The sequence below is a fragment of the Ranitomeya imitator genome, chromosome 1 (genome assembly GCF_032444005.1).
Source record: "Ranitomeya imitator isolate aRanImi1 chromosome 1, aRanImi1.pri, whole genome shotgun sequence".
Classification (NCBI taxonomy): Eukaryota; Metazoa; Chordata; class Amphibia; order Anura; family Dendrobatidae; genus Ranitomeya; species Ranitomeya imitator.
The window spans coordinates 331273376-331417554 of record NC_091282.1 but is presented as its reverse complement, the minus strand read 5'-3'; positions in this window follow the sequence as shown (position 1 = coordinate 331417554).

Genomic DNA, 144179 nt, shown 5'->3' with positions numbered 1-144179 from the left:
TGCAATAAAAAGCGTCTTTCAGTGTGTGACGGCTGCCAATCATAAAAATCCGCTAAAAACCCGCTACAAAAGTTAATCAAACCCCCCTTCATCACCCCCTTAGTTAGGGAAAAATTAAAAAAATGTATTTATTTTCATTTTCCCATTAGGGCTAGGGTTAGGGTTAGGGTTAGGGCTAGGGTTAGGGCTAGGGTTAGGGCTAGGGTTAGGGTTAGGGTTAGGGCTAGGGCTAGAGTTAGGGTTAGGGCTAGGGTTAGGGCTGGGGTTAGGGGTAGGGTTAGGGCTAGGGTTAGGGTTAGGGCTTGGGTTAAGGCTACAGTTAGGGTTGGGGCTAAAGTTAGGGTTAGGGTTGGGGCTAAAGTTACGGTTAGGGTTTAGATTACATTTACAGTTGGGAATAGGGTTGGGATTAGGGTTAGGGGTGTGTCAGGGTTAGAGGTGTGGTTAGGGTTACTGTTGGGATTAGGGTTAGGGGTGTGTTTGGATTAGGGTTTCAGTTATAATTGGGGGGTTTCCACTGTTTAGGCACATCAGGGGCTCTCCAAACGCGACATGGCGTCCGATCTCAATTCCAGCCAATTCTGCTTTGAAAAAATAAAAAACAGTATGTCGAAAGCAACCACTGACCATGCGCAGTGGTAATTTCCGGGACGCTGAGCAATTAGGGCAATCTGATGGCGCTTGCATTCCAGAGACAGACTCCCTGCAGCTGTAAAGCATCGTACAAGTAGTAAGTACTATAAAAATTGGGATCCACTAGCCACTACACTATCTTTACCCCTGATGAAGTCACTGTTGTGACGATACACATTGGGTGGGCCGCATGGGGGCTGGTTCCCTTTCATCTTATCTTCCTCAGCGGTATGATCGAGTATGAGCATGTCCATTGGGAATTTATTGTGGTAATATGTACTCTCATACGTGTATAGCAACATTGCTATTTTTCTGTCCTTTAGCTGGGTAATATGCTGGGTCTAATATTACAATATTGCTAATCTTATGGCAGAGTAAAGACTCTTGACAGTTTTTTGCACTATTGCACTTTGTTGTCTATATTGGATACCAATACATTAAGGCAGGAGACACTTTAGGACAGTATGCGATTTTGGAGGTAGATTTGTTGGGGATCATGCGCTTTGTGGATTATTAGTCTTCTTGGGTAAAAATCTTTTGTACTTTTGCTTTTTAAATGTTTTTAAGTGTATAGTGTGAGGTCTAAGGACTTGTAATAAATAAAATCTGCTATTTTGGTTGATTCCTGCGTTTATGCATGTTTCTTTTTCTGTGTTTGAAAAAGTAAAACAGTGCTTCTTCCCTTCCGAGCTCTCCCGTGTGCCCAAACAGGGGTTTACCCCAACATATGCAGTATCAGCGTACTCAGGACAAATAGGACAACAACTTTTGGGGTCCAATTTCTCCTGTTACCCTTGGGAAAATACAAAACTGGGAGCTAAAAAAATTTTTGTGGGAAAAAAAAGATTTTTTATTTTCACGGCTCTGCGTTATAAACTGTAGTGAAACACTTGGGGGTTCAAAGTTCTCACAACACATCTAGATAAATTCCTGGGGGGTCTAGTTTCCAATAAGGGGTCACTTGTGGGGGTTTTCTACTGTTTAGGTACATTAGGGGCTCTGCAAACGCAATGTGACGCCTGCAGACCATTCCATCTAAGTCTGCATTCCAAATGGCGCTCCTTCCCTTCCGAGCCCTCCCATGCGCCCAAACAGTGGTTTCCCCCACATATGGTGTATCATCGCACTCAGGACAAATTGGGCAACAAATTTTGGGGTCCAATTTCTCCTGTTACCCTCAGAAAAATACAAAACTGGGGGCTAAAAAAATAATTTTTGTGGGAAAAATTTTTTGTTTTATTTTTACGGCTCTGCATTATAAACTTCTGTGAAGCTCTTGGTGGGTCAAAGTGCTCAAAACACATCTAGATAAGTTCCTTAGTGGGTCTACTTTCCAAAGTGGTGTCACTTGTGGGGGGTTTCAATGTTTAGGCACATCAGGGGCTCTCCAAACGCAACGTGGCGTCCCATCTCAATTCCTGTCAATTATGCATTGAAAAGTCAAACGGCGCTCCTTCCCTTCCGAGCTCTCCCATGCGCCCAAACAGTGGTTTACACCCACATATGGGGTATCAGCGTACTCAGGACAAATTGTACAACAACTTTTGGGGTCCAATTTCTTCTCTTACCCTTGGGAAAATAAAAAATTGGGGGCGAAAAGATAATTTTTGTGAAAAAATATGATTTTTTATTCTTACAGTTCTGCATTATAAACTTCTGTGAAGCATTTGGTGGGTCAAAGTGCTCTCCAAACGCAACATGGTGTCCCATCTCGATTCCAGTCAATTTTGCATTGAAAAGTCAAATGGCGCTCCTTCGCTTCCGAGCTCTGTCATGCGCCCAAACAGTGGTATACCCCCACATATGGGGTATCGGTGTACTCAGGACAAATTGTACAACAAGTTTTGGGGTCCATTTTCTCCTGTTGCCCTTGGTAAAATAAAACAAATTGGAGCTGAATTAAATTTTTTGTGAAAAAAAGTTAAACGTTCATTTTTATTTAAACATTCCAAAAATTCCTGTGAAGCACCAGAAGGGTTAATAAACTTCTTGAATATGGTTTTGAGCATCTTGAGGGGTGCAGTTTTTAGAATGGTGTCACACTTGGGTATTTTCTATCATATAGACCCCTCAAAATGACTTCAAATGAGATGTGGTCTCTAAAAAGAAAATGGTGTTGTAAAAATGAGAAATTGCTGGTCAACTTTTATCCCCAACAAAAAAAAATTTTGGTTCCAAAATTGTGCTGATGTAAAGTAGACATGTGGGAAATGTTACTTGTTAAGTATTTTGTGTGACATATATCTGTTATTTAATTGCATAAAAATTCAAAGTTGGAAAATTGCAAAATTTTCATAATTTCAGCCAAATTTCCGTTTTTTTCACAAATAAACGCAGGTACTATCAAAGAATTTTTACAATTGTCATAAAGTACAATATGTCACGAGAAAACATTGTCAGAATCACTGGGATCCGTTGAAGCGTTCCAGAGATATAACCTCATAAAAGGACAGTGGTCAGAATTGTAAAAATTGGCCCGGTCATTAACGTGCAAACCACCCTTGGGGGTAAAGGGGTTAAGATTATTATACATGGTTTTATGATGAATACCCCTTTTCACATGTAAAGTGCCATGAAATAAATGGCTCTATAATAATAATAATACCACTGTGTGGCTGCCAATGAAAGGGAGTTGAGTATCCCGTCCAGTAACAGAAGTGTTCAAAATGCTGCGCAATTATACTATTTCTACTCTGGGGAAATTTGTGCCACTTTAGTGGTGTGTGGCAATAACTTTCAGTCAACTACCTGTGTTACCATTCTTAAATGTTTCTAACAATAGTAGTCAATGAAGCTGATAGTTGTGGCTGAGCAGAAAAGCAGTTTGAGCTTTTGCATGAGGTATCAGGGATTTAAAGAAGCTGTAAATGCTGGCCCAGACCCTGATACCTCATGTATAGCCCATGACTGGCTGCTGCTGTGCCAGGATCATATTCCTCTACATTGTGCTAGTGATTGCACTGGTTATCCATCCACTCTAGAATTCAATAAAACTCACTTTCACCGACAAAGCGCTCCATGGTTTAGCACCACCCTACATCTCCTCCCTCATCTCAGTCTACCACCCTACCAGTGCCCTCCACTCTGCTAATGACTTGAGATTAATATCCTCAATAATTAGAACATTCCACTCCTGTCTCCAAGACTTCTCATGTGCTGCACCAATTTTTTGGAATGCACTACCCAGGAAAATTTGATAAATCCCCAATACCTACAGTTGCCCTAAAAATGCATTTCTTCAGACTGACCTACCACCCCAACACATTTATTTAACCATCCCTGTGTTGCACATTCAAAATTTTCACCATACCAGTTCCTCGTATCATGTTCTCACATGCTTTATGCATTTAATAACCCTCTGTGTCAGTACTTTTACATATTCTGGCTGATAACCGGTACATGTGTGGCACCCCAGGAGTTCGGGTACCACAGTGGTGCTGCCTTTCTCTCTGGGAGGGTAGTGCCATGCCTCAAGAAAAGTGGGATCCTTTTGGCAGGTAATCTTACACACAACACATTCTGAATCCAGGCAGAAGGGGGAGCTCAAAACCCAGCTTTAGGGGAGCTTCCCTCAATAAAGATCCTGGTCTGGAGGAGGAGTCAGTTCAGTGGAGTAGAGAGTGGAGAGATAGAAAGGGGTACCTTTCCAGCAAACTACAGGTAGCAAGGGACAAGAAAACCAGCGCATAGTGGAAGGCTCCCAACCTGACCTGCCAAGGGGATTTCTACTTGTTTTTGGGCTGCCTGGATTCTTTCTTCACCTGTTGCCGGTATCCTGGACTGAGGCTGACTACTACATCAGTAAACCAGGTAAAAACTGTAGCCCTGTGTCCTCCTTTATTTACCGGCAACCCACCATCCCTCCAATACACCTTGGGAGCCCTGGGGATCCCGCTTCACCTGTGGGAAGCGTCACCATCTTGCTGCATCAACGTCACCCCAGAGGACCCCTTTAACCCCTTCATGACCCAGCCTATTTTGACCTTAAAGACCTTGCCGTTTCTTGCAATTCTGACCAGTGTCCCTTTATGAGGTAATAACTCAGGAACGCGTCAACGGATCCTAGCGGTTCTGAGATTGTTTTTTCGTGACATATTGGGCTTCATGTTAGTGGTAAATTTAGGTCAATAAATTCTGCGTTTATTTGTGATAAAAACGGAAATTTGGTGAAAATTTTGAAAATTTCGCAATTTTCACATTTTGAATTTTTATTCTGTTAAACCAGAGAGTTATGTGACACAAAATAGTTAATAAATAACATTTCCCACATGTTTACTTTACATCAGCACAATTTTGGAAACAAAATTTTTTTTTGCTAGGAAGTTATAAGGGTTAAAATTTGACCAGCGATTTCTCATTTTTACAACGAAATTTACAAAACCATTTTTTTTAGGGACCACCTCACATTTGAAGTCAGTTTGAGGGGTCTATATGGCTGAAAATACCCAAAAGTGACACCATTCTAAAAACTGTACCCCTCAAGGTACTCAAAACCACATTTAAGAAGTTTATTAACCCTTCAGGTGCTTCACAGCAGCAGAAGCAACATGGAAGGAAAAAATGAACATTTAACTTTTTAGTCACAAAAATTATCTTTTAGCAACAATTTTTTTATTTTCCCAATAGTAAAAGGAGAAACTGAACCACGAAAGTTGTTGTCCAATTTGTCCTGAGTACGCTGATACCTCATATGTGGGGGTAAACCACTGTTTGGGCGCACGGCAGGGCTTGGAAGGGAAGGAGCGCCATTTGACTTTTTGAATCAAAAATTGGCTCCACTCTTTAGCGGACACCATGTCACGTTTGGAGAGCCCCCGTGTGCCTAAAAATTGGAGCTCCCCCACAAGTGACACCATTTTGGAAACTAGACGCCCCAAGGAACTTATCTAGATGCATAGTGAGCACTTTGAACCCCCAGGTGCTTCACAAATTGATCCGTAAAAATGAAAAAATACTTTTTTTTTCACAAAAAAATTCTTTTAGCCTCAATTTTTTCATTTTCACATGGGCAACAGGATAAAATGGATCCTAAAATTTGTTGGACAATTTCTCCTGAGTACACTGATACCTCATATGTGGGGGTAAACCACTGTTTGGGCACATGGTAAGGCTCGGAAGGGAAGGAGCGCCATTTGACTTTTTGAATGAAAAATTATCTCCATCGTTAGCGGACACCATGTCGCGTTTGGAGAGCTCCTGTGTGCCTAAACATTGGCGCTCCCCACAAGTGACCCCATTTTGGAAACTAGACCCCCCAAGGAACTTATTTAGATGCCTAGTGAGCACTTTAAACCCTCAGGTGCTTCACAAATTGATCTGTAAGAATGAAAAAGTACTTTTTTTTTTCACAAAAAAATTCTTTTCGCCTCAATTTTTTCATTTTCACATGGGCAATAGGATAAAATGGATCATAAAATTTGTTGGGCAATTTCTCCCGAGTACGCCGATACCTCATATGTGGGGGTAAACCACTGTTTGGGCACTCGGCAGGGCTCGGAAGGGAAGGCGCGCCATTTGACTTTTTGAATGGAAAATTAGCTCCAATTGTTAGCGGACACCATGTCGCGTTTGGAGAGCCCCTGTGTGCCTAAACATTGGAGCTCCCCCACAAGTGACCCCATTGTGGAAACTAGACCCCCCAAGGAACTTATCTAGATGAATATTGAGCACTTTAAACCCCCAGGTGCTTCACAGAAGTTTATAACGCAGAGCCATGAAAATAAAAAATAATTTTTCTTTCCTCAAAAAGGTTTTTGTAGCCTGGAATTTCCTATTTTGCCAAGGGTAATAGGAGAAATTGGACCCCAAATGTTGTTGTCCAGTTTGTCCTGAGTACGCCGATACCTCATATGTGGGGGTAAACCACTGTTTGGGCGCACGGCAGGGCTCGGAAGGGAAGGCACGCCATTTGGCTTTTTAAATGGAAAAGTAGCTCCAATCATTAGCTGACACCATGTCACGTTTGGAGAGCCCCTGTGTGCCTAAACATTAGAGATCCCCCAGGAATGACCCCATTTTGGAAACTAGTCCACCAAAGGAACTAATCTAGATGTGTGGTGAGGACTTTGAACCCCCAAGTGCTTCACAGAAGTTTATAACGCAGAGTCATGAAAATTAAAAAAAAAAATTATTTTCTCAAAAATGATCTTTTAGCCTGCAATTTTTTATTTTCCCAAGAGTAACAGGAGAAATTTGACCCCAAAAGTTGTTGTCCAGTTTCTCCAGAGTACGCTGATACGCCATATGTGGGGGTAAACCACTGTTTGGGCACATGCCGGGGCTCGGAATTGAAGTAGTGACGTTTTGAAATGCAGACTTTGATGGAATGCTCTGTGGGCGTCACGTTGCGTTTGCAGAGCCCCTGATGTGGCTAAGCAGTAGAAACCCCCCACAAGTGACCCCATTTTGGAAACTAGACCCCGAAAGGAACTTATCTAGATGTGTGGTGAGCACTTTGAACCCCCAATTGCTTCATAGAAGTTTATAATGCAGAGCCGTGAAAATAATAAATACGTTTTCTTTCCTCAAAAATAATTATTTAGCCCAGAATTTTTTAATTTTCCCAAGGGTAACAGGAGAAATTTGACCCCAATATTTGTTGTCCAGTTTCTCCTGAGTACGGTGATACCCCATATGTGGGGGTAAACTACTGTTTGGGCACATGCCGGGGCTTGGAATTGAAGTAGTGACGTTTTGAAATGCAGACTTTGATGGAATGGTCTGCGGGCGTCACGTTGCGTTTGCAAAGCCCCTGGTGAGCCTAAACAGTAGAAACCCCCCACAAGTGACCCCATTTTGGAAACTAGACCCCGAAAGGAACTTATCTAGATATGTGGTGAGCACTTTGAACCCCCAATTGCTTCACAGACGTTTACAACGCAGAGCCGTGAAAATAAAAAATCATTTTTCTTTCCTCAAAAATGATGTTTTAGCAAGCATTTTTTTATTTTCACAAGGGTAACAGGAGAAATTGGACGCCAGTAATTGTTGCGCAGTTTATCCTGAGTATGCTGGTACCCCATATGTGGGGGTAAACCACTGTTTGGGCACACGTCAGGGCTCGGAATTGAGGGAGCACCATTTGACTTTTTAAATACGAGATTGCCTGGAATCAATGGTGGCGCCATGTTGCGTTTGGAGACCCCTGATGTGCCTAAACAGTGGTAACCCCTCAATTCTACCTCCAACACTAACCCCCCCACACCCCTAACCCTAATCCCAACTGTAGCCATAACCCTAATCACAACCCTAACCGCAACACACCCCTAACCACAACCCTAACCCCAACACACCCCTAACCCTAACCACAACCCTAATTCCAACCCAACCCTAAGGCTATGTGCCCACGTTGCGGATTCGTGTGAGATTTTTCAGCATCATTTTTGAAAAATCCGCGGGTAAAAGGCACTGCCTTTACCTGCGGATTTTCCGCGGATTTCCAGTGTTTTTTGTGTGGATTTCACCTGCGGATTCCTATTGAGGAACAGGTGTAAAACGCTGCGGAATCCGCACAAAGAATTGACATGCTGCGGAAAATACAACGCAGCGTTTCCGCGCGGTATTTTCCGCACCATGGGCACAGCGGATTTGGTTTCCATATGTTTACATGGTACTGTAAACCTGATGGAACACTGCTGCGAATCCTCAGCCAAATCCGCACCGTGTGCACATGGCCTAATTCTAAAGGTATGTGCACACGCTGCGGAAAACGCTGCGAATCCGCAGCAGTTTCCCATGAGTTTACAGTTCAATGTAAACCTATGGGAAACAAAAATCGCTGTACACATGCTGTGGAAAAACTGCACGGAAACGCAGCGGTTTACATTCCGCAGCATGTCACTTCTTTTTTTTACAACTGCTCCAATAGAAAATCGCAGTTGTAAAACCGCAGTGAAATGCGCAGAAAAACCGCGGTAAATCTGCGATAAATCCACAGCGGTTTAGCACTGCGGATTTATCAAATCCTCTGTGGAAAAATCCGCAGAGGAACAGAATACGTGTGGACATTCCTAACCCTAACCCTAACCCTACCCCTACCCCTAACCCTAACCCTACCCCTACCCCTAACCCTACCCCTAACCCTACCCCTAACCCTAATTCTTACCCCAACATTAGTGGAACAAAAAAAAAAATCTTTATTTTTTTTTATTGTCCCTACCTATGGGGGTGACAAAGGGGGGGGGGGGTCATTTACTATTTTTTTTATTTTGATCACTGAGATAGGTTATATCTCAGTGATCAAAACTCACTTTGGAACGAATCTGCCGGCCGGCAGATTCGGCGGGCGCACTATACATGCGCCCGCCATTTTGGAAGATGGCGGCGCCCAGCAAAGAAGACGGACGGACCCCGGGAGGCTAGGTAAGTATAAGGGGGGGAGATCAGGGCACGGGGGGGTGTCAGAGCACGGGGGGGTGGATCAGAACACGGGGGGGTGGATTGGAGCACGGGGGGTGGATCGGAACACGGGGGGGTGGATTGGAGCACTGGGTGGGGGATCGCTGTGCGGGGGGGTGGATCGGAGCACGGGGGGGGGATCGGTGTGCGGGGGGGGATCGGAGTGCGGGGGGGTTTGATTGGAGCACGGGGGGTGTGATTGGAGCACGGGGGGAGCGGACAGGAGGACGGGGGAGCGGAGCACAGGACGGAGGGGAGCGGACCACAGATCGAGGGGCTGGGGGGGCGATCGGTGGGGTGGGGTGGGTGCACATAAGTGTTTCTAGCCATGGCCGATGATATTGCAGCATCGGCCATGGCTGGATTGTAATATTTCACCAGTTTTTTAGGTGAAATATTACAAATCGCTCTGATTGGCAGTTTCACTTTCAACAGCCAATCAGAGCGATCGTAGCCACGGGGGGGGGGGGGATGAAGCCACCCCCCCTGGGCTAAACTACCACTCCCCCTGTCCCTGCAGGCCTGGTGAAATGGGAGTTAACCCTTTCACCCGATCTGCAGGGACGCGATCTTTCTGTGACACAGCATATGCGTCACAGGTCGGATTGGCACCGACTTTCATGATGCATACGCTGTGTCACAGGTCGGGAAGGGGTTAAGCAGTGTCGGTCCCCTCTGACCGAGAACCACAGGTGGCGTCATGAATAAATTTTATTTCAAAATACCCTTTAGAGACCTTTCCCCGAGTCCCCAGGGCACGGACCGGGTCGCTGCCACCGTGACCACCCTTTTAATTGCGAACGGATCCAGTGCCGAGTACCCCAGGTCCTGGTGGGCAACTCAACCTTGGCATCACAAACAAGATTTGTGCCCTGGCATCGCCAGGTACTGTGTGCCAGAGACTGTGACAGTTTGCTTGCAAGCTGCCATTGCCGTGGCACGTGGAGTGCGAGGGGAAGAAGGAGGCATACCTTCGTGGGTGGAGTCAGTGAAAGAGCGCGAAGAAGAACCGGGTGCCACGCTGCCAGGAGGAGCCGCCAGTGAAGATGCCGTGCGGCAGAGCTGGAAATGGGAACACCATGCAGGGGCCCTGGATGGAGGACCGGGAGGAGCGCCCTACCGCAGACCGTGCACGCAGAGGAGCCGCTTCAGACTCCGGAGGAGAGACGTCAGGTCTCTACAAGGCTAGCATGGGGGAAAAGCCATGTCTGACCTGGGAGGAGAACTGGTGGCAGCCGCAGCCGCAGGCCCCATGGTACCCCCAGGCCCTGCAGTGGACGCAGCCGCAGGCCCCATGATGCCCCCAGGCCCCGCTATGGTCGCAGCCGCAGGTCCAATAATGCCACCAGACCTTGCAGTGCCCACAATGCTAATAAACCGGCAGGACCCCACTGCAGTAACAGCTCCAATAATGCCGGAGTCCATGCCCTATGTACCTGGAGCGGCCTGGCTGCCACACATGCAGCTTTACATGAACAACCGATTTCTTACATTATGGCTGGTCTGTACAATAAAAGCAATTGTTACCATCCACCTTTTGTGTCTCCCCTATTTCCTCATAGATCGTAAGCTTGTGAGCAGGGCACTCATGCCTCTTGGTATCTGTTGTTTATGTGATTATTGTTATGCTGTAATGTCTTTTATTGCTGCACAAGTCCCCTCTAAAATGTAAAGTGCTGTGGAATATGTTGGCGCTATAGAAATAAAAAATATTATTATTCTATTATTATGATCAAATTTCTACTGTAGGTCAATTGATGACATTTTTCCTGGTTAGAAAATAGCCGACAGCACATCAGATATAGGGATGCAAGTCCTAGTTCCACTGGACCCAATGGAAAAATATATACCAAAAAGAAGTGAAGGACAGCATCCAATCCGGGTGAATTATCAAAAGTTCTTTATTGTGCCAGAAGGCATCTGGCACAATAAAGAACTTTTGATAATTCCCCCGCTTTGGATGCTGTCCTTCACTTCTTTTTGACATTTTTCCTGGTGTCTACCCTGTTACGTGTTATGGAACCACTCAGCACCCAGAATATGTTGTGCAGTTATATGTATGTATAATAGGTTCCATGTTAGATGCATGTGCCTAATGCATCAGTCCACAGGCTGCGCCCCTGGGCAGAGGGGACACGATATTCCCCTTTTGTCCGCTCCCCACCTTTGTAATTCTCACAGTAAATATCGGCAGGCTCCGGCCACCTGCGGCTATTGTAATGTATGTCTGGCCTGCCGCTTTTCTATTGGCCTGCCCTCTGTATCTGTGTGATATATTCTGTGTCCTATGAGTAAAGTGTTGTCAGACTGGAAATACGTGGAGAAGCAGCGATCTTTTATATGCGCCCATGTAACCAAGCAATTCCAGCCAGCGTCCTTCATTCAGACTCCAGCCAAAGCAGAGTGGACCTCCTGAAACACGGGGTGGTACTGAAAGAGGTACCCCAGCTTGGTAGACCCCGTTGCATACCCCTTATTTTTGGAAATGTTTGGACCCCAAGTTGGGTCTCCTTCATGTGTGTTGCCTGAATTTGGCAGGCCTCTAAGAGAACCAGGCCTACACCTGTCACTCATCCACCTGTTACTGATCAGTGTTTAAGCTAGAAATGGTCCAAGCCCTGTCCCATGCATCCATGCTGCATAATTATACTATTTGTACTCTGGGTCAATTGATGCCACTTTTCCTGGTGTCTGCCCATAATTTGAGCTTTTTGGGAATCTTTTGGGCTCACCTTAAGGTGTTGCCTATGCTTTTGGTTTAGCCCTGCATTGAATTCAATAAGGTTTGTGTACGTTCGGTGAACATGTTTGGTGAACATTGGGATATTCGCCGAACCAAACCTTGAAAAGTTCAATCATCTTTACTCAGCAGCAACGTTTCGGCTTAATTGCCAATTTGAACCATTTCGAATGCTGCCTATATTTTTTTGAACTTTCTATATAAACATATAGATAACGAAAAAATATAGAAACAACTTTCTGAAGCCTTAGTTTTTGGGATTTTTATAGCATTAGGTTTTATTATACCTACAACCTCCAGAGGATATTTTAGCACCCACCACTTGCTTATGGCACTTATGAATTTTGTGATTTATAGTACCAATGAAAATTAACACATTTCTTCTTGAAATAGTTTTACTTGTTCTTTTTGGATTGTGCACTTTGTAGGTAGATTCAGACTGAAGGCAGGAAAATGATGTAGAAACACATATGGAAAAGAGTAAAGAAGCGCATATAAAATACCAGAATATGTGTTAAACTTTTTTTAAAAAAAGTTTCGTTTGATGACAGCTTTACACACCCGTGGAATTCTTTCAGTTAGGGCTCATACTCGCTTGTGCGAGACTCGGATGAGTCTCGCACGGCAATACCCGGCACTGCACCTGGCACAGAGGACCTCCGATCTGAGTGCCGTCAACAGCGCCGGGTATTGCCGTGCGCGACTCATCCGAGTCTCGCGCAAGTGAGTATGAGCCCTTAGCTTAAATCTCTCAAACAGTATAGGTGTGGCATGTGCTCTTGCTAAATTGGACCAGTTAAACAGGTGTGCAAAACCAGAAATGCAGAGCTAAAAGTTTATTTTAAAAAAGTTATCAAAATTCTACCTTTCCACCCTTTTCCCAAAAATTATGTTATAAGTAATGCCAGCCATACACACTTCCAAAAAGCCAGCCCCTGCCACAGGGAGATGTACTGTTGTTGCATTTACAGATCTAAATTTTGACTAGTAAAAAAATGTACAAAAAACTTTGCTTGCGACACGCACGCTTTGTGAAGTAGGCAGTCAGATTTAAACATCTTTGTGACGAGCGACACAGCATTTATTCTTAATTATACCAGATGTATTGTTCAGCACGTCATTGGACATGACTGAGCCATTTTTTCATATGATTTTTAACCAAAATAAGAAGGAAATTATTACCCAAATATGAATAAATAGTTATGTGTTGTACCACTGTTCAAGCAGACAGCACAAGATATAGATAAAGAAACTACTTTAACAAAAATAAAGAGAATCAAAATTGATTCCATATAACAAATTTTATGAGATACATCATGATAGACAAGACTGCTAAAAAAACAGAAGATGACAGGACATGATAAAAAAATAAGAAACACTTAAAAAATGAGGAAAGTAGGGAAGCACATACTGCAACAATGGATATACCGTATTTTCCGTTTTGTAAGACGCACTTTATTTCCCCCAAATTTGGGGGGGAAATGGGGGTGCATCTTACAAAGCGGATATACCGCTTACCATTACAGGCTGGGATGAGGGGGTGTCCGCCGCCGCCGGTGCTGCCCGCCACCGCTGTCGCATGCCACCGCTGCCGCGGTTGTCCGCTGCTGCCCGCTGCTGCCCTGAGAGATCCTGGAAACTCCGGTGCTGCGGGGGGCTCTGGCGACATTTAGTGAAAGACCAGAGCCCCCCAGCAGTTCGTCCATGCGTTCCTGTATGACTGACTTCGGGAAAATGGCCGCCGGAATCTCGGGAGATGAGATTTCAGCGCTGAGATCTCATCTCTCGAGATTCCGGCGGCCATTTTCCCGGAGTCAGTCATACAGGAACGCATGGACGAACTGCCGGGGGGCTCTTGTCTTTCACAAAATGTCGCCAGAGCCCCCCGCAGCCCCGGAGACAGCCCTGCAGCCCCCGAGACAGCCATGCAGCTCCGGAGACAGCCCTGCAGCCCTGGAGACAGCCCTGCAGCACAGGAGCCCCCATGCAGCACAGGAGCCCCCCTGCAGACCTCCTCATCCCAGCCTGCAGCACAGGAGCCCCCCTGCAGTACAGGAGCCCCCCTGCAGACCCCCTCATCCCAGCCTGCAGCAATGCTCCACTCCTGCCTCCAGCAACGACCCTGGGACCCTGATCCACTGCAGCCACAACCCCTGGTGAGTAATAAGACGCATGGATTATAAGCCGCCCCACCAATTTATTAAAAAAAGTTTTTTTCCTATTTTTCTTCTCAAAATTTGGGGTGCGTCTTATAATCCGGAGCGTCTTACAAAGCGAAAAATACGGTAAATAGTGGCTCAACAATATAAAGTGCAGTGCATAGAGAGACAGAAATCACCCAAATATTATCCTAATGAATACAAAATAAGAACCAAGTGAAATAGATAATGTACATCCATATCTATCATAAGAGGCATTAGCAATACATTTGATACATGATCAAGTACTTTAAGAAGTATGCCTCCACAGAAATAAAAAGTAAAATAAAATTACTAACCAGAGTTCGTGCCACTGCTGCCCCACACTCCAACGCGCCTTTCACACGTTGCCTCCTCAGGGAGTTATGAGGAAGAAACATGTGAAATGCGCTTTGGAGTGTGGGGCAGCAGTGGTAGCATATACAGCATGGACTCTGGAGGTGTGTGGGCATGACTTAGAGCTGATAAAAAGCAGATTCTGTGCTTTGTTTTATTGTCAGTCCTTGGAAGACATAGTTCGCTGTGGAGGTTCTCTCCATTTTCTCAATCAAAGTGCTTCCCTTCACTAAACTCTGAGCCAGGTGACCCGGTTTAGTAGTTTTCTTTAGTTATTCCTTTATATTGTATGTAATTGTATATATCATATTGTTTTGTTCCCACTTTGTATCATCTTGCATATTTTTTATAATCACTGCCTTTCTTTCTGGATTAGATATAAAATCTAATAACTCTGTTCCTCTTGTTCTATAAACTGCATCCCTGAAGCCATACACTATCTGTAAGGAGGGTCCAATCGACTTTTGTAAATGATTGTTGGTGGCAGCTAGTAGTTCTCTTTGTTATTGCAGAGTTGGCAGTGACTGTACAGGGGTTATATACATATATTACAAACATTGGAATCAGAGGTGTGTATGTACCATACAATCAATGAGAGTTCTCCAATAACTGGTCTAGTAGTGGAAGCAGCTGCAGCCTCGTCCGTCACTCGTCAGACAATTGCGTATTTGCGCTGATGATTGGCAGCAGGGAGTTGCATTCCCGTGACAAAGTGCTAGCAGAGATGGGGGAAGCATGACTCCTCCAGCTGTGTATCCTTCACAATTGGAGGCAGCCACCTACCACACTATTACATTCATCATCTTCACTGCTGCAGTTATGCAACTCATTGTTGTCAGGAATATTTGTCCAATGTTTTATGGCTTTCTTTTCATATTTTTATTGCTGAGCTGTGAGCTCTGAGGTCCTCTCACTATCCTAAATCACCCTTGGATGGCTGCTGCAAGCCCTGTCTAGGCATTTATACAGGCTATTAGCAGTCCCTCCTAATTGGCAAGGCTATACCATGTGATGTGATAGTTGCAAGGAATTATGAAGTAGCCTGCTTAGTCAACCCTGAGCCTTTTTTGTTTGATGCAATCTTCAGCGATGTGTGAAATTTTGGCAGGCATTTTTGGTAATTTATGCAAATCGAATCTCAAATTTTTCATATAGTTTAACATGAAATTGATTTGCGTCAAAGTGATTCATTCATCTCCACTGTCTAGTTAATATTGGCCTTATAATTGTCTGACCACTCATGTATATTCTTACAACTCAGTATATGCAAGGGTAAATAATTAACGGTTTACTAAAGAAAAACTACCCTAATAAAATATAACCTTTATTAAGTGAACATGATAAAAGAATCCCAACAGCGGGATTTGTTCCTTATAATTAAATTGCCTAGGAAAAACCTTGATTATAAAAATACAAGAGAACAGACCAAAAAATAGAAGCTCTCAACCTGACTAGCCAATGTGAATAATGATATACCGGAAAAGACGAGAAAAAATGTTAGGAAAAAGACCCCTCTAACATGATAGAAGTATGCCCAGTCAAAAAATCTCAACAAGCAGAACTGCCAGCACCTAAATGGTTAACAGCTACAAGGTGATAATATTAGTGCAACTATGTCATAACAAACTTACTAAACCAATGGGAAGAAATGAGTGACCTCTCCCTAGATACCACTTCTATCTGAGCACCTACCTAGATGCGGAGGTTGGCATCCTAAGAAAAAGCGACGTTGGCGCCACCGCTGTACCTGAACTCCTATAAAGACCCTATGAGGCTGATAGTCAGAAACAGAGGGTCAGATGGCCTGTAATCTTTGTATGATATCAAGATGAGGTGGTGTCAGTGTATGATAACACAGGCCAAAAATAGGCTAAAATAAGGTGTGAATGTATACAAAGGAGAGATTATAATCAACTTAAGTCACTCAAAACAAGTATGTTAGAATACTAAAAGATATATCATAGCTGCAATAACAATCCCCCAACATGAAAAGGATTAGACCAGTGCTGACACACAATGACCCTGATAAATATTCCAGCAAATATGCAAAATAACAGTCAGCATAATATAAATGCATAGATGTTACCACCCCAAAATACATCATACTCATCTGACATAGTGTGGATCTTCATGCAGATAGCTGGAAATGATGATAGCCTAGATCCTTAGATGAAGAGGACAGGCTCACAAGACACTCTCGACGTGTTTCGCCCCCCCCCCCACCATAGGTTCATCAGGAGAGATGACTTGTGTCCTGGCAGTAAAGGATCATGATAGAAATGAGGCCTGTGTTATCATACACTGACACCACTTCATCTTGATATCATACAAATATTACAGGCCATCTGGCCCTCTGTTTCTGACTATCAGCCTTATAAGGTCTTTATAGGAGTTCAGGTACAGCGGGGGTGCCAATCTCGCTTTTTCTTACGATGCCAACCTCCGCATCTAGGTAGGTGCTCAGATCGAAGTGGTATCTAGGGACAGGTCACTCATTTCTTCACCTTGGCAAAAGGTACCTTCACACATAACGATATTGTTAACGATATCGTTGCTTTTTGTGACGTAGCAACGATATCGTTAATGAAATCGTTATGTGTGACAGCGACCAACGATCAGGTCCCTGCTGGGAGATCGTTGGTCGCTGAATAAAGTCCAGAACTTTATTTCGTCGCTGGACTCCTGCTGACATCGCTGGATCGGAGTGTGTGACACCGATCCAGCGATGTCTTCACTGGTAACCAGGGTAAACATCGGGTAACTAAGCGCAGGGCCGCGCTTAGTAACCCGATATTTACCCTGGTTACCATCCTAAAAGTAAAAAAAAACAAACACTACATACTTACCTACAGCCGTCTGTCCTCCAGCGCTGTGCTCTGCTCTCCTCCTGCACTGACTGTGAGCGTCGGTCAGCCGGAAAGCAGAGCAGTGACGTCACCGCTCTGCTTTCCAGCCGCTGTGCTCACAGACAGTACAGGAGGAGAGCAGAGCACAGCACTGGAGGACAGACAGCGGTAGGTAAGTATGTACTGTTTGTTTTTTTTTACTTTTAGGATGGTAACCAGGGTAAACATCGGGTTACTAAGCGCGGCCCTGCGCTTAGTTACCCGATGTTTACCCTGGTTACCGACATCGCTGCAGCGATCCGGATCGTTGTCGGTATCGCTGCAGCGTCGCTTAATGTGAAGGTACCTTTAGTGAGATTGTTATGACATAGTTGCACTAATATTATCACCTTGTAGCTGTTAACCATTTAGGTGCTGGCAGTTCTGCTTGTTGAGATTTTTTGACTGGGCATACTTCTATCATGTTAGAGGGGTCTTTTTCCCAACATTTTTTCTAGTCTTTTCCGGTATATCATTATTCACATTGACTAGTCAGATTGAGAGCTTCTATTTTTTGGTCTGCTCTCTTGTATTTTTATAAGCCCGGTTTTTCCTAGGCAATTTAATTATAAGGAACAATTCCCGCTGTTGGGATTCTTTTATCATGTTCACTTAATAAAGGTTATATTTTATTAGGGTAGTTTTTCTGTAGTAAGCCACTCATAGATAGATAGATAGATAGATAGATAGATAGATAGATAGATAGATAGATAGATAGATAGATAGATAGATAGATTGATAGATAGATGATATACATTATATTGCATGCATTAAGTACCACCAAACTATGATAATTTTCTAAATATATGCAAATTTTCATAATTATAGAGCTGCTTTGCCACTTGGCAATATGAAATATTTATGCTACTTTTTGGGAAAGTGACATATCCTCCTTCAGTAAAAAAAAACCCCATAATTTATTAATTCTCACTAATGATACAGACAAGTTAAGGCTTTATTTTTTCATTTTCAATATTATGTGTGTCTTTTTCAAAGCAGCTTCTATCTGACTAAAGTCTCATCACACCAAGCTCCGTTAACGAGTTTACAAAGCAAACTTGTCCACAATGATTCTTCCTCAGTGCTCAGTTTTTTGCCACATGTACAGTAGTATCTTCATCACATATGAGCTCAGAATTTATTTTACATACTGTATTTTCTGACATATACAAGAAAGTTCACCCCTAAAATCTTATAACTAAGAAAAATCTTACAATTAAATATTACAGTAGAAATTATGATACAGACCTGCAAATCTAGAGTCTAGCAGTGGAGGTCATGGTTTTAACATTGAAAATATTGCTTTTAAATTCTAAGCTTCCAATTCAGTTTCCTGTTTGGATTATAATGATCTCTATTTCATAAGTTTTTTCCCCTTTTTATTCTTGCTTTTTCATTTTTCATCCGCTTCTTCCAAGAGCCAAAACTTTTTATTTTTTCCATTGACTTAACCATATGAATATTGTTTTGTTATGGAACGATTTGTATTCTTAAATGACACAATTAATATTACAACATAATGCATTGATAAACTGGAGTAAATTTCAATTGGGATGAACTATTGAAAAAGATGGGGAAAAATCATAAAACTACCATTGTTTTTATGGTAGGTTGTGTTTTTACAATGTCCATTGTCAGGTAAAAATGAACTGCCAACATAAATCTTCAGGTCAGTACAGTTATAGCAACACCAAATGTATAAAATATTTCTTTATACAGTATCTTAGTAGTTACAAAATAAATTCAGAACTTTAAGACCTGGAACTTTTGTAAGATCTGGAACTTATTTTTATTGGACCTGCTCTAGTGATTACCGTCCTCGATAATAATTTTACCTTTTCATATACACTGCTCAAAAAAATAAAGGGAACACTTAAACAACGCAATGTAGATTTAAATCAGTCACACTTCTGTGAAATCAACATGTCCAGTTATGCCGTTGTACAAATGGAACAGACAACAGGCAGAAATGATAGGCAATTAACAAGACAACCTCAATGAGGGAGTTGTTTTGCAGGGGGTGACCACAAACAATTTCTCTGTCATCCTTTTTTGGCTGTTGTTTGGGTCGTCTTTGCATTTTGTCATTGCTCTCACCCCTAGAGGTACTCTACAGTATCATAAGGTGGTGTCTATAACCCACAGAAGTTGCTCAGGAAGTACAGCTCATCCAGGATGGCACATCAATGCGAGCTTTGACAATAAGGGTAGCTGTGTCTTTTGTCAGCACAGTGGCCAGAGCATGGAGCAGGTACGAGGAGGCAGGCCAGTACACCAGGAGACGTGGAGGAGGCCATCGGAGGCCAACAACCCAGGAGCAGGATTCTACCTTCTCCTTTGAGAAAGGAGGAACAGGAGGATCATCCATGTGTCTGCTCAAATTGTCAGAAACAGACTCCGTGAGGATGGTATGAGGGCCCAATGTCCACAAGTGGGTGTTGTGCTTACAACCCAACACCATGTAGGTGCAGGGCAGGCACCCTGTGCTTTATACGCATGAGAACAAATTAACGCTGAGCACATGTGACAGAGTCTGGAGAGGCCAAGGAGAACTTTCTGTTGCCTGCAACATCCTCCAGCATGACTGGTTTGACAGTGGGTCAGTAATGGTGTGGGGAGGCATCTCTTTGGAGGGCCGCACAGCCCTCCATGTGATAGCCATAAATACCCTGACTGTCATTAGATACCGGGATGAGATCCTCAAACCCATTGTGAGACCATATGCAGGTACAGTAGGCCCTGGGGTCCTTCTGATGCATGATAATGCTAGGCGTCATGTGGCTGAAGTACGTCAGCAGTTACTGCATGATGAACATATTAATGCTATGGATTGGCCTGCCTTTTCTCCAGACCTGAATCCAACTGAATAAAAGCTCACCGACACAAAAAGAGGACTTACAAATCCTCCAAAAAATTCAAAAAAGTCACAGAAAAAAGCAGAGATGTTTTACCTGCTGAAGCCTCCAACTGAATGCACCAGCAGGGCGCAGCGGACCCGATAAATGATGGCAAACACACAGGTGCAAAAAATACCGATGAAACAACCACTTTCAATCCAGTGTTGGCTGTTTGACATTAGTGCACAAAAAGATAAGAGATACTAGTCTGTATATGGCATAATTCACACACGCAATGCAAGGCATCTGGTTTACAGCCTATTAGTAACGCACATACAGGCAGGCTGAATCCAACTGAGCACATCTGGGACATCATGTCTCATTCCATCCACCAAAGCCACTTTGCACCACAGACAGTCAAGGAGTTGGCTAATCCAGGTTTTGGAGGATGATCCCATGAGCCACGTCATCAGGAGCATGTCCAGGCATTGTAGGGAGGTCATACAGGTATGTGGAGGCCATACACACTACTGAGCATCATTTCCTTATCTTTAGGCATTTCCACTGAAGGTGGATCAGCCTGTAATTTGATTTTCCACTTTGGTTTTGAGTATCATTCTAAATACAGACCTCCGTGGGATATTAATTTTGATTTGCATTGATCATTTTTATGTTTTATTGTTCTCAACGTATTCTACCATGCAGTGAATAAAGATTTGCAACTGGAATATTTCATTCAGTGATATATAGGATATGGTATTTTAGTATTCCCTTTACTTTTTTGACCAGTGTATTTTACGGAGATGACAATTTAAATTTTTTATTCTTTAGATTTCTTTATATTTTTATATAGAGAAAAGGGAAGTAATTTAAACTTTTATATACTTTTTATTTGTTTTATAGCTTAATATTTCAAAACGTTGACAGCAATTTTTACTTTGTATTTGTTATATTTTTTTATAATCATTTGATCCCTTGCACTATGCACTGCATTACCATAGTATTGCAGTATATAGTAAAATTACCGATCTCCTAAAAAGCTGCTAGTGGCCAGAGCCAGCTGTATAACACAGCCTTAGCCCTGTGAGGAGCCGACTTAGCTTCGGGGAAAGTTAGGTGGGGTGTGGGGTTCAGACACGCAAATTGACTCTTCAGAGAAAAAGAGTACTTGAACTCTATAGCGCCATCTGTTGGATGTAGTGATCCTACAAGTCACAATCAACCTTTTAACGAGTCTTGCAATATGACTTAGGATAAAAGCCAAATCAGTATCTCAATTTGCAGACATGGCGTTTCAGGGTTCAGACACCTAATTCTAGTGATCACTGTCCATCGTACATTTACAGCCTATCCTGTGGATGTATGCAGCAAGAAGTTTTAGTTTCAATTGCCTAGTAACTTCTTGAATTCTAGTGACACCCACTAGCATGCAGCTACTGTATATATACTGAAGTACTATAGCATCAGTAATGCTACTTATAATGTACAAATAGGATTTTCTATGATTCCTGTTCAATAATATCGCACCAGATCACTGCTGTAAAAAGCACTGAGACACGAATGCTCAGCATGCTGACAAATGAGCACTTACAGCACAGTTTCTTGCCGTCCCCTGCAGTAAATAAGATATTGCATTACATGTGTAACTCAATGCACTTTTCATTTACGGTAATTCTGTAGCATTCATTTCCTTCATAGGATTTATGGACAATTTCTTTTTTTATAATTAATAAGCATTCACCTTACGAGACTCACCTTTTAAAATGTCTGAATTAGTTTTTTTCTACAGCAAAATTAAAAATGTATTCCATCCACTTTTTTTCTCATCAACAAATAAAGTTTTTGGCAGCAAAATTGTTAATTAAGCAACATCTGCTGTTCACAAGGCCCGCTTAAAATAGCCACATGGAAAATGTAATGGGATTAAAATGTATCAGAGGATTATAGGAACGCGCTGGAGAGTTAGTCACTCACCATTACTCAGGGTAGCTGGAGTTTTTATCATAGCAGAGACATATAGGAGTTATGATGACACAAAGAGGTCTTCTTTTCATATACGTATTGTGTATACTGTATGTATTGTCCAAAGCTCGGCTCCCCTCTGGCTTTATTGGTATCAAATATTCAGTACAGACAACACACATACAGGTTGTAAGGTCAAAACAAAAGAAACTAAGTCCTGTTCGCCTGAGCACTTACTGCACAGTACCACTTCCCCTTCTGTCTTACACTTACAATATCAGCAACCTGAACCTTCCGTATGCATGCAGCTTGTGAGCAGCAACCCTACTCTGTCCAGGTAGAGAGCCCTCACTATCGACAGAGAGAGGCAGAGACCACACTGTCCGGAGAGAGAACACACTGTCTACAGAGAGAGGAAGAGCCCACACTGTCCAGAGAGAGAGGCAGAGACTACACTGTCCGGAGAGAGAACACACTGTCTACAGAGAGAGGGAGAGACCACACTGTCCAGAGAGAGAGGCAGAGACTACACTGTCCGGAGAGAGAACACACTGTCTACAGAGAGAGGGAGAGACCACACTGTCCAGAGAGAGATCACACTGTCTACAGAGAGAGAGAGAGACTACATTGTCCAGAGAGAGACCACGCTATCTACACACTGTCGACTGTCTACAGAGAAACCACACTGTCTACCGAGAGAGGGAGAGACTACATTGTCCGGAGAGAGACCACGCTATCTACACACTGTCCACTGTCTACAGAGAAACCACACTGTCTACAGAGGGAGAGACCACACTGTCCGGAGAGAGAACACACTGTTTACATAGAGAGAGAGAGAGACTACATTGTCCGGAGAGAGACCACGCTATCTACACACTGTCCACTGTCTACAGAGAAACCACACTGTCTACAGAGAGAGGAAGAGCCCACACTATCCACAGATATGTGTTCATCAACAACGGTGCCATTTTCTGTCCCTGTGAGAAATGAGCTGTGTGTTGACCTCTATCTCTACGATGCAAAAGCATAACATGTTGCTTTTCCTTAGGCTGCCGTCACACTAGCAGTATTTGATCAGTATTTTACATCAGTATTTATAAGCCAAATCCAGGAGTGGAACAAATAGAGGAAAAGTATAATAGAAACATATGCACCACTTCTGCATTTATCACCCACTCCTGGTTTTGGCTTACAAATACTGAGGTAAAATACTGACCAAATACTGATAGTGTGACAGCAGCTTTACCCTCATCTTTTTGCTGGCTGTGATAGTCCTCCAGGATTGGCTACACTAGACCATGTGATGTGATAGCTGCATAATGGGGAATCCCGCCTGGCCGCGCCTGCTCTGTGACACTTCAGCTGTGTGTGAAATGGCGCTAACATTTGTGTATTTTTTGACCAACCCGCAAAAAATTGAATTGCAAACTATTCAAATATGTCAGGAGCTGCTAATTTCAGGAAATTTTACTCAAATTTGATTTGCCGTGGATCTAAGTAGTAACATAGCAATAGCCAATTTCTATTGTTTAATTTATTTTTTACTATTTATAAATAGGTATCTTAAGATCAAAAGAAATAATACAAGGAATTAGTGCACGGACCATTCACACCATAGCACGATGGTATAAATGGCGTTACACTAATCCCAAGGTAGATATTTGGCACTGGGACATGGGAGTTTTCCCTCTCTATATGATTATATTGACTAAAGATTGACATTGCTTCATCTCAATTTATAACCAGGTAACAGAAGTGTTTCTTTGATTACAGAGATAAACATGAGTCACTGTGTAATTGTATGTATATCGAAATGATCCACATAGTAAAATAAATATTTGTGTAAGGCAAGGTCATACAGGCTAACGTTGATAGGGATCATCCAGGCTCAGAAATAAGTCTAAATCAATAAGTGCAGTGAATTTTCCTTATATTTCCTCACATTGCTTGTAATAGAGAAAAAAAAACTTTAAGGCCGAATCCACATAAAAATGTGGTTAGTTAATTCTGACAGATATGCATTTTATAGTAAATGTACTGTAAGTAGCAAATCACTAACTTAACATGTGAAAGCGATTTGGTGCATTTTGTGTTCTTGGGGTTCTTATAAATGTTTCATTTCATATCCTCTTGTCACTTTTTTTTTTATTATTCCTTAATATATAATTTTAGGTTTCACAACATTATTTCATTGGGTCTGAGTCTATGTAGGAAGAAAACAACAAGAGTTCAACAGGAATAGGTAAATCCTATATGAAGAATGTATAACTTACTATTAGAATTGGGTTTTGAATTGTCCTGAACCTGCTCTATCCTGAATGCGATGCTGTATTCTGCTAATATATTCTGTAGGGTTTATGGATCCTGATGGCATATCACTAGAAATGCTGGCATGTATCAAGCGTGAGGATTTTTTTAGATTTTATTCTCCTCTTTTATTCTTTTTTTCCAGTAATATAGTTCAGAACCCATCTGATCAAACATTCATGACATAACCTGGGGATATGCCATTAATGTAAAAGATTGTGGAAACTATTAAAAGTAGCCTATTTATGGAGTCATTTATGGAGTAATGCTGAGTTCGTATATGTGGCACCCCTAGGGGTATTTGCCACAAAAATAGTTACTGACACTAAATACAAGTACTAAGATAGCAAAACTGCACTACCACCTCCGGCCAGAAGGGGGAGCTCCAGAGACTCCCCTTGATCCATTCTGGTCTGAGAGAAAAACTGGCAGTTGGGCTAAGGAGTTGAAAGTGAGAGGTCATACAGCTGAATTTCTAACAGCCCTATGACGGTTTCCAGGCCCAAATCACCGGCCTGAGGAGAAGAGGGACAGAGAAAAAGGACATTGTGAGAACCGGGTAGCATTAATCACTACCCAGAACAGGTGCAAAGACGGAATCCGGATCCGCGGCTGTATTCATTATATATAATACAGCAACCGGAAAAACGTGAGGTGATATCAGCTTCACTAGGGCCGGACGCAGCAACAGACACAGAGTTCAGCGGTACTCCTGGAGGGGGTAAGCCGATAAAAGGACTCGGGTTGCCCGTCGAACCAGGACCCGGAGGGGACAGATTGGGCCGGCAGCCAGTTCACATACAGCAGCAGGGCCACACAGAAACTGCGTACAATAAGAGGCGAAGACCCCGGCAGGGTCAAAGTAACTCAGAGTTCCCATACAGACTCCGGTGTCAGGACTGGTTGTAAATCCCTTTATGTTGAAGTAAACTGGTTAAATGTTTCAGTGCCTCAGTCTTTCATTTGGACAATAGCCATCTATCCAGGATCGGGATCATCATCGCTGGGAGAACATGCTGCTGATCGAGTAAGTGCCTGTTCCCTCACGATACCCTTACACTGTGCATTGCCTGAGGCCACAGCACTGGGTCAAGCCACCCCTGACATCCCCCTCAAGAGACAGACCCCATTGGTCCGGTGCTGGGTACCCCGGTCTCCTGGGCGTCACAATTGGCGTCACGAACAGGATCGAGCCAGCCCGTATACCGGTTATGGTGTGCCGAGATTGGAGCCCAAAACTGTGAAAACTTGGATGAAAAATCTTGAAAATTGACTTTATTAAAGAAAATTCCGTTCCCCATTGAAAACTATTGAAAGTGACTTTTCCCCATTGGTTATAATGGAGTAAAGATGGCCGCCATCCCCTGAGGTAATCACCTCGTAACCGTTAGGCACGAGACTGTTAATTGGGCTACGCCATTACTTGAGCCCCAGTCTGACTGAAAAACTTCAGAATCCGCCATTACGGAGCGCGCGGCGGGCGGGAGAAGCAGGGGGCGTGTCATTGTGGGCGGCATTAAGCTGAGCGCTCTGACGTCAGAGCAAGGGGAAAACCAATCCTGCTGCACAGCGGAACGAATTTACACTATCCTGACGGAAGCGGAGGACCGGAAGGGTCCGGATTAACTAAGGGGGCACAGTATGTCGCAGCACGGAGACGTCGCAGCACCCGGCGACGCTAATGCAGCTGAAAGACAGAGTGTCGATAAAGAGTCCAGCAGCGCAGTGGTGCAAGGAGTGGTGCCCATCATGCCGGTGCTGATGCCATATACCCCGGGTGGCCCGTGGCTTCCAATGTATGAAGGTGAGCCTAATACCCTTGACAATTTCAGAGAAAAGATGCTGGCCCATTTTGACATGTTCCCCGTGGGTGAAGTTCAGCGTGTTAGTCTCCTGATGATGCAGTTAAGTGGCCATGCTAAGCGAGAAGTCACAGCATGGGCAGCTGATCTAAAAGGCACTGTTGAACGCATATTTGCTGGATTAAAAGCTACATTTGAAACCACGGCCAGCAGCAAAGCTAAAATACGATTCTTTAATTGCAAACAAAAAGCTAATGAGGGCGTGAGAGACTTTGCCTTAAACCTGCAGGAAGCCCTTAAATCACTTACACTGGCTGAACCCATTTTTAACACCGGAGCGGATAAACTGCTAAGAGATCAATTTATTGAGGGACTCTACACCCCTTCTCACCGGGGGCATGTGAGCATGCTTGTTTTTAAGAACCCTGAATTGACATTTGCCCAATTAAAGGAGAGCGCTATACGTCTCCAGCTGGCAGAGGCACCTCGGGATCAGGATCCTGCGCAACCCATGGCAGAGGCACCTCAACAACAGGGAGTGCCAGTGACATCAGCTATGTCTGGGGCCATTGCTAAGCCCCTGGGGCCAAGTACTAATGAGGCTCTTCAACAAAAGCTTGACTCTTTAGCTGATGTTGTTGCTTCAATGGCTAAAACCATGCAGGAGATGAGAGGACACAAGATGGAGTTGGCAAACTGTAGAGAGGATGTTCCATGGATGAGACCCCGGAGATACCCGACATGGAGAGGACGACCCCGCGACCGCTACCAACCGGATGGACAGCCCATTTGCCGCCGTTGCCAGCAGCCAGGCCACTTTGCACGAGATTGTGATTTAAATGGGAATCCCCTGGGAATGCGGGCCGCTTCGCAGGAATGAACTTTCAAGGCCCAACACCCTGGCACGACAGGTACATCGGAGGACGACCCATTATCCCTATAGTGCTGGACGGAATTCCCCTCAACGCTTTGCTGGACACAGGTTCCCAGATTTCATCTATACCGTATATCCTTTATAAGAGGTACTGGGCTGATGCAGATATTGATAAAGGGCCCTCTGATGTTGAACTAGATATATGGGCCAGTAATGGTAAGTTGGTACCGAAACTAGGATTCAGGGAGATGACCATAAAGATTGGTAAAGTAGAATTGAAGAAACAGGGTATAATTGTTGTTGATGTTGACCAGCGGAACTGTGAACCCACTGTATTGATAGGAATGAATGTGTTAGAGAACTGCTTTTCCGAAGTTATTTCTGTCTTACAGCAAATTGCTGAAACTGCCCAATCCTGCCAGCAGAGAGTTCTCCGAAGGGAAATAAAAGTATTGATGTTAAGGCAACAGGTAGAAGTTGCAGGTGGAGAAATCGGTAGTGTGAGGGTAAGTGATCCGACATCTATTGTAATCCTACCAAAAACAGAAATGCTGGTATGGTGTAGAGCAGCCATTGGTACTAAGGGACGAGATTATCAAGCCTTAATAGAACCAGTGTACACCGACAGCAGGCCCACTATACTCACAGCACGAGGGGTAGTCGAGGTACACCGGGGACGAGTGCCGGTACGACTTTTGAACTGTGGAGAGGAAGAGGTCACTTTGCCAAGGTATGCTACAGTGGCAAAGCTATATACTGTTGACAACAATGCCATCACAACCATTGAGCCCTTAGAACCAACCTGTCAGGTGGAAGGCAACGGCTCAGACGGAGAATTGGAGGATTGGTGCCAACAGCTACACGTGGGCATAAATTCAACACCTACCCATCAAAAACAAGGGGTGTATAGGCTAGTGACGGAATATGAACAAGTCTTCAGTAAACACCCATTGGACTTCGGACGGATAGAAGGGGTAGAACACACAATCCCCACCGGTGACCATCCCCCAATAAAAGAAAGATATAGACCCATACCGCCCGCTCACTATCAGTGTGCAAAAGATATGCTGAGGGAGATGAAACAGGCCGGGGTAATAAGAGACAGCTGTAGCCCCTGGGCGGCCCCTCTAGTGATTGTCAAAAAAAAGGACGGAACCATGAGAATGTGCGTAGACTACCGGAAGATTAATAACATCACCCACAAAGACGCCTACCCCTTGCCTAGGACAGAAGAGTCCTTAACTGCTTTGAAATATGCTAATTATTTTTCCACCTTAGACTTAACAAGCGGGTATTGGCAAGTCCCTGTGGCTGAGAGAGATAAGGAAAAGACGGCATTCACCACACCAATGGGTCTATTTGAATTTAATCGCATGCCGTTTGGACTCTGCAACGCATCCGGTACCTTCCAGCGGCTGATGGAATGCTGCCTCGGACACAAGAACTTCGAGACCGTCCTCCTGTACCTAGATGATGTGATCGTCTACTCAAAGACTTACGAACAACACTTAATAGACCTGGCAGAAGTGTTCGAAGCCTTATCCAGGTATGGCATGAAAGTCAAGCCATCCAAATGTCACCTTCTCAAGCCAAAGGTACAGTACCTGGGACACATCATGAGTTCGGAGGGAGTAGCACCAGATCCCGAGAAAATAAGCGCCATAAGGGATTGGCCAAGACCTACCAGCGCAAAAGAAGTGAGACAATTCCTGGGATTGGTGGGTTACTATCGCAGATTTATAAAAGGATTTACCAAGTTGGCAGCACCCTTGCAAGACACCTTGGTAGGGCAGACGAAGAAACCTTCAAACCGAAACCCTCCTTTTCAGTGGAACGACGAAAGGGAAGACTCTTTTGAACAACTAAAGAAGGCACTAACCGGAGAAGAGGTTCTGGCATACCCAGATTACCATCAACCTTTCATCCTCTACACCGATGCCAGTAATGTGGGACTAGGAGCGGTGCTGTCACAAAAGCAAGAAGGTCGGGAGAAAGTCATCGCCTTTGCAAGTAGAAAGCTCTGGCCTACTGAAAGAAATTCAGAAAATTACAGCTCCTTCAAATTGGAACTACTGGCAGTAGTTTGGGCTGTGACTGAACGTTTCAAACACTATCTGGCCGCTGCAGAATTTATTGTCTAGACTGACAACAATCCGTTGACCCACCTGGACACAGCCAAATTAGGTGCGTTAGAACAGCGATGGATAGCCCGGTTATCTAATTACAACTTCATAATCAAGTATCGAGCAGGTTGCAAGAATGGAAATGCCGATGCCCTATCCCGGATGCCACACTTGAGAGATGTAGAAGAGGAAACGGGGGAGCTTGAAGAAATTGAACTACCAGCCTTCCATCGTCCCAAGGCAAAACATCATCAGTCAAGTACCTATCAGAAACAACAAGAGGTGAATTTTAATCCGTTAGCACACCATAGATGGGCTGACACCCAAGACAGCAATCCGGCTGTGAAGTTGGTGAAGGAACTGTTGACTGAGCAAAGTGCATATCCCGATGAGGATGCCCCAGAAGAGACGCATCAACTCTGGAAAGAGAGAGGCAAAATGTTCCTGTATCAAGGGAAGCTCTGTAGAAGATACACCAATCCGAAAACACATGAATTGGTTTGGCAGATTATTGTGCCTAAACAAGATGTGAAGATGGTCCTCGAAGCCTATCATAATGGTGCTGGTCACTTCGGTTGGAAAAAGTTAGAAGTACTTCTAAGAGAAAGATTTTATTGGGTCGGGATGAGAAAATCAATCGAACAGTGGTGCAGAAACTGTGGCCCGTGCAACCTCAGAAGAAACGATCAAAAGAACCAAAGAGCACCACTGCAGCCCATAATCACCAAACAACCACTTGAACTTGTAGCCATAGACCACGTGAAGTTGACACCAAGCCGGTCCGGCTATGTCTATGCCTTGACCATCGTGGACCATTATTCACGCTTCTTGGTAGTAGTACCCGTAAAAGATCTGACAGCAAAAACAGCGGCCAAAGCGTTCCAAACGTACTTTTGTAGACCCCATGGATATCCGGAACAGGTTCTCACCAAGGTACAGCCTTTGAATCAGAGATCTTCAGAGAATTCTGTAATATGTATGGTTGCAAAAAGATCCGGACGATGGCCTATCATCCACAAACAAACGGCTTATGCGAGAAGATGAACCATATTGTAATAGACCTACTAAAGACTTTACCTGAGACAGAAAGGAATCAATGGCCAGAGAAATTGCCTGACTTGGTGGATCTATATAATCATGTCCCGGTGAGCTCCACCAACTGCACCCCAGCTTACCTTATGCGTGCAAGACCCGGCCAATTACCAATCGATCTAGAAATGGGAATTCTGAAACCAGATGCAGAAGTTCAAGACTCCAATTGGGATATCTTACGGCAAAAGCAGTATCGCCAAGTGCAAGAGAGTGTGGAAAGAAGCCTTCAGCAAACTAGAGAAAGACAAGAGCGAACTTTCAACCAGAATGCTCTAGCGACACCATTAAGACCGGGTGACCAAGTGCTCAAGAGAAACCGTCGAACCAATAAACTAGACAATCAGTGGGAAGCCGTACCCTACACAGTTTTACCAACAAGAATGGATAATCCTAAAATGTGTCTCATTAGCAAAAACGGAGGCTTAACATCTGTATTAGTGTCAAGAGACAATCTTAAATTGTGTCCGGAAGCATTGAAAGAGCCAGAAGTTGTCCAGCCAGAACCAGAAGTTATTCAACCCATGCAGGTCCAACCAGTAAAGGAAAAAGAAGAGGAAATGTATCACACCTGTATAGGAGAATTTCCCAAAACCCTACTAACCTACTAACATACCATGGTGCAGTAGTGGTTCCCATGGTGGCCTTTTACCCAACACCGAACCCAATACCAGAAGTCCCAAGACAGGAAAAGGCTGACCCCGTACTGCGGGAGGTTCCAGGCCAGGAAGAACAGATTCCTGATCAGAGTAATCCCATTCACGGTGGACTTGCCAACTCCATAGTCGTGGAATTATCTTTAGCAGAGCGGGCAGATACTACATCCGCAGTAGACAGTAGTACACCACATGGAGAGATACCGCTATTACGTAGATCACAGCGTAGTACCCAGGGTCAATTACCGGCCAGGTATGCAGATTACCAACTATAAAACTATAGTCATCGTTATCATTCTGCAACGTTTAAGCCCAGTGCCTACAGAGACTTGTCTGTATGAACTTCTTGCATATTCTTGAACTTGTTATCAACCCGGAGGCACTAAATCAAAGCTCCGGAAAGACTGCTTTTTGAACTTTGCTTTTTGCTCTTTTTGAACTTTCTTTAGACTTTATATTGACAACTCTGTTGGAAAAATGGAACTAAATTCCTGGACACAAAGTGCAGTGCCTTTCCTAGTACCTTCAAGGATAGAACTGTATTAATGGACGCTATTTGAAGTGACTTTTTACAGAACTCTATTTTTGTTTCCTTGAGTGGTTTTTGTAACTTTTCATTTTTAAGACTCTGTACATATTAATTGTTATTTCAAAATGTTATCGTCCCACAGTCCCGGAGTACTGTTCTTAACTAAGGGGGAATGTGGCACCCCTAGGGGTATTTGCCACAAAAATAGTTACTGACACTAAATACAAGTACTAAGATAGCAAAACTGCACTACCACCTCCGGCCAGAAGGGGGAGCTCCAGAGACTCCCCTTGATCCATTCTGGTCTGAGAGAAAAACTGGCAGTTGGGCTAAGGAGTTGAAAGTGAGAGGTCATACAGCTGAATTTCTAACAGCCCTATGACGGTTTCCAGGCCCTAATCACCGGCCTGAGTAGAAGAGGGACAGAGAAAAAGGACATTGTGAGAACCGGGTAGCATTAATCACTACCCAGAACAGGCGCAAAGACGGATACCAGATCCGCGGCTGTATTCATTATACTGTATATAATACAGCAACCGGAAAAACGTGAGGTGATATCAGCTTCACTAGTGCCGGACGCAGCAACAGACACAGAGTTCAGCGGTACTCCTGGAGGGGGTAAGCCGATAAAAGGACTCGGGTTGCCCGTCGAACCAGGACCCGGAGGGGACAGATTGGGCTGGCAGCCAGTTCACATACAGCAGCAGGGCCACACAGAAACTGCGTACAATAAGAGGCGAAGACCCCGGCAGGGTCAAAGTAACTCAGAGTTCCAATACAGACTCCGGTGTCAGGACTGGTTGTAAATCCCTTTATGTTGAAGTAAACTGGTTAAATGTTTCAGTGCCTCAGTCTTTCATTTGGACAATAGCCATCTATCCAGGATCGGGATCATCACCGCTGGGAGAACATGCTGCTGATCGAGTAAGTGCCTGTTCCCTCACGATAACCTTACACTGTGCATTGCCTGAGGCCACAGCACCGGGTCAAGCCACCCGTGACATCCCCCTCAAGAGACAGACCCCATTGGTCCGGTGCTGGGTACCCCGGTCTCCTGGGCGTCACATATACATCAGTTGTGTCCAGTCAGTTATTTTAAAGGGAATCTGTCTCCAAGATTTTGCTACTCCATCTGAGAGCAACATGATTTAGGGTCTGAGATCCTGATTCCAGCGATGAGCCACTTACTGGGCTGCTTACTGTAGTTTTTATGAAATCTATATTTTATCTGCTGCAGATCTATCAGTTTGCTAATGCTGAGCTCTGTATAACTCCGCCCACTTCACTGATTGACAGCTTTCTGTTTTCACTGTGCACAGGCAGAAAACGGCCAATCAGTTGATATGGTGGGGTTGGACAACATGGCACCAAATATAATAGTTACATAGTTACATAGTTATTAAGGTTGAAGGAAGACTTTAAGTCCATCTAGTTCAACCCATAGCCTAACCTAACATACCCTAACATGTTGATCCAGAGGAAGGCAAAAAAAAACCAAGTGGCAAAGAGTAAGCTCCACATTGGGGAAAAAAATTCCTTCCCGACTCCACATATACGGCAATCAGACTAGTTTCCTGGATCAACGCCCTATCAAGGAATCTAGTGTATATACCCTGTAACATTATACTTTTCCAGAAAGGTATCCAGTCCCCTCTTAAATTTAAATAATGAATCACTCATTACAACATCATACGGCAGAGAGTTACATAGTCTCACTGCTCTTACAGTAAAGAATCCGCATCTGTTATTATGCTTAAACCTTCTTTCCTCCAAACGCAGAGGATGCCCCCTTGTCCCTGTTTCAGGTCTATGATTAAAAAGATCATCAGAAAGGTCTTTGTACTGTCCCCTCATATATTTCTACATTAAAATAAGATCACCCCTTAGTCTTCGTTTTTCCAAACTAAATAGCCCCAGGTGTAATAACCTCTCTTGATATTGCAGACCCCCCAGTCCTCTAATAACCTTGGTCGCTCTTCTCTGCACCCGCTCTAGTTCAGCTATGTCTTTCTTATACACCGGAGACCAGAACTGTGCACAGTATTCTAAGTGTGGTCGAACTAGTGACTTGTATAGAGGTAAAATTATGTTGTCCTCATAAGCATCTATGCCTCTTTTAATGCATCCCATTATTTTATTTGCCTTTGTAGCAGCTGCCTGACACTGGCCACTGAATATGAGTTTGTCATCCACCCATACACCCAGGTCTTTTTCATTGACGGTTTTGCCCAGAGTTTTAGAATTAAGCACATAATTATACATCTTATTACTTCTACCCAAGTGCATGACCTTACATTTATCCCCATTAAAGCTCATTTGCCATTTATCAGCCCAAGCGTCTAGTTTACATAAATCATCCTGTAATATAAAATTGTCCTCCTCTGTATTGATTACCCTGCAGAGTTTAGTGTCATCTGCAAATATTGAAATTCTACTCTGAATGCCCCTTACAAGGTCATTAATAAATGTTAAAAAGATGAGGGCCCAATACTGACCCCTGTGGTAACCCACTGCTAACCGCTACCCAGTCCGAGTGTGCTCCATTAATAACCTCCCTTTGTTTCCTATCCCTGAGCCAGCTCTCAACCCACTTACACATATTTTCCCCTATCCCCATTATTCTCATTTTATGTATCAACCTTTTGTGTGGCACCGTATCAAAAGCTTTTGAAAAGTCCATATACACTACATCCACTGGGTTCCCTTGGTCCAATCTGGAACTTACCTCTTCATAGAAACTGATCAAATTAGTCTGACATGAACGGTCCCTAGTAAACCCGTGCTGATACTGGGTCATGAGGTTATTCCTCCTCAGATACTCCAGTATAGCATCCCTTAGAATGCCCTCCAGGATTTTACCCACAGTAGAGGTTAAACTTACTGGCCGATAATTTCCGAGTTCAGTTTTTGTCCCCTTTTTGAATATTGGCACCACATTTGCTATACGCCAGTCCTGTGGTACAGACCCTGTTATTATGGAGTCTCTAAAGATTAAAAATAATGGTCTATCAATGACTGTACCTAATTCCTGCAGTACTCCGGGGTGTATCCCATCCGGGCCCGGAGATTTGTCAATTTTAGTGATTTTTAGACGCCGCCGCACTTCCTGCTGGGTTAAGCCGGTGACATTTAATTGGGAATTTTTATCACTAGTCATTTTGTCTGCCATGGGATTTTCTTGTGTAAATACTGATGAAAAAAAGTCATTTAGCATATTGGCTTTTTCCTCATCCTCATCCACCATTTCACCCAGACTATTTTTAAGGGGGCCAACACTATCATTTTTTAGTTTCTTACTATTTATGTAGTTAAAGAATATTTTAGGATTATTTTTACTCTCTCTGGCAATGATTCTCTCTGTCTCAATCTTTGCTGCCTTGATTTGCTTTTTACAGAATTTTTTTTAATTTTTTGTATTTATTTAATGCCTCCTCACTACCTACTTCCTTTAATTCTCTAAATGCTTTCTTTTTGTTACTTATTGCGCTCCTTACAGCTCTATTTAGCCATATTGGTTTCCTCCTATTTCTAGTATGTTTATTCCCATACGGTATAATGTTCCTCTTCTGATGATAAAACAATGATTTTATCAAACTACAGCAAGCAGCCCAGTATGTGATACACCATTGGATTCAGAGTCTTTGCCAATACATTAGGTTGCTTTCAGATTAGGTAGCACAAACTTAGGGTCAGATTCTCTTTAAACCTGAACTTAAAATAATAGATGGAAAGTTTTGCATCTTTAGCTTGTTAAAATAAAGCAGTTGCAACATTTTTTACTCCAAGACCGATTCAGCCCAACATCAAACACTGCAGAAATACATAATGAATTCCATGATTAATAAAAAGAATCTGATAATTACTAGACATACTGTATAATAAGAGAAGTAAGCTCCAGTTAGCTTAAATCTTGTGAGCCCATGGCTATAGAGCGAAAAAAAAAAAATCCCCAACAATCCTAATGCCCTTTCACTCTCGGGCAATTTTCCTTTTTTTGTTTTTGTTTTCTCTCCCCTTCTTTAACCCTTTAGCGACCGCCGATACGCCTGTTAACGGCGGCCGCTAAGGGTACTTAACCCCTTAGTGACAGAGCCAATTTGGTACTTAATGACCGAGCCAATTTTTGCAATTCTGACCACTGTCACTTTATGAGGTTATAACTCTGGAACGCTTCAACGGATCCCGCTGATTCTGAGACTGTTTTTTTCGTGACATATTGTACTTCATGTTAGTGGTAACATTTCTTTGATATTACTTGCGATTATTTATGAAAAAAACGGAAATATGGCGAAAATTTTTAAAATTTTGCAATTTTCAAACTTTGTATTTTTATGCCCTTAAATCAGAGAGATATGTCACGAAAAATAGTTAATAAATAACATTTCCCACATGTCTACTTTACATCAGCACAATTTTGGAAACAACATTTTTTTTTGTTAGGGAGTTATAAGGGTTAAAAGTTGACCAGCAATTTCTCATTTTTACAACGCCATTTTTTTTAGGGACCACATCACATTTGAAGTCATTTTGAGGGGTCTATATGATAGAAAATACCCAAGTGTGACACCATTCTAAAAACTACACCCCTCAAGGTTCTCAAAACCACATTCAAGAAGTTTATTAACCCTTTACGTGCTTCACAGGAACTGAAACAATGTGGAAGGAAAAAATGAACATTTAACTTTTTTTTGCAAACATCTTAATTCAGAACCATTTTTTTTATTTTCACAAGTGTAAAAACAGAAATGTAACCATAACTTTTGTTATGCAATTTCTCCTGAATACTCCAATACCCCATATGTGGGGGTAAACCACTTTTTGGGCGCACCGCAGAACTTAGAAGTGAAGGAGCGCCGTTTGACTTTTTCAATGCAGAATTGGCTGGAATTGAGATCGGACGCCATGTCACGTTTAGAGAGCCCCTGATGTGCCTAAACAGTGGAAACTCCCCATAACTGACACCATTTTGGAAACTAGACCCCTTAAGGAACTTATCTAGATGTGTGGTGAGAACTTTGAATGCCCAAGTGCTTCACAGAAGTTTAGAATGCAGAGTCGTGAAAATAAATATTTTTTTTTTTCACAAAAAAGATATTGTAGCCCCCAAGTTTTTATTTTCACAAGGGTAACAGGAGAAATTGGACCCCAGAAGTTGTTGTCCAATTTATCCCGAGTACGCTGATGCCCCATATGTGGGGGTAACCCACTGTTTGGGCGCACGGCAGAGCTCAGAAGGGAGGGAGCACCATTTGACTTTTTGAGCGCAAAATTGGCTGTCGTGTTTGGAGACCCCCTGATGTACCTAAACAGTGGAAACCCCCCAATTCTAGCTCCAACCCTAACCCCAACACACCCCTAACCCTAATCCCAACCTGATCCATAATCCTAATCACTAACCCTAACCATAATCACAACCCTTACCCCAAAACAACCCTAATGTCAACCCTAACCATAACCCTAATCAAAACCCTAAATCCAACACACCCCTAATCCTAATCTCAACCCTAACCTCAAACCTAACCCTAATCCCAATACACCCCTAATCACAACCCTAACCTTAACCCTAATCCCAAACCTAACCCTAATCCCAAGCGTAACCCTAATGCCAACCCTAACTCTAATACCAACCCTAATCCAAACCCTAACCCTAATCCCAGCTCTAACCCTAACTTTAGCCCCAACCCTAGCCCTAACTTTAGCCCCAACCCTAACCCTAGCCCTAAGGCTACTTTCACACTAGCGTCGTTTGGCATTCCGTCGCAATCCGTCGTTTTGGACAAGAAAGGGATCCTGCAAATGTGCCCGCAGGATGCGTTTTTTGCCCATAGACTTGTATTGCCGACGGATCGTGACGGATGGCCACACGTCGCGTCCGTCGTGCACTGGATCAGTTGTGTTTTGGCAGACCGTCGGCACAAAAAAACGTTCAATGAAACGTTTTTTTGTACGTCGCATCCGCCATTTCTGACTGCGCATGCGTGGCCGTAACTCCGCCCCCTCCTCCCCAGGACATAGATTGGGCAGCGGATGCGTTGAAAAACTACAGCTGCTGCCCACGTTGTGCACAATTTTCACAACGTGCGTCGGTATGTCGGGCCGACGCATTGCGACGGCCCCGTACCGACGTAAGTGTGAAAGAAGTCTAACCCTAAATTTAGCCCCAACCCTAACCCTAAATTTAGCCCCAACCCTAGCCCTAACCCTAACCCTAGCCCTAACCCTAACCCTACCCCTAACCTAACCCTAACCCTACCCCTAACCCTAACCCTACCCCTAACCCTACCCCTAACCCTACCCCTAACCCTAACCCTACCCCTAACCCTACCCCTAACCCTACCCCTACCCCTAACCCTACCCCTAACCCTACCCCTAACCCTAACCCTACCCCTAACCCTAACCCTACCCCTAACCCTAACCCTAATTTTAGCCCCAACTGCTGTTCTCCTGCCGGCCGGCAGATGGAGACAGATGGCGGGCGCACTGGGCATGCGTCCGCCATGTTCTTCTGCCGGCGGCCAGGAGGAGCAGCAAGAGGATCCAGGGACACAGGCGAGTATTGTAGGGTCCCCGAATCCCCCTATTTCTCTGTCCTCTGATGTGCGATCACATCAGAGGACAGAGAATTACACTTTACTTTTTTTTTTTTGCGGTCGCCGGTAAACAGTCAATTACCGGCGATCGCAAAACAGGGTCGGTAAAACCGACCCCGATCATGCTCTTTGGGGTCTCGGCTATCCCCGGCAGCCGAGACCCCAAAGATTCTCCCGGTGCCGGCCGGCGGGCGCACTGCGCATGCGCCCGCCATTTTGAAGATGGCGGCGCCCACCGGGAGACACGAGGAGCATCGGGGGAGCTAGGTGAGTATTGGGGGGCCACCTGGGACCCCTTTTCTCTGTCCTCCGATGTGCGATCACATCGGAGGACAGAGAAATTAAAAAGAGATCGCGTTTTTTTTTTTTTTTTTTTTGCGATCGCCGGTAAACAGTAAATTACCGGCGATCGCAAATGCGGGGTGGGTTAAAAACCCCCCGAATCATGTTCTCTGGGGTCTCGGCTACCCCCGGCAGCCGAGACCCCGGAGAAAATCGGCCTCTGGGGGGCGCTATTGACTTTTTCCACAGCGCCGTTAATTAACGGCGCTGTGGTTTAAGTACCCTTAGCGGCCGCCGTTAAAAGGAGTATCGGTGGTCGCTAAGGGGTTAAACCACAGCGCCGTTAATTAACGGCGCTGTGGAAAAAGTGAATAGCGCCCCCCAGAGTCGGATTTTCTCCGGGGTCTCGGCTGCCGGGGGTAGCCGAGACCCCAGAGAACATGATTCGGGGTTTTTTTTACCGACCCCGCATTTGCGATCGCCGGTAATTAACTGTTTACCGGCGATCGCAAAAAAAAAAAAGCGATCTCTTTTTAATTTCTCTGTCCTCCGATGTGATCGCACATCAGAGGACAGAGAAAGGGGGTCCCAGATAGCCCCCCGATACTCACCTATCTCCTCCGGTGCTCCTCGTGGCTCCCGGTGGGCGCCGCCATCTTCAAAATGTGCATGAGCCCGCCAGCCGGCCCCGGGAGAATCTTTGGGGTCTCGGCTGCCGGGGGTAGCCGAGACCCCAAAGAGCATGATCGGGGTCGATTTTACCGACTCCTGTTTTGCGATCGCCAGTAATTAGCTGTTTACCGGCGACCGCAAAAAAAAAAAAAAAAAAGCAAAGTGTAATTCTCTGTCCTCTGATGTGATCGCACATCAGAGGACAGAGAAATAGGGGGATTCGGGGACCCCATCATACTTACCGATGTCCCTGGGTCCTCCTGCTGCTCCTCCTGGCCGCCGGCATCTTCTGGGCAAAAGAAAATGGCGGGCGCATGCGCAGTGCGCCCGCCATCTGTCTCCATCTGCCGGCTGGCTGGAGAAGAGAAGTTGGGGCTAAAATTAGGGTTAGGGCTAGGGTTAGGGCTAGGGTTAGGGCTAGGGTTAGGGTTAGGGCTAGGGCTAGGGTTAGGGCTAGGGTTAGGGTTAGGGCTAGGGTTAGGGTTAGGGCTAGGGTTAGGGCTAAATTTAGGGTTAGGGTTGGGGCTAAATTTAGGGTTAGGGCTAAATTTAGGGTTAGGGTTGGGGCTAAATTTAGGGTTAGGGTTGGGGCTAAATTTAGGGTTAGGGTTGGCGCTAAATTTAGGGTTAGGCTTCTTTCACACTAACGTCGGTACGGGGCCGTCGCAATGCATCGGCCCGACATACCGATGCACGTTGTGAAAATTGTGCACAACGTGGGCAGCGGATGTAGTTTTTCAACGCATCCGCTGCCCAATCTATGTCCTGGGGAGGAGGGGGCGGAGTTACAGCCACGCATGCGTGGTCAGAAATGGCGGATGCAACGTACAAAAAAAGTTACATTGCACTTTTTTTGTGCTGACGGTACGCCAAAACACTGATCCAGTGCACGACGGACGCGACGTGTGGCCATCTGTCACGATCCGTCGGCAATACAAGTCTATGGGCAAAAAACGCATCCTGCGGGCACATTTGCAGGATCCCTTTCTTGTCCAAAACGACGGATTGCGACGGATGCCAAAACGACGCAAGTGTGAAAGTAGCCTTAGGGTTAGGGTTGGGGCTAAAGTTAGGGCTAGGGTTGGGGCTAAGGTTAGGGTTAGAGTTGGGATTAGGGTTAGGGTTTGGATTAGGGTTGGTATTAGGGTTAGGGTTGGCATTAGGGTTACGCTTGGGATTAGGGTTAGGTTTGGGATTAGGGTTAAGGTTAGGGTTGTGATTGGGGGTGTATTGGGATTAGGGTTAGGTTTGAGGTTAGGGTTGAGATTAGGATTAGGGGTGTGTTGGATTTAGGGTTTTGATTAGGGTTATGGTTAGGGTTTACATTAGGGTTGTTTTGGGGTAAGGGTTGTGATTATGGTTAGGGTTAGTGATTAGGATTATGGATCAGGTTGGGATTAGGGTTAGGGGTGTGTTGGGGTTAGGGTTGGAGCTAGAATTGGGGGGTTTCCACTGTTTAGGTACATCAGGGGGTCTCCAAACATGACAGCCAATTTTGCGCTCAAAAAGTCAAATGGTGCTCCCTCCCTTCTGAGCTCTGCCGTGCGCCCAAACAGTGGGTTACCCCCACATATGGGGCATCAGCGTACTCGGGATAAATTGGACAACAACTTCTGGGGTCCAATTTCTCCTGTTACCCTTGTGAAAATAAAAACTTGGGGGCTACAAAATCTTTTTTGTGGAAAAAAAAATATTTTTTATTTTTATGACTCTGCATTCTAAACTTCTGTGAAGCACTTGGGCATTCAAAGTTCTCACCACACATCTATATAAGTTCCTTGGGGGGTCTAGTTTCCAAAACGGGGTCACTTGTGGGGGGTTACTACTGTTTATGTACATCAGGGGCTCTGCAAACGCAACATAACGCCCACAGGCCATTCTATCTAAGTCTGCATTCCAAAATGGCGCTCCTTCCCTTCCGAGCTCTGCCGTGCGCCCAAACAGTGGTTTACCCCCACATATGGCACATCAGCGTACTCGGGATAAATTGGACAACAACTATTGCAGTCCAATTTCTCCTGTTACCCTTGTGAAAATAAAAACTTGGGGGCTACAATATCTTTTTTGTGGAAAAATTTTTTTTTTTTCATTTTCACGACTCTGCATTCTAAACTTCTGTGAAGCACTTGGGCATTCAAAGTTCTCACCACACATCTAGATAAGTTCCATGGGGGGTCTAGTTTCCAAAATGGGGTCACTTGTGGGGGATTTCTACTGTTTAGGCACATCAGGGGCTCTCCAAACGCGACATGGCATCCGATCTCAATTCCAGTCTAATTATGGTCTAATTTCTCCTGTTACCCTTGTGAAAATAAAAATTTGGGGGCAAAAAGATCATTTTTGTAGAAAAAATGCGATTTTTTATTTTCACGGCTCTACGTTATAAACTTCTGTGAAGCACATGGGGGTTCAAAGTGCTCACCACACATCTAGATAAGTTCCTTAAGGGGTCTAGTTTCCAAAATGGTGTCACTTGTGGGGGGTTTCCACTGTTTAGACACACCAGGGGCTCTGCAAACGCAACATGGCGTCCGATCTCAATTCCAGACAATTCTACATTGAAAAAGTAAAACTGCACTCCTTCCCTTCCAAGCTCTGCGGTGCACCCAAACAGTGGTTTACCCTCACATATGGGGTATCGACGTATTCAGGAGAAATCGCACAACAAATTTTGTGGTCTAATTTCTCCTGTTACCCTTGTGAAAATAAGAATTTGTGGGCGAAAAGATCATTTTTTTGTAAACAAAAGCGATTTTTTATTTTTACGGCTCTACGTTATAAACTTCCGTGAAGCACTTGGGGGTTCAAAGTGCTCACCACACATCTAGATAAGTTCCTTAAGGGGTCTAGTTTCCAAAATGGTGTCACTTGTGGGGGTTTCCACTGTTTAGGTACATCAGGGGCTCTCCAAACACGACATGGCGTCCAATCTCAATTCCAGCCAATTCTGCATTGAAAAAGTCAAACGGCGCTCCTTCACTTACAAGTTCTGCGGTGCGCCCAAAAAGTAGTTTACCCCCACATATGGGGTATTGGCGTATTCAGGAGAAATTGCATAACAAAATTTATGGTTACATTTCTGTTTTTACACATGTGAAAATAAAAAAAATGGTTCTGAATTAAGATGTTTGCAAAAAAAAGTTAAATGTTCATTTTTTCCTTCCACATTGTTTCAGTTCCTGTGAAGCACGTAAAGGGTTAATAAACTTCTTGAATGTGGTTTTGAGAACCTTGAGGGGTGTAGTTTTTAGAATGGTGTCACACTTCATTATTTTCTATCATATAGACCCCTCAAAATGACTTCAAATGTGATGTGGTCCCTAAAAAAAAAATGGTGTTGTAAAAATGAGAAATTGCTGGTCAACTTTTAACCCTTATAACTCCCTAACAAAAAAAATTTTGTTTCCAAAATTGTGCTGATGTAAAGTAGACATGTGGGAAATGTTATTTATTAACTATTTTTTGTGACATATCTCTCTGATTTAAGGGCATAAAAATACAAAGTTTGAAAATGGCAAAATTTTAAAAATTTTCGCCATATTTCCGTTTTTTTCATAAATAATCACAAGTAATATCGAAGAAATGTTACCACTAACATGAAGTACAATATGTCACAAAAAAACAATCTCAGAATCAGCGGGATCCGTTGAAGCGTTCCAGAGTTATAACCTCATAAAGTAACAGTGGTCAGAATTGTAAAAAGTGGCTCGGTCATTAAGTACCAAATTGGCTCTGTCAATAAGGGGTTAAGATCCATATTTTTTTTCAATTTTTCTGTCCATATAGCCATATGAGAGCTTGTTTTTTTGTGGGACGAGTTACACTTTTGAATGACCTAATTCATTTTATGATGCAATGCTTTGGAAAGTGGAACAAAAATTCCAAGTGTGTTGAAATTGCAAAAAAAGTGCGATTACACATTTGGTTTTTAGTTTTTTTATTTACCATGTTCAGTATATGGTAAAACTGACCTGGTAATATGATTCTCCAGGTCAGTATGAGTACGCAGATACCAAACATGTATATATATTTTTTTTATTTAATTGGTGATATTTTGGTGGGGGGGGGGGAATTTGTAAAAGAATAAATAAATTTGCTTTTGTCGCTAGTTCCGAGACCTGTAATGTTTTCATTTTTTGGGATATGCGGTTGTGTGATGGCTTATTTTTTGTGCCCTGAGCTGACATTTTTACTGATATCATTTTGGGCTAAATACAATGTGTTGAATAAAAAAATAATTCTATTTTTCTTTTTCTTGTTATGCTGTTTACCAATCGGATGGATTAATTTTTAATGTTTTGATAAGTTGCTCTTTTACGAACATATCGATACCAAATATGTCTATTTTTTTAAATTGTTTTATTGTTTAATGAAGCAAAAAGAAGGTGATTTGAATATTATTTTTTCATATCAAACTTTTTTTTACTTTTTACTGTATTTAATAGTGGAAACTATTACTGTATTTAACCCGTTCCCGACATTGGACGTAGCCATACATCCTGGTTGGCTGGTACTTATCGACCTTTGACATATGACTGTGTCATCCGAAATATGAAAAAATTATAGCTCTCAAAATATGGCGATGCAACTAGCTTTTGCAATAAAAAGCGTCTTTTAGTCAAGCATAAAAACCCGATATAAATCTGGTATCGCTGTAATCGCAGCAACCCGAAGAATAAAGTCATCTAATCACTTATACCACACGAGGAACAGCATAAAAAATAAATAAAAACCAATTCTTCACCTGCTGTTAATTTGTTCATTCTACCTCCCAATGATGGCAGTAAGGCTTGACATACATTTATTCTGCGTTCTACGCTGAGAGCTTGTATTGGGTTTTCCGTGTAAATGTCTGAAATATGTAATTCAGACGGAACCCCCTGCAGAAGATTCCATATATCAGCGTACTAAATTTTCTCCTGCTACCCTTATGAAAATACAAAATTTTTAGCTAAAATAACATTTTTTGTGGGAAAAATTAGATTTTTTTACTTTCACTGCTAGAAGTTATAAAATTATGTGAAGCACCTGGGGGGGCTCAAAGAGATACATTTATTCAGGGGTCTATTTTGAAAACTGGGGTCACTTGAGAGGGGTTTCCACTGTTTAGGCACCTCTGGGGTTCTCCAAATGTGACATGACACCTACAGACCTTTCAAAATCGATGTGCCATTCCTTTCTGAAACCTGCCATGTGCCCACAAAGTTTTTGTGGGAAAAATTAGATTTTTTTTAAATTTTAAGTTCAAGGTGCTCACGACACATCTAGATAAGCCCTCCAAACACGACATGTCATCAGCTAATTATTCCAGCAAATTTTTCATTCAAAAAGTCAAATGGTACTTCTTCCCTTCCGAGCCCTGCCGTGCACCCAAATAGTGGTTTTCCCCACATATTGGGCATTGGCATGCTCAGGAAAAATTACTCAACATATTTCTGGGTCTATTTTTTCCTGTTACCCTTGTAGAAGTAAAAAAAAATAGGTCTAAAGTAAAATTTTGTGAAATAAAATTAAATGCACATTTTTTTCCACATTCTAAAAATTTCTGTGAAGCATCTGAAGGGTTAATAAACTTTTTGAACCTGGGTTTGAGCACCTTGAGGGGTTCAGTTTTTAGAATTGTGTCTCTTTTGGGTATTTTCTATCATATAGACCTCTCAAAGTCACTTGAAATGTGATGTGGTCCCTAAAAAAGGATTTTGTAAATTTTGTTGAAAAAAAATGAGAAATTACAGTGGTCAACTTTTAACACTTACAATGTCCTAACAAATAAAAAAAGTTTCAAAAATTGTGCTGTTGTAAAGCAGACATGTGGGAAATGTTATGTATTAACTATTTTGTGTGACATAACTCTCTGATTTAAGTGCATAAAAATTAAGTTTGAAAATTCATAACGCCATATCGAAGAAATTTTACCACTATCATGAGGTACAATATGTCACAAAAAACATTCTGAAAATCAGTGGGATCCGTTGATGGATTCCAGAGTTACTACGTCATAAATTGACACTGGTCGGAATTGAAAAATTTTGCCTGGTCATGAAGGTGGAAACAAACTTGGGAACTGAATGAATTAATTTGGGGGCTTGAAGCTGTGAATATCTGGTCGCTTGTGCTCGCTATGTATAGTAAAAATCACAATCTCCATTGAACGCCAGCTAAACATTGGCTTTCATAGGGGTATTGTAATGACTGTTGTAGCAACCCATCGACACCCATGATCATGTCATGGTCGTGCCAATGGGTACGTGAGTTGACGTGCTACCTGACGTCACGTGTTAAATTACCTTCTCAAATAAATAGGAGATGGATATGCAGTATCCTGCTGCAGCCACTATCAGAAGACGGAGCAGCTTTGCAAGTGAACAGTTCCGGATGTCGGACCCTGATCGATCAGATATTGTGCTATGGATAGGTCAGCACTGATAAAGTAGTAGACAACCTCTTTAAGTTATGTGTAATAATGAGAAATGATACTGGAAAAATTATTGAACATGCTTACTGAAATATAATCAATACTTCTTACTAAGCCTTTGTTGATGATGACAACTTCAAGACACCTCCTATATGGAGAAACCAATAGCTTGTATAGCTCAGGAGGGATTTTGGCCCATTCTTCCACATAAACACTCTTAGAATCCTGAAGGTTCTGTGGGCTCCTTCCATGAACTCTGAAGTTTAATTCCTTGCATAAATTTTTCATTGGATACAGGGCAGGTGATTGGCTGGGATATTTCGTTTGTCGGTGAGTTGATTGAGTGTGGTTTGTGAGAGTTCCTTTTTGTGTTGGGATATTCTAACAGCTTTATTTTTATTCTCTGAAAACAATTGTTTCCTTGGCTGTGTGTTTGGGATTATTGTCTTACTTTAATGTCCACCCTTGTTTCATCTTCAAAACATTGCAATTGTAACATCTGGGGGGGGAGAAAGGGGATCAAGTAAAGGGAGTTATAATTAGCAACTTGGTATAGGAGGTTAAGACTCCTAAATTAGCGGTAGCAGCGCTGCACAAATATTTAACTTTGTGGGCTAATGACAAGTGTCAGAGAGCCCTTGAAACCATATAGAATGGAGAGAAGTAGGTAAACAGAGAAAGAGAAAAAAAAACATTAGTGATTCTCTATTTTTCATCCTCCGGGGTCGTCTTCCTCATCCCTGGGTGGCGTGCCTTTTGAAGGGCGACGTTTTGATCTTGAGGTTTTCAGAGTAGATGCGTCTTGCCATGGAGGGGGGATGGGGAGAGGATTCAGGCGGTGGGCCTCACAAGTAGTTTCTAGGACAAGTGGTTGGTCGAGTTGAATCTCCAGCTCTTCGCAGACAGATTTAATATTGGCAGTGGATTTAATAAGGAATTTCCGATCTTTTGCGGATATGGAGATGCCAAAGGGAAAAAGCCAGCGATAAGGATAATGCCTTTGTTGAAGAATTGAGGTGAGAGGTCTTAAAAGGCGTCTTTTATAAAGCGTAGAGGCCGAGAGGTCTTGGAAAATTTGGATTGGGGCTCCTCCCAAGGTGATCGAATCTGCTTCTCTGGCTCTTTTCAGAAGTAAGTCTTTTGTTCTGAAGTCGAGAAAACGACATAAGATATCTTGGGGAGCTTCATCGGGCTTTGGTTTGGGCCTCAGTGCTCTGTGAACTCTCACCATATCAAGTTCTGAGGAGTCTGAGGGAGTAAGGATCGAGCGGAAGATATCAGTGACAGTGGGAATCAAGGCATCTGGAAGTATGGACTCGGGGACACCTTTGAGTCTCAGATTGTTCCTTCTTTCCCTATTTTCATGGTCCTCCAGTATGGTATATATCTTATTGATGTGGTCCTCGTGCCATTTGTGGCAGGTTAAATTGGAGTTGGAGCTTTGGATTATTTCTGCATGAGAGGTCTCTATCGCTTCGACTCTGTGACCCAGTTGGCTAAGGTCTTGCTTGATGGTAGAGAGATCTCTGCCTATGGGTTCTAGAGTTTTGCCTAGGATCCTTTTAATAAATGATCTCGTTACCAGTTCACCCTTGTCCTTGTCGTCGGTGTCTCCGTCACTCTCTTGTTCAGATTCTGTGTAAGCTTCAGGGTCTTTCCCTGATGATGATGAGTGAGAGGATTTGGCAGAGTTTGATGTGTTACCTTGCTTTTTCAGGAATTTATCCATGTCTGCAGGTGGTTTGGAGCTGGTGGACTTCAACCCCGATCTCATCAGTTTTTGTGAGGATTTCACCATCATGCGTGAGGTGTGCAGCAAATAAAATGAACTCCCAGATCACCCTCAGTTTCCCCCAAGCGAGGGCTTACATCTTATGGGGGTTGGTGAGGCAACTAAGAGAGAGAGATTAGGTGTACAACCTTAGTTTAGAATTAACTTTTGTGATGAATTAACTTTTGTGATGGGAGGCGTTACGGACACTTGGTTATCATAGGAAGTAGTCCCACTTTGCGCGGGTTGCAGTCCACCTGTGGCAAGGGCTCAGAGCAGGCGGCAGAGGCCGAGTTTGTGCTCGTGTTTGAGATGGTGAGGTAGCTTTGAGGGTTCAGAGGGCGTCCGGGGATAGGGGCGGGGAGTGGGGTCGCACAGTACCTTTTTATGTGAGCCGAGCAGCAACTTAGGCACCAGCACCCAGCTTTTCCTGCAGTGAGTGTGCCAGCAGGTCCAGGAGCGGCAGCAGCGCCACCGCGCGGTTGCTGTCCCCTTTATCAGTGTTGTTGTGGTGGCCAGGAGCCGTAGTCAGGAGCGGTCTCCACTGCTCTCTGAGTCTCTTCCGGATGATACTCCAGCGACACTGCAGCGGTTGGGAGTGGTATCTCAGCCGTGTCTTGTACGGCTCTGGAGCGGTGGCTGCAGGCCGGGGATGCGACGGCATTGTCAGCGGCAGCGCACGGCGGTGCTTAGGAAAGGAGCCTCCGGCCGTGGACCCGGGACTGCATGGGAGCCTCGATCGGCGGCGGGGGCCAGGGCGCAACTCACCGGCGGGCACTATGTGGAGTGCGGTCCTCCGTCCAGGCTGTGCTACTGTGTTGTGGCCGCGGCGGCCAGGAGCGGCGTCCTCAGCCGGTGGCCGACTCTACCGCAGCGGTCCCACCAGGCCGGCGCCGACCAGGGGAGCGGCGACCGCTAGCAGCCTCCCCTCACCTCTCCCGTCACCTAGATGGAGATCCCTCCTCAACGCACCACCAGCAGGCGCCACGGGGGACTGCGCCTCAGGGGTCCGGTTGGAGGGGTGCGGACCGCTACCAGGGGTTGCTCCGGAACTTGCACCGGATCGGTGGGCCGCAGGGGCCTCCTCTCGCGGCACGCTCTCCAGCTCTCACTCGCCGCCTGCACCAGGTCTCCCCCGTCCACCAGGCAGACCAGCTTCACCCGCAGCGCAGCACCAGCAGCTGCGGTGACTGTGAGAACTCACGTCGGGAGGAGCGGCAGGCAGACGGACTCACCGCAGGAGGAGCGCCCCAGTCCGCACACCCGTCAGGTAGTCCTCCTCCACCGAGCACCAAGTCCCTGCCAGGCAGAACGCAGCTAGGCGGTCACCGCGACAAGCGGCGGGCGGGAAAACGCCGCCGGCGGGTCCGGGGCCTCAGAGACCGAGGCGCACACGAGGGGTCGCCCGGATCACAAGGCGCCGTGCAGGTGAGCCGAATCCTCACCGGAATTGTTGTGGTCTTACATAGTAACATAGTAACATAGTTAGTAAGGCCGAAAAAAGACATTTGTCCATCCAGTTCAGCCTATATTCCATCATAATAAATCCCCAGATCTACGTCCTTCTACAGAACCTAATTGTATGATACAATATTGTTCTGCTCCAGGAAGACATCCAGGCCTCTCTTGAACCCCTCGACTGAGTTCGCCATCACCACCTCCTCAGGCAAGCAATTCCAGATTCTCACTGCCCTAACAGTAAAGAATCCTCTTCTATGTTGGTGGAAAAACCTTCTCTCCTCCAGACGCAAAGAATGCCCCCTTGTGCCCGTCACCTTCCTTGGTATAAACAGATCCTCAGCGAGATATTTGTATTGTCCCCTTATATACTTATACATGGTTATTAGATCGCCCCTCAGTCGTCTTTTTTCTAGACTAAATAATCCTAATTTCGCTAATCTATCTGGGTATTGTAGTTCTCCCATCCCCTTTATTAATTTTGTTGCCCTCCTTTGTACTCTCTCTAGTTCCATTATATCCTTCCTGAGCACCGGTGCCCAAAACTGGACACAGTACTCCATGTGCGGTCTAACTAGGGATTTGTACAGAGGCAGTATAATGCTCTCATCATGTGTATCCAGACCTCTTTTAATGCACCCCATGATCCTGTTTGCCTTGGCAGCTGCTGCCTGGCACTGGCTGCTCCAGGTAAGTTTATCATTAACTAGGATCCCCAAGTCCTTCTCCCTGTCAGATTTACCCAGTGGTTTCCCATTCAGTGTGTAATGGTGACATTTATTCCTTCTTCCCATGTGTATAACCTTACATTTATCATTGTTAAACCTCATCTGCCACCTTTCAGCCCAAGTTTCCAACTTATCCAGATCCATCTGTAGCAGAATACTATCTTCTCTTGTATTAACTGCTTTACATAGTTTTGTATCATCTGCAAATATCGATATTTTACTGTGTAAACCTTCTACCAGATCATTAATGAATATGTTGAAGAGAACAGGTCCCAATACTGACCCCTGCGGTACCCCACTGGTCACAGCGACCCAGTTAGAGACTATACCATTTATAACCACCCTCTGCTTTCTATCACTAAGCCAGTTACTAACCCATTTACACACAATTTCCCCCAGACCAAGCATTCTCATTTTGTGTACCAACCTCTTGTGCGGCACGGTATCAAACGCTTTGGAAAAATCGAGATATACCACGTCCAATGACTCACCGTGGTCCAGCCTATAGCTTACCTCTTCATAAAAACTGATTAGATTGGTTTGACAGGAGCGATTTCTCATAACCCATGCTGATATAGAGTTAAACAGTTATTCTCATTGAGATAATCCAGAATAACATCCCTCAGAAACCCTTCAAATATTTTACCAACAATAGAGGTTAGACTTACTGGCCTATAATTTCCAGGTTCACTTTTAGAGCCCTTTTTGAATGTTGGCACCACATTTGCTATACGCCAATCCTGCGGAACAGACCCTGTCGCTATAGAGTCCCTAAAAATAAGAAATAATGGTTTATCTATTACATTACTTAGTTCTCTTAGTACTCGTGGGTGTATGCCATCCGGACCCGGAGATTTATCTATTTTAATCTTATTTAGCCGGTTTCGCACCTCTTCTTGGGTTAGATTGGTGACCCTTAATATAGGGTTTTCATTGTTTCTTGGGATTTCACCTAGCATTTCATTTTCCACCGTGAATACCGTGGAGAAGAAGGTGTTTAATATGTTAGCATTTTCCTCGTCATCTACAACCATTCTTTCCTCACTATTTTTTAAGGGGCCTACATTTTCAGTTTTTATTCTTTTACTATTGATATAGTTGAAGAACAGTTTGGGATTAGTTTTACTCTCCATAGCAATGTGCTTCTCTGTTTCCTTTTTGGCAGCTTTAATTAGTTTTTTAGATAAAGTATTTTTCTCCCTATAGTTTTTTAGAGCTTCAATGGTGCCATCCTGCTTTAGTAGTGCAAATGCTTTCTTTTTACTGTTAATTGCCTGTCTTACTTCTTTGTTTAGCCACATTGGGTTTTTCCTATTTCTAGTCCTTTTATTCCCACAAGGTATAAACCGCTTACACTGCCTATTTAGGATGTTCTTAAACATTTCCCATTTATTATCTGTATTCTTATTTCTGAGGATATTGTCCCAGTCTACCAGATTAAGGGCATCTCTAAGCTGGTCAAACTTTGCCTTCCTAAAGTTCAGTGTTTTTGTGACTCCCTGACAAGTCCCCCTAGTGAAAGACAGGTGAAACTGTACAATATTGTGGTCGCTATTTCCTAGATGCCCGACCACCTGCAGATTTGTTATTCTGTCAGGTCTATTAGATAGTATTAGGTCTAAAAGTGCTGCTCCTCTGGTTGGATTCTGCACCAATTGTGAAAGATAATTTTTCTTGGTTATTAGCAGAAACCTGTTGCCTTTATGGGTTTCACAGGTTTCTGTTTCCCAGTTAATATCCGGGTAGTTAAAGTCCCCCATAACCAGGACCTCATTATGGGTTGCAGCTTCATCTATCTGCTTTAGAAGTAGACTTTCCATGGTTTCTGTTATATTTGGGGGTTTGTAACAGACCCCAATGAGAATTTTGTTACCATTTTTCCCTCCATGAATTTCGACCCATATGGACTCGACATCCTCATTTCCTTCGCTAATATCCTCCCTTAAAGTGGACTTTAGACAAGACTTTACATAGAGACAAACCCCTCCTCCTCTCCGATTTTTACGATCCTTTCTAAACAGACTGTAACCCTGTAAGTTAACTGCCCAGTCATAGCTTTCATCTAACCATGTCTCGGTTATTCCCACTATGTTAAAGTTACCTGTAGATATTTCTGCTTCTAGTTCTTCCATCTTGTTTGTCAGGCTTCTGGCGTTTGCGAGCATGCAGTTTAGAGGATTTTGTTTTGTTCCAATCTCCTCGCTGTGGATTGTTTTAGAAATGTTCTTACCTCCCTTCTGAGTATGTTTTCCTGGATCTTCTTTGTTCAAGTCTAATGTTTTTCTTCCCGTCCCCTCTTCTTCCTCCGGGGGAGAGAGCAGATGATAGCAGAGCCTCTATCCGGATGCGGGTGGGAAATATGTCCGACAGGCCTTGGGCCTACTTAAGGGCCTCAGACCTCCGCAGCACCCACAGCTCGAGTTCGTGTTCAATAAAGATGTAGGATGCCACTAAGGCTACGTACACATTGGCGTTCCGCCAATGTGCGTCGCTGTTGCGCCGGCGACGCAGCGGCGACGCAGCGGCGACGCGCCCCTATGTTTAACATAGGGGACGCGTGCGTTTTTAGGGTGGCGTTTTTCGACACTTGCGTCGTTTCCGACGCTAGCGTCGGACGCAAGAAAATGCAACAAGTTGCATTTTCTGTGCGTCCGATTTTGGTCAAAAAACGACGCACGCGTCGCGCGTTGCGTCGCCGACGCAGGGCGGCGCAACGCTAGTGTGAACGTAGCCTTAGGTCTTTTGGCAAGTGGATGCCGCCTTGTGATTGTACAGATTGGCGTAAAATAGCTTTATAATAGTTAGATTGAGGTGGCTATCAAAGGAGCTCTGTGGATGCACGTCCTTCTCCCTCAGTTGCTGGCCACGCCCCCCTTTCTTCATGTGTTCAATACTTTTTCCTGTGTCATTTCTCATTATTACACATAACTTTATTTAAGGACAGCTATGGTTTGATTTTTTTGACTGTGTGGATTGGATGGATTGTTACCGACATCTGGTGAGAATTTCTTATCAATAGCACCTTTAGAAATATATTTACTTAGAAAATTGGTGACTAGTGTTGAGCGATACCTTCTGATATCGGGAAATGTTGGATCGGATTGGATTGGACCGATACCCAAAAAATATCGGATATCGCCGATTCCGATACTGGAAAGCAATGCATGTCAATGGGACACAAATATAGGAATGAAAATAAACCATTTCTTTCCTTGCACATCCAGTTCGGGAGGGGGGAAGAGTGTGGGTGGTGCGTGGGCGTAGACTGTGTGTGTCTGTGTGTGCGGACAGGGTCTGTAGGGGCCCCTCGGGGGTCTGTGCCGGCCTGCCGGGAGACTGTGCCGGCCTGCTGGGGGTCTGTACGGGCCTCTTGGGGGTCTGTGCGGGCCTGCTGGGGGTCTGTATGGGCCTCTCGGGGGTCTGTGCGGGCCTGCCGGGGGTCTGTTCGGGCCTCTCGGGGGTCTTTGTGTCTGTGTGCAGACATTGTCCGATGGGACTACAAGTCCCATCGGGCTACGCCTGCTACAATGACAGTGATTGACACATTAGCCAATGATGGGAAAGTAGTAGTCCTATCATCCTGCTAATGTGTTGAATGTAAACAAAAACACAAACATACATACTACATAAAATATACTACATACATACAACATACTATACACTACATACATACTACATACATGCATACAACATACTACATACATACTATATACACACATCATACATATAACATACTACATACATACAACATACCACATACAACAGACATATAACATACTACATGCATACAACATACATACTACATACATACTACATACTATATACTACATACATACAACATACATAAACCATACTACATACATACAACATACATACATACAACATACTATATACTACATACATACTACATACATACAACATACTAACTACTTACATACATACTACATACATACAACATACTACATACATGCAACATACCACATACATACAACATACTACATAAAACATACATACTACATACATACTACATACATACTACATACTACATACAACATACCACATACATACGACATACATACTACATACATACAACATACATACTACATACATACAACATACATACTGCATACAATACATTCATACATTACATACAATACATACATATAGACATACAGTACATATAACATAGAGTACATACTCACCATCACTTGGCACTTTGTTCCCCGAAGCCAGTGTCATCTGTAAAAAATATTAAAATAACAAACAATCAATATACTCCCTGATCCGCAGAAATCCACGAGTGTCCCACGACGATCTCCCGTGGAGAGCAGCAGCATCAGCTGATGCGACCGCTCTCTAGGGGCTCCAGGAATACAATGAAGGGAGGGAGGTATCCTTTTGCACTGTATTCCTCCGCCACTGTAAAAAATAGTCCTCAGTCTCACTTTTGGCATTGCTGTGTAAGAAAGTTCCCACGCAGCAATTGCCATAAAGTGAGACCTGCCGGGGGTCTGTTCAGGCCTCTCGGGGGTCTTTGTGTCTGTGTGCAGGCATCGTCCAATGGGATTACAAGTTCCAACGGGCTATGCCTGCTACAATGACAGTGATTGACTCATTAGCCAATGATGGGACAGTAGTAGTCCCATCATCAGGCTAATGTGTTGAATGTAAAAAAAAGAAAACATAAACATACATACTACATACTGCATACATACATACATACAATATACTTTATACTACATACATACTACATGCATGCATACAACATACTACATACATACTACATACATAGAACATACATATAACATACTACATACATAGAACATGCATACAACATACATACAACAACATACATACAACATACTACATACATACAACATGCATACAACATACAGTACAGACCAAAAGTTTGGACACACCTTCTCATTTAATGATTTTTCTGTATTTTCATGACTATGAAAATTGTACATTCACAATGAATGCATCAAAGCTATGAATTAACACATATGGAATTATATACTTAGCAAAAAAGAGTGAAACAACTGAAATTATGTCTTATATTCTAGGTTCTTCAAAGTAGCCACCTTTTGCTTTAATGACTGCTTTACACACTCTTGGCATTCTCTTGATGAGCTTCAAGTGGTAGTCACTGGGAATGGTCTTCCAACAATCTTGAAGGAGTTCTCAGAGATGCTTAGCACTTTTTTTCCCGTTTGCCTTCACTCTGTGGTCCAGCTCACCCCAAACCGGTCTGGTAACTGTGGAGGCCAGGACATCTGGCGTAGCACCCCATCACTCTCCTTCTTCTTGGTCAAATAGCCCTTACACAGCCTGGAGGTGTGTTTGGGGTGATTGTCCTGTTGAAAAATAAATGATGGTCCAAGTAAACGCAAACCGGATGGAATAGCATGCCGCTGCAAGATGCTGAGGTAGCCATGCTGGTTCAGTATGCCTTCAATTTTGAATAAATCCCCAACAGTGTCACCAGCAAAGTACCCCCACACCATCACACCTCCTCCTCCATGCTTCACGGTGGAACCAAGCATGTAGAGTCCATCCGTTCACCTTTTCTGCTTCACACAAAGACACGGTGGTTGGAACCAAAGATCTCAAATTTGGACTCATCAGACTAAAGCACAGATTTCCACTGGTCTAATATCCATTCCTTGTGTTCTTTAGCCCAAACAAGTCTCTTCTGCTTGTTGCCTGTCCTTAACAGTGGTTTCCTAGCAGCTATTTTACCATGAAGGCCTGCTGCACAAAGTCTCCTCTTAACAGTTGTTGTAGAGATGTGTCTGCTGCTAGAACTCGGTGTGGCATTGACCTGGTCTCTAATCTGAGCTGCTGTTAACCTGCGATTCCTGAGGCTGGTGACTCGGATGAACTTATCCTCAGAAGTAGAGGTGACTCTTGGTCTTCCTTTCCTGGGGCAGTCCTCATGTGAGCCAGTTTCTTTGTAGCGCTTAATGGATTTTGCCACTGCACTTGGGGACACTTTCAAAGTTTGCCCAATTTTTCGGTTTGACTGACCTTCACTTCTTAAAGCAATGATGGCCAGTCATTTTTCTTTACTTAGCTGCTTTTTTCTTGCCATTATACAAATTCTAACAGTCTATTCAGTAGAACTATCAGCTGTGTATCCACCAGACTTCTGCACAACACAACTGATGGTCCCAACACTATTTATAAGGCAAGAAATCCCACTTATTAAACCTGACAGGGCACACCTGTGAATTGAAAACCATTCCTGTGACTACCTCTTGAAGGTCATCAAGAGAATGCCAAGAGTGTGCAAAGCAGTCATCAAAGCAAAAGGTGGCTACTTTAAAGAACCTAGAATATGAGACAAAATTTCAGTTGGTTCATACTTTTTTGTTAAAAATATAATTCCTCATGTGTTAATTCATAGTTTTGATGCCTTCACTGTGAATGTACAATTTTCAAAGTCATGAAAATACAGAAAAATCTTTAACTGAGAAGGAGTGTCTAAACTTTTGGTCTGTACTGTACATATAACAACATACATACAACATACTACATACATACTACATACATACTACATACATACAACATGCATACAACATATTACATACATAGAACATGCATACTACATACATGCTACATACATACAACATAATATATACTAAATACATACAACATACATACAACATATTATATGCACACAACATACATACAACATACATACTACATACATACAACATACTACATACATTCTACAAACATACAGCATACTATATACTACATACATACTACATACATACATAGAACATACTACATACATACAACATACATACAACATACATACTACATACATACAGCATACATACAGCATACATACTACATACAATACATTCATACATTACATACAATGCATGCATATCGACATATAGTACATATAACAAAGAGTACATACTCACCATCACTTGTCACTTTGTTCCCCGAAGCCAGTGTCAGCTGTAAAAAATATTAAAATAACAAACAACCAATATACTCCCTGATCCGCAGAAATCCACGAGTGTCCCACGACGATCTCCGTGGAGAGTAGCAGCATCAGCTGATGTGACCGCTCTCTAGGGGCTCCAGGAGTACAATGACGGGAGGGAGGTATCCTTCTGCACTGCATTCCTCCGCCACTGTAAAAAAATAGTCCCTAGTCTCACTTTTGGCATTGTTGTGTGAGAAAGTTCCCATGCAGCAATTGCCATAAAGTGAGACCAGTGAACTACAGTAACCTCTCAGTGATACACTGCAGGAGCCATTGCCTCCTGTCAGTGTGTCACTGGAGGTCCTATAGAGCAGTGACATCACCAGATGTCACTGTTCTATAGGGGAGATCGTCGTGAGACACTCGTTATTAATTGGCCTGCGTCGAACAGGGAGTATACGGTTTATAATTTTACATTTTTTCAGGCGCTGAAGTATGGTAAATATGGTTAAATTAAGAATTAAATAAGTTTTTCTAGCTGCTTATTAACACCTTTTTACCCCATATCCCACCGCTACTCGGGATGGAGAAGAGAGGGGCTAAGCGCCGGAATTGGCGCATCTTACAGATGCGCCATTTCTGGGGCGGCTGCAGGCTGGTATTTGTAGCTGGGGGGGCAATATCCATGGCCCCTCTCTAGGCTATGAATATCAGCCCGCAGCTGTCTGCATAGCCTTTCTGGCTATAAAATATAGGGGGACCCCACGTCATTTTTTGGTCCCCCCTATTTTAATAGCCAGTAAAGGCTATGCAGACAGCTGCGGGCTGATATTCATAGCCTGGGAGGCGCCATGGGTATTAACCACTTCCCAGGCTACAAATATTCGCCCCCGGCCGTCGGCTTTCCCCCTCTGGTGCCACGCCATTTTTTTCCCCGTTTTTTTCTTTATGTTCATTAATCAACATTGGCCTATCTATGGATATATCTATCTATAGATATATCTATAGATACATAGATGTTTCTATCCATATATCTATCTGGCTAATTTCACAGATCAGGTTTTTGCAGTCAGGCACAATCCGGCGAGTTTTTTAAAAAAAGATCCTTTTTTTCTGCTGGATCCGTTTTTTCTCATAGAGTTGTATTAGTGCCGGATTGTGCCTGATGGCCACACGTTTCATCCGTTTTTTGCCGGATGAAACCAAAAAGGCTGTTTCTGCCGGATGGAAAACACATATTAAGCCGGGTTAATAATGGAGAGGCGTCAATAAGACGCCTATCCATTATTAATCCTAGAGTAGTGAAAGGTTTAAAAACAAAATAAAGACACAGCCAGAAAAAAGTATTTTATTATTCTTAATTTAACCATACTTACCATACTTCAGCGCCTGCAAAAAATGTAAAATAATAAACCGTATACTCCCTGTCCGACGCAGTCCAATTAATAATGAGTGTCGTGCGACGATCTCTCCTATAGAACAGTGACATCTGGTGATGTCACTGCTCTATAGGACCTCCAGTGACACACTGACAGGAGACAATGGCTCCTGCAGTGCATCACTGAGAGTTTACTGTAGTTCACTGGTCTCACTTTATGGCATTTGCTGCGTGGGAACTTTCTCACACAGCAATGCCAAAAGTGAGACTAGGGACTGTTTTTTACAGTGGCGGAGGAATACAGTGTGGAAGGATACCTCCCTCCCGTCATTGTATTCCTTGAGCCCCTAGAGAGCAGTCGCATCAGCTGATGCTGCTGCTCTCCACGGGAGATCGTTGTGGGACACTCGTGGATTTCTGCGGATCAGGGAGTATATTGTTTGTTTGTTATTTTAATATTTTTTACAGATGACACTGGCTTCGGGGAACAAAGTGCCAAGTGATGGTGAGTATGTACTCTATGTTATATGTACTGTATGTCTATATGTAAGTATTGTATGTAATGTATGAATGTATTGTATGTAGTATGTATGTAGTATGTATCTAGCATGTATGTAGTATGTATCTTGCATGTATGTAGTATGTATGTATGTAATATGTATGTAGTTTGTTGTATGTATGTTATATGTAGTATGTACTGTATGTAGTATGTATGTTGCATGTATGTAGTATGTATGTTGCATGTATGTAGTATTTATGTATTATTTATGTTGAATGTATGCAGTATGTATGTAGTATGTAAATATGTAGTATGCATGTAGTATGGTGTATGTATGTTGTATGTATGTATGTAGTATGTATGTTGTATGTAGGTAGTATGTATGTAGTATGTATGTTGTATGTATGTAGTATATATGTCGTATGTATATTGTATGTATGTAGTATATATGTATGTAGTATGTATGCAGTATGTTGTGTGTATGTATGTAGTATGTATGTAGTATGTTGTATGTATGTATGTAGTATGTAGTATGTATGTTTGTGGTTTTTTTACATTCAACACATTAGCCGGATGATGGGACTACTACTGTCCCATCATTGGCTAATGTGTCAATCACTGTCATTGTAGCAGGCATAGCCCGATGGGACTTGTTGTCCCATCGGACGATGCCTGCACACAGACACAAAGACCCCCAAGAGGCCCGCACAGACCCCCGAAAGGCCCGTACAGACCCCCAGCAGGCCCGCACAGACCACCAAGAGGCCCGTACAGGCCCCCTGCAGGCCCGCACAGACCCCCCACGGTCCCACACAGACCCCACCCGCACACACAGACACGAAGTCTCTGCCCATGCACCGCCCACACTCCATTATGCATCATGACATCATTTCAGCAGCCAATCACAGCCATGCCATTAGTTAACATGCCTATCATGCCTAACAGGATGTGCCCAGACTTCTTATTATTCCCTATTGGCTGAATAGAATCAAACTGGCTCATTGAATTATGGGAACTTCCGATTCAGGTATTCGATACTGTAAAAGTATTGGAACTCAGTATCGGAACTCCGATACAGCAAATATCAGCCGATACCCGATATTGCAGTATCGGAATGCTCCACACTATTGGTGACGTGTTCACTTATTTCACTTGCTGTACATTTAATTCAAAGTTTGTGAAGGGGTGAAGAACCTTGAAAGTAAACATTATCGCCTAGAAGTGTATTACAGTGTTCTTACCTGTGCTAATATCAAAATCCTATCACGGTCTGAAGGATCAAGAGCTGTGCCCTTGATCATGGCTGTGAGTGTACCATCTACTATATAATTGTCTTAGGGTCACTTCCGTTTGTCTGTCTGTCCAGGATACTCATTGGTCGCGGCCTCTGTCTATGATGGAGATCCAAGTCGCTGATTGGTCTCGCCAGCTGCCTGTCATGGCTGCCGCGACCAATCAGCGACGGCCACAGTCTGATTAGTCCCTCCCTACTCCCCTGTAGTCAGTGCCCGGCGCCCGCTCCATACTCCCCGCAGTCAGTGCCCGCTCCATATTCCCCTCCAGTCACCGCTCACACAGGGTTAATGCCAGCGGTAACGGACCGCGTTATGCCGCGGGTAACTCACTCCGTTACCGCTGCTATTAACCCTATGTGACCAAGTTTTTACTATTGATGCTGCCTATCCAGCATCAATAGTAAAAAGATCTAATGTTAAAAATAATTAAAAAAAAGCAAAACCTGCTATTCTCACCTTCCGTAGTCAGACGATGCGCTTGTGCCTGCTGCCAGCTTCCGGTACCAGAGAAGCATTGCGAAATTACCCAGAAGACTTAGCGGTCTCGCAAGCACGCTAAATGATCTGGGTAATTTCGCAATGCATCCTGGGAACGCAAGATGGCGGCAACCGCACGCATCGCCAGAGAGTCACTGGATCTACGCTGGATCCCGCCGGGTGAGTATATAACTATTTTTTATTTTAATTATTTTTTTTAACAGGGATATGGTGCCCACACTGCTAAATAGTACGTGGGCTGTGTGAGATACCGCGTGGCTGCTATATACTACCTGGCCAGTGTTAGATACTATGTGGGCTGTGTTCTATACTGCGTGGGCTGTGCTATATATTACGTGGCCAGTATTATATACTGCGTGGGCTGCGTTATATACTACATGCTGCTATATACTACGTGGGCTGTGTTATATACTACGTGGCTGTGTTCTATACTGTGTGCTATATACTACGTGGCCACTGTTAGATACTATGTGGGCTGTGCTATATATTACGTGGGCTGTGTTATATATTACGTGGCCAGTGTTACATACTACGTGGGCTGTGTTATATACTGTGTGGCTGCTATATACTGCGTGGCTGCTATATACTGTGTGGGCTGTGTTATATACTACGTGGGCTGTGTTATTTACTGCATGGCCTATATTAACGCATCGGGTATTCTACAATATGTATGCATGTATATAGCAGCCACATGGTATATACCACAGGCCACGTAGTACTCCTATATACTACGTGGCCTGTGCTATATACTATGTGGCTGCTATATACATACATACATATTCTAGAATACCCGATGCGATAGAATCGGGCCACCATCTAGTTAGTCATATTTATTTTTAAGGAGAAAGTACCGTAACAACCTACACAATTTCCTCTCACCACTTGGGAACAGGGCAAAGACTTGATCCCTTAGCCATTTACCTGACACTGCTGAAATCAGGTTTACAATCCTATTCCAATTAAATCTATTAAACATTTATTATTTCTATGACTTGCTAGAAAAAAAATCTAATGTAAATCTTTTTAATACTGAATGTTTTCATATTTGAAGTGAATAGTGAAATATATTAGACCTGACATGCAGTGAGTTAAAAAGTAAAATACATATTATAATTCTGAGGAATGTCACAAGCACTACCACTTTATTACATTCACGTTCATCCCATCCAGCACATACCATTCGTGCCATTAGAACTGGTCATTATTTATGGACTATATACATCTGTGACCAATATAAGAATTTTGAATACCAAGCTCAAGTTCTTATGTCTAAATTTCAACAGAGGATTCATCAATTGCTCCCTATAACCATCAACAAGCTTATTACCCCTCTCAACTGGAATTTTGGACCACTCTTCTTTTGCGTACTGCTCCAAGTCTCTCAAGGGTGCCTTCTCCCAACAACAATTTTAAGATCTCTCATTTAGATCTGGATTCAGTGCTGGCCACTACAAAACTTTCCAGTGCTTTCTGGGTGATTCTTGAAGTATATTTGGGGTCACTATCCTACTGGAAGACCCATGACCCAGCTTTCAGATATTGAGCACTACATTGTGACCAGGAATCCTTTGGTACTCTTAAGATTTCATGATGCTTTGCACACAGTCAAGGCACACAGTGCCAGAGGCAGCAAAACCACTCCAAAACAAAACATCTTTGAAGCTCAACCATATATGACTTTAGGTACCGTTTTCTTTTCTTTGTAGGCCTCGTTCCGTGTTCGATTAACAGTAAAATGAGGTGCTTTACCAAAAAGATCTATCTTGGTCTCATCTATCTACAAGATGCTTTCCCAGAAGGATTGTGGCTTTTTCAAGTACATTTTGGCAAACTGAAGTCCAGTTTTTTATGTCTGTGTCAGAAGTACCGTATATATGCTCCATATAGTGTAATGCGCTCCCCATAGTCCTCTGTGTAGTATAATGCACTCCACATAAGCCTCCATACAGTATAACGCACTTCCCATAGGCCTTCATGTAGTATAATTCACTCCCCATAGGCCTCTATGTAGTATATTGCACTCCCCATGGGCCTATATAAAGTATAATGAACCCTCAATAGACCTCTATATCTATATGGTATAATGCACTCCCCATAGGCCTCCATACAGTATAATGCACTCCCAATAAGCCTCCATACAGTATAATGCACTCCCCGTAGACCTCCATATAGAATAATGCACTCCCCATAGCAGTCTATGTAGTAAAATGCACTCCCCATAGGGTTCTATATAGTATAATGCACACCCCATAGGCCTCTATATGATATAATGCACTCCCCATAGGCCTCTGTATAGTATAATACACTTCCCATTGGCCTCTATATAGTATAATTCACTACCCATAGGCCTCTATATAGTATAATGCAATCCCCATAGGCGCTTATATATTATACTAGATTGTGGCCCGATTCTAACGCATCGGGTATTCTAGAATATGCATGTCCCCGTAGCATATGGAAAATGATGATTCCAGAATTCGCGGCAGACTGTGCCCGTCGCTGATTGGTCGAGGCAACCTTTATGACATCATCGTCGCCATGGCAACCATTATGACATCTACGTCGATACTGTGCCCGTTGCTGATTGGTCGAGGCCTTGTGGCCTCGACCAATCAGAGACGCGGGATTTCCAGGACAGACAGACAGACAGAAAGACAGACAGACAGACGGAAAAACCCTTAGGCAATTATTTATATAGATTGCACTCCCCATAGGCCTCCATACAGTATAATGCACTCCCCATTAAAAAAAAAATGCTCTGGTCCCAGCAATGGATGCCATGCAGTGATGTCTCACTCCCACTGTCAGTGACGTCAGATGCAGAGGGGGAATAATGGGAGAGGGAGTGTAACACTCTCTCTCTCATCATTGCTTTCAACTGTATCTGCATCCAGCCGCACTTGCGATGATGACGGGCTTCCCCCTGCTCAGGAGCCCCATAGCGGCCGCGTGGCAGTGCAGGAGATTATGTCTCCCTGCTCTGCTACAGAGATAACTGTACACTGTGCATGCTCATAGTTAACAGTAGCGTAGCTCCGGGTGGGCCCCTCAAAGCATGTGGCCCGAGCGACCGCACTCTCTGTCCCCATCCCCGGGTGCTACGTTACTAATGGCAGCACAGATGAGATACAGGAAGTAGGAGTCCAAATCAGATGCAAACATATATATCTTTATTAAATACAAAGGGACGTGAAAGATAAAAACATGTATCAAAACAAGGTCATGAAAATAGTGAGATGGATAGAATAACCTGTTTCTCTATGAGGGAGTAGTAAGGGGTGGGAGGAGCAGTCACAAGAAGAATATAGTAATTGATTATAAAGTGCTAGTGCCTTGAGTTTTAAATGTGAAATGCCACTACATGTGCAGAGATGCAAAGGAAGTAATAGCAACATATCTGCCCAAAGATAGGGGCCTATATAATACCATGTACAGCTATGAGCCATAAATCATCCTACATGCATGGACATGACCATGACTTGCTCTTATCCATAGCTCCCCAGGAGAGACACCACTTGGACAGCCTCAACCCATGTACCGTGTAGGCTTCTTCAGGGTGCCAACTAATGTCAGCACTTAGCGCATAGAAAACAAAAGTATCTGCAATCATAAAAACAAACATGCCAGATCCTTATCTCTCCCAACAATCATATGTCAGGGGCACTCATACACATTAGTCTGTCAACCGACCTTGTCGATATTTCCAGGTTCAGACAACTTTAGTCTAATGTGAAGTCCAAGAGTATGGGCACTTTTAGGGTATGTGCACATGATGTCTTTTAGATAACTGCGAACACTGCAACTTGTTGAGGTGGAAGACTCATCAGGAAGCACAAGCATGGGATCGAAGCTTATTCTTTCTCTAAGGTAAAACATTTCCCTGCCTGTTTTAAAACATGTTTTATCTCACAGAAACCAGCATCTGCAATACCCTGCTGTCCTGTCCGTAAACTTTCTCTTGTTTCCTCCCCTGGCCAGGAGATGTGGTATGTTCAGACCATGTTCACATATATGTTCACATTTATAACCTGAAATCAAATCTAGTGTGAGTTAATCATGTAAGTGACATAGCTGTAATTAGAACCATACTTAAAGAAACTGTGTGTTCTTCAAAGGAATGTGAGTAAAGGAGGGGGGCGCATGTTATTGCAAGCTGCATCAGTCATACACCAAGGTAAACAATTTTTAAAATATGGTTCTAATTGCAGCTAAGTGAATAGATCAGGGGTGGGCAATTAATTTCTCCGAGAAGCCACATGAGAGACCATGACTGTTGTGGAGGGCCGAACCAATAGGCTGAAATTAATTCAGCTCAATATTAATTATTAATATCAATATATTAATAATATATGAATTATAACTATTATATTATTGATATTTATATTAATACTAGATGGTAGCCCGATTCTAACGCATCGGGTATTCTAGAATATGTATGTAGTTTATTTATGAAGATTTTAAAATAATACATTGAATACACAGGATTCGGCCGGCCGCGACCAATTAGCGAAGCGTGGTTCAAATCCCGCGCCAATACTGCGCCTGTCGCTGATTGTTCGCGGCCGGCCACATAGTATATAGCACAGCCACGTAGTATATGACAGCCCACGTAGTAAATAGCACAGCCACGTAGTATATTGCACAGCCACATAGTATATTGCACAGCCACGTAGTATATAGCAGAGCCACGTAGTATATAGCACAGCCACATAGTATATAGCACAGCCCACGGAGTATATAGCACAGCCCATGGAGTATACAGCACAGCCACGTAGTATATAACACAGCCCACGGAGTATGTAGCACAGCCCACGGAGTGTATAACAGCCCACATAGCATATAACACAGCCACGTAGTTTATAACAGCCCACGTAGTATATAACACAGCTCACATAGTATATAACAGCCCATGCACGCAGTATATAACACAGCCCACGTAGTGTATAACACAGCCCACGTAGTGTATAACACAGGCCATGTAGTGTATAACACAGGCCACGTAGTATATAGCACAGGCCTCGTAGTAATAGCACAGCCACGTAGTATATTGCACAGCCCACGTAGTACATTGCACAGCCCACGTAGTACATTGCACAGCCCACGTAGTATATTGTATAGGCAGCAATAGTAAAAAGTTGGTCACACAGGGTTAATAGCAGCGTTAACGGAGTGCGTTACACCGCGGCATAACGCGGTCCGTTAATGCTGCCATTAACTCTGTGTTAGCGCTGACTGGAGGGGAGTATGGAGCAGGCACTGACTGCGGGGAGTAAGGAGCGGCCATTTTGCCACCGGACTGTGCCCGTCGCTGATTGGTCGTGGCTGTTTTGCCGTGACCAATCAGCGACTTGGGATTTCCGGTACAGACAGACAGACAGACAGAAAGACAAAAGTGACCCATCACTCAATATTGAGCAGAATTAAGTATGCTGACATCCCCCTTTAAATCGTTTGAGCATCAATACAGCCCCTTCTATATATCGTATGAGCCCCCTACAGCCCCTTTTATTCTGTAAGTCACCCATACAGCCTCCCTATATACAGCAGGAGCCCCCCACAGCCCCTTATATTCTGTAAGTCCCCCATACAGCATCCATATATACTGCATAAGTCCCCCACAGCCTCCTTATATACAGCATGAGCCCCATACAGCCTCCCTATATGCAGCATGAGCCCCCTACAGCCTCGTTATATACAGCATGAGCCCCATTCAGCCTCCCTATATGCAGCATGAGCCCTACACAGACTCTGTATATACTGCATGAGCCTCACACAGAATCCTTATATACAGCTTGAGCCCCCACACAGCCTCCGCATATACTGCATGAGGCCCCACACAGCCTCTCTTTATACTGCATAAGGCCCCACACAGCCTCCATATATATACTGCATGAGCCCCACACAGCCTCCCTATATATAGTGCATATGCGGCGCCCCAGGGTCCTGGTCGTTGCAGTGGTATTGCTTTCCTCCCAGGGAGAGTGATGCTACGTTTGGAGGCAAAGAAGGATAACTGCATCCAGGTATCACAAACATGCAACACATTTCACACTCCAGACCACCAGGGGAAGCTTCTGCTCCTATTTATTAGGTCACTCCCCATATATATAACGGGCAGTCTGTAGGAAAAGTGATTTCAGTTCCTGGCAGAGCTCCAGACAGGAGTTCTGTTAGTTTCAGACCAAAGTCTGAGGAGGATGGAAGGTTAAAGGAGCTGTGCATGCCCTCAGAGCTGCAGCTCCCAGAAAGAGACATTGAAAGGCAGAACTGTTTTGCTGAGAGCGTGAAAGAAGTTGAAGCAAAGGAGAGGAAACCAGAAGGGGACCAGCCCCCCTCAAGCTGTCTCCTTCTGAGGTGCAACATCCCGGTAGCCGGAATACCGAGGGAGTAAGGACCTCTACGCCTTATTTCAGAGACCGGCAGGACAGCTATTTGCAGGTTACCTGTCCGCACCTACACCCAGGAGGCACGGTGACACCTACAGAGCCGGGTTATCTAAGAGACCCTATACACAGGCCCATGTCACCAGTCATACGGGTATTGTCCTATCCTATATGGGGGACAGAGAGAGCGAAACCCCACATCTGTGAGACCCTTATGTGAAGCCATAGGCAGTAAGGGACTACACCACCGCAGCGCAAGGGAAGGCTACTGATTTCCACCTGGATAAGGGAACTCTGGACTTGCCTCCAAACTGGCCGGACTCTGCCTGCCCTGTGATCTAGTGCCCTGGACTGTGGATGCTGAAGTCTTCAGTAAAGGTAAAGAGACTGCAACCTTGTGTCCTCGTTCTTCTCTGCGCCTCGCACCATCCACCATCTACACACCGGGAAGCCCTGGGGACATACTTCACCTGTGGGAAGGTATACCATCTAGCTGCCATAACATCACCCCAGCGGACCCCGTAAAGCAACGCCGGTCAACCTGACCGAATACCACAGGTGGTGTCACGAACTTTCCCCTTAAAGACCTTTCCCTTTCATACGGACGTCCCAGGGCCATGGACCGGGTCAGCCACCGTGACATCCCCCTGTGAACTGCAGGACCTGGTACCGAGTACCCCACAGCCCTTGGGGGGTGATCCACATGAGCCCCACACAGTCTCCCTATATATACTGCATGAGCCCTACTCAGCATTCCCATATACAGCATGAGCCCCACACGGCCTCCCCATATGCAGCAGGAGCCCCACACAGCCTCCCCATATACCGCATGAGCCCTACACAGCCTCCTCATTTACATCATGAGCCCCACACTGCCTCCCTATATACAGCATGAGCCCCATACAGCCTCTCTACATGCAGCATGAGCTCTACACAGACTCTGTATATACTGCATGAACCCTGCACATCCTCCCTATATACAGCATGAGCCCTACACAGCATTCCTATATACATCATAGCCCCACACAGCCTCCCCATATACAGCATTAGCCCCACAGAGCCAGCCCATATACAGCAAGAGCCCCACACAGCTTCCTTATATACAGCATGAGCCACACACAGCCTCCCCATATGCAGCATGAGCCCCACACAGCTTCCCCATATACTGCATGAGACCCACACAGCCTCCCTCTATATATTGCAGGAGCCCCACACAGCCTCCCTATATACAGCATGAGCCCCATACAGCCTCTCTACATGCAGCATGAGCTCTACACAGACTCTGTATATACTGCATGAACACTGCACATCCTCCCTATATACAGCATGATCCCTACACAGCATTCCTATATACATCATAGCCCCACACAGCCTCCCCATATACAGCATGAGCCCCACAGAGCCAGCCCATATACAGCAAGAGCCCCACACAGCCTCTTTATATACAGCATGAGCCCCACACAGCCTCCCCATATGCAGCATGAGCCCCACACAGCTTCCCCATATACTGCATGAGGCCCACACAGCCTCCCTCTATATATTGCAGGAGCCCCACACAGCCTCCCTATATATACTGCATGAGCACCACAGAGCCTCCATATATATACTGCATGAGCCCCACACAGCTTCCCTATATATACTGCATGAGTCCTACTCAGTATTCCCATACACAGCATGAGCCCCACAGCCTCCCCATATGCTGCATGAGCCCCACACAGCCTCCCCATATACAGCATGAGCCCCCAGCCTCCTCATATACAGCATGAGCCCACACAGCCTCCCTATATACAGCATGAACCCCACAGAGCCTCCCTATATACAGTATGAGCCCAACAAAGCCTTCTCCATACACAGCATGTGCCCCACACAGCCTCCCAATATGCAGCATGAGCCTCACCCAGTCTCCCTATATATACTGCATGAGCACCACACAGCCTCCCCATATAGTGCATGAGGCCCCACACAGCCTTTCCATATGCTGCATGAGCTGCACACAGCCTACCTATATACTGCACGAGACCCCCACAGCCTCACCATATGCAGCATGAGCCCCACACAGCTTCCCCATATACTGCATGAGACTCACAGAGCCTCACTCTATATATTGCAGGAGCCCCACACAGCCTCCCAATATATACTGCATGAGCACCACACAGCCTCCCAATATATACTGCATGAGCACCACACAGCCTCCATATATATACTGCATGAGCCCCACACAGCCTCCCTATATATATATAGCATGAGCACTACTAAATATTCCCATACAAAGCATGAGCCCCACACAGCCTCCCCATATACAGCATGAGCCCCCAGCCTCCTCATATACAGCATGAGCCCCCCAGCCTCCTCATATACATCATGAGCCCCATACAGCCTCCCAATATACGGCATGAGCCCCACAGAGCCTTCCTATATACAGTATGAGCCCCAAACAGCCTCCCCATATACAGCATGAGCCCAACAAAGCCTCCCAATATGCAGCATGAGCCTCACTCAGTCTCCCTATATGTACTGCATGAGCACCACACAGCCTCCCCATATAGTGCATGAGGCCCCACGCAGCCTTTCCATATGCTGCATCAGCCGCACACAGCCTACCTATATACTGCATGAGACCCCCACAGCCTCCCCAAATATAGCATGAGCCCTACACAGCCTCCCTATATACTGCATGAGCCCCACACAGTCTCCGCATATACTGCATGAGCCCCACACAGCCTTTAGTCACCTGGTAGGCAGATTTGTGGTTATCTATCTGGATGACATATTAATTTATTCACCTGAGTCACACCAGGTACATATCAGGCATGTCTTATATATTCTCCCAGACAATAAATTGTATGTCAAAGAACTGTATGTTCTCAGTTGAGGAGATCACTTTCTTAGGATGTGTGTTGTCTTCCACCGGTTTTCCCATGGATCTCGTGAAAGTCCGGGTGGTATTGGATTGGGATCATCCAGAGGATTTGAAGGTATTACAAAGGTTTTTAGGTTTCATAAAGAACTTTTCGGTAGTAGCCAAACCTCTGATGGATATGACCAGGAAGGAGAGGGACTTCTCCAAGTGGTCCAGTCCCTCCACGAAGGCATTCGATACTTTGAAGAGGTGTTTTTCATCTGCACCGATCCTCATATAGTCAGACGTCTTTCAGCCGTTTATCGTTGATGTTGATGCGTCTGAGGTGGGAGTGGGACTGTGTTGTCGCAGTGTGCGTCTCCTGGTAAATGGCATCCATCTGCTTATTTTTAGAAAAACCTGTCGTTTGCAAAGAAAAATTATGTCATCGGTAACAGAGAACTCTTACTAATCAAGTGGGCTTTTAAAGAATGGCATCATTTTTTGGGGGGAGTAGTTCATCCGGTTATAGTGATCAGTGATCACTGATCACGGATTATAAGAATCTGTTATATTTGGAATTGGCAAAATGTCTAATGCCTCGACAGGCAAAATCGGCATTGTTCTTTACCGGGTTTAACTTTTTTGTCACATACAGGCTGGGGAACAAAGACATTAAGGTAGATACCTTGTCTCGTTGCTTTCCTGGAAAGGGTGGTTAAGGAGTCTATATTCTCTGATCTGGAAAGAGAGGTTGTTGATTCTCAGGGGGACACCTCTGCTGCCTGTCCACTTGGTAAACTGTTTGTTAATCTCTGTCTTAGGCCATGTTCACACGCTGCAGATATTGCTGCGGATCCGCAGCAGTTTCCCATGCATTTACAGTACAATGTAAACCTATGGGAAACCAAATCCGCAGTGCACATGCTGCGGAAAAAAACGTGCGGAAATGCAGCGGTTTACATTCCGCAGCATGTCATTTCTTTGTGCGGATTCCACTGCGGTTTACACCTGCTCCACAATAGGAATCCGCAGGTGTTAGGCTGTGTGCACACTTTGCGTTTTTTTCGCGGTTTTTTCGCGGTTTTTCCCAATAAAAACACTATAAAACCGCAAAAAAACCGCATACCATAAGCATCCCATCATTTAGAATTAATTCTGCATGTCTTGTGCACATGATGCGTTTTTTTCCGCAAAAAAAAAATGCATCGCGGTAAAAACCACAGCATGTTCATTAATTTTCCGGTTTTTTTGCGGATTTCCCACTCCAAAATGCATTGGGAAGTGTCCGGAAAAAAGTGCGGCAAAAACGCATCAAAACCGCGGCAAAAATGCGGCAAAAACGCATGCGGTTTTCTTGCGGATTTCTTGCAGAAAAATCAAAGTAAAAGAAGTGACAGCGCTCCATCCGGGTGTAATCCAAATCAGCAATTTTATTCAAGCCATATAAACAGCAGACAGCAACGTTTCGACCCTGTGGGTCTTTATCAAGCATGTCTATCAGTACAAGGGGTCGGCTTTAACCCCTTTACCCCCAAGGGTGGTTTGCACGTTAATGACCAGGCCAATTTTTACAATTCTGACCACTGTCCCTTTATGAGGTTATAACTCCGAAACGCTTCAACGGATCCTGGTGATTCTGACATTGTTTTCTCGTGACATATTGTACTTCATGATAGTGGTAAAATTTCTTTGATAGTACCTGCGTTTATTTGTGAAAAAAACGGAAATTTGGCGAAAATTTTGAAAATTTCGCAATTTTCAAACTTTGAATTTTTATGCAATTAAATCACAGAGATATGTCACACAAAATACTTAATAAGTAACATTTCCCACATGTCTCCTTTACATCAGCATAATTTTGGAACCCATTTTTTTTTTTGTTAGGGAGTTATAAGGGTTAAAAGTTGACCAGCAATTTCTCATTTTTACAACACCATTTTTTTTTAGGGACCACGTCTCATTTGAAGTCATTTTGAGGGGTCTATATGATAGAAAATGCCCAAGTGTGACACCATTCTAAAAACTGCACCCCTCAAGGTGCTCAAAACCACATTCAAGAAGTTTATTAACCCTTCAGGTGTTTAATAGGAATTTTTGGAATGTTTAAATAAAAATGAACATTTAACTTTTTTACACAAAAAATTTACTTCAGCTCCAATTTGTTTTATTTTACCAAGGGTAACAGGAGAAATTGGACCCAAAAAGTTGTTGTCCAATTTGTCCTGAGTACGCTGATACCCCATATGTGGCAGTAAACCACTGTTTGGGCGCATGGGAGAGCTCGGAAGGGAAGGAGCGCTATTTGACTTTTCAATGCAAAATTGACAGGAATTGAGATGGGACGCCATGTTGCGTTTGGAGAGCCACTGATGTGCCTAAACATTGAAACCCCCCACAAGTGACACCATTTTGGAAAGTAGACCCCCTAAGGAACTTATCTGGATGTGTGGTGAGCACTTTGACCCACCAAGTGCTTCACAGAAGTTTATAATGCAGAACCGTAAAAATAAAAAATCATATTTTTTCACAAAAATTATATTTTTGCCCCCAATTTTTTATTTTTCCAAGGGTAAGAGAAGAAATTGGACCTCAAAAGTTGTTGTCCAATTTGTCCTGAGTACGCTGATACCCCATATGTGGCAGTAAACCACTGTTTGGGCGCATGGGAGAGCTCGGAAGGGAAGGAGCGCAGTTTGACTTTTCAATGCAAAATTGACAGAAATTGAGATGGGACGCCATGTTGCGTTTGGAGAGCCACTGATGTGCCTAAACATTGAAACCCCCCACAAGTGACACCATTTTGGAAAGTAGACCCCCTAAGGAACTTATCTAGAGGTGTGGTGAGCACTTTGACCCACCAAGTGCTTCACAGAAGTTTATAATGCAGAACCGTAAAAATAAAAAATCATATTTTTTCACAAAAATTATATTTTTGCCCCCAATTTTTTATTTTTCCAAGGGTAAGAAAAGAAATTGGACCTCAAAAGTTGTTGTCCAATTTGTCCCGAGTACGCTGATACCCCATATGTGGCAGTAAACCACTGTTTGGGCGCATGGGAGAGCTCGGAAGGGAAGGAGCGCCGTTTGACTTTTCAATGCAAAATTGACAGGAATTGAGATGGGACGCCATGTTGCGTTTGGAGAGCCACTGATGTGCCTAAACATTGAAACCCCCCACAAGTGACACCATTTTGGAAAGTAGACCCCCTAAGGAACTTATCTGGATGTGTGGTGAGCACTTTGACCCACCAAGGGCTTCACAGAAGTTTATAATGCAGAGCCATAAAAATAAAACAAAATTTTTTTTCCCACAAAAATTATTTTTTAGCCCCCAGTTTTGTATTTTCCCTAGGGTAACAGGAGAAATTGGACCCCAAAAGTTGTTGTCCAATTTGTCCTGAGTACGCTGATACCCCATATGTGGGGGGGAACCACCGTTTGGGCGCATGGGAGGGTTCGGAAGGGAAGGAGCGCCATTTGGAATGCAGACTTAGATGGAATGGTCTGCAGGCGTCACATTGCGTTTGCAGAGCCCCTAATGTACCTAAACAGTAGAAACCCCCCACAAGTGACACCATTTTGGAAAGTAGACCCCCTAAGGAACTCATCTTGATGTGTTGTGAGAGCTTTGAACCCCCAAGTATTTCACTACAGTTTATAACGCAGAGCCGTGAAAATAAAAAATCTTTTTGTTTTCCCACAAAAATTATTTTTTAGCCCCCAGTTTTGTATTTTTCCAAGGTTAGCAGGAGAAATTGGACCCTAAATGTTGTTGTCCAATTTGTCCTGAGTACGCTGATACCCGATATGTGGGGGGGAACCACCGTTTGGGCGCATGGGAGGGCTCGGAAGGGAAGGAGCATCATTTGGAATGCAGACTTAGATGGATTGGTCTGCAGGCGTCACATTGCGTTTGCAGAGCCCCTAATGTACCTAAACAGTAGAAACCCCCCACAAGTGACCCCATATTGGAAACTAGACCCCTCAATGAACTTATCTAGATGTGTTGTGAGAACTTTGAACCCCCAAGTGTTTCACTACAGTTTATAACGCAGAGCCATGAAAATAAAAAATCTTTTTGTTTTCCCACAAAAATTATTTTTTAGCCCCCAGTTTTGTATTTTCCCAAGGGTAACAGGAGAAATTGGTCCACAAAAGTTGTTGTCCAATTTGTCCTGAGTACGCTGATACCCCATATGTTGGGGTAAACCCCTGTTTGGGCACACAGGAGAGCTCGGAAGGGAAGGAGCACTGTTTTACTTTTTCAACGCAGAATTGGCTGGAATTGAGATCGGACGCCATGTCGTGTTTGGAGAGCCCCTGATGTGCCGAAACAGTGGAAACCCCCCAATTATAACTGAAACCCTAATCTAAACACACCCCTAACCCTAATTCCAACGGTAACCCTAACCACACCTCTAACCTTGACACACCCCTAACCCTAATCCCAACCCTATTCCCAACTGTAAATGTAATCTAAACCCTAACCCTAACTTTAGCCCCAACCCTAACTGTAGCCCCAACCCTAACCCTAACCCTAGCCCTAACCCTAGCCCTAACCCTAGCCCTAACCCTAACCCTAGCCCTAACCCTAGCCCTAACCCTAGCCCTAACCCTAGCCCTAGCCCTAACCCTAGCCCTAACCCTAGCCCTAACCCTAGCCCTAACCCTAGCCCTAACCCTAGCCCTAACCCTAGCCCTAACCCTAACCCTAACCCTAGCCCTAACCCTAGCCCTAACCCTAGCCCTAACCCTAACCCTAGCACTAACCCTAGCCCTAGCCCTAACCCTAGCCCTAACCCTAGCCCTAATGGGAAAATGGAAATAAATACATTTTTTTTTATTTTTCCCTAACTAAGGGGGTGATGAAGGGGGGTTTGATTTACTTTTATAGCGAGTTTTTTAGCGGATTTTTATGATTGGCAGCCGTCACACACTGAAAGACCCTTTTTATTGCAAAAAATATTTTTTGCAATACCACATTTTGAGAGCTATAATTTTTCCATATTTTGGTCCACAGAGTCATGTGAGGTCTTGTTTTTTGCGGGACGAGTTGACGTTTTTATTGAAAACATTTTTGGGCACGTGACATTTTTTTATCGCTTTTTATTCCGATTTTTGTGAGGAAGAATGACCAAAAGCCAGCTATTCATGAATTTCTATTGGGGGAGGCGTTTATACCGTTCCGCGTTTGGTAAAATTGATAAATCAGTTTTATTCTTCGGGTCAGTACGATTACAGCGATACCTCATTTATATCATTTTTTTATGGTTTGGTGCTTTTATACGATAAAAACTATTTTACAGAAAAAATAATTATTTTTGCATCGCTTTATTCTCAGGACTATAACTTTTTTATTTTTTTGCTGATGATGCTGTATGGCAGCTCTTTTTTTGCGGGACAATATGACGCTTTCAGCGGTACCATGGTTATTTATATCTGTCCTTTTGATCGCGTGTTATTCCACTTTTTGTTCGGCGGTATGATAATAAAGCGTTGTTTTTTGCCTCGTTTTTTTTTTTTTTTTCTTACGGTGTTTACTGAAGGGGTTAACTAGTGGGACAGTTTTATAGGTCGGGTCGTTACGGACGCGGCGATACTAAATATGTGTACTTTTATTGGTTTTTTTTTTTTATTTAGATGAAGAAATGTATTTATGGGAATAATATTTTTTTTTTTTTTTCATTATTTTGGAATATTTTTTTTTATTTTTTTTACACATTTGGAAAATTTTTTTTTTACTTTTTTACTTTGTCCCAGGGGGGGACATCACAGATCAGTGATCTGACAGTTTGCACAGCACTCTGTCAGATCACTGATCTGATAGGAGTGCAGGCTGCTTCACAGTGCCTGCTCTGAGCAGGCTCTGTGAAGCCACCTCCCTCCCTGCAGGACCCGGATCCGCGGCCATCTTGGATCCGGGGCTCGAGCAGGGAGGGAGGTGAGGAGACCCTCGCAGCAACGCGATCACATCGCGTTGCTGCGGGGGGCTCAGGGAAGCCCGCAGGGAGCCCCCTCCCTGCGCGGTGCTTCCCTGCACCGCCGGCACATCGCGATCATCTTTGATCGCGGTGTGCCAGGGGTTAATGTGCCGGGGGCGGTCTGTGACCGCTCCTGGCACATAGTGCCGGATGTCAGCTGCGATAAGCAGCTGACACCCGGCCGCGATCGGCCGCGCTCCCCCCGTGAGCGCGGCCGATCGGCTATGACGTACTATCCCGTCCAGGGTCAGATAAGCCCAGGGCACCTCGACGGGATAGTACGTCTAAGGTCACAGAGGGGTTAAATAGTATCTGTGCCACACAGGGCACCAATCACTAGTAACACCCCCCACCACATAATTAGCAGTATATAAAAATAGAAACACACATCAGACATATACCCATTAAAAATCTCCCCGTCCCGGTACTTAACATGTGTCCATAATGTAAATAACCCCCATATAAAGATATGAAAACAACACAATTCATCAGGGTTCCGGCTGTCAAACACAGGAGGCGTAGTCATCTTAGACCTGTCTTCCAATCATCACGCCACCACATGGAGCTGTAAATAGCATCTTGCCAATCATTCCTGAGTAGTGTTGAGCGATACCGTCCGATACTTGAAAGTATCGGTATCGGATAGTATCGGCCGATACCCGAAAAATATCGGATATCGCCGATACCGATATCCGATACCAATACAAGTCAATGGGACATCAAGTATCGGAAGGTATTCTCATGGTTCCCAGGGTCTGAAGGAGAGGAAACTCTCCTTCAGGCCCTGGGATCCATAGGGATGTGTAAAATAAAGAATTAAAATAAAAAATATTGATATGCTCACCTCTCCGGCGGCCCCTGGACATCACGTTGCTAACCGGGAGGCTTCTGTGTTTAAAATGCGCGCCTTTAGGACCTGCGAATGACGTCCCGGCTTCTGATTGGTCGCGTGCTGCCCATGTGACCGGCACGCGACCAATCAGAAGCCATGACGTCATTCGCAGGTCCTCAATTCCTAGAATTAGGAGTTTTTGTGAATGAGAATGACGTCGCGGCTTCTGATTGGTCGCGTGACGGTCACATGGGCGGCACGCGACCAATCAGAAGCCGCGACGTCATTCTCATTCACAAAAACTCCTAATTCTAGGAATTAAGGACCTGCGAATGACGTCGCGGCTTCTGATTGGTCACGTGCCGGTCACATGGGCGGCACGCGACCAATCAGAAGCCGGGACGTCATTCGCAGGTCCTAAAGGCGTGCATTTTAAACACAGAAGCCTCCCGGTTAGCAGCGTGATGTCCAGGGGCCGCTGGAGAGGTGAGCATATCAATATTTTTTATTTTAATTCTTTATTTTACACATCCCTATTGATCCGATACCGATACCCGATATCACAAAAGTATCGGATCTCGGTATCGGAATTCCGATACCGCAAGTATCGGCCAATACCCGATACTTGCGGTATCGGAATGCTCAACACTATTCCTGAGCTTTCATCGAGCCTCCCGGTGCAATCAGAAGGGTCCCACGTCCGAAAGTAACTTCACGACCAATAAGGGAACCTGTAACAGAATCATTGCATCTCCGCATCATAGCTCAAACGGCTCCAGCCAACCAATCACCTCAGGCAGAGAACGCAGGCGCATCACCGCTCGGACCCGCCCCCTCACGGGAACCAATCATGAGCCGAGAGCGCCACACGCCCATCGCCCGAAGTGTTCAGCGGCCGGACCAGAGTGTTACCATAGTGACCGCAACGCTACCACTCCATAGCTTATGCGTCCAGCAGCCGGCTACGCCAGGCGATGCGGCGACGGGAGATGTACGCACAGGTCTCAGCCCAGATCAGAACCCCACATGTGATCGGGGAACCAATCAAAGGACCAGATCGCGGCACCCTCACCTCAGGCACCACACAGGATAAGCAATCACGTTGCCAGGATGACCGTAGTGTAGGCGTCATACGTGCAGTTACGGGATCAAATATATAATCTCAATAACCTCCATTATTCATTGATCTATAAATCCCAGGCGGGGGCATATCCTATAGGAGAGAGATACAATTGAGCAACAGTAAATTTCATCCACCATATTATCATAATGAGAACCCCAACTATATTAGAAAAATCATAATGAAAAATCAAAATTGTAATAACAACAATTAACTAGTACACTATCACCAATATGCAAAAGTCGAGGGGCACAGGGGAAAGAGCCCAATCTGATCTAAACATATCATAGTCCACAATTCTCCCATCTTGTTGACCATCGACTGTGGCGAAAAGTACCTAAACAAAAAAAGGGGGGGGTTATATCACACATAGCACAAAACATGATAAACCTGGGCAATGGAGACATTAAAAACAAACACCGACGACTAGAGTTGAGCGACCTTGACCTTTTTAGAGTCGAGCCGGGTTTTGCGAAACCCGACTATGTCCAAAGTCGGGTCGAGTGAAATCGGCCGATTATGACGTAAAGTCGGGATCGACCGAAACACGAAACCCAATGCAAGTCAATGGGGCAGCATAGTCGGCAGTGAGTGGGGGCCAGGAAAACACCTAGAGTGGCCATTTTAATGTCAAAACCATCCATTCTTCTTAATGAAGCTTGTCAAGCGTAATTTACCTTATAATAATTGGAAGGCATTTGAAATTGGGGGTCATTTGGCTAAAGTTGTGGGGGGTAGGGCTGGTTCAAGTAATTAGTGGGCCCAGGAAATCTGGACCACGTCACGGCAGTGGAGCAGGGAGAGGTAAGTATTTCAACTTTGCAAGTGCTGTGAACCTGAGCAAGCAGGGGGGGCCCACTCGTTGGCATTGGCACTGGCACAGGGCCCCTCAAAGTACAGCGGTGTGTTTGCACGGCGGGGGCGCCTCCCACCGGCAGCAACACTTTTGCGTACTATGAGAGGCCCTGTGCCAGTGACGTCGCCAACTAGTATTCCTCCCCCCACCTGATGAAGGAACCTGCACTTTCATCTGCACCTTCCTCTTTGTCCCCGTGTAAGGTGGTATGGTATGCGGGAAGAGCAACCTGACTTTCAGCAGGGTCACAATGTTGTTGTGTAGCGTGCACGGGGAATGTTGCGTTATGGGTCAATGTACCAGCAGACTCATCTATCACTGGCTGGGCAATGGGCACGATGAAGTGGAAACACAGATATAGGCCCAAAGAAGAAAGTGGGCTAAATGCAGTTCAAAATTGGTAACACAGGAATAACCAGGGGGCATTGCAGTGGAGGACAACTGGAATGAGAGGCTGACACAGAGAGTAGGGCCAAATCAGTAAGTAGTCGAAATGCAGTTCAAAATTGGCAACCGTAGTAAACAGGCGGCACAGCTTTGTTCAGTGGAGGAGAACAGCAAGGAGTGGCAGACACCGATAGTAGGCCCCAAACCAACTAGTACGCCAAATGCAGTTGTTCCATTTAACCACAATTTAATGAGAGCCTGAAGATAGAAGCTCAGGAAAGGCAACCTGGGGAACACCTTGGAGTGTAACACACCATCTCTCTCCACCCCATACCCATTTTGTATGGCCTAATGCAGTGTACTTTTCTACAACTACTAAACGAGAGTCGGAAGACCGAAGCAATGGCAAGGAAACCTGGGGAACACCTTAGAGTGTAACACACCCTCTCTCTACACCCCATACCCAATTTGAAGGCCTAATGCAGTGTAGTTTCCAAGAACTACTAAACGAGAGCCGGAAGATCGAAGCTCAGGAAAGGCAACCTGGGGAACACCTTGGAGTGTAACACACCCTCTCGCTACACCCCATACCCAATTTGAAGGCCTAATGCAGCGTAGTTTCCAACAACTACTAAACGAGAGCCGGAAGATCGAAGCTCAGGAAAGGCAACCTGGGGAACACCTTGGAGTGGAACACACCATCTCTCTACACCCCATACCCAATTTGAAGGCCTAATGCAGAGTAGTTTCCAAGAACTACTAAACGAGAGCCGGAAGATCGAAGCTCAGGAAAGGCAACCTGGGGAACACCTTGGAGTGTAACACAACGTCTCTCTACACGACGGAAGGGCTGATTCTTAGGAAGGAAGGCTGTTGGAAATAAGCATTGCGCGTCCGAGGGTGATTATATTCTTATTAGGTATATACTCACCCTCGGACGCGCCCTGCTTCTTTATTTGGAATGAATGTTTATTTGCAATGTGGTGTTGACTTTCTCTATTATTTTGGTAATTAATGATTTTATTATTTTCATTATTTTGCATCTTCTCGGCAATAATATAAAGAAGACGCGACAGGACAACACTCGGTGGATGCCATATGTGTGTTTTCAATTTAAAAAAACTTTCAGTTAACTACTTGCAGGAGAAAGTAATTGTAGCTGGTGGCCATTTTTAGTACTGTACCAGATTAGAGTTGTGTGTTTGTTTTTAATGTTAAAATGTCTGCATTTGATATCTCACCAGTATTTTCTTTTTTATAAGCAAAATACTTATTTTTATATTTTCTGATGTTGGTTCCAGGGGTACACGGCCAGCAGTGCCCTGGTCAGTGTAGTAGTAGTTGAAAGAATGGACCGCAGACAGGCATCGAAGGCCTAAAATAATAACACATGGCTGTAGGCAATTTTAAATTGGTTCCAGGGGTACACGGACAGCAGTGGTGTGGTCAGTGGAGGCCTAGTGGAAGGAGTGACCGCAGACAGGCATCGAAGGCCTAAAATAATAACACATGGCTGTAGGCAATTTTAAATTGGTTCCAGGGGTACACGGACAGCAGTGGTGTGGTCAGTGGAGGCCTAGTGGAAGGAGTGACCGCAGACAGGCATCGAAGGCCTAAAATAATAACACATGGCTGTAGGCAATTTTAAATTGGTTCCAGGGGTACACGGGCAGCAGTGACCTGGTCAGTGTAGTAGTAGTTGAAAGAATGGACCGCAGACAGGCATCGAAGGCCTAAAATAAAAAAATTGGGCTGGCTGTAGGCAATTTTAAATTGGTTCCAGGGGTACACGGGCAGCAGTGACCTGGTCAGTGTAGTAGTAGTTGAAAGAATGGACCGCAGACAGGCATCGAAGGCCTAAAATAAAAAAATTGGGCTGGCTGTAGGCAATTTTAAATTGGTTCCAGGGGTACACGGGCAGCAGTGGTGTGGTCAGTGGAGGCCTAGTGGAAGGAGTGACCGCAGACAGGCATCGAAGGCCTAACATAACAAACTTGGGCTGGCTGTAGGCACTTTTAAATTGGTTCCAGGGGTACACGGGCAGCAGTGGTCTGGTCAGTGGAAGTCTAGTGGAAGGAGTGACCGCAGACAGGCATCGAAGGCCTAAAATAATAACACATGGCTGTAGGCAATTTTAAATTGGTTCCAGGGGTACACGGACAGCAGTGGTGTGGTCAGTGGAGGCCTAGTGGAAGGAGTGACCGCAGACAGGCATCGAAGGCCTAAAATAATAACACATGGCTGTAGGCAATTTTAAATTGGTTCCAGGGGTACACGGGCAGCAGTGACCTGGTCAGTGTAGTAGTAGTTGAAAGAATGGACCGCAGACAGGCATCGAAGGCCTAAAATAAAAAAATTGGGCTGGCTGTAGGCAATTTTAAATTGGTTCCAGGGGTACACGGGCAGCAGTGGTGTGGTCAGTGGAGGCCTAGTGGAAGGAGTGACCGCAGACAGGCATCGAAGGCCTAAAATAATAACACATGGCTGTAGGCAATTTTAAATTGGTTCCAGGGGTACACGGGCAGCAGTGACCTGGTCAGTGTAGTAGTAGTTGAAAGAATGGACCGCAGACAGGCATCGAAGGCCTAAAATAAAAAAATTGGGCTGGCTGTAGGCAATTTTAAATTGGTTCCAGGGGTACACGGGCAGCAGTGGTGTGGTCAGTGGAGGCCTAGTGGAAGGAGTGACCGCAGACAGGCATCGAAGGCCTAAAATAATAACACATGGCTGTAGGCAATTTTAAATTGGTTCCAGGGGTACACGGGCAGCAGTGACCTGGTCAGTGTAGTAGTAGTTGAAAGAATGGACCGCAGACAGGCATCGAAGGCCTAAAATAAAAAAATTGGGCTGGCTGTAGGCAATTTTAAATTGGTTCCAGGGGTACACGGGCAGCAGTGACCTGGTCAGTGTAGTAGTAGTTGAAAGAATGGACCGCAGACAGGCATCGAAGGCCTAACATAACAAACTTGGGCTGGCTGTAGGCACTTTTAAATTGGTTCCAGGGGTACACGGGCAGCAGTGACCTGGTCAGTGTAGTAGTAGTTGAAAGAATGGACCGCAGACAGGCATCGAAGGCCTAAAATAAAAAAATTGGGCTGGCTGTAGGCAATTTTAAATTGGTTCCAGGGGTACACGGGCAGCAGTGACCTGGTCAGTGTAGTAGTAGTTGAAAGAATGGACCGCAGACAGGCATCGAAGGCCTAAAATAAAAAAATTGGGCTGGCTGTAGGCAATTTTAAATTGGTTCCAGGGGTACACGGGCAGCAGTGGTGTGGTCAGTGGAGGCCTAGTGGAAGGAGTGACCGCAGACAGGCATCGAAGGCCTAAAATAATAACACATGGCTGTAGGCAATTTTAAATTGGTTCCAGGGGTACACGGGCAGCAGTGACCTGGTCAGTGTAGTAGTAGTTGAAAGAATGGACCGCAGACAGGCATCGAAGGCCTAAAATAAAAAAATTGGGCTGGCTGTAGGCAATTTTAAATTGGTTCCAGGGGTACACGGGCAGCAGTGACCTGGTCAGTGTAGTAGTAGTTGAAAGAATGGACCGCAGACAGGCATCGAAGGCCTAACATAACAAACTTGGGCTGGCTGTAGGCACTTTTAAATTGGTTCCAGGGGTACACGGGCAGCAGTGGTCTGGTCAGTGGAAGTCTAGTGGAAGGAGTGACCGCAGACAGGCATCGAAGGCCTAAAATAATAACACATGGCTGTAGGCAATTTTAAATTGGTTCCAGGGGTACACGGACAGCAGTGGTGTGGTCAGTGGAGGCCTAGTGGAAGGAGTGACCGCAGACAGGCATCGAAGGCCTAAAATAATAACACATGGCTGTAGGCAATTTTAAATTGGTTCCAGGGGTACACGGGCAGCAGTGACCTGGTCAGTGTAGTAGTAGTTGAAAGAATGGACCGCAGACAGGCATCGAAGGCCTAAAATAAAAAAATTGGGCTGGCTGTAGGCAATTTTAAATTGGTTCCAGGGGTACACGGGCAGCAGTGACCTGGTCAGTGTAGTAGTAGTTGAAAGAATGGACCGCAGACAGGCATCGAAGGCCTAAAATAAAAAAATTGGGCTGGCTGTAGGCAATTTTAAATTGGTTCCAGGGGTACACGGGCAGCAGTGACCTGGTCAGTGTAGTAGTAGTTGAAAGAATGGACCGCAGACAGGCATCGAAGGCCTAAAATAAAAAAATTGGGCTGGCTGTAGGCAATTTTAAATTGGTTCCAGGGGTACACGGGCAGCAGTGACCTGGTCAGTGTAGTAGTAGTTGAAAGAATGGACCGCAGACAGGCATCGAAGGCCTAAAATAAAAAAATTGGGCTGGCTGTAGGCAATTTTAAATTGGTTCCAGGGGTACACGGGCAGCAGTGGTGTGGTCAGTGGAGGCCTAGTGGAAGGAGTGACCGCAGACAGGCATCGAAGGCCTAAAATAATAACACATGGCTGTAGGCACTTTTAAATTGGTTCCAGGGGTACACGGGCAGCAGTGGTCTGGTCAGTGGAAGTCTAGTGGAAGGAGTGACCGCAGACAGGCTTCGAAGGCCTAACATAACAAAATTGGGCTGGCTGTAGGCACTTTAAATTGGTTCCAGGGGTACATGGGCAGCAGTGTATGGTCAGTGGAAGTCTAGTGGAAGGAGTGACGGCAGACAGTCTTCGAAGGCCTAACATAACAAAATTGGGCTGACTGTAGGCACTTTTAAATTGGTTCCAGGGTAACACGGCCAGCAGTGGCCTGGTCAGTGTAGTAGTTGTAGAAAGAAGGGACCGCAGACAGGCTTCGAAGGCCTAACATAACAAAAATGTCAAAACAATGGTATTGTCAGTGCCAGGCATTGAAGGATGTCAGCGGCTAGACTACACATTGGTGAAGCTGTGAGAGATAATTTTGCTAGTGGTAGAGCACTGTTTGAGCTGGGGGGGGGAACTGTCTTGTGGCCGGCGGTACAGGCACAGGGCCCCTCATATTACAACGGTGTGTCTGACGTTGGGTGCGCACCACCACCGCCAGAGACACTTTATTGTACTATGAGGGACCCAGTGGCAGTGCCGTCGACCAAAAGCGGCCACACCCACCTCTTCAGACAAACAGCACTCTCAAGGGTCCAAGCGCAAAGTGGCGATAGCACGGCCCCGTGTGGGGAGTTTGGCCATTTCGTGAGGTGGAAACATGTCGTATGCTGGACAATCAGGTGAAGAAAATTACGAGATTGGAAAAGTCATTCAGAATAGTCCACAGGCAAGACCTTTTCATAGGAAAGCTAGGTGTCAGCCGGGCAGGGTGGGGCAAAAGATTTTGAAATCCAGTTGTGGTTCATTTTAATGAAGGTTAGATCATCTACATTTTGGGTAGCCAGACGAGTCCTTTTTTCTGTTAGTATTGAACCTGCAGCACTGAATACTCTTTCTGATAGGACACTAGCTGCCGGGCAAGCAAGCTCCTGCAATGCATATTCTGCCAATTCTGGCCAGGTGTCTAATTTGGATGCCCAGTAATCAAATGGGAATGACGGTTGAGGGAGAACGTCGATAAGGGATGAAAAATAGTTTGTAACCATACTGGACAAATGTTGTCTCCTGTCACTTTGAATTGATGCTGCAGTACCTGTCCTGTCTGCGGTCATAGAAAAATCACTCCACAACCTGGTCAGAAAACCCCTCTGTCCAACGCCACTTCTGATTTCTGCCCCTCTAACACCTCTGGTCTGCTGGCCCCTGGAGCTCGTGTGAGAACGATCACGGGCGCTGTGTGCAGGGAATGCCAGAAGCAAACGGTCAACAAGAGTTGATTGTTTTGTTGCTAATATTAGTTCCAAGTTCTCATGTGGCATAATATTTTGCAATTTGCCTTTATAGCGAGGATCAAGGAGGCAGGCCAACCAGTAATCGTCATCGTTCATCATTTTTGTAATGCGTGTGTCCCTTTTGAGGATACGCAAGGCATAATCCGCCATGTGGGCCAAAGTTCCCGTTGTCAAATCTGCGGTTGTGCTTGGTTGAGGGGCAGTTGCAGGCAAATCTACGTCACTTGTGTCCCTCAAAAAACCAGAACCCGGCCTTGCCACGCCACCAATTTCCCGTGCCCCCGGGAAAGCTTCCTCATTAAAAATATACTCATCCCCATCATCCTCCTCATCCTCCACCTCCTCTTCGCCCGGTACCTCGTCATGTACACTGCCCTGACCAGACAATCGCTGACTGTCATCAAGGCTTTCCTCTTCCTCTGGTGCAGACGCCTGATCCTTTATGTGCGTCAAACTTTGCATCAGCAGACGCATTAGGGGGATGCTCATGCTTATTATGGCGTTGTCTGCACTAACCAGCCGTGTGCATTCCTCAAAACACTGAAGGACTTGACACATGTCTTGAATCTTCGACCACTGCACACCTGACAACTCCATGTCTGCCATCCTACTGCCTGCCCGTGTATGTGTATCCTCCCACAAAAACATAACAGCCCGCCTCTGTTCGCACAGTCTCTGAAGCATGTGCAGTGTTGAGTTCCACCTTGTTGCAACGTCTATGATTAGGCGATGCTGGGGAAGGTTCAAAGAACGCTGATAGGTCTGCATACGGCTGGAGTGTACAGGCGAACGGCGGATATGTGCGCAAAGTCCACGCACTTTGAGGAGCAGGTCGGATAACCCCGGATAACTTTTCAGGAAGCACTGCACCACCAGGTTTAAGGTGTGAGCCAGGCAAGGAATGTGTTTCAGTTGGGAAAGGGAGATGGCAGCCATGAAATTCCTTCCGTTATCACTCACTACCTTGCCTGCCTCAAGATCTACAGTGCCCAGCCACGACTGCGTTTCTTGCTGCAAGAACTCGGACAGAACTTCCGCGGTGTGTCTATTGTCGCCCAAACACTTCATAGCCAATACAGCCTGCTGACGTATGCCAGTAGCTGCCCCATAATGGGAGACCTGGTGTGCAACAGTGGCAGGTGCGGATGGAGTGTTTGTGCGACTGCGGTCTGTGGACGAGCTCTTGCTTCTGCAGGAGGACGAGGAGGAGGAGGAGGAGGGGGTGCGAACGGCTACAGACAACTGTTTACTAGACCGTGGGCTAGGCAGAACTGTCCCAAACTTGCTGTCCCCTGTGGACCCTGAATCCACCACATTTACCCAGTGTGCCGTGATGGACACGTAACGTCCCTGGCCATGCCTACTGGTCCATGCATCTGTTGTCAGGTGCACCTTTGTGCTCACAGATTGCCTGAGTGCATGGACGATGCGCTCTTTAACATGCTGGTGGAGGGCTGGGATGGCTTTTCTGGAAAAAAAGTGTCGACTGGGTAGCTCGTAGCGTGGTACAGCGTAGTCCATCAGGTCTTTGAAAGCTTCGCTTTCAACTAACCGGTAGGGCATCATCTCTAACGAGATTAGTCTAGCTATGTGGGCGTTCAAACCCTGTGTACGCGGATGCGAGGCTAAGTATTTCCTTTTTCTAACCATAGTCTCATGTAGGGTGAGCTGGACTGGAGAGCTGGAGATCGTGGAACTAGCGGGGGTGCCGGTGGACATGGCAGACTGAGAGACGGTGGGAGATGGTATTGTTGCCGCCGGTGCCCTAGATGCAGTGTTTCCTACTACGAAACTGGTGATTCCCTGACCCTGACTGCTTTGGCCTGGCAAAGATACCTGCACAGATACAGCAGGTGGTGCGCTAAATGGTGGTCCTACACTGCCGGAAGGGATGTTGCGTTGATGACTAGCTTCATTGGCCGAGGGTGCAACAACCTTAAGGGACGTTTGGTAGTTAGTCCAAGCTTTCAAATGCATGGTGGTTAAATGTCTATGCATGCAACTAGTATTGAGACTTTTCAGATTCTGACCTCTGCTTAAGGAAGTAGAACATTTTTGACAGATGACTTTGCGCTGATCAATTGGATGTTGTTTAAAAAAATGCCAGACTGCACTCTTTCTAGCATCGGATACCTTTTCAGGCATTGCAGACTGAGCTTTAACCGGATGGCCACGCTGTCCTCCACCAGGTTTTGGCTTTGCCACGCGTTTTGGGCAAGATACGGGCCCGGCAGATGGAACCTGTGGCGATGTTGATGCCTGCTGCGGCCCCTCCTCCTCCTCTGCTTCAGAACTGCTGCCGCCTGCACCCTGTTCCCCCAATGGCTGCCAATCGGGGTCAAGAACTGGGTCATCTAATAACTCTTCTTGTACCTCCTGCGCAACTTCGTCTGTGTCACCGTGTCGTTCGGTGGTATAGCGTTCGTGATGGGGCAACATAGTCTCATCAGGGTCTGATTCTTGATCAGCACCCTGCGAGGGCAATGTTGTGGTCTGAGTCAAAGGACCAGCATAGTAGTCTGGCTGTGGCTGTGCGTCAGTGCACTCCATGTCAGATTCAATTTGTAATGGGCATGGACTGTTAACTGCTTCACTTTCTAAGCCAGGGACGGTATGTGTAAAGAGCTCCATGGAGTAACCCGTTGTGTCGCCTGCTGCATTCTTCTCTGTTGTTGTTTTTGCTGAAGAGGACAAGGAAGTGACTTGTCCCTGACCGTGAACATCCACTAACGACGCGCTGCTTTTACTTTTACCAGTTTCACGAGATGAGGCAAAAGAGCTAGAGGCTGAGTCAGCAAGATAAGCCAAAACTTGCTCTTGCTGCTCCGGCTTTAAAAGCGGTTTTCCTAATCCCAGAAAAGGGAGCGTTCGAGGCCTTGTGTAGCCGGACGACGAACCTGGCTCCACAGCTCCAGACTTAGGTGCAATATTTTTTCCCCCACGACCACCTGATGCTCCACCACTACCACTACCCTCATTACCAGCTGACAATGAACGCCCCCGGCCACGACCTCTTCCACTAGACTTCCTCATTGTTTTAAAAACGTAACCAAACTAACGTTATTTGTTGCAGTCACACAACTTACACGGTGAGCTATAACTTCTGTATGATTTAGCTACCCCTTTACAGGTTGGTGAGACCACAGCGAAAATCAGGCCCAATGTTACACACTCTTTTTTTGGTGGCTGCAAATTAGAGAGATGCCCCACACGCAGGACTGTCACTGAAGCACAAATGTTAATATTAATGTCACACTATTATTTTTTTTTTATTTTTATTTTTTTCAGGAACACTTTAGAAACCCCCCAAAAAAAAAAAAATAGATTTTTGCAGGGAGAATTTAGAAAACAAATGTAACAAACTATATGCTTTCTATGGGCCACTGAGTGAGAGATGACGCACACAGGAATCAGGAGTGGCACACAAGCCCAGAGGCCAATATTTTTCTACCAATGATTGATGGAGTTATTTTCTCTGGTAGATTTTGGAACCCAAATCAAGGAAAAAAAATGTAGGCTTTCTATGGACCACAATTGGAGAGAGAGAGAGAGAGAGATGGCACACCCAGGAGTCAAGACTGGCACACAAGCAGAAAGGCCAATATTAATCTCCCACTGTTTTTTTTGGTTGTTTTTTTTTTTTTTTTTTTCAGGGAGACTTTAGAAAAAAAAATAATAAAAAAAATATGATTTTATCAGGAAGAATTTAGAAACCAAATAAAATAAAATGATTTTTTCAGGGAGAATTTAGAAAACAAATAAAACCAAAAATAGGCGTTCTATGGCCCACTGACTGAGAGATGACGCACCCAGGAGTCAAGACTGGCACACAAGCAGAAAGGCCAATATTAATCTCCCACTGTTTTTTTTGGTTGTTTTTTTTTTTTTTTTTTTCAGGGAGACTTTAGAAAAAAAAATAATAAAAAAAATATGATTTTATCAGGAAGAATTTAGAAACCAAATAAAATAAAATGATTTTTTCAGGGAGAATTTAGAAAACAAATAAAACCAAAAATAGGCGTTCTATGGCCCACTGACTGAGAGATGACGCACCCAGGAGTCAAGACTGGCACACAAGCAGAAAGGCCAATATTAATCTCCCACTGTTTTTTTTGGTTGTTTTTTTTTTTTTTTTTTTCAGGGAGACTTTAGAAAAAAAAATAATAAAAAAAATATGATTTTATCAGGAAGAATTTAGAAACCAAATAAAATAAAATGATTTTTTCAGGGAGAATTTAGAAAACAAATAAAACCAAAAATAGGCGTTCTATGGCCCACTGACTGAGAGATGACGCACCCAGGAGTCAAGACTGGCACACAAGCAGAAAGGCCAATATTAATCTCCCACTGTTTTTTTTGGTTGTTTTTTTTTTTTTTTTTTCAGGGAGACTTTAGAAAAAAAAATAATAAAAAAAATATGATTTTATCAGGAAGAATTTAGAAACCAAATAAAATAAAATGATTTTTTCAGGGAGAATTTATAAAACAAATAAAACCAAAAATAGGCGTTCTATGGCCCACTGACTGAGAGATGACGCACCCAGGAGTCAAGACTGGCACACAAGCAGAAAGGCCAATATTAATCTCCCACTGTTTTTTTTTTTTTTTTTCAGGGAGACTTTAGAAAAAAAAATAATAAAAAAAATATGATTTTATCAGGAAGAATTTAGAAACCAAATAAAATAAAATAATTTTTTCAGGGAGAATTTAGAAAACAAATAAAACCAAAAATAGGCGTTCTATGGCCCACTGACTGAGAGATGACGCACACAGGAGTCAGGAGTGGCACACAAACCCAGAGGCCAATATTTTTCTACCAATGATTGATGTAGTTATTTTCTCTGGTAGATTTTAGAACCCAAATCAAGGAAAAAAAATATAGGCTTTCTATGGACCACAATTGGAGAGAGAGAGAGAGAGAGAGAGAGAGAGAGAGAGAGAGAGAGAGAGATGGCACACCCAGGAGTCAAGACTGGCACACAAGCAGAAAGGCCAATATTAATCTCCCACTGTTTTTTTGGTTGTTTTTTTTTTTTTTTTTTTTCAGGGAGACTTTAGAAATAAAAATAATAAAAAAAATATGATTTTATCAGGAAGAATTTAGAAACCAAATAAAATAAAATGATTTTTTCAGGGAGAATTTAGAAAACAAATAAAACCAAAAATATGCGTTCTATGGCCCACTGACTGAGAGAGAGAGAGAGATGGAACGCTTAGTACTGGCACACAAGCCCAAAGGGCAATATTAATCTCCCTTTTTTTTTCCAGGGAGAATTTCTGAAACCCAAAAAAAAAATAAAATAGGCTTTCTATGGCCCACTATTTGTGAGAGAGATGGGACGCTCAGGACTGGCACAGATGGCACGCTCAGGACTGGCACAGAAGCCCAGAGGCCAATATTAATCTCCCTTTTTTTCTGGGAGAATTTATAAAACCAAAAAAATATTTAAATAGGCTTTCTATGGCCCACTATTTGTGAGAGAGATGGCACGCTCAGGACTGGCACAGATGGCACGCTCACAACTGGCACAGAAGCCCAGAGGCCAATATTAATCTCCCTTTTTTTCTGGGAGAATTTATAAAACCAAAAAAATATTTAAATAGGCTTTCTATGGCCCACTATTTGTGAGAGAGATGGCACGCTCAGGACTGGCACAGATGGCACGCTCACAACTGGCACACAAGCCCAGAGGCCAATATTAATCTCCCTTTTTTCAGGGAAAATTTATAAAACCAAAAAAAAAATTAAATAGGCTTTCTATGGCCCACTATTTGTGAGAGAGATGGCACGCTCAGGACTGGCACAGATGGCACGCTCACAACTGGCACACAAGCCCAGAGGCCAATATTAATCTCCCTTTTTTCAGGGAAAATTTATAAAACCAAAAAAAAAATTAAATAGGCTTTCTATGGCCCACTATTTGTGAGAGAGATGGGACGCTCAGGACTGGCACAGATGGCACGCTCAGGACTGGCACAGAAGCCCAGAGGCCAATATTAATCTCCCTTTTTTTCAGGGAGAATTTATAAAACCCAAAAAAAAATAAAATAGGCTTTCTATGGCCCACTATTTGTGAGAGAGATGGCACACTCAGGACTGGCACACAAGCCCAAAGGCCAATATTAATCTCCCACTGTATTTTTATCAGGGAGAATTTATACACCCCACAAAAAAAAATACAGAAAAATGAAAAGGCTTTCTATGGCCCACTATGTGAGAGAGATGGCACACACAGGGATGGCACTCTAGCAGAAATGCCAAATTGCCAATCTTAATCTCCCACCAAAAAAAAAAAAAAAAAAAAAACAGGGAATGTCCTACAATTACTATCTCCCTGCCTGCAGTAATCTCAGCCAGGTATGGCAGGCAGCTACTATCTCCCTGCCTGCAGTAATCTCAGCCAGGTATGGCAGGCAGCAATAAGGAGTGGACTGATGCACAAATGAAATAAAAAGTGTGGACAAACAAAAAAGATAGCTGTGCAGAAAGGAAGGAACAAGAGGATTTGTGCTTTGAAAAAAGCAGTTGGTTTGCACAGCGGCGTACACACAGCAATGCAGCTATCAGGGAGCCTTCTAGGGCAGCCCAATGAGCTACAGCGCTGAGGGGAAAAAAAAAAAAAAAAAAAATTCCACTGTCCCTGCACACCGAGGGTGGTGTTGGACAGTGCAAATCGCTGCAGCACAAGCGGTTTTGTGGTTAATGGACCCTGCCTAACGCTATCCCTGCTTCTGACAAAGCGGCAGCAACCTCTCCCTAAGCTCAGATCAGCAGCAGTAAGATGGCGGTCGGCGGGAACGCCTCTTTATAGCCCCTGTGACGTCGCAGACAGCAAGCCAATCACTGCAATGCCCTTCTCTAAGATGGTGGGGACCAGGACCTATGTCATCACGCTGCCCACACTCTGCGTTTACCTTCATTGGCTGAGAAATGGCGCTTTTCGCGTCATTGAAACGCGACTTTGGCGCGAAAGTCGCGTACCGCATGGCCGACCCCGCACAGGGGTCGGATCGGGTTTCATGAAACCCCGACTTAGCCAAAAGTCGGCGACTTTTGAAAATGTTCGACCCGTTTCGCTCAACCCTACCGACGACAATAGGTCCATAATCTTACCGAGCACAACCATGTAAATTAAACTCAATATTGAGGCCCTTAGGTTGTAATGACCCCAACGTATAAATCCAACGGAGTTCCTTAGTCTTGAGAATCTGTAGTCTGTTGCCTCCCCTCCTAAGTATTGGTACACTATCGATCACCCTAAACCTAAGTTGATTCACTGAGTGTTTATTTTCAACAAAGTGTTTAGGCACTGGCAAATCCGTGAGCCCTGTTCTCACTGTACTCTTATGTTTATTAATGCGTGCCCTTACCTCCATGGTTGTTTCACCAACATAGGAGAGTCCACAGGGGCACACAATCATGTATATAACATAGCTTGAAGCACACGTACAGGTCCTTCTCAAAAAATTAGCATATAGTGTTAAATTTCATTATTTACCATAATGTAATGATTACAATTAAACTTTCATATATTATAGATTCATTATCCACCAACTGAAATTTGTCAGGTCTTTTATTGTTTTAATACTGATGATTTTGGCATACAACTCCTGATAACCCAAAAAACCTGTCTCAATAAATTAGCATATTTCACCCATCCAATCAAATAAAAGTGTTTTTTAATAACAAACAAAAAAACCAACAAATAATAATGTTCAGTTATGCACTCAATACTTGGTCGGGAATCCTTTGGCAGAAATGACTGCTTCAATGCGGCGTGGCATGGAGGCAATCAGCCTGTGACACTGCTGAGATGTTATGGAGGCCCAGGATGCTTCAATAGCGGCCTTAAGCTCATCCAGAGTGTTGGGTCTTGCGTCTCTCAACTTTCTCTTCACAATATCCCACAGATTCTCTATGGGGTTCAGGTCAGGAGAGTTGGCAGGCCAATTGAGCACAGTAATACCATGGTCAGTAAACCATTTACCAGTGGTTTTGGCACTGTGAGCAGGTGCCAGGTCGTGCTGAAAAATGAAATCTTCATCTCCATAAAGCATTTCAGCCGATGGAAGCATGAAGTGCTCCAAAATCTCCTGATAGCTAGCTGCATTGACCCTGCCCTTGATGAAACACAGTGGACCAACACCAGCAGCTGACATGGCACCCCACACCATCACTGACTGTGGGTACTTGACACTGGACTTCAGGCATTTTGGCATTTCTTTCTCCCCAGTCTTCCTCCAGACTCTGGCACCTTGATTTCCGAATGACATGCAAAATTTGCTTTCATCAGAAAAAAGTACTTGGGACCACTTAGCAACAGTCCAGTGCTGCTTCTCTGTAGCCCAGGTCAGGCGCCTCTGCCGCTGTTTATGGTTCAAAAGTGGCTTTACCTGGGGAATGCGGCACCTGTAGCCCATTTCCTGCACACGCCTGTGCACGGTGGCTCTGGATGTTTCCACACCAGACTCAGTCCACTGCTTCCTCAGGTTCCCCAAGGTCTGGAATCGGTCCTTCTCCACAATCTTCCTCAGGGTCCGGTCTCCTCTTCTCGTTGTACAGCGTTTTCTGCCACATTGTTTCTTTCCAACAGACTTACCATTGAGGTGTCTTGATACAGCACTCTGGGAACAGCCTATTTGTTGAGAAATTTCTTTCTGGGTCTTACCCTCTTGCTTGAGGGTGTCAATGATGGCCTTCTTGACATCTGTCAGGTCGCTAGTCTTAAGGTACTGTCACACTAGATGATATCGCTAGCGATCCGTGACGTTGCAGCGTCCTCGCTAGCGATATCGTCCAGTGTGACAGGCAGCAGTGATCAGGCCCCTGCTGGGAGATCGCTGGTCGGGGAAGAAAGTCCAGAACTTTATTTCGTCGCTGGACTCCCCGTAGACATCGCTGAATCGGCGTGTGTGACACCGATTCAGCGATGTCTTCGCTGGTAACCAGGGTAAACATCGGGTAACTAAGCGCAGGGCCGCGCTTAGTAACCCGATGTTTACCCTGGTTACCATCCTAAAAGTAAAAAAACAAACACTACATACTTACCTACAGCCGTCTGTCCTCCAGCGCTGTGCTCTGCACTCCTCCTGCTCTGGCTGTGAGCGTCGGTCAGCCGGAATGCAGAGCGGTGACGTCACCGCTCTGCTTTCTGGCTGCCCGGCGCTCACAGCCAGACCAGAGAAGCAGAGCGCCGAGGACAGACGGCTGTAGGTAAGTATGTAGCGTTTGTTTTTTTACTTTTTAGGATGGTAACCAGGGTAAACATCGGGTTACTAAGCGCGGCCCTGCGCTTAGTTACCCGATGTTTACCCTGGTTACCGGGGACCTCGGGATCGTTGGTCGCTGGAGAGCTGTCTGTGTGACAGCTCTCCAGCGACCAAACAGCGACGCTGCAGCGATCCGGATCGTTGTCGGTATCGCTGCAGCGTCGCTATGTGTGACGGTACCTTTACCCATGATGGGGGTTTTGAGTAATGAACCAGGCAGGGAGTTTATAAAAGCCTCAGGTATCTTTTGCATGTGTTTAGAGTTAATTAGTTGATTCAGAAGATTAGGGTAATAGGTCGTTTAGAGAACCTTTTCTTGATATGCTAATTTATTGAGACAGGTTTTTTGGGTTATCAGGAGTTGTATGCCAAAATCATCAGTATTAAAACAATAAAAGCCCTGACAAATTTCAGTTGGTGGATAATGAATCTATAATATATGAAAGTTTAATTGTAATCATTAGATTATGGTAAATAATGAAATTTAACACTATATGCTAATTTTTTGAGAAGGACCTGTATATCTCTCCTTGAGAAAAAAAATTTTCCCCGTGTGCGGGTGATGAAAAAACTCCCCCTTCAACATATTATTACAGCAAGAACAGCCCAAACAAGGAAAATTGCCATTTTTAACTGTACTTAGGGTACTTTGAATAGATTTTTTCGAGGTCCCAATATCTGACTTCACAAGTCTGTCTCTAAAATTACGTCCCCTTCTGAATGACATCATGGGGAATGACTCAAAACCAGAAACAGAAGGCAGACCACGTAGTAGCAAGGACCAATGTCGTCTCAATATATTCCCAACACGATTGCTGGCTGGATTGTAAGTAGATACAAAAGGAATCCGGTCATTAGTTGACTCGGCTCGAGTCTTGTTCCGAATACTCGACCTGGAACAACTACTGGCCTTATTCTTATACCTCGTTACTTCCCTTGCTGGATACCCCCTAGAAATGAACTTATTGCACATTTCACTGAGCCTTCTATCAACCGTTCCTCATCCGACACAATGCGCCTCACTCTCAAAAGCTGGCTCCACGGCAGGGAACCAACCATTTTTCTCGGGTGATTACTATCGAAGGCCAATAGTCCATTCCTATCAGTATCCTTGATGAAAATATCAGTCTCTAGTTTGTTACCACACCTATATACCAAAGTGTCTAAAAATTGTATCTGTGTGGTAGACTGTGTCAAAGTAAATTGTAATTCAGGGTATATTTGATTCAAAGACACATGGAAGGCTTCCAACTCCAAAGAAGTCCCCTCCCATATCACAAAAATATCATCAATATATTGCCACCAGGCTCTGACGTGGCGCCAGAGACTGGACTTGTACACGAACCCATCCTCAAGTACCGCCATATAGATGTTGGCATACGTAGGGGCCACATTGGACCCCATAGCGGTACCCCTCAATTGCAAGTAAAACTCATCCCCAAACAGAAAAAAATTCCGCCTGAGGATGAATTCAAGCAATGTGAGGATGAGTCGTGCACATGCTGGGGCCACGTCAGAGCCCGATAGCATACATGAAACTGCTTCAAGACCTTTGTCATGTTCAATGGAGGTATATAAAGATACCACATCAAATGACGCTAAGATGGTGGACTCAGACACCGTAATATTTTCAATCTTATTCAGGAAGTCCCCCGTATCCCGAATATAGGACTTAGCTGATGTAGCATATGACCTCAATAACCGGTCCAAAAAGATCGCAACATTGTTAAAGAGAGAGCCCCTCCCCGACACGATAGGTCGCCCCGGGGGATTATACAGATCTTTATGTATTTTTGGTAATATACAGTTAGGTCCATATATATTTGGACAGAGACAACATTTTTCTAATTTTGGTTATAGACATTACCACAATGAATTTTAAACAAAATAACTCAGATGCAGTTGAAGTTGAGACTTTCAGCTTTCATTTGAGGGTATCCACATTAAAATTGGATGAAGGGTTTAGGAGTTTCAGCTCCTTAACATGTGCCACCCTGTTTTTAAAAGGACCAAAAGTAATTGGACAATTGACTCCAATGCTATTTCATGGACAGGTGTGGGCAATCTCTTCGTTATGTCATTCTCAATTAAGCAGATAAAAGGCCTGGAGTTGATTTGAGGTGTGGTGCTTGCATTTGGAAGGTTTTGCTGTGAAGTAAACATGCAGTCAAAGGAGCTCTCCATGCAGGTGAAACAAGCCTTCCCGAAGCTGAGAAAACAGAAAAAACCCAAATTGCTATAATATTAGGAGTGGCAAAATCTACAGTTTGGTACATACGGAGAAAGAAAGAAAGCACTGGTGAACTCATCAATTCAAAAAGACCTGGGCGCCCACGGAAAACAACAGTGGTGGATGATCGCAGAATAATCTCCATGGTGAAGAGAAACCCCTTCACAACAGCCAACCAAGTGAACAACACTCTCCAGGAGGTAGGCGTATCAATATCCAAATCTACCATAAAGAGAAGACTGCATGAAAGTAAATACAGAGGGTTCACTGCACGGTGCAAGCCACTCATAAGCATCAAGAATAAAAAGGCTAGACTGGGCTTTGCTGAAAAACATCTAAAAAAGCCAGCACAGTTCTGGAAGAACATTCTTTGGACAGATGAAACCAAGCTCAACCTCTACCAGAATGATGGAAAGAGAAAAGTATGGCGAAGGCGTGGTACAGCTCATGATCCAAAGCATACCACATCATCTGTAAAACACGGCGGAGGCAGTGTGATGGCTTGGGCATGCATGGCTGCCAGTGGCACTGGGTCACTAGTGTTTATTGATGATGTGACACAGGACAGAAGCAGCCGAATAAATTCTGAGGTATTCAGAGACATACTGTGTGCTCAGATCCAGCCAAATGCAGCCAAACTGATTGTCCATCTGTAGTAGGAAACGACAACCAATGACCCAAAACATAATGCCAAAGCAACCCAGGAGTTTATTAAAGCAAAGAGGTGGAATATTAGTGAATGGCCAAGTCAGTCACTGATCTCAACCCAATTGAGCATGTATTTCACTTGTTAAAGATTAAACTTCAGACAGAAAGGCCCACAAACAAACAGCAACTGAAAACCACCACAGTGAAGGCCTGGCAGAGCATCAAATAGGAGGAAACACAGCGTCTGGTGATGTCCATGAGTTCAAGACTTGAGGCAGTCATTGCCAAAAAAGGGTTTTCAACCAAGTACTAAAAATGGACATTTTATTTAAAATTATTGAATCTGTCCAATTACTTTTGGTCCCTTTAAAAACAGGGTGGTACATGTTAAAGAGCTGAAACTCCTAAACCCTTCATCCAATTTTAATGTGGATGCCCTCAAATGAAAGCTGAAAGTCTGAACTTCAACTGCATCTGAATTGTTTTGTTTAAAATTCATTGTGGCAATGTCTATAACCAAAATTAGAAAAATGTTGTCTCTGTCCAAAAATATATGGACCTAACTGTATATAATACCGGGGTCACCGGAGTCTCAATCATCAGAAAATCAGCCAGCTTATGGTCAATGAGTCCCATGGCAAGGGAGTCACTGACCACAAGCTGTAATTCCCTCTGGAAACGGGAAGTGGGATTACAAGATAATCTCTCATAGACAGCCCCATCGTCCAATTGCCTCAATACTTCTGCCCTGTATTTGGTACTGTCCATAACCACCACCGCCCCACCTTTATCAGCTGGTTTGATCGTTATTAAGGTGTTATCAGCCAAGGTCTTCAACGTATTCCTTTCGATCACTGTCAGGTTATCAACCATGGTAGCTTTAAAGTCTTTCCTCAATTTCTCAACATCCCTACAAACCAATTCCACATAAGATTCCACAAAATGATTCCTATTAGGTGGTTGAAAATTACTTTTGCAGTATAGGCCTACCCCTTTCAGAGTAAAGCCATTCTCAATGCTATCTGTATTGGTACTAGGGCTTACAGTATTCTCCATTTTTTCAGAAAAAAAAGTAGACAATCTTAGTCTTCTGAAAAAAGCTTGTAAATCTACTTCCAACGAAAACCAGTCAGGGTTATGTGTGGGGCAAAACGATAGTCCCTTGGACAGTACCTTAATCTCCATATCAGACAAAGTAATCGACGAGATATTCACAACCAACTCCTTATTGTCATTTAGTTGTCCTTCCTGTTCCTTGTTCTCATTGTAGCATTCCGTCCAGGTCGTTGCTCCCGGGATGTCCCACCGCTTCTTATGTTTACGGCCCCCTCTGCGACCCCGTCTCCGGGAGTGGTTTTGTCCACTTTCTCTTGGTCTAAAAAATGTTGTCGCTGTTGTGTCTGCCTGGCTCCTCCAGCATTGGAGTCATCTGTCGACTCCGAATCAGCAGTAGTAAAACCAAAGTTAGACTGTTTTCTTCCTTGTGGTCTTCTACGCCTTCTGGTTCCATTAACTCTCCTACTGCCAACATTGGAGTCAGGGGTGGATTAAGGGTAGCCAGGGCCCCGGGCTGTTCACACACTGTGGGCCCCCCCGGTCATGTGACGGGGGTCATGTGACGGGGGTCATGTGACGGGGGTCATGTGACGGGGGTCATGTGACGGGGGTCATGTGACGGGGGTCATGAGACGGGGGTCATGATATACCCGAACCAGATTATTCCAGAAAAATGGCCGGGCCCTACTCTACTGTAACCTATTAAATATTTGTTAAAATCTGCAATACAATTTAGGTATACAGTGGGGCAAAAAAGTATTTAGTCAGTCAGCAATAGTGCAAGTTCCACCACTTAAAAAGATGAGAGGCGTCTGTAATTTACATCATAGGTAGACCTCAACTATGGGAGACAAACTGAGAAAAAAAAATCCAGAAAATCACATTGTCTGTTTTTTTAACATTTTATTTGCATATTATGGTGGAAAATAAGTATTTGGTCAGAAACAAAATTTCATCTCATTACTTTGTAATATATCCTTTGTTGGCAATGACAGAGGTCAAACGTTTTCTGTAAGTCTTCACAAGGTTGCCACACACTGTTGTTGGTATGTTGGCCCATTCCTCCATGCAGATCTCCTCTAGAGCAGTGATGTTTTTGGCTTTTCGCTTGGCAACACGGACTTTCAACTCCCTCCAAAGGTTTTCTATAGGGTTGAGATCTGGAGACTGGCTAGGCCACTCCAGGACCTTGAAATGCTTCTTACGAAGCCACTCCTTCGTTGCCCTGGCGGTGTGCTTTGGATCATTGTCATGTTGAAAGACCCAGCCACGTTTCATCTTCAATGCCCTTGCTGATGGAAGGAGGTTTGCACTCAAAATCTCACGATACATGGCCCCATTCATTCTTTCATGTACCCGGATCAGTCGTCCTGGCCCCTTTGCAGAGAAACAGCCCCAAAGCATGATGTTTCCACCACCATGCTTTACAGTAGGTATGGTGTTTGATGGATGCAACTCAGTATTCTTTTTCCTCCAAACACGACAAGTTGTGTTTCTACCAAACAGTTCCAGTTTGGTTTCATCAGACCATAGGACATTCTCCCAAAACTCCTCTGGATCATCCAAATGCTCTCTAGCAAACTTCAGATGGGCACGGACATGTACTGGCTTAAGCAGTGGGACACGTCTGGCACTGCAGGATCTGAGTCCATGGTGGCGTAGTGTGTTACTTATGGTAGGCCTTGTTACATTGGTCCCAGCTCTCTGCAGTTCATTCACTAGGTCCCCCCGCGTGGTTCTGGGATTTTTGCTCACCGTTCTTGTGATCATTCTGACCCCACGGGGTGGGATTTTGCATGGAGCCCCAGATCGAGGGAGATTATCAGTGGTCTTGTATGTCTTCCATTTTCTAATTATTGCTCCCACTGTTGATTTCTTCACTCCAAGCTGGTTGGCTATTGCAGATTCAGTCTTCCCAGCCTGGTGCAGGGCTACAATTTTGTTTCTGGTGTCCTTTGACAGCTCTTTGGTCTTCACCATAGTGGAGTTTGGAGTCAGACTGTTTGAGGGTGTGCACAGGTGTCTTTTTATACTGATAACAAGTTTAAACAGGTGCCATTACTACAGGTAATGAGTGGAGGAAAGAGGAGACTCTTAAAGAAGAAGTTACAGGTCTGTGAGAGCCAGAAATCTTGATTGTTTGTTTCTGACCAAATACTTATTTTCCACCATAATATGCAAATAAATTGTTAAAAAAACAGACAATGTGATTTTCTGGATTTTGTTTTCTCAGTTTGTCTCCCATAGTTGAGGTCTACCTATGATGTAAATTACAGACGCCTCTCATCTTTTTAAGTGGTGGAACTTGTACTATTGCTGATTGACTAAATACTTTTTTGCCCCACTGTATCTTGACCAATAATATCACATACAAGGAACAAATACCACCGCACCGTGACCAGACCACAAATTACAACCACAGTGATCGAATAATATCACATACAAGGAACAAATACCACCGCACCATGTCAAGACCACAAATTACCACTTGGTGACCAAATAGCACATACAAGGGACAAATACCACAACACCATTTCCAGACCATATATTACCACCACATAGTGACTGAGTACCACAATACTGATCAGTAATAAAAAAACAAAAAACACAATACTATCACCATAAGTGCCAGTATTCACAGGAGATCTGTACTTAGTATGCAGTGTCTGTGTAGAGGTAATACAGTGATCACTGGTGACATTGTACACAGGACCGCTGTATATAGTATACAGTGTATAGTGTCAGTGTATAGGCAACACTGACTCACCAGTGATGTCTCTAGGTGAACTCCTTCATCTTTCATCCAGCACAGACTGCCATCATTTCTTCCAGCTAGGACTCGTTTCTGCAGGAAATAACACAGTTATCTCGAGCTCCACTTGCAGAACACATTACTTAATTTTTCACAACTTCTACATTACAACACGAAGAAAAAAAGGTGATATAGTGTCACTCTGCACAATAACAGGACCGCCCCCCCATTTAAAACAGTATACTCAAAAAATAAAATAAATACATCACTGCAGTAATAATATCCCTTAATTAGCCCCTATGGTAATAATATTCCCCACCCTGGCTCCGTTTATCTCATTCCTGGCTCCAGCCATATGTTCTCTCATCCTGCACTCATGAGTATCCATTCTACCCCATATGATCTCCCCATCCTGCCCCATCTGTCTCCATCGTATCCATCCTGCCCCATGATCCAATCCTGCCCCATGTCTCCAATCATGCCCCGTGTCTACATTCTGCCCATGCCTCCAGTCCTGCCCCCAGTGTGTCCAGCATATTACCCCCAGTGTGTCCAGCATATTACCCCCAGTGTGTCCAGCAATCTGCCCCAGTATGTCCAACATATTGCCCCCAGACAGTGTGTCCAGCAATCTGCCCCAGTGTGTCCAGCATATTACCACCAGTGTGTCGAGCAATCTGGCCCAGTGTCTCCAGCATTGCCCCAGTGTGTCCAGAAATCATCTGCCCCAGTGTATCCAGCATTGCCCCAGTGTGTCCAGCAATCATCTGCCCCAGTGTATCCAGCATTGCCCCAGTGTGTCCAGCAATCATCTGCCCCAGTGTCTCGAGCAATCTGCCCCAGTGTCTCGAGCAATCTGCCCCAGTGTCTCGAGCAATCTGCCCCAGTGTCTCCAGCAATCTGCCCCAGTGTCTCCAGCAATCTGCCCCCAGTGTGTCCTCCAGCAATCTGCCCCCAGTGTGTCCTCCAGCAATCTGCCCCCAGTGTGTCCTCCAGCATTGCCCCACTGTCTCCAGCATTGCCCCACTGTCTCCAGGAATCTGCCCCACTGTCTCCAGCAATCTGCCCCACTGTCTCCAGCAATCTGCCCCACTGTCTCCAGCAATCTGCCCCACTGTCCTCCAGCATTGCCCCCCCAGTGTCCTCCAATCTGCCCCACTGTCTCCAGCATTGCCCCCAGTGTGTCCTCCAATCTGCCTCACTGTCTCCAGCATTGCCCCCAGTGTGTCCTCCAATCTGCCCCAGTGTCTCCAGCATTGCCCTTAGTGTGTCCTCCAATCTGCCCCAGTGTCTCCAGCATTGCCCCCCAGTGTGTCCTCCAATCTGCCCTACTGTCTCCAGCATTGCCCCCAGTGGGTCCTCCAATCTGCCCTACTGTCTCCAGCATTGCCCTTAGTGTGTCCTCCAATCTGCCCCACTGTCTCCAGCATTGCCCTTAGTGTGTCCTCCAATCTGCCCCAGTGTCTCCAGCATTGCCCCCAGTGTGTCCTCCAATCTGCCCCAGTGTCTCCAGCATTGCCCTTAGTGTGTCCTCCAATCTGCCCCAGTGTCTCCAGCATTGCCCCCCAGTGTGTCCTCCAATCTGCCCCAGTGTCTCCAGCATTGCCCCCAGTGTGTCCTCCAGCATTGTCCCCCAGTGTGTCCTCCAGCATTGCCCCCCAGTGTGTCCACCGATCCACCGATAACTGATCCAAAGAAAAAAACAAAAAAAAAAAACAAGCAGTCTCCTCACCTGTCCGCGCTCCAGGCGGCGAGCTCCCTGCAGCAGAGCACACTCGCCGGCGACTGACAATGACGTCAGACGCCGGCGACGTGTGCGCTGCGGCCGACATCAGCCGCCAGCCTCTAATTGGCTGGCGGCTGTTGTTGTTAAGTATTGATGTGCGGGCGCGCGCCCGCACATCAATAGGAAACCGCCGCAGCGCCGGAAGGGGCCCGGTGAGCAGATGAGAAGGGGCCCAATGCGGGCCCCCTCTCTCTTCCCACCGGGTCCGGGGGCACATAAACGCCGCCCGGCGGGCAGTCACAGACTCACAGAGGATTATCAGAGGGTTAATCTGCGGTAGCCCAGGGCCCCCCCAGACCACTGGGCCCTGGGCTACCGCCCATATTGACCCTCTGATAATCCGCCCCTGATTGGAGTACTGGCCAGGTCCCATCTGCCAAGAGAAGATACGGCCCACCTTATAGTCGTCCGCATCTCGGAACCACTTGGTCCTTTTTGTGATCTCTATCTCATTCCTGAACTTTATCAGGTTCTCCTCCATCTTGGTCTTGAGAGGACCCCAGTCCTGAGTTGTCATCTGGGCCTTCACCTGGTCCTCCAGTTCTGTGATAGTCCTCTTCACGGTGATCATCTCAGCCTTCAAAAATTCAATATTCAACAAAATGACATCAAAAGCATATTTGTTAGTGATTGATTCAAATTTCATACAAAATTGGGTATTCTCCGGTAGTAGTGTCGGTCTAAGGTGTGGCCGTAGCCCACGTGGAATTCTCCGTGCTTTAAAATATTCGGTCAACGTAATGACATGTAGTTCAAAGGAAATTAGTCTCCTCCTCTCATTTTCTAATTTCCTCCTCAGCATTTCAGTGGTGGGTTTGCTAAGGAATCCAATGTCCATGTCAGCACCGGCCAAGATACGGGCCGCATCATCGTCGGTATAAGAAAAGGTAATGGCATTCTCCGATTCACCCACCTCCGGAGTCATAAATCCTTCCGCCATTGCGATGTGGTGCAGGTCAACCAGGTTCCAGCAGTTCAAACAAACAAGATGGCTAACCGTACTTCACAAGCTGGAGCGCCCGTCCAGGTCCAGGGAACCAACTAGGACCATCGAAAGTTCAAAGCAAAAGAAGTGACAGCGCTCCATCCGGGTGTAATGCTAATTATGTGGTGGGGGGCGTCTTACTAGTGATTGGTGCCCTGTGTGGCACAGATACTATTTAAAGCCGACCCCTTGTACTGATAGACATGCTTGATAAAGACCCACAGGGTCGAAACGTTGCTGTCTGCTGTTTTTATGGCTTGGATAAAATTGCTGATTTGGATTACACCCGGATGGAGCGCTGTCACTTCTTTTACTTTGAACTTTCGATGGTCCTAGTTGGTTCCCTGGACCTGGACGGGCGCTCCAGCTTGTGAAGTGCGGTTAGCCATCTTGTTTGTTTTTCTTGCAGAAAAATGTCCAGAATTCTCAGGAATTTTCTGCGAGAAATCCTGAGCGTGTGCACATAGCCTAAAACTGCAGAGAAAGCCGCACAAAAACCGCAATAAATCCACAGCGATTCCACAGTAAATCCGCAGGAAAACCACAGTGCCTTTTAACTGCGGTTTTCCCAAATCCGCTGTGGAAAAATCCACAGACCTCCAGAATACGTGTGCACATACCCTTAGAGTCCTCAGCGAACATCACTATTAAGTGTTGGCTGAACAACCTGGTAATAAAGCCACCGCTGATCTGCTTACTCAGCGTTTTTGGTGGACAGATGCTCATCAGGATGTCCAGGAGTATGTAGCCGCCTGCAGTGCCTGTACGCGTTCTAAGACCTTTCATATTCGTCCGTCGGGAGCTCCCCAAACATTGGATATTCCTCGCAATGGAGGAGGTAATTAAAAATGCATAATCAAAAAAGAAACATAAAATTAATAGTTGACAGAATACAACAATCACAAAATTTCATAAAAATATGTAATTTTGGCACCGTCCAGGTTGAAAACTGTTTATCCCCCAGACATGGATTACAGTTGAGGACAGAACGATGGACAGGTGAGGGATATTAAGTTTTTTTTTTTTTTTCGTTTTATTACTAGTGTTGAGCATTCCGATACTGCAAATATCGGGTATCGGCCGATATTTGCTGTATCGGAATTCCAATACCGAGTTCCGATATTTTTGTGATATCGGAAATCCTATAAGTTCCCAGTCATCTTCGGCGTGTGCGGTGCGTATGGTTCCCAGGGTCTGGAGGAGAGGAGACTCTCCTTCAGGCCCTGGGTTCCATATTCATGTAAAAAATAAAGAATAAAAATAAAAAATATGGATATACTCACCCTCGGACTGCCCCTGGCTCTCAGCGGTGCAACCGGCAGCCTCCGTTCCTAAGAATGCAGTGAGTGAAGGACCTTCGATGACGTCGCGGTCACATGAGCGGTCACGTGAGCGGTCGCGTGACCGCGATGATATTTGTGTCCCATTGACTTGCATTGGTATCGGGTATCGGTATCGGCAATATCCGATATTTTTGGGATATCAGCCGATCCCATTCGATACCGATACCTTTGAATATCGGAAGGTATCGCTCAACACTATTTATTACGGAAGACGAGGGCTGGTGTCTGCCCATCTCTACTCTGTAGGGCTCTTTGTTACATTTATTGATACAGTATAATTTTATATTTATTTTAAAGTACCTACAGACTTAAAATACTTAGTAGTAATGTAATGTAGGACTGTTATATGTACGGAGACTGGTCCATCATTACCAATTATTTTCTGTAAAGCTTACATGCCCTAAAATCAAAGTTGTACCCTGTCTATAGCAGGTAGACCCCAGCAAGCAATAAATATAGCATGTGTAACAGCAATACATTTGCACAAAGCTTATCTACTGTTAACAATATGAAATAATTTCTTTTACCTCGCACTTCTGCACAACAAAAGATTTGGATGACTCATTTACTAAGTGCATTGGGAGTACAGAACTGTGCTACAATTGCCTGGAGAAAAGATGCATTGACAATAGGTTTTGATGATTCCCCATACATTCATTTTTTATAAGAGTATTACGCTAAAATCATTATCAAGTATTCCCACACCAACACAGCCACACTAGTAATATAGTAATAGAGAGTAACAGACTAAAGGGAAGATATTACATTGAAAACTGCATGCTGATTATACAGCCAGCCTATATATACTGTATATATAAATATACATATGTATATATATATATATATATATATATATATATATATATATATATATATATACATACATACATACAGGTCCTTCTCAAAAAATTAGCATATAGTGGGATTTCATTATTTACCATAATGTAATGATTACAAAAATCATCAGTATTAAAACAATAAAAGACCTGACAAATTTCAGTTGGTGGATAATGAATCTATAATATATGAAAGTTTAATTGTAATCATTACATTATGGTAAATAATGAAATTTAACACTATATGCAAATTTTTTGAGAAGGACCTGTATATATATATATATATATATATATATATATATATATATATATATATATATATATATATATATATATATATACAGTATATATATATATATATATACACGCTAAGGTTCCAAAGTTTAGGGTCACCCAGACAATTTTGGGTCTCCATGGAAACTCATACTTTTATTAGGCAAGTGAGTTGCCAAATGAATTGAAAATCTAGTCTGGCCATTGACAAGGTTCGAAAAAAAGATTTTTATTTGAAATAATAATTTTCTCCTTCAAACTTTGCTTTCATCAAAGAATGCTCCCTTTGCAGCAATTACAGCATTGCAGACCTTTGGCATGCTAGCAGTTAATTTGCTGAGATAATCTGGAGAAATTTCACCTCATGATTTCAGAAGCCCCTCCCACAAGTTGGTTTGGCTTGATGGACACTTTTTGCGTACCATACGGTCTAGCTGCTCCCACAACAGCTCAATGGTGTGGAGATCTGGTGACTGCGCTGACCACTCCATTACAGATAGAAGACCAGCTGCCTGTTTCTTCTCTAAATATTTCTTGAATAATTTGGAGGTGTGCTTTGGGTCATTGCCCTGTTGTAGGATGAAATTGGCTCCAATCAAGCGCTGTCCACAGGGTATGGCATGTCATTGCAAAATGGAGTGATAGCCTTCCTTATTCAAAATCCCTTTTACCTTGTAAAAATCTCCCACTTTACCAGCACCAAAGCAACCCCAGACCATCACATTACCTCCACCATGCTTGACAGATGGCGTCAGGCACTCTTGCAGAATCTTTTCAGTTGTTCTGCGTGTCACAAATGTTCTTCTATATGATCCAAACACCTCAAACTTGGATTCGTCTGTCCATGACACCTTTTTCCAATCTTCCTCTGCCCAGTATCTGTGTTCTTTTGCTCATATTAATCTTTTCCTTTTATTTGCCAGTCACAGATACGACTTTTTCTTTGCCACTCTGCCTTGAAGGCCAGCATCCCGGAGTCACCTCTTCACTGTAGCCATTGACACTGGCGTTTTGCGTGTACTGTTAATGAAGCTGCCAGTTGAGGACCTGTGAGGCATTGATTTCACAAACTACACACTCTAATGTACTTGTCCTGTTGCTCAGTTGGGCAGCGGGGCCTCCCACTTCTCGTTCTACTCTGGTTAGAGCCTGTTTGTGCTCTCATCTGAAGGCAATTTCTCGCATGGAATAGCTTTCATTTCTAAGAACAAGAATAGACTGTCGAGTTTCATATGAAAGTTCTTTTTTTCTGGCCATTTTGAGAGTTTAATGTAACCAACAAATGTAATGCTCCAGATTCTCAACTAGCCTCAAAGGAAGGTCAGGTTTATAGGTTCTCTAATCAGCCAAACTGTTTTCAGCTGTGCTAACATACTTGCACAAGGGTTTTCAAGGGTATTCTAACCATCCATTAGCCTTCTTACACAGTTAGCAAACACAAAGTACCATAATAACACTGGCGTGATGGTTTTTGGAAATTGCAGCTAGAATAGTTATTTACCACATTAACAATATATAGAGTGTATTTCTGAATCATTTAATGTTAGCTTCATTGGAAAAAACTGTGCTTTTCTTTCAAAAATAAGGACATTTCTAAGTGACCCTAAACTTTGGAACGGTAGTGTGTATATATAAACAGGGTGGTCCAAAAGTAGGTGGACAGTATGTGTAATAGGGTAATGAAGGGGGTATTTGGTGTTTTTGGACCATTTTTTTTTTATGGAACAGTCACAGGAAATAAGTATCTCGAAATTCTAATGAATCAAGTTGTTCCCCAGTTACAGCAACGGCCTAATTCATTTGACCTTTATTTCCAACAATATGCGGCCCCTCTACATTATTCAAGAGTAGTCCGCGAGTATCTTGATGAAACATTTCCTAATGAATGGATTGGCCGAAGAGGCCCACTTGATTGGCCGGCACGTTCACCAGACTTGACCCCAATGGATTTTTTCTTTTGGGAAGTTCTCAAGGACAAAGTTTATAGTCAAAAACCAAAAAGTGTCAGTGATTTGAAAAATTACATAAGAGATGCATTTCAAGAAATTAATACCCAAAGAGACTTGTGCAAAAATGTTTGTCGAAGCGTAAGAGGCAGACTTCAAAGCTACCGTATATACTCGAGTATAAGCCGACCCGAGTATAAGCCGACCCCCCTAATTTTGCCACAAAAAACTGGGAAAACTTATTGACTTGAGTATAAGCCTAGGGTGGAAATGCAGCATTTACCGGTGAATTTAAAAAATAAAAATAGATCATTATTTCCCCATAGCTGTGCCCCATATAGTGCTCTGCACCGTTCATGATTGTCCCATAGCTGTGCCCCATACAGTGCTCTGCACCATTCATTATTTCCCTATAGCTGTGCCCCATATAGTGCTCTGCACCGTTCATAGTTCCCTATAGCTGTGCCCCATATAGTGCTCTGCACCGTTCATTATTTCCCTATAGCTGTGCCCCATACAGTGCTCTGCACCGTTCATTATTTCCCTATAGTTGTGCCCCATATAGTGCTCTGCACCGTTCATTATTTCCCTATAGCTGTGCCCCATACAGTGCTCTGCACCGTACATAGTTCCCTATAGCTGTGCCCCATATAGTGCTATGCACCGTTCATAATTTCCCTATAGCTGTGCCCCATACAGTGCTCTGCACCGTACATAGTTCCCTATAGCTGTGCCCCATATAGTGCTCTGCACCGTTCATTATTTCCCTATAGCTGTGCCCCATACAGTGCTCTGCACCGTTCATAGTTCCCTATAGCTGTGCCTCATATAGTGCTCTGCACCGTTCATAGCTCCCCATAGAAAGCTCTGCCATTGCCGCTGCTGCTGCAGTAAAAAAAAAAAAAAAATAGCCATACTCACCTCTCTTGCTTGCAGCTCCCAGCGTCCAGTCCCGGCGTCTCTCTGCTCTGACTGATCAGGCAGAGGGCGCCGCGCACACTATATGCGTCATCGCGCCCTCTGACCTGAACAGTCAGAGCGCAGACACCGGGAAGATGGAGCGGCGCCCGGCGGCTGGAACGCGGACAGGTGAATATTACATACTTACCTGCTCCCGGCGTCCCGCTCCCTCTGCCTGTCCCACGGTCTTCGGTGCCGCAGCTTCTTTCTCTAATCAGCGGTCACCGTTACCGCTGATTAGAGAAATGAATAGGCGGCTCCACCCCTATGGGAGGTGGAGCCGCCTATTCATTTCTCTAATGAGCGGTCCCACGTGACCGCTGAAGAGGGAAAGAAGCTGCAGCACCGAAGACCGTGGGACGTCAGGGGGAGCGCCAGGATCGCTGGGACTAGGTAAGTATGCCTCAGCGCCCTCACCCCCTCACCCGCCGACTCTGCCACCCACCTTGACTCGAGTATAAGCCGAGAGGGGCACTTTCAGCCCAAAAATTTGGGCTGAAAATCTCGGCTTATACTCGAGTATATACGGTATGTAATTTGTGATGGAAAACAGTTTGAGCATGTGCGCTAATAAAATTTAAGGGCTTTTGTATTATTGTTCAGAATAAAATTTAATTGTAAATGTTATGCTTGTGTTAGTAAATATAATTTTGTATATAAATCAAAAGAAATGTTATTATTTTCTGTCCACCTACTTTTGGACCACCCTGTATATGTGTGTGTGTGTGTGTGTGTGTATATATATCACTGGTAAAGTACTGGAGTATTTTCCTCCAGCACACTAAGTGCCGTGAGGGGTTAGGCTAATTTTCATAATGGGCTTGCTTTTATGTGGACATCCATAGAGCGGGTGTCAGGATGTCCACCTTATCTCCACCCCAGGGTGTGGTCTGAGGCTTAAATAGCTGGGCTCCAGAGGCAGTCTTTATTCAGCAGGACTGGAGGGATGACCTCCAGTGGTTTGTGTCCTGAGGAGGAAAGACTGAACCTGTGTTGTTCCAGAGTGGGGTGCTACCTGGAAAAGTATGGACTGTTTTACAGCATTTTGTTTTCTTTGTTGTTTTCCTGCTTTAGCCTGTAGGGCAAATGCCCTTGGTTTATGCGGCCATATAAGAAAGTAACAGCAGATTTAAAGAGACAATGCTCCTGTCTCCGTGTATTTATACACTGCGTATTTAGATAATGTAGATAGGAAATGACTAAACTGTGCAGTGACCTACATTACTAGAAGATTATATATACATATATATACAGTATATAGGTACATCTCACAAAATTTGAATATCATCAAAAAATTAATTTATTTCAGTTCTCCAATACAAAGAGTGAAACTCATATATTAGGCAGAGTCATTACAAATAGGGTGATGTATTTCAAGTGTTTATTTCTGTTAATGTTGATGATCATGACTTACAGCCAATGAAAACCCAAAAGTCATTATCTCAGTAAATTAGAACACTATATAACACCAGCTTGAAGAATTATTTTAACATCCAAAATGTTGGCCTACTGAAATGTATTTTCAGTAAATGCACTCAATACTATGTTGGGGCTCCTTTTGCATCAATTAATTACAGCATCAATGCAGCGTGTCATGGCTTCACCCAACCACTAACCATGAGTGGAGAAAAAGTTTTGGTGTTATCTTTCACATTCTCTGAAAAAAGGCCAGGGAAGCAAAAATTCTGTTGAGGTATGTAAACTTTTGAGCCTAGCTGTATATATATATATATATATATTTCACAGTTTTTTCACTTTTTCAACAATTGGAGTGCTGCCTTCCTTTTTTGTTTGACATATTATTTGGGTGGACATGTGGACCGTCTTACCCAGGAGGCTTGGCACCCATCGGTGAGCATTGTGCTGTTCTCATTTTCTTATCTATGTGTATATATATATATATATATATATATATATACTAGATGGTGGCCCGATTCTAACGCATCGGGTATTCTAGAATATGCATGTCCATGTAGTATATTGCACAGCCCACGTAGTATATTGCCCAGCCACATAGTATATTGCCCAGTGATGTAGTATATTGCCCAGCCACATAGTATATTGCCCAGCCACATAGTATATTGCCCAGCCACATAGTATATTGCCCAGCTACGAAGTATATTGCACAGTGACGTAGTATACAGCACAGAGCCATGTAGTATACAGCACAGACACGTAGTATACTGCCCAGTCACGTAGTATATTGCCCAGCCAATGTAGTATATTGCCCAGTGACGTAGTATATTGCACAGCCCACATTGTATATTGCCCAGCCACATAGTATATTGCCCAGTCACGTAGTATACAGCAGACACGTAGTATACTGCCCAGCCACGTAGTATACTGCCCAGTCACGTAGTATATTGCCCAGCCACATAGTATATTGCCCAGTCACGTAGTATACAGCACAGACACGTAGTATACTGCCCAGCCACGTAGTATACTGCCCAGCCACATAGTATATTGCCCAGCCACGTAGTATATTGCCCAGCCACGTAGTATATTTCCCAGCCACATAGTATATTGCCCAGCGATGTAGTATATTGCCCAGTCACATAGTATATTGCCCAGCCACATAGTATATTGCCCAGCCACATAGTATATTGCCCAGCCACATAGTATATTGCCCAGCCACATAGTATATTGCCCAGCCACATAGTATATTGCCCAGCTACGAAGTATATTGCACAGTGACGTAGTATACAGCACAGAGCCATGTAGTATACAGCACAGACACGTAGTATACTGCCCAGCCACGTAGTATACTGCCCAGCCACGTAGTATATTGCCCAGCCACGTAGTATATTGCCCAGCCACGTAGTATATTGCCCAGCCACGTAGTATACTGCTCAGCCACGTAGTATATTGCCCAGCCACGTAGTATATTGCCCAGCCACGTAGTATATTGCCTAGCCACGTAGTATATTGCACAGCGACGTAGTATACAGCACAGAGCTACGCGGTATCTATCACAGCCCACGTAGTATACAGCAGTGTGGGCACCATATCCCTGTTAAAAAAATATTTAAAATGAAAAATAGTTATATACTCACCCCTGGGATCCAGCGGAGCTCCGGCGATGCGCGCACGGCTGCCGCCATCTTCCGTTCCCAGGATGCATTGCAAAATTTCCCAGATGACTTAGCGGTCTCGCGAGACCACTAAGTGTTTTGGATAATTTCGCAATGCATCTCCAGGAACGGAAGATGGCGGCAGGCGCGAGTGGCTCAGCGGACTACGGATGGTGAGAATAGCAGGTTTTTTGCTTTTTTATTATTTTTAGCATTACATATTTTTAATATTGATGCCGCATAGGCATCAGCAATAGCAAAAAGTTGGGACACACAGGTTTAATAGCAGAGGTTACAGAGTGTTACCTGCGGCATAACGCGGTCTTTTACCGCCGGCATTAATCCTGTGTGAGCGGTGACTGGAGGGGAGTATGCGGGCGCTGGGCCCTGACTGCGGGGAGTAATGAGCGGCCATTTTCTTTCAGACTGTGCCCGTCGCTGATTGGTCGTGGCTGTTTTGCCGCGACCAATCAGCGACTTGGATTTCCTTGACAGACAGAGGCCGCGACCAATGAAAATCCGTGACAGACAGACAGACAGAAGGACAGAAAGACGGAAGTGACCCTTAGACAATTATATAGTAGATATATATAATTATTCTACAGACGGCCTGAATCAGACATACATTGACTGTATCCTTTCAGCAGGATATGTTTTACTTTGGTGTTTCCAAGAAGACATACAGTTAAGTTTAAGAACTGGTAGGTTATCTCTGTCCTGTTTACCATAAGTGATAAATGTCTCTCTATGTGGGTGTATAAAGAGAGAACTGTCACTCAAGGGGAGCTGGATATGGAGAACACTGGCCTTTTGGACTAGTTATCTGAGCAGCCAGTTTTTCACCCCTTCATGACGGGGCCAATTTCTGTTTTTGTTTCTTCCTCCCCTTCTTCACAAAGCCATGACTTTTATTTTTCTGTCTAAATAGACATATGAGGGTTTTTTTTGTGGTACGCGTTGCACTTTTGAATGACATCAAGTGTAGTGAAAAATGGGTAAAAATTTCCAAGTGGGAAGAAGTTGTGAAAAAAAACCCCTCGATTCTGACATTGTTTTTTGGGAATTGTTTTTATGGTGTTAAAAATGACTCTGTTCATCAGTACAATTACAGCGATATCAAATATGTCAATTTTTTAAAACTATTCTAGTGGTGATAAAAAATTAGAAGTTTGCAAAATAAAATTATTGGCATTGTGTCGCCAATTTCCGAGACCTGTAACGTTTTTATTTTATGGTCAATGGAGCTGTGTGGGAGCTTATTTTTTGAAGGACGAGACAACATTTTAATTGATACAATTTTGGGATAGATGTGACATTTTGATAGCATGTTATAGCATTTTTTGTGGAATTGCAGTGAGCAAAATACTTAATTTTGTCCTTCTTGATTTTTTTTTTCCGTATGCAGTGTTCTTTGATCGGGTTAAGTAATATTATATCTTGATAAAGCAAACTTTTATGAACTCGGTGGTACCACACATGTGTAGTTTTTTATTTTTGTAATATCTTTATTTTTTATGGGGCAAAGGGAGGGTGATTTGAACATATATATATGTATATATATATATATATATATATATATATATATATATATATATATAACACTAATGAATTCCCATAGTTTTCAATACAGCATTATTGCCACCATACTGTACTCACTTATTTAAAAAAAATAACAATACTCACCTCTCCTCCTTGTTTCCCTGCTACTCTGGTCTCGGAAGCGAGTGTTCTTACATGTATTACATCTCAGCAAATGGTAACAACTTAGTGACGTCAGCGCATCAAGCCGAGGAAGAATGATAGAGGAAGCGTCAGCTGACTCTTCCTCTTTCATCTTTACTTTCAACCATATCAACTTCCAGGATGCTGATACAGTTGAAAGTGCGATGGTGGATGGGGGGGTTGGTACCAATGCCATTACTGTGCCCCCCAGGCTCTCGGACCCCATAGCAACAGCATGGCCTGCCACCATTGGCGGTATGACACTGATTGTAAGCCTCAACAGGGACAGCGCTGCTGATGTCGGTAAAGTACTGGTGGATTAATAGTGCTACATAAGTGAGTAAAATAAATAAATAATAAATCAGCTGTCAGGTTCCCTATAAAGATTAAAAGAATTTCTTTTATAAGAATTGTTTGATATATAATAATTAAAAATTCCTTTCTGGAGTGTAAATTCAACAAACATGATGCCAAAAACGTAAATGTTTGTCAGTATAACACTAGCCCAGAACAATGCATTCTAATGAATGGTATAAAAAGTCAGGCTTGGCTAACTTGTTTCGATTATGAGTTTGATTCAGCAATTCAAATGCTTGAGTGACTGTTGTTAAGGAAGAATATAGTGTGTTTTTACATGGTGATTATCTGATATGGCAATAATATATACTCATCGAGTGACTGCATGTAAACTACTTACCATTCTGTCATCAAAAGTCTGAACATAGGCTTTCATTGAAGCTGCAGGATGAATGTACAATCATGTGGCTATGGAAGTACAAGGGACGCAAGTTTCCTATTCTGGCAATCAGTTAGGGTTGCATCACTGAGACCCACACCGACACTAGAGCTATTTGTCTTAAAAATGGAAATGTATTTCATCTTCTGTCAACCATTTCCATTTTTTCAAAGCCTTAAAAGGTGTCCTTTTTGTGCCCTTCTGAATGCCCATAATTCTTAGAATCCGCTTAAGACAATATTTAAATGGACTAAACCCACCGTTTCACCTGAAATTCTTTTAACTAGGGTGGAGTGGTGCAGCAGAAAAACTTCTAGTAAGCCTAGCATATAGCATGAGGATCATTAGAACATTGATAACATAAATATCACTTTAAAACAGCAATTTATTAGATATGCATTAAAAGTATTGTGAGGCAGTGACGAGGTCCTCCAGGATGCATATAGAGACATATTAAACCTGCTGGAGTAAAAGTAAGCATGGATTGGGAAAAAGTAGTTGACCAAGTAAGATTTTAAGAAAACCAACATGTGATTTTATTTTTATAGGGTTTTGCAGGTTTGGTAGTGGTGTGAATCCTTACCTCCACTCTGGGTTTTGAGAGTAGCTCAAAGTCCATGATTCCCATTTAAACTCTCAGTTTTGTCTTGGGTGTGTCAGTGGTTTGTTTTGCAAGCTGCAGAGCTGGAGGCCATGACTTCAAAGCTTCAGACACAGAAGAGATATACGGTGGTGATGTTGATTTGGACACGGACTGTTTTGAGGAATCGTAGGATATCGTTTACCTGTTTTGTGAGTTTTCTGGAATAAAGACGTTTTATGTTGAACTTTCTGGGGTTCCTGCCCATCTGTCACACTCTATGAGCACCGCTGCACTACAATATATATAATGCCCCAACAATAAGTAGACAAGTAATACAAAGTAATACATCAAAACAGCTTTAAAGAGGGCGTAAAAAGAGGGGCTCCTAGAATACACGGCCCACTTCAGAGGCTGTCCCTTAACTGCCCTAAACAACCTTGTGATAACAATGGAGAAATGCGTAGAGGCAATAGCTGAGAATGATAAGAGTCAAGTATAAGTATATGTTTTTCTCAAATTACCAATATGAGGGATACATTGTTTTCTATTTAATATTTGCCTTTCTACTTGTTGTTTGGCCCACTGATTTGAACATTATCTAGCGGTATTGATTTTTCGGGTCATTCTTATCACAGGGACATATATTGCAGTTGAGGGACAACCTCCGTGAAACAGGGGTACCATACTCGGCCATCACTTAGGGTGCCAACCTCCTAAGCAGTACTGGTGTATAAAGCTCAGTTGTAGGGCATTCTTAGTGCCCCCTGATCTTGTCTGGTATCATATTAGGCTGTCTTATCTAGGAGCCCCTCTTCTTATGCTCTCTTTAGGTCTGTTTTGGTGTATTACTGCTTTAAGGGATATTTATCTTATTAATAAGCCTAGGATCTTACATTAGGTGCACTTTAAACTAAAATGGTGAATCTCAATTACTTGCTTTTCTCCCACGATTGAGCTGGAGATCCACACACTTAGGATACAGGGTATACTTGCTATCTGTGACTCATGATCTGTTGCTTAGGCAGTGTTTATGATTCACATGACTGCACTTCGTTTTCGCTAGCTGCTCCCTTGCCTCTTTTCTCTGTTAAATCCTTTATTAAAATAAACACACTGGAAATAGAAGCCACATCTTAATTTCCAAAAGTGCTTGTCATTTATTAGAACCATTACTGGACGCCATGAGTAATCAAATGTTTGACATTTTCTCTCTTACACGCTGTGACTATTTCTAGACCTAATGCATTCACAACTGACACTAGATGCACTCCATGCCACTCATCTGCTCTGGGTAATTAAAACCTTTCTCCTTGAGTACCTAACAAAATGTAACAGATTGTCAGCTGTATGATATAAAGTAAAGCGGAATCTTTACTCAGATTATAGTATTAATCGCCTCAATATTGAAATTGCAACACCACATAGGAAAAATAGTGGAGTTATGAAAAACACTAATCGATAGACATGTTAATGATATGTAAATGACGACAAAATGGCAACTACATTTTTAAAACATCTCGATCTATTCAGCATCGAGTATGAGCCATACCGCAAAAATACCCTCACATTCCTTGGCATGCAATCATTGAGGTAATTAATAGTTGTATGAGGAATATTCTCCCACACTGAATGCACTTGGACATGCAAATCATCAAGATCAGCTGCTGGCAGCTGCCTTTGCAATCACTCATTAATGGCGTCCCAGTACTCAATGGGACAACTGTTGACTGGGCAGGACTACTGATATCATGCTGATTGACAGCTGGCTCCCCAATTAGGCAGCAGAAAGCAAGCTATCAATTACCATCACACAAGTAGTCCGCTCTGTCAACAGGAAAACAAACTGCTGCTGTGTTGAAAGCGAGCAGGTGACTGGCTCCAGATACAACACACAGATAGTTACATCTGTCAGCAACTACATGACCTTTTTTTTAAGGTCCGGGATATCTCCTTTAATAACTGATCAATTCTGGCAGAGAAAGATGTAAAAAAAATTTCTGATAAGATATAATACAAAGTTGCTTATTTTCATGTGTACTATTGATTTATGAAATAAAAATTCAAATGAAGGTTACTCTTTAAGCACTTCTGGGACATCATTGCAAAGTGAGCTTCCAGGAGCAGATCTTGATGATTTGTGTGTCCATGTGCATTCAGTGTGGAAGAACATTCCTCAGACTATTATTAATAACCTCACTGATAGCAGCCAAGGCATGTAAATTTGTATATTTCTGCACATGATGCTCATACATAATACTGAAAAAAAAATTGAGATGTTTTGAAAATGTTTCCATTTTTTTCATCAATTGCATATCATTAACATTTCTATCCATCCTGTGATCTCCATAATTCCAGGACTTTTCCTTCTTGGTCTTGCAATTTCAGTTTGAGGTGTGTACGAGACAGTAGAGATGTGCAGAGGCTCGAGTCTGAGGCGAATTTCCGTGATTTTGCAGGTTCATGCAAATTCAAATACTTTGAGATTCAATTCTTGTTTTGCAAAAAAAAAAAACTTGCCTGTAACTATTTTCCACACTGTTGTGCATCACAGAGCAGGATAACATCATTTTGGGAACCCTGAATGGGGGATATCAAATTTTACTGTGAATAACCCTTTAAGGCTCTGTTTACAGTGATATCTGCTCAAGTTTTATAGATTGTGAGGGGGGGGAAAATTAAATATCCTTATGGATTCAATAGTACCTGGCATTTTTGGTGGCTATATTGGCACTGAATTGTCTATCATTCTGTCCATCAAAACCAATGAAAACCAATGGAATGGAACCTAATAGAATCAAACCAAAGGCACAAAATTCACAATAAAGCAGGTGAAAATTAACAGAAATAAAGCAATAAAGCTGAACAAAACCTCTAGTTTACCACGAGCCTTAGTTCATTTTATAGTAAATATACTCCAATATTTTCCAGCATTAAATGGTATATCCAGGACTTTACAAAAATGCCATAATGTGCCTAAGCACTAACAGGCAGGTAATCAACACACCTGCCTATTTTGCACAGTGCCTTTCTTCCCCGGCACAGAGCCGCTCCTGCCGGAGATTCAGAAGCCTCTGTGATGCAATGGGGTGGGACTTGCAGCATTATTCTGACATAGCGGACAGGAAAAGAAGCCTCCCCTCTGTAAATGTGATGCCAGCAGAGACTTCTGAATCCCCGGCAGGAGCAGCTCTCTGCCGATGAAGAATGGCACCGTGCAGAATAGGCAGGTATGTTGCAATTACCTGCCTAATAGTGCTTAGGTACATTTTTTGTTTTTTGTAAAGTCCCGGATATCCCCTTTAAGCATTGTAATTTTGAGATCAGATTGTAAGATTTTTTTTTATCCATCAATGTGTTTGGACACAATCTCATTTCACTTTGTTTGCTTTGTTTCTTTTAACTGCTGTGTTCACTTACTATAACCCAAAAGCCATATACAGCTTAATGTTTAATGATTTATGAGGGATCTTCTTATATTATACTAGATGGTGGCCCGATTCTAACGCATCGGGTATTCTAGAATATGCATGTCCACGTAGTATATTGCCCAACCACGCAGTATATTGCCCAGCCACATAGTATATTGCCCAGCCACATAGTATATTGCCCAGCCACATAGTATATTGCCCAGCCACATAGTATATTGCCCAGCCACATAGTATATTGCCCAGCCACATAGTATATTGCCCAGCCACATAGTATATTGCCCAGCCACATAGTATATTGCCCAGCCACATAGTATATTGCCCAGCCACATAGTATATTGCCCAGCCACATAGTATATTGCCCAGCCACATAGTATATTGCCCAGCCACATAGTATATTGCCCAGCCACATAGTATATTGCCCAGCCACATAGTATATTGCCCAGCCACATAGTATATTGCCCAGCCACATAGTATATTGCCCAGCCACATAGTATATTGCCCAGCCACATAGTATATTGCCCAGCCACATAGTATATTGCCCAGCCACATAGTATATTGCCCAGCCACATAGTATATTGCCCAGCCACATAGTATATTGCCCAGCCACGTAGTATATTGCCCAGCCACGTAGTATATTGCCCAGCCACGTAGTATATTGCCCAGCCACATAGTATATTGCCCAGCCACGTAGTATATTGCCCAGCCACGTAGTATATTGCCCAGCCACGTAGTATATTGCCCAGCCACATAGTATATTGCACAGTAACAGAGTATACAGCACAGAGCCACGTAGTATACAGACTTAAAATAAAAAATAAACATATACTCACCCTCCAAAAGCCCGTTGAAGTCCTGGCCCTGTGTGCGGTGCACACGGCAGCTTCCGGTCCCAGGGTTGGTATGGGCGCAGGACCTGTTATGACGTCACGGTCACATGACCGTGACGTCATGGCAGGTGCTTCTCGCATACCATCCTTGCCACCAGAACCTGCCGCTTGCATGGAGCGGTCACCAGTGCGTCGCGATGAGCGGGAAAGGCAGTGGAAGATGAGTATATAATGATTTAATTATTTTAACATTAGATCTTTTGACTATTAATGCTGCATATGCATCATCAATAGTAAAAAGTTGGTCACACAGGGTTAATAGCTGCGTTAATGGAGTGCGTTGCACCGCAGTCCATTAACGCTTGCATTAACCCTGTGTGAGGGCTGACTGGAGGGGAGTATGGAGCGGGCACTGACTGCGGGGAGGAAGGAGCGGCCATTTTTCCACCGACTGTGCCTGTTCCATGACAGACAGAGGCCGCGACCAATGAATATCTGTGACAGACAGACAGAAAGACAGACAGAAAGACGGAAGTGACCCTTAGACAATTATATAGTAGATCATGTAAACTTGCAAAACTCTCAGTGCTTGGATTTATAGATTCTATGAAATGCTATTTATTCTATATTCCACCTACTATCTTCTGCTAAATTATAATCGCCACTGCAAGCAATTTATTTGTAGGCATGGCAGATGTATTTTGCATGGCGCCATTCCCAAAACCATGTGCTTGGCTGCAATAGCTGATACAATGTATCATAGTATGCTAAGAATGTTGCTCAGATAGCCGTAAAGTGGCAATGTTCCCCAGTACTCGGTTATCAGACAAGTGAGCACATCTTTAAATTAGTTATGGAAAGGTCATCAACAAATGCATAAAGTATCTCTAAGATATGCTAATTATATTCCAAAATTCTTACTTTGGGTAAACATGGAATCCATTGTATAAACAGGCTGCAATTACACAAAACATTAAATATATGCTAGTAATGCTATCTGTGGTTCATAATTGTGTCCAGGGGTGGCATTAGTGGCAAGCAGACCAGGCAGCCGCTTAAGGCTACGTTCACATTAGCGTTCCGCTAATGTGCGTCGCTGTTGCGTCGGCGACGCAGCGGCGACGCGCCCCTATGTTTAACATGGGGGACACGTGCGTTTTTTTTGTTGCGTTTTCCGACACGTGCGTCGTTTCCGACGCTAGCGTCGGACGCAAGAAAATGCAACAAGTTGCATTTTTTGTGCGTCAGATTTTCGTCAAAAAACGACGCACGCGTCGCAAAACGCAGCGTTTTTGCGTGCGTTTGCGCGCTTTTTTTGTGCGTCGTGCGTTGCGTCGCCGACGCAGCGGCGCGCAACGCTAATGTGAACGTAGCCTAAGACCCCCGCTCCTCCAGGGGCCCCCAGCCAGTGGCCGCTATGGGGCCCCTGAGTAAGAGGGGTCCGGTGCCACCCCTCTCCGCATCACACATTCAATTTATCCACATCATAGATGCTGACAAAGTTGAAAGCAGTGATGGAGGAGAGAGCGTGATGTGACACTCTCTCTCCCATCACTCCCTCTCTGCCTGTGACTGCATTATAGTGTGGGTATGTTTGTGTGTGTGTGTCTGCTGCACGATAGTGTGTGTGGGGGACTGAACCATACTGAGTTTGTGTGGGGGCTACACTATACCGTGTATGTGGGGGGCTGCATTGTACTGTGTGTGGGGGCTACACTGTGTGGGGGGGCTGCACTATTCTGCGTGTGGAGGGGGATTCCACTATACTGTATGTGTGGGGGCTGCATTATACTTGGTGTGGGCGGGCCACATTATACTGTGTGTGTGTGTGTGGGCTGCATTATACTCTGATGGGGCTGCTTTATACTCTGGGGGTTGCATTATACTCTGAGGGGGCTGCTTTGTACTCTGCATTATACTGTGTGGGAGGCTGCATTATACTGTGTGTGTGGGGGGCTGCATTATACTGTGTGTGAAGGGGGCTGCATTATACTGTGTGTGACTGCTTTATAATCTGGAAGCTGCATTATACTGAGTGTGGGCGGCTGTATTAACTTGTGTGTGGGGGGCTGCATTACACTGTATGTTTGTGGGGCTGCATTGTACTCTGGGGGCTGCATTATACTGTATGTGGGGGGCTGCATTACACTTCTGTGTGTGAAGGGGGCTGTACTATACTGTGTGTGTCTGTGGGGCCTGCATTATACTGTGTGGGTGGGACTGCATTATACTCTGACGGGGCTGCAGTATACTCTGAGGGGGCTGCAGTATACTCTATGAGGGGGCCACAGCATACTCTATGAAGGGGCTAAATTATAGTCTAGGAAAGACCATGGGAAGTGCATTTTACTATATGTACTATATGGGACCTGCATTATACTGTATCGAGGACTATCTGTACCAATCATTCTTCTTCAGCTGAAGTAAGGGGAGGTACACATGGTTAGTAAATGATGCGGGATTGGACGTTGTGTACTTCTGCAGTGGCCAGATGTTACCACATAGTTGATGGGATTTCTAAAAACCCCATGCCCACTATGTGTGCACAGATGCCCCCAGCTTACCTGCGAAGATGGACATATGCCGCGTCTTTCCAGACTGCAGCATGTCTATTTATCTTTATTTGTCTCCGCTAGATAAATTTTACCCGTACATTGTATTGGACGCAGTGAATCTGCACAGTTCAATGAACACATGCGGATTCACCTGCATTCAATAGCCGGACTCAGCGACATGTGCTGCGTCTAAAGCGCTGCCAATTACCGAATGTGTGCATCTTCCCAAAGGAGGCCGGGAAACAAGCGTCAAAAGACTTAAATATTGTCGGTCACGCTCATTTAGCGGCCTGAACTTATCGCTTGTAAATACATTTGGGGCTCCAATTTAAACTTTTTCCCAGGGCCCCACTTTGCCTAGTATGTGGTATATCAAGTTCAACATGAAAAATATGGTGAAAGGTTTTCTTTAACCAGATCAGGACTGGGTCACTTTGCCCCATGCAGGACCAGGCACATTTTTTTTCTCATACGTGCGCTTTTAACTGCTCTAATCTTTTTTCTCATGCAGGTATTGCTTCTTGTTTGGGCTTAATTTTTTATGCTATCTTTATGTTCCTGTTTTTTCAGTTCTTTAAAGATATCAAGAAAATGTAAATAAGATATAAAATATATGTCTATTTTTTATTTTTTTGCCAACCACAAACGAGCTCTAAATATATTTTGTGTTCCCCTTTCTTTTGAAATTATTTTTGTTTGTTAGACAGAATTTTATTTGGATATGGGCACGGTTAGAAACAGAGATTTGGACAGTGTTGCACTGTCTTTTTTTTATAATTTACTTCATTTTTTTCATTTATTTGACATACTTTGCCCCATATAAGTTCTTAAAAACCTTTGGGGGTTGGGGCTGGGGAGGCGTTTCAGTGATCAGGATGGTAGAAATGGTGATAAAGCCTCTCTGCCTTTTCTGTGGAGAGTCTGGTTATGTCTGACAGCCCACTCTCCGTTCTTCTGCATGATCCCTTTGCAATCAGCTTGTGATGCATTGATGTTTTAAAATATCATTACAGAATAAAGTGCGGAACTCCGGAGGTCTAAATTCTATGGGAATATGAGTCCGGAAGTAGGTGAGAGGAAGATCAACATTTGCACAGAGTGCTTAAAAAACAAAAAGACGGATACCTGCAGATACCACTAGGGGGAGCTAGTGGCTAAGTGCATACTGTTATCCTTTCGTCGTCCAGGCTTGGGAGGAAAGTCTGCAGTCGCTCTATGTGTGCACTATGTGCAGTGTGCACACTGTCATAATTCCCTGGTACTCTCAGTGGAAGCGTGCAGTCATGTAACCGCATTTATGCGATGTACATTCTTAGTGACTCTTTCAGCTTCTCTCAAATAAGTGAATTGAGATAATCAGAAGAGATTAGTCTCAACCATAATGAATATAAATGGTTACTTGATCTCCTGCTTGCATGGGAATGCCAAGGAATTCTGACAGCATGAGCGCACATAGAAAGACTTCAAACTTTAGTTCCAAGCCCAGACAACCTCTTTAAGTTGAATAAATTTCTCTAGTGGGGACAGAATGCAACCAGGGTGTTATAGTTTAAATCTCGGTGTATGATTTTTTTTGTCTTAGTAAAATGATAAGATAAAGATATATTACGAGATTACCATAATAAGCACAAAAATTTGAATCTAAGAATGACATGAAAGTGAACATCCACTTTGAAGCCTCAGTTACACTTATGTATTTAGGATCTGTGTTATTTTTATGCTGACCCAATACTGAGGCAATGTTAGTCACACTCAAATTTCTAATCAGTCATCTTTATACATGTGCTTCATTTTTAGTATTTAGTGCCCCAACCAGGGCAGCAGAGTACTTGGTACCGGGTCCGGTACTTAAAGGGGATGTCACGGTGGCTGCGACCCGGTCCGTGGCCCTGGGCGTCCAAGTAAAGGAAAAGGTCTTTAAGGGGATTTTTAATGTCTATGGTCGTGATGCCACCTGTGGTGTTCGGTCAGTTGGGACCGACGCTGCTTAAAGGGGTTCTCTGGGGTGATGGTATGTAGCAAGATGGTGACGCTACCCACAGGTGAAGCGGGGTCTCCAGGGCTACCCATGTGTATGGCAAGATGGCGTAAGCTGACGAATAAGTTGAGGACACAGAGTTTGCAGTCTTTTACCTGGTTTACTGATGGTAGCAGTCCTCAGTCCAGGGTACCAGGTGTAGGGTACCTGTAGTTCGGCCGGCTTGGAGGCAATAACGGATCCCACTTCAGGTGAGAGCCGTAAGCCTTTCTTACTTGCGCCAGATGGCAAGGTCTCTGAGGCTTAAAGCTTACTGACAGGGTCCCCTCTCTCCTGTCCTAAGACAGATGTCTGTACGATAGGCAGTTTGAGCCTGTTTATAGGATCTCTTAGATGACCCAGCTCTTAGGGTTACTGCTTCACCTCAGACTTGTTACAGGCAATTGAAATATAGTACTATGCCCTCCGGTTCTGTCGTGCGTCCTGGAGAACAACACGACCTCGGGCTAACGGTACCCGGCTTCTGCGCTCTGGCTCTGAGGGTGGCCTTCCGCCGTTCCCCTCCTGAGCCCTTTCCTCCACTGTGCTTCTTCCCTCTAAGCTCCTTCACTATTCAACTCTCCTTCTAATTCTCATTCTTTCCAGGTGTAGCAGCGCCCTCATGGCTGCTCGGCCCCTACGTCTGCTCCAGATGTCCTTCTCCTCTCTCAGACTCTCTAAGACTGACTGGCTCCTCCTCCAGACCAGGATACATATAGCTAAGGGACGCTCCCCTGAATCCAGGTTCAGAGCTCCCCCTCCTGGCCTAGATTCAGATGTCTTGAATGTAAGTGCCTTACTTGATAGAAAGAATTCCCCTTGCCTCCAAGCATGATATCACCCTCCCCGAAGGGAAGGCAACATCACTGCAGCAACTGGCTACCTGGGTATACTACTCAGAATTCTCCTTTAATTACTGCGCAAAAATGATCAGTAGCTTTTCTGACTATCTAGCACCTTCTGTCGCTTCAAACAATATCAATTAATTTCAGATACAGTGCAGTTACTCTCTAAGGGTATACCATCTTCACAATTAGAGTGCATAACGTCTCTCATAACTATAAACTACCTTTTCAGGTATGATATATATATATATAATTTTATTCAAAAGTGCAATACTTTAACTGGTCAAAAAGTGCATAATTTAATCTATAAAACTCTCAAGCATATCAAAATTAATTCTAGCTTTCTAACTTTTCTCAACTCTGAGGTAGTGCCAATGTACTATTCAAATGTATATTCAAGTCTATCAATCATATTCTTGAACAGCAGCAACGATACGATGGACCCGTTACGAACCCCCAATGTAAGTCTTAGGCAGGCTACAAGGCGTATCCAGACCCAGTGTTCTGCCGCACCAACCGGTTTTGCTTCAGGTCTCTATGTAAACAATCAAAGGCAACTTTGGAACAGTTCTCTTAAAGGTTCTATGTAAAACCAGTGGGATGCACCTAAGGAGGTGCCAACTATGTATAAGAATGTTTGTGGACCATTCACTGTCCATGGCCTCAATGTCTTTTCAAACAAATGATCCTTTTAAACGGAAATCTGGTCAGGTTTATCAAACTTTTAAACTTTAACAGTCATTTTGTTTTTCCAGCAAGTTAACTCTCAACTTTTAACTATTTACAGTCACATCACTTTTCTCATTTACTTTCTCTTATGCTTGCCGGGCCAGGAATTGCTGTCTTTCCTGTTCCTCCCGACGTCTGCAATGCTCCCTCCAAGTTATCATGGGCATCTCCCCCTGGAGCGTGATCATATCTGCCCCTGCAGGTCCCTCTTCAAACACCACAGGTTCGGTGTATTTAACCCGGGGCCCACAGGTTGGAATTAGCAGGGCTGCCATCTGACACAAGCTGTCATCTCCCTGCTCCCAGTACAGTCGAGGGTCTGCTCTTCCAGGCCTTGGCATCGGCGGGGTCAGTAGGGGGCCCACCAGGGTGTCATCTAGCTCAGAGGTGGTTGCGGTAAGATCAGTCACTGGAGCGGGGTCAGTAGCTGGGGCAGGAGCAGGGTTGGTCACCGGGGTAGGGTCTTCTTCATACCTGCTTCAGATGCGGTCCCTCCGGTGCCAGTCTGCTCCGCTGCTGAAGCTGCAGTGGCTGGTCACTGGATGGGCTGCGGTGTTGTCTTCTTCCTCAGCAGTGTCTCACTTTTTGGCTGCGCTGGGGTCAAAGGCGCGGCCTGCAGGTCTTTCGTCGGCACCGTTATCCATTTCAGCAGTGCTGCTCTTTCTGGCTCCAGAGCGCCTGATCTTCTTTCCTGCCCCGGACTAGACGAGGCTGCCAACGGACATTCAGTAAGGCTCCCGATGAAGGCCTCCTTCCACCCGGCCACAGCTTCCAGCTCCAGTTGCACGAGCTGCCAGGCGCCATCTTGATGACCGGTTCTGCCTCCTCGGCATTGCTTCCCGCGGTTTCACAGTATCACGCCCATCTTCGTGGGTGGTTCTTTCTCCTTTCTCCGCCATCCCAGATCAGGAGGCAGACCTCTTTTGTTGATGGACATATTTCACGGACATAGTAGTATTAATGAGGGGCGGCCCTGGTTTTTGCGCCGTTTCTCCAGGTGCTGCCCACGACAATACACCCATTTCCTCCTGCACACCACATGGTGCAATAATGGTGGCAGTTTTGGTGCAATTTATAGTCCATTAGTCGCACAGTTAATCATAGTCTCTAAGGTGCACATGACCCAGTTTACTGGGTCGGTCCATCCTGCTTGTGATGCCAAGATTTGGAGCGCCCCAACAAGGGCAGCGGGGTGCTCAGTACCAGGTCCGGTACTTAAAAGGGATGTCACTGTGGCTGCAACCCAGTCCATGGCCCTGGGTGTCCAAGTAAAAGGAAAGGTCTTTGAGGGGATTTTTAATGTCTATGTTTGTGACGACACCTGTGGTGTTCGTTTAGAAGCGACTGACACTGCTTAAAGGTGTCCTCTGGGGTGATGGTATGCAGCAAGATAATAGTAATGCTTCCTGTTGTGAATTCTGGGGCAGAGCTCCCTCCTGTGGTCACAAGTGGTACTTCGGCTGATTCTCTCTGTGAGCTTCTGTTGGTGGAGGGAAGTGGTACTGCGGCTTCTGAGTTTCCTCCCTCAGGTGATCTGGTGAGGTCGTTAGGTGCTTCTCTACTTAACTCCACCTAATGCTTTGATCCTGGCTTCCTGTCAATGTTCCAGTGTTGGACTTGCTTTTCCCTGGATCATTCCTGTGGCCTGCTGCTCTGCATAGCTAAGTTCTTCTTTGCTATTTGTTTGCTATTTTTTCTGTCCAGCTTGTCTAATTTGTTGCTGGAAGCTCTGGGACGCAAAGGGTGTACCTCCGTGCCGTTAGTTCGGTACGGAGGGTCTTTTTGCCCCCTTTGCGTGGTTTTCTTTAGGGTTTTGTGTAGACCGCAAAGTTACCTTTTCTATCCTCGATCTGTTAAGAAAGTCGGGCCTCACTTTGCTGAATCTATTTCATCTCTACGTTTGTCTTTTCATCTTAACTCACAGTCATTATATGTGGGGGGCTGCCTTTTCCTTTGGGGTATTTCTCTGAGGCAAGGTAGGCTTATTTTCTATCTTCAGGCTAGTTAGTTTCTCAGGCTGTGCCGAGTTGCATAGGCAGAGTTAGGCGCAATCCACGGCTGCCTCTAGTGTTGTTTGGAGAGGATTAGGGATTGCGGTCTGCAAAGTTCCCACGTCTCAGAGCTCGTTCTATGATTTTGGGTTATTGTCAGATCTCTGTATGTGCTCTGACCGCTATGTCCATTGTAGTACTGAATTGCCTTTCATAACAGCTTCCCACAGGTGAAGTGGGGTCCCCAGGGCTTCCCAAGTGTATGGCAAGATGGTGTAAGCCGACGAATAAGTGGAGGACACAGAGGTTGCAGTCTTTTACCTGGTTTACTGATGGTAGCAGTCCTCAGTCCAGGGTACCAGGTGTAAGGTAGCTGTAGTTCGGCCGGCTTGGAGGCAATAAGGGATCCCACTTCAGCTGAGGTCCGTAAGCCTTTCCTACTTGCACCAGATTGCAAGGTCCCTGTGGCTTAAAGCTTGCTGACAGGGTCCCCTCTCTCCTGTCCTAAGACAGATGTCTGTACGATAGGCAGTTTGAGCCTCTTTATAGGATCTCTTAGATGACCCAGCTCTTAGGGTTACTGCTCACCTCAGACTTGTTACAGGCAATTGAAATATAGTACTATGCCCTGGAGAACAACACGACCTCGGGCTCCCGGTACCCAGCTTCTGCACTCTGGCTCTGAAGGTGTCCTTCCGCCGTTCCCCTCCTGAGCCCTTTCCTCCACTGTGCTTCTTCCCTCTAAGCTCCTTCACTATTCAACTCTCCTTCTAATTCTCATTCTTTCCAGGGGTAGCATATCCCTCATGGCTGCTCGGCCCCTACGTCTGCTCCAGACATCCTTCTCCTCTCCTCTCCTCTCTCAGATCCTCTAATACTGACTGGCTCCTTCTCCACACATGGATACATATAGCTAAAGCACGCTCCCCTGAATCCGGGTTCAGAGCTCCCCCTCCTGGCCTAGATTCAGATGTGTTGAATGTAAGTGCCTTACGTGATAGAGAGAATCCAAGCGTGACATCACCCTCTCCGAAGGGAAGGCAACATTACTGCAGCAACCGGCTACCTGGGGTGCTGCAAGTACACTCCATTACATTTTATTTGTAAACTCTATTCTTCCTATTAATTCAGTAGTTAGAAAATATCTAACATGCAATGGAAAGCATTATGCGTGGAAGGGACAGTTTTGGTTTCTTTTTTTGACAGAGTAATAGAATATAACACTTATAAACCACACCTAAATCATTATTACGCCAGGCAAGTAGTCATAAATACACCAAAGAAAAAGCACAAAGCAAAAAAGTAATAAAATATATACATTTTATTATAACACCAATAAAATCAATCAAGTAAATACCATATATAACCAAGGGGAACCAAAAAATACAGAAAAACCACAAGGTATGGCTGGAAAAAGTGGTAACAGACAATATGGAGTAACCTTCACAATATCAGCATCATCATAATGACAGCAAAGTAATCACATGTTCAAAGGACTTATATATAAAATATTAATAATACACCTGATACCACAGCTGTCAATGACAATGAACCCAAAGCCAGTGCATATATATGATAAAATAATAGTTTATATAAAGATAAGGTGCAAAGTACCAGCTAGAAATTAATATAAGTATCAACAAATAGTAACGTTTTTAAGGGTTCAGGATCATTGTAAGCCGAAGCATCAGAGGATATAATAACAGCTTTAGAAAAAAGCAAGTGAAGGGAACATATTTACCCAGTATAAACCACCAGCCAGGGACACCCGCCGCACGTTTCACTCAGGAAAGCTTCATCCAGGGGTGGTGGGTAACTGGAAAGGAGGCCCTTTTATGGTTGTCATTGGCCAATGACAAAGAGGCACATTGACTCTCTGATACTATACCCCAAAACAGACCTTTATGAGATATGCAAACACCAGATGCATTGTCCAAAACATCTAATATATACATAAAGATAGATAAATGATAAATTAAACATCTTAATAAAACACTAATGTTGCTAATCAGGCAATCACTTCCGGGGTATCTCCATTTGTTTCCTGCTCCTGTAAGTCCGTGTACTGCTGTAGTCATAGTGATGGAGCTCCAATCACGTGAGCGGCAAAGACCCGCCTCCTTTCAGGTTAGTAACGAACACATTGCCATGGAGATGAGTCACTCCACGTCACGGAAAGGGGGAAGGACGTCCTTATCCATCATATAGATCCAGAATGTTAGCACAAGCTCCAGACTGAATAGCACACGGGATACAGGCGACACACATCCTCCAAGGAATCCCAGAAACATGCAAGCTCAAGTCCAACAGGTACATCCACCAGAAAACATAATGGGAGATTATACTAAAACAGTTTTTTAATTATTAAATCCTACAAAAAAACTAATTATTAATGACGAAATATACTATGTGCAATGTGAAAAAATAAAATAAAAAATAATAAAATCTAAATAAAAATATGAGTGAAAGGCACAACTTGTAAAGGCAACGTATGCCAACCCTTTGCACAATAATAAATAACAAGTGAATATGAAGATGCATGACAATAGATGCAAACAATTAAAATGTAAAGTGAAAAAATGAAAATGACGTGATAAAAATGTGAATACACTAAAACGTCTATCAAACGTGTCCGTCATTGCATGGAGACAGAATAAAACACACCGTCCCCACGCCATAGCGGGCACGCATCGGCCATAGCTATAACACAAATTTATCAAAAACACCACTCGAAACAAACTTAGAAATGCGATATTTAAAGGACCACTACGACTACCAAAACATCACAGGAGAAAAGGACGTTTTTTTTTACCCATAATATAAATCCAGAATAGTGGCCCAAGCAACAGGCTGTATAGCACACGGAGCAAAGACGACCAATATCCTCCATGGAGTCCCAGGAGCATGTGAGTTCAAATCCAACAGGTAGATCCGGCAGAAAGCATGATTAGCGAACACGCTAAAAAGAATTATATTAAATCCTACCAACAACTAATCATTTTACAACAAAATATAATAGGTGTCACAAAACAATAAAATATAATGATAGAGGTGAGAAAAACAACTTAGAAGAAATAATGAGAAAAATATAGTGAATTAAATTAAATTATGCCAACACATGGCACAATAATGAGTGAACAGGTAAATATTGCAACACATGAAACAAAGTGCCACAGTTACTAAAATTAACAATATGTATCTAACAGCATAACATAACCAAATTATGAATGTACCAATGTGTCTGTACAGTATGTACAGTTTTTATGATGATACTGGTAAAGTCATCTCAAGATCCAAAATAAGGGGAAAGTGAAAGAACAACAATCACAAATGAGCCTCTGCAAAAAAGAAAAACACAAAAGTGTAAAAAAACGAAAATAAATAAGAAATGCACGTTACCCACAAACAGAAGACTAACAAAATAACCAAAAACATATTGGTAAATACACAACCACATGCATACAACAAATACACAACCGACATAAAACAAAATAATAATTAAAATGTATGCATGTATACACATAAGCTAATACCAGCCTAACCGTCAACTCGAGAAAAGGCGAGAACAGGACCCCCACCAGAGAAACTACCCACCAGAGACCAGCACAGGAGCTGATATAGATGCACATATGCCCCAACTATGCTAGATCCCAACTAGACTATTACATAGGCAGGAAGGGAACAAAGCTGTTGTGGTCATTCAGACCATGAGGAGTAATTGTATTAAGTTTGAAAATCCACAATGATTCCCTTTGTGCGAGGATCCTTTTCCAATTACCCCCCCCCCCCCCCCGTTTTCCGGGGAACACCCTATCGATGCCTCTGACCATGAATTTAGATGAATCACATCCATGGACCACCCTGAAGTGGCGTAAGATTGTCTTCAGAGTGGAAATATCTTCCACCTCCCTACGGTCTTCAATGTCAAGAATGTGTTCACGAACACGCCGCCGCAATTGGTGAGGCCCTCTACCTATAGCTCCGGGGGACAGCTATGGGGGTGTCTTGTGCACCCTCGTATGCTAATCTCTTCCTGGGGCTGTGGGAGAGGGCCATCTTCCAAACGGATCCTGCTGTTTTTTGTGAAAAGGCCATTTTTTGGGGCCGGTACATTGACCGATTCTTCGAGGATTTTAATAGAAATAACATCAATGTAAAACTAACATACAAATCAAGTAAAATCAAGATTTACTTTCTGGACATTCTACATCAGGTGGACCAAGATGGATATTTGCAGACAGATCTATACAGGAAGCCCACTTCCACAAATACTCTTCTACAGAGGCATCGATAGGGTGTTCCCCGGAAAACGGGGGGGGGGGGGGTGTAATTGGAAAACGATCCTTGCACAAAGGGAATCATTGTGGATTTTCAAACTTAATACAATTACTCCTCATGGTCTGAATGACCACAACAGCTTCGTTCCCTTCCTGCCTATATAATAGTCTAGTTGGGATCTAGCATAGTTGGGGCATATGTGCATCTATATCAGCTCCTGTGCTGGTCTCTGGTGGATAGTTTCTCTGGTGGGGGTCCTGTTCTCGCCTTTTCTCGAGTTGACGGTTAGGCTGGTATTAGCTTATGTGTATACATGCATACATTTTAATTATTTTGTTTTATGTCGGTTGTATATTTGTTGTATGCATGTGGTTGTGTATTTACCAATATGTTTTTGGTTATTTTGTTAGTCTTCTGTTTGTGGGTAACGTACATTTCTGATTTATTTTTGTTTTTTTACACATTTGTGTTTTTCTTTTTTGCAGAGGCTCATTTGTGATTGTTGTTCTTTCACTTTCCCCTTATTTTGGATCTTGAGATGACTTTACCAGTATCATCATAAAGATGTTGCATACTGTACAGACACATTGGTACATTCATAATTTGGTTATGTTATGCTGTTAGATACATATTGTTAATTTTAGTAACTGTGGAACTTCGTGTCATGTGTTGCAATACTTACCTGTTCACTCATTATTGTGCCATGTGTTGGCATAATTTAATTTAATTCACTATATTTTTCTCATTATTTCTTCTAAGTTCTTTTTCTCACCTCTATCATTATATTTTATTGCTTTGTGGCACTTATTATATTTTGTTGTAAAATGATTAGTTGTTGGTAGGATTTAATATAATTCTTTTTAGCGTGTTTGCTAATCATGCTTTCTGCCGGATCTACCTGTTGGATTTGAACTCACATGCTCCTGGGACTCCATGGAGGATATTGGTCGTCTTTGCTCCGTGTGTTATACAGCCTGTTGCTTGGGCCACTATTCTGGATTTATATTATGGGTAAAAAAAACGTCCTTTTCTCCTGTGATGTTTTGGTAGTCGTAGTGGTCCTTTAAATATCGCATTTCTAAGTTTGTTTCGAGTGGTGTTTTTGATAAATTTGTGTTATAGCTATGGCCGATGCGTGCCCGCTATGGCGTGGGGACGGTGTGTTTTATTCTGTCTCCATGCAATGACGGACACGTTTGATAGACGTTTTGGTGTATTCACATTTTTATCACGTCATTTTCATTTTTTCACTTTACATTTTAATTGTTTGCATCTATTGTCATGCATCTTCATATTCACTTGTTATTTATTATTGTGCAAAGGGTTGGCATACGTTGCCTTTACAAGTTGTGCCTTTCACTCATATTTTTATTTTTATTCATATTTTATTTTATTTTTTATTTATTTATAATTTTTTTCCCATTGCACATAGTATGTTTCGTCATTAATAATTAGTCTTTTGTAGGATTTAATAATTAAAAAACTGTTTTAGTATAATCTCCCATTATGTTTTCTGCTGGATGTACCTGTTGGACTCGAACTTGCATGTTTCTGGGATTCCATGGAGGATGTGTGTCGTCTGTATCCCGTGTGCTATTCAGTCTGGAGCTTGTGCCAACATCCTGGATCTATATGATGGATAAGGACGTCCTCCCCCCTTTCCGTGACGTGGAGTGACTCATCTCCATGGCAATGTGTTTGGAGGCGGGTCTTTCCCGCTCACGTGACTGGAGCTCCATCACCATGACTACAGCAGTACACGAACTTACAGGAGCAGGAAACAAATGGAGATACCACGGAAGTGATTGCCTGATTAGCAACATTAGTGTTTTATTAAGATGTTTAATTTATCATTTATCTATCTTTATGTATATATTAGATGTTTTGGACAATGCGTCTGGTGTTTGCATATCTCATAAAGGTCTTTTTTTGGGGTATAGTATCAGAGAGTCAATGTGCCTTTCTGTCCTTGGCCAATGACAACCATAAAAGGGCCTCCTTTTCAGTTACCCACCACCCCTGGACGAAGCTTTCCTGAGCGAAACGTGCGTCGGGTGTCGTGGGTCCCTGGCTGGTGGTTTATACTGGGTAAATATGTTCCCTTAACTTGCTTTTTTCTAAAGCTGTTATTATATCCTCTGATGCTTCGGCTTACAATGATCCTGAACCCTTAAAAATGTTACTATTTGTTGATACTTATATTAATTTCTAGCTGGTACTTTGCACCTTATCTTTATATAAACTATTATTTTATCATATATATGCACTGGCTTTGGGTTCATTGTCATTGACAGCTGTGGTATCAGGTATATTATTAATGTTTTATATATGTCCTTTGAACATGTGATTACTTTGCTGTCATTATGATGATGCTGATATTGTGAAGGTTACTCCATATTGTCTGTTACCACTTTTTCCAGCCATACCTTGTGGTTTTTCTGTATTTTTTGGTTCCCCTTGGTTATGTATGGTATTTACTTGATTGATTTTATTGGTGTTATAATAAAATGTATATATTTTATTAGAGTAATAGAATAGTTAAATCATGTTGTAGTTCTGTCACACGTGTGTCATGCCAACCTGGAAGATCTGGGGGTAGAAGACCACTGCGTATTGTGAATTGCAGATCTTCCATTTAGCCTATGTGTTTGGATCCCATATTTTATGAATTTGGTTTCCTTTGGTGCTGAAGAGGTTAACAACCCTTTCTATGCTGTCAGAAACATGCAGTTCCTTTTCAGCTTCCTCTGATCTGGTCATTAACATTTCCTATAAAACCTGGCCAGACCCTCTCTGCCTTGTCAATGAAAGCTCTGCTTCCTTGCTCTTAGGAGACACTGTGCTGAATAAGTTTGTTCTTGCTATTGGAGATTTGTTTTCCTGTGCTGTGTGCTAAATCTACGTAGTTGTAATTTGGAGTCGGAGTTGTGATGTTCTGTTGTTTGCCATTGCACATGAGTGTTTATCTCCTAGTGCCTGTTGCCGTTTAGTTTATTCCTACCTATCCATATCCTCCTTCCTATTGTTGGTTGGTGCTTTTGTATGACAGAGGGTTTCTGCTATCCCTGTTTTGTCACATTACCTTTCTGTCCCAGACTCTATGGGGTGAAGGAGGGGACAGACCAGGGATTAAAAGGGGCTGGTGAGGTCAGAGACTCGGGCTTTTCTACCATCAAGAGTACCCCTTGGGACAGGGATAGTTAGGATTCCAGGGAGAGTTTGAGGCCCCTCTCCCCTACCTAAGACCGTCACCGCACAACAAATACATGTCAGCTCTTTAGCTACTTTCACATTTTGGGTAGCTGAAAGTGATGAGCGAATATACTCGTTACTCGAGATTTCCCGAGCACGCTCGGGTGTCCTCCGAGTATTTTTTAGTGCTCGGAGATTTAGTTTCCTTCACCTCAGCTGAATGATTTACATCTGTTAGCCAGCATAAGTACATATGTGGGTTCCCTAGCAACCACGCAACCCCCACATGTACTTATGCTGGCTAACAGATGTAAATCATTCAGCTGCGGTGATGAAAATTAAATCTCTGAGCACTAAAAAATACTCGGAGGTCACCCGAGAGTGCTCAGGAAATCTCGAGTAAGGAGTATATTCGCTCATCACTAGTAGCTGACACTATTTTTTTGTAAATCTGCATCCCTTTTATTGCCAACTGAAAATTTTTATACTTGTTTATTTCTGCTAGTTTCTAAAATTCCAATAATGTTCAGTTCTGCTTTTTTTCATTTTTTTATTATCTTTTCGGCCAGCATTTGAATTGTTCTTCCGTTTAGAGAAGATATCTGAAAAGATATTTAATCTGATAACTGCAAATGTGAGCCATAGATTCTCCTGCAGCTGAGAAATGATGCAGAAGTGGCAGAAGATCGGAGATGGCTTCCCTTTTTACTAAACACATCTGACTCTATCATTGGTCATTACAGCTACTCTTTCTTTCCTCCACATTTCACAATACCATTAGGGATCTTGTGCAATAAATTATCATATTTATAGTTACAGTACTTCTCCATCCTCAAAAATATCTTACAGCTACACATTGTAGATAGAGATCATTGTGTAAAGATTGCTTTTTCACTTTTGTTTAAGATGTTTTTAATCCCTGTAATTTAGCTGTAGGTCTTTAACGTGTCACACGGTTAAAGTAATATCTCAAACACTATAATTTCATCTTTTAATTAGAGTGCATTAACTGTTCTATTTTAGTATATTCAACAGTGCATTCCTTAAAAGGTAAATCTACAGTCTCATTATATAATATATAACTATGTTATACTCATCCATATGAAATAAGAATATTAAAATTGACCATACACATTCGATAAATGTTACTGGATTATGGTTACAATCTAATTGTCACTAGGTTACCGAGACAGAGAGGAGCCAGAAAACCGCAGCATCTGATTGCGCCTACTCCTGCGCTAAAAAGAAGCGTTTCACCTTCTTTTTAAACAGTGCAAATTTCTTTTGACAGTACAGGGATTGATTGGACATGTTGAGAGCTCTGGGAGTCTGGGCTCTCAGCTGAGCAGAGTCAGCCACTCGTATTCCCTATATAATCTGGTACCTGACGGACACACATTGTCAGAGATAGCTTTTGCTGCATGGCTGGGAGGATAGTAGATAGTGTTTATATGAGAAGACCTTTGGTGGGTTTATCTTTAACTGTTTAGTAAATGTGATAATTCCCTTTCCTTCACCTACTTTGGTTTAACCCCATCCTCCACCCCCTGGTGCATTCCATTGTTATGTGAGTGAATATTTGTATGCCTGGTATTTTCTGTTTCTCCTGTTCATGTTACTTTTAAACATGTCTTTTTTGTTTTGCATACATACTGTATCTACATTTAAATAAAAATATTGATGTTATTTAGCCTTGTGTTTGCACATTTCTTTTTGTCTATGTTTTCTAAAATCCCTCCCTTTCATGTTGGCTTTGGTGCTGAGCCCACATCTTTCCTGGCACATGTCAGCTCTTTTGAACAGGAGACATGTGCCTCTAACAGCCACGTGTGGAATCACGATCCACCCACGGTTGTTAACCTGTTAAATGCCGCTGTCAATCTCTGACAGCTTTAACTTGCGCTTCCAGTAAGCGCGCCAGAAATTTGTTGGCATGACAACCAGAGGTCTCCAGTAGATCTTTATGGTTGTCATACTGTAGCTGGAGTGCTATGAATGCCACCCGGTGGTCGGCGCTCATAGCAAATGAGCATTTTTGCTACATACAGGCGATCTGAACATCGCCTGTTGGTAGCAGAGCCGATCTGACAACAGCAGCTTTTAGTCTCCCATGGAGACTATTGAAGCATGCAAAAAGTAAAAAAAAAAAAAATGTTTCTAAAAATATAAAAGTTTAAATCATCCCATTTTCACCCTATTCAAAATAAAACAATAAAAAATTGAAATCTACATATACAGTAGGGCAAAAAAGTATTTAGTCAGTCAGCAATAGTGCAAGTTCCACCACTTAAAAAGATGAGAGGCGTCTGTAATTTACATCATAGGTAGACCTCAACTATGGGAGACAAACTGAGAAAAAAAAATCCAGAAAATCACATTGTCTGTTTTTTTAACATTTTATTTGCATATTATGGTGGAAAATAAGTATTTGGTCAGAAACAAAATTTCATCTCAATACTTTGTAATATATCCTTTGTTGGCAATGACAGAGGTCAAACGTTTTCTGTAAGTCTTCACAAGGTTGCCACACACTGTTGTTGGTATGTTGGCCCATTCCTCCATGCAGATCTCCTCTAGAGCAGTGATGTTTTTGGCTTTTCGCTTGGCAACACGGACTTTCAACTCCCTCCAAAGGTTTTCTATAGGGTTGAGATCTGGAGACTGGCTAGGCCACTCCAGGACCTTGAAATGCTTCTTACAAAGCCACTCCTTCGTTGCCCTGGCGGTGTGCTTTGGATCATTGTCATGTTGAAAGACCCAGCCACGTTTCATCTTCAATGCCCTTGCTGATGGAAGGAGGTTTGCACTCAAAATCTCACGATACATAGCCCCATTCATTCTTTCATGTACCCGGATCAGTCGTCCTGGCCCCTTTGCAGAGAAACAGCCCCAAAACATGATGTTTCCACCACCATGCTTTACAGTAGGTATGGTGTTTGATGGATGCAACTCAGTATTCTTTTTCCTCCAAACACGACAAGTTGTGTTTCTACCAAACAGTTCCAGTTTGGTTTCATCAGACCATAGGACATTCTCCCAAAACTCCTCTGGATCATCCAAATGCTCTCTAGAAAACTTCAGATGGGCCCGGAGATGTACTGGCTTAAGCAGTGGGACACGTCTGGCACTGCAGGATCTGAGTCCATTGTGGCGTAGTGTGTTACTTATGGTAGGCCTTGTTACATTGGTCCCAGCTCTCTGCAGTTCATTCACTAGGTCCCCCCGCGTGGTTCTGGGATTTTTGCTCACCGTTCTTGTGATCATTCTGACCCCACGGGGTGGGATTTTGCGTGGAGCCCCAGATCGAGGGAGATTATCAGTGGTCTTGTATGTCTTCCATTTTCTAATTATTGCTCCCACTGTTGATTTCTTCACTCCAAGCTGGTTGGCTATTGCAGATTCAGTCTTCCCAGCCTGGTGCAGGGCTACAATTTTGTTTCTGGTGTCCTTTGACAGCTCTTTGGTCTTCACCATAGTGGAGTTTGGAGTCAGACTATTTGAGGGTGTGCACAGGTGTCTTTTTATACTGATAACAAGTTTAAACAGGTGCCATTACTACAGGTAATGAGTGGAGGAAAGAGGAGACTCTTAAAGAAGAAGTTACAGGTCTGTGAGAGCCAGAAATCTTTATTGTTTGTTTCTGACCAAATACTTATTTTACACCATAATATGCAAAAAAAATGATAAAAAAACAGACAATGTGATTTTCTGGATTTTTTTTTCTCAGTTTGTCTCCCATAGTTGAGGTCTACCTATGATGTAAATTACAGACGCCTCTCATCTTTTTAAGTGGTGGAACTTGCACTATTGCTGACTGACTAAATACTTTTTTGCCCCACTGTATTTGGTACCGCCACGTTCAGATACGCCCGATCTATCAATTTAAAAAAAAAATTAACATGATTGCTGAACGGCATAAAGAAGAAAAAATTCAAGATATCAAAGACATTTTTGGTCGCCGCTACATTGCAATAAAATGCAATAACGGATGATCAAAAAATCGTATCTATAGCAAAATAGTATCAATGAAAATGTAAGTTCAGCGTAAAAAAAATAAGCCCTCAACCAGCCTAAGATTGCAAAAAATGGAGAATAGTGATGAGCGAACTTGCTCGCCACTGCTCGTTACTCGCCCGAGTATTACTATGCTCGGTGTACTCGGCGAGCATCGAGCATTTCTGGGATTATTCGGCGGTAACTGGTGTCACCACCCAATATTTTTGGCGGACTTTAATGACCCAATCACGCTGCAGTAATTGTCTACCAGGCCATGAATCGCCGCAGCCATCATTGTTGTGGTTGTGCAGTGATTGGCTTGGCCGCACAGCATCATCCCGAGTATAAGAGACCTGGCGCCGCCCTGCTCGCCACATTCTGCTCCAGATTCAGCGAGAGTAGGGAGAGCTGCTGCTGAGATAGGGTCAGAATCATGGTTTTTATAGTTAGTGTAGGTCTGCAACTCTTAAATCCACAACTCCTGAGAAACCAACAGTCCTTTTTAGTGCTAATTCGTGAGCCCCGATACTGCAGAACTAGGTAGGCATGGCACAGCATATCCACATCAGTGCAAGGCCTGCAGGCACTGTATTTGCATATATTGCTCCCTTCATCCCTCCCAAAGCTCCATAACTGCCTGCTGCTGCAGCTTCTTTACTATATACCTAGTTGCATTTTTTTTCACAAAAATTCACCCCCCCAAAAAAAATATACAGTGTAATCTGTCAGACTCAGGCCTGTTTAAAAATCATAGTTTGTCAGGTATACGTAGCATCGTTGTGTGTGGTAGCCTTGTGCCACTGTTTTTTTTGTTTGTTTTGTTTTAAATTCACCCAAAAATGCCTCATATATCTGCATGCTCCAAGTTTTGGCATTTTAGCCCATTTTGCCACTGTTTTTGCTGTCTGTTACTCTAATTACATACAGCACTATATGGCATTTTAAAAAAACTGGCCACATATTTGCCAGTGTGGCATTTCCATGACAGCCCTCATATTTCTGCGTGCTCCAAGTTTGGGCATTGTAGGCCAGTGTACCACTTTTTTGCTGTCTGTTACTGTAATTATATACAGCACTATTTAGCATAAAAAATATAAAAAGGCAACATATTTGCCAGTATGTCATTTCTGTGACAGCCCTCATATATCTACGTGCTCCAAGATAGGTCATTGTAAGCCGGTGGACCACTTTTTTTGCTGTCTGATACTCTAATTATATACAGCACTGTTTAGCATAAAAAAAATGAAAAGGCCACATATTTGCCAGTGTGTTATTTCCTTGACAGCCCTCATATATCTGCGTGCTACAAGTTTGGGCATTATAGGCCGGTGTACCACTTTTTTTGCTGTCTGTTACTTTAATTATATACAGCACTATTTAGCAGAAAAAAATATAAAATTTGCCACATATTTGCCAGTGTGGTATTTCCGTGACAGCCCTCATATATCTGCGTGTTCCAAGTTTGGGCATTGTAGGCCGGTGGACCACTCTTTTTGCTCTCTGTTACTGTTATTGTATACAGCACTATTTAGCATAAAAAATATAAAAATGCCACATATTTGCCAGTGTGGTATTTCTGTGACAGCCCTCATATATCTGCGTGTTTCAAGTTTGGGCATTGTAGGCCGGGAACCACTTTTTTTGCTGTCTGATACTCTAATTATATACAGCACTATTTTGCATAAAAAAATATAAATTTAAAAAGGCCACATATTTGCCAGTGTGGTATTTCCATTACAGCCCTCACATATCTGCGTGCTCCAAGTTTGGCCATTGTAGGCCAGTGGACCACTTTTTTGCTGTCTGATACTCTACTTATATAGAGCACTATTTTGCATAAATTATCTTCACAAAAAAGCCCCCAAAAATTGAATATAGTCTGATATGTAAGGCGGTGTTTGGGTTTCAAAATTCGTAGATTTGCAGACATACTGATCAGACATTATTTAGCTACTAATAAATACATTTGTGTTGAGCATTTGAAATAGTGCAGTAGTCCATTTAAAATGGGCCAGTCAAGGGGCAAGGGACAGGGAAATGGACGTGATGCTGATGGTGCATGCAGGGGACGAGGCCATGGCCATGGTGAAAGTGTGCAACAACAAAGACCCATATCTTCTCGCTTGACCTTCCTGTCCCAGTTTCTAGGGGACCGCAGCACACCACTATTGAAGCCAGAGCAGTGTGAAACAGTTGTTGATTTGATAACGGATAATGCTTCTAGTCACTTAACCACCACCACCACCACCATGTCTTCCATACGGTCATGTCTGAGTAGCCGTGAGTAGGGTTGAGCGACCTTCACTCACAAGCCGCGATGTCACCCACGACGTCACCGAAGGTCCTTGAAGGGCTGATTCTTAGGAAGGAAGACTGTCGGAAGGAAGCAGGGCGCTTCCGAGGGTGAGTATATTCCTATTAGGAATATACTCACCCTCGGAAGCGCCCTGCTTCCTTCCGACAGCCTTCCTTCCTAAGAATCAGCCCTTCTAGGACCTTCGGTGACGTCGCGGGTGACGTCGCGGCTTGTGATTGGCCGCGCGAGCGGTCACATGGGCGGCCGCGCAGCCAATCACAAGCCGCGACGTCACCGCGACGTCACGGCAAGGTCCTAGAAGCGCGGATTCGAAGGAGGAAGGCTGCCGGTTAGTACCAGGGCGCGTCAGAGGGTAAGTATTGCAATATTTTTTATTTTAATTCTATATTTTACACTTTAATCTGAATTCCGATACCAATTCCCGATATCTTAAACATATCAGGAATCGGGATCGGAATTCCGATTCCAGATTCAAAAGATCGCCGACTTCATGGCCGACCCCCCACTGGGGTCGGGTCGGGTTTCATGAAACCCGACCTTGCCAAAAGTCGGCGACTTTTGAACAATTTCGACCCGTTTCGCTCAACCCTAGCCATGAGTGTGGCCCGGATATTCCTCACCCTGATCCTTCTTCCTCCCACCATGCCGAGTGCCCTTAGACAACTGATCCCACACTTGGAAACTCTGAAGAGCTGTTCAGTTTTCCATTTCAAGATTCCGAACTCTCGGCCGGTCAACTTGAAGTGGGAACAGATGAGATTGCATGTAGAGATGCCCAAAGCTTTGACCAGCCCCGGTCACATGAAAGCAATGCTGGGAAAGTGTCAGAAGAGGTGGACGAAGATGAGAAACAATTGCCAGAAAGTCAGGAGGAGCAGGGTGCGGATGTGGAAGACAAGGTGGTGGATGACTATGTAACTGACCCAACCTGGCAGGAGGACATGCAGAGCGAGGGCAGCAGCACACATGGGGAAGGAGGCATGTCACCCCAACAGGCAGGAAGAAGCAGTGTGGTGGCCAGAGACAGAAGGCGTGCATTCGTTCCTCGTAACACCAACATGAGGGAAGTTGCCCTTCCAATTTTTAGATCTTCCCGAGTCTGTTTCTTTTTTTAAAGACTCTGTCGATAACCCCAAACAGGCTATTTTCAGCACCTGCCATGCCCGCATCAGCAGGGGTAGTAAAACAACCAGCCTGACCACCACCAGCATGATCAGGCACATGACAGCAAAGCACCTGACTTTGTGGGCTGAACTCCAGGCTCCAGGACCACTCCCTGCAGGTGACACCACTGCTTCTTCCTCTCTTTTCCGTAGAAGCCAATCCCCAGTCCACCGTGCATGTGAAGATGCCTCTAGCCCTGCACCTGTTGTGGCCCACAGCCAAGCAACACCATCATCAAGCCCGTCCACGTCCTTGTCCCAGCACAGCCTTCAGTTGTCTATACCCCAGTCTTTGGAACACAAGCAGAAATACCCAGCCAATGCTCCACAGGCCACAGTCCTAAATTCTAATATTTCTCTTCTGCTTACGCTAGAAATGCTGCCATTTAGGCTCATGGAGATGGAAGCTTTCCGCAACCTGATGGCAATGGCCATTCCAAGGTACCCAGTCACGACTATTTCTCCTGGTGTGCCATACCGGCATTACACCAGCATGTGTCCCACAACATTACCTGTGCCCTCAATAATGCTGTTGCAGGGAAAGTCCCCCTAACCACGGACACATGGACAAGTGCTTGTGGGCAGGGATGGTACATCTCACTGATGGCACACTGGGTTAACATAGTGGAAGCCGGGACCCAGTCGGACCACCCTCCCCACGCCGAGGATTGCTGGCCCTATGTCAATCAGGGTTGCCCCCACAGTCTACAGCTCCTGCTTCTGGGCAAGGGGGCTGTGATGGCACTATTTTTTTTAGTAAAAAAGGACCCCACATTGGGGAATTGAGCATTACATTGGGCCTACTTCTTTACTCTGCAATGTGTCGTTTACCTGCCACTAGATCACCAGGGTGAACTTGCTCTGTACAGTGAATTTTGGGCAAGGGGGCTGTGATGGCAATAGTATATTTTTTAAAAAGGTACCCCCCATTGGTGAAGCCACATCCTTGTTGGCAAAGACTTCATAATATTTGTGTACCTTAAAGAGCTTGCTTGAAAAGCTCCTTTTTGTGTTGGCTGGTTGCTCACATTGGACACAATACACTTCATATAAATTTGATAAAGCAATGCTGTTAGTTTGGCTCAGTAGTTCATTACAAATATTTCTTAATCAGTTAATGTGATAGACTCTTTGAATGATAAGTTCTGAATTCACAATCTTCTTTTTTACCCGATTCAGTCCCGACCGAGGGTTTTGGACGCTTTCCAAGAGCTCGTTGAAAAAGAATCAATCATCTTGGATTGTCATAATGCATCTGTACAAGATAACTTATCTACTGAAGAAAGACTAGCACTGGATCTGCTCAGTGCCAATGATGGTCTTCTGATTCATTCAGCAGACAAAAGGGGGGCATTCTCAATTCGGCATTGTACTTAAAATCCAATCCTACTTCCCAATTCCAATTAGAACTTTCTAAAATTCTCAAGGAAGGCATTTCCATGGGGGCTATTACCACTAATATTTCTGAATATCTATTTATAGAGCACCATATTATACCTATCTATCATGCCTTACCCAAAATATACAAAAATGTGTTTCCCCCCCATTCAGACCAATCATCTCTGGCACTGGGGCTTTGGGAGAAAGATTGGGAGAATGAGTGGATTTATTTCTACAGCCACTTGTGAGAGCCTTGCACGGCTTCATCAGAGATATAAAAATGATTATTACTACTCTTAATAGATATCCATGGCGCTCGTCTCACAATTGGCTGGGTTGTGATGTGGTAAGCTTAAATTCTTCCATACAACTTAACGTAGCTATAACCAGTCTTGAATTTTGTTTTAACAAACATAGTTCTTACAAAAAGAAATACAGGATTTTTTGGTTTTGGCAGTTTTGTTTCTACTTTTCTACAATTATTTTTCTTTTGCAGGCACCATCTTCCTACAAATGCAGGGTGTTAGCATGAGAGGGAAATTCTCACCCTCCCTTGCTAACCTGGTTATTGCAGTTTGGGAAGAGAGATTTTTATTTTCTGACAGCAATATTTTCTATGACAGAATTGATTTTTACGGTCGTTATATTAACAACTTAATGATTATTTGGAAAGGTTGAGATGAGGAAGCGGCACAATTTATGATATACATGGACAATAATGAATTTTCTGATAATTCCATTAACTATATGGATATTACTCTTGTCGGGAATATAGACACAGGTTTTATCATCATGTCACCTTACAAAAACCCCACAGGCTGCAATTCCATTTGTCTGTTTGTCACAGAAATCCAGCAGAAAACTCGCCCTCCCTACTCCCCTCCAGTCAGTGCCCCTTTCCTTCTCCCCTTCAGTCAGCGCCCACATAGTGGTTTAGCAGTCCGTTAACGCTGCTATTAACCCTGTGTGACCAACTTTTTATTATTGATGCTGTCTATGCAGCGTCAATAGTAAAAAGATCTAATGTGTAAAATAATAAAAAAAAAAAAAAATCATTATATTCTCACCTTCTGGTGCCTCTTTTGCTCCTCGTGACGCTCTGGTCCCAAGATTGCATTTCGGCAATGACCGGAGATGACGTAGCAGTCTCGCGAGACCG